The sequence below is a fragment of the Cydia splendana genome, chromosome Z, assembly GCF_910591565.1.
Source record: "Cydia splendana chromosome Z, ilCydSple1.2, whole genome shotgun sequence".
In the NCBI taxonomy this organism is placed as follows: domain Eukaryota; kingdom Metazoa; phylum Arthropoda; class Insecta; order Lepidoptera; family Tortricidae; genus Cydia; species Cydia splendana.
In genome coordinates, this window is record NC_085987.1 from 11,360,966 (window position 1) to 11,505,144 (window position 144,179).

Below are 144,179 nucleotides of genomic sequence, written 5' to 3' on the forward strand. Positions count from 1 at the left end.
TAAAGGAATGACGGCAAGTAATGAAGTTTATTTAAATAATTTCCGTCAGTATTGGAGGTATGTCAAAGTAATGACGCTAGAAATGACATTACTACTGACAGTGAATTGATTAGAATGATGGAATCAGAAATGACAGAAAGAATGACGGACGATAATGAAGTTATTAAACTTTTTTAATATTTTTGAAGTAATGACAAAATAATGACATTATACTGATAGTGAGTGGAACGCATAACGAGTCACTCTTGTAGGTATTCTTTTCTTTGCTAAGATTTGTTTCTTGAAACTTGGTAATTGGTTCCAGGCTAGAAACGAAACAAAAATAAACTTACCCATTTACTCTCGACTTTCAATTGTAAACGCTGAAACGAAGGAGAAACTAATTAAACCGATTTATCTATGTAATCAACCCTCGTTTCAGGAATTAGTGACGTAGCATTGAAACGAATCGAGTCTTGGTGAATTGATCAGATGAGATCGTTGGGCCCAATTCGACTTGAGAAGGTGACAAAGGGCGAGTTAACGGGGAGTAATATCGCTTTAGTAAATTGGCGGTGTATCGGGTGAACTGTTAATAGGCTATTCTATAATATATTTTTTAATATACGTATTTGAGTATGATGCTCGATGACCTCAGTAAGCTTTCGAGCGAGTTGGTCTGAGGATGAACGTGGACAAGACGAAGATCATGTCAAATTGTCAAATGCCCGTGTAGAACCAACTCCTGTTACAATCAGAGACTTTACACTTGAAGTTGTAGACGATTATATTATATATACCTAGGACAGACTGTCCAGTTAGGTAGGTCCAACTTCGAGAAAGAGGTTAATCGACGAATCCGACTCGGTTGGGCAGCGTTTGGGAAGCTACGGCACATCTTTTTGTCCAATATTCCGCAGTGTCTCAAGCAAGACGAAGTGATGACATATGGAACTGAAACGTGGCCGCTTACTGTGTGCCTCATAAGAAGGCTCAAAGTCACCCAAAGGGCAATGGAGAGGGCTATGCTTGGAGTCTCTCTGCGTGATCGCATCAGAAATGAGGCCATCCGCAGCAGAACCAAAGTAACCGATGTAGCCCTCCGAATCGCTAAACTTAAGTGGCAGTGGGCGGGGCACATTGCCCGTAGAACCGATGGCCGTTGGGGCGGAAAGATTTTGGAGTGGCGACCACGTACCGGAAGGCGCAACGTGGGTAGACCCCCCACAAGGTGGACTGACGACCTGGTAAAGGTCGCGGGAGTCCGCTGGATGCGGGTGGCGCAATACCGGTCATTGTGGCACTCTTTGGGGGAGGCCTATGTCCAGCAGTGGACGTCCTCTGGCTGATATGATGATGATGATGATGATGTATTAATAAATGTTTGTGTAACTTATGTAGCCTACTGGTATTTTAATTTTTCCTGAAATAAGTAAATGCAAAGAAAACAATGTTTAAAATTGAAACGATAAATCTTCACGCCAATAAGGCAGCCGCCATTGTTGTGACATCATTGACATCATAATAGCAGTGCATTATTAAGAAAAAAACGTCAAATGTACTAGTGCGATCTTTTCGCCGTTGTTACAAATGTAACATTGTAACCTTACGCTTGTAATCGGGACACAGGGAAACCTACTTTGAGAGCCAGGTAACCAATCTTATACCTTTAAACGAGCAATTCTTGTATATACTCGTACATACGTATACACATATATATTTATATATTTCGGGGATCTCGGAAACGGCTCTAACGATTTCGATGAGACTTGCTATATCCGGGGGTTTCGGAGGCGAAAAATCGATCCAGCTAGGTCTTATCTCTGGGAAAACGCACATTTTTATATATTTTTCGAGCAAATCTCGGTCTCCCAAGAACTGTTATGTAATACCAAAAACTTGCGATAAGATTTTTTTATTTTATTTTTTATTTACAAATAGGTATAACAGTTGTTTGTACTATAGTGACGTCACTCACAAGATAAAAATGACCTACCTACAGATCGTAAAACAAGAATTTAATTTTTGAAATAAAAATAAATATATATTTTTATAAAAAAAAATAGTATTTAATTCGTATTTTTATAGTAAAACCTACATGAATGACATACTCGTACTTTCATAATTTGTTTGTTTATTGGAGAAGTGGCAGCCTCATGCGCCCTTGCCAAAATACACTAATAAATTACAAGTAAAATATTTCATAATACAAAGTCTTAATGCATGATGTACGCTGTACGGTGATAGGCCTTCACGATGCACTGGAGGATAGCTGGAGCAGCAGTACAAAGCGTAATGGCGGCCGATACCACGAACCGCCGAATGATGTCCAAGAATTGGTTACTTATTCGTATTTCCAGAAGAATTCTTCATTAACTGCAACCGTCACACTTGCTATTCACTGCATAAATATGCTATCTAAATTATACATTAAACAGCAAAATGCAAAAAATAAAAACAAAATGTCTGGAGCACGATCCGCCATGTTCCAAGGATCATTCGAAAGTCTCCTTTCATAATTTAATTTTGATAGATGAAACTGTATTATGAGAGGTGACAGACGATATGGCGACATATCGAAATGCGTAATTTAACAGAACATCGCCACTTATTCCATTAAATTCAATTAAAATATTTTATTTCCATTAAATATATACATACATAAAGTACGTGTGCGATTGGGCTTCAAGCTTCAAGGAAACAATTCTAAACAAATGCTGTGATTTTTGTATATTTTGAATTAACCATTAATTAATATTAATTATACCAAATTGATATTCGTCAGCAGTTAACGTAACCGGATCTCAAATAAATGTACAATTACATCTTTTTATGCAATAAAATAATAGTATGGTGATTAAAGGTAATCAATAAATTGTCATAGGTAGTTAAATGCCCATTGTATCTTATTAATGTTATTATTATCGATGAATCCCCGATTGTGCAAACTTTTCTTCGTGCGAGTTTTTATATTGAATATTTATTCATTGACCATTTTTTTTATTATAGAGTTTAGGTAACTTTAACTACAATGAATAAATAAATACAGTTAAACGAATATGTTTGGTTAGTTTTTGTCTTTTTATACGACCCTAAACGTCATATGTATTTTGAACCGTACAATCGTTCTTTCTAGATAACATCATTTTTACAGTACAGCATCAATACGCTAGATGAGGCTACGGGTCAAAAATGCTACCATTATTTAAAAGCTTGTATTAATAGTTATAATCCAGTTACTTTGTCGAATTTTGTAACCTGGCTCTTTTGCGTCAAATCCGGTAGTTCTGATTTTTTGCAGACTTGTTTATGATGTTGGCCCAATGAATAATCCAAGTTTGTGACTTCGAGCGCCGAACGCAACTTTGTCAAAAATCGAATAAACCACATTTTTTTTAGATTTGGGCGATTATAACCCTAAAGTACTAGTTTTTGGTAGTAACTTCCTAGGGCGTTTTTAAAGTAGACTAAATTGTCTTATTGTAGCAAATTTAGTCTACTTTAAAAACGCCCTAGGAAGTTACTATCAAAAACTAGTACTTTAGGGTTATAATCGCCCAAATCTAAAAAAAAATGCGGTTTATTCGATTTTTGACAAAGTTGCGTTCGGCGCTCGAGGTCACAAACTTGGATTATTCATTGGGCCAACATCATAAACAAGCCTGCAAAAAATCAGAACTACCGGATTTGACGCAAACGCAAAATGTATAATTTTACTGTATCAAGACCATTGTAAGTCAGCAACTCCACTAACTGTCTGCCAATCGGTATCGAGGCCCACCGCAAGAATAAGTTCTTATGTATACCTACTAATGTATTAGTTAATTTATTTAAGGTGAAGAAATATTGGTAGTTAGGTATACAGCTGCGGAAAACAATCTTAAACTTTTTAGACTTTCCTTAGTAATTTTTAATCCAAGTTTCTAAAACAGCTATAATATTTTAATAAAATATTCAGGGTATTAGATGACGTCGAAATATAATCCAGTATGATTTTTCAATAAAATCGTTTGTCGATGCTTTCTTGGTCGACCATAATTATACGAGTAGGTATGTAATGTTTTAGAATTACAAAATATTGACAATGTGATGTATTCTATTTCAAAATTAAGGGTTTACGAAGGCGAAACATTGATCCCAACAAAAACATAAATGTGAAATGAGAGCCAAGTTCAATATTAAGAATATGTGTCGTTGTTGACTCGCCGTCAAAAGAATTGAGATCTATATGGGTGCCAAGTTCTGTGCTGTGTAGAAAATCCTGAAATTATAAAGGATTTGTCTTGGCTAGTTTTTAACAACAAACCAAATTTTTGAAAAAGTAACATATATAAATATATATTACCTATATGCCTATACGTAAAAACTAGCCAAGACAAATCCTTTATAATTTCAGGATTTTCTACACAGCACAGAACTTGGCACCCATATATATCTCAATTCTTTTGACGGCGAGTCAACAACGACACATATTCTTAATATTGAACTTGGCTCTCATTTTACATTTATGTTTTTGTTGGGATATCATTACTTTTTGTACAGTAATTACTATAGTATTCATCATGAAAGTAGTTAGCCTAAGCAGGAAAGGAGACCCTCGCTAACGCGCGATTAATTGTCAAAAAGTTTCATTTTCAGATTTTTTCTTTTGTATACGTCTAATAGTCTACCTTCAGGCCAAATATCAACTTTCTAAGTGATCTAGAAATGGGTTAGGTTTTAGGTCTATAAGTATTAATTATTATTTTTTCCATCGAAATATCAATAATTTCCAGTTTTCAGGTTTTTTCCTCTATATGCACCTAATAGTCTACCTTGATGCCAAATATCAAGTTACTAAGTGATCTAGAAATGGGTTAGGTTTTTGGTCCTTAAGTATTAATTTTTTTTTTTCCATCTAAATATCAATAATTTCCAGTTTTCAGATTTTTCCCTCTATATACACCTAATAGTCTACCTTGATGTCAAATATCAAGTTTCTAAGTGATCTAGAAGTGGGTTAGGTTTTTGGTCTATAAGTATTAATTTTTTTTTCCATCGAAATATTTATAATTTCCAGTTTTCAGATTTTTCCCTCTATATGCACCTAATAGTCTACCTTGATGCCAAATATCAAGTTTCTAAGTCATCTAGAAGTGGGTTAGGTTTTTGGTCTATAAGTATTAATAATTTTTTTTCCATTATATTATCTTTAATTTCCAGTTTTCAGATTTTTCCCTCTATATACACCTAATAGTCTATCTTGATGCCAAATATCAAGTTTCTAAGTCATCTAGAAGTGGGTCAGGTTTTTGGTCTATAAGTATTAATTATTTTTTTTCCATCGAAATATCTATAATTTCCAGTTTTCAGATTTTTCCCTCTATAGACACCTAATAGTCTACCTTGATGCCAAATTTCAAGTTTCTAGGTCATCTAGAAGTAGGTTAGGTTTATGATCTATATGTCAGTCAGTCACAAAAATGCCGGTTTTTAAACGTTAATTTATCAATAACTGTTTAAGCTACGTTTATGAAATTTTGTATTTTGGACAAGCTAAGGAGCCTGAATATATGTGCCAAATTTCATGTGTGTAGGTTAAGTAGGTTTCAAGTTGTGAAGGGGTCAAAAGTAGCTCGAAATGGTTCGTGTAATATTACACACGGTTGCTGCGTCGCCAGTTCCTTTTTCTTTAAACTTGGCTGGACACGCTACCGCGTGTCTAGATATAACGGTCTCATTATTAATAATAATAAAATTAGTTTTCCTGTGCTTTCAGGTAGAAAACAAATTTTGATTACATAAATTTATATGCCTTTTAATTGTGTTTGAAGTATATCTATTGTGTGTGAGGTCTCGAATCCTCATTGAGCCAGCGTGAGCAGTCTGGTACCTATAAACAAAAGCGGCGCGCAAAAAATATACCCCGTACAAAATAGAACTCCGTGAGTTTTCGATTTAGCACATGTTAAAATTAACAGTATAAAAAAATACTATACCTATCAGTTTCTTTATAGAGTCTATTCGGAAAGAGAAAAGTCGTGACATGTATTGGGTCCCATACATTCCACGACTCTTCTCTTTCCGCACAGACTCTACCTATATGTTTATGACATTGGCTGGACTTTTTAGTTATCACTATAACACTGTTAGTTCTACTATATTTACACTTACAATGCTTGTGAGTGATAATTCAATAAGGTAAAGCACTGTCTTAAGTTGGAAGTATCAAGACTCGAATTTGGGCTTTCCTGTGACTCTACGCTATCGTTGTCTTCTTCTTTTCCATGGTTTATTAAAGCTCTTAATTTTGTATCTTGCTCTAACTCGGTAAGGCTTGCGCGGAAAGAGATTGTGGGGAACGGACGACCTTTTGCCGTTACGTACGAGCAAGCAGTGCGGCCCGTGCGTTCAACAGAGTCGGTTCACTCTACCTCGTATTAGACTACATCGCGTCGATCATCTGACAAGCTGAAAAAAATTACGTAAATATTACAACATTCAACATCGATTATGAAACATCAGTAACAGTAATTGAACAGCTGAACTGTTTTTCCTAACTCCAGAACACTTCCCAACTGCCGAGTGCACGCTGCCCGTTGGCGTTTTGTTTAAATCTTATTATTTTACTTTGATTATTGGTGATTAATTTTTTTTTATTTGACCCCGCACCTGTGTTGTGAACTGGATTATTGTGTGTTTTTGTTCCGATATTTTTTTTTGGATTGTCACACGCGTTTATTGGTAAGTATCTACTCCTTTAGCTAGTAAGTAAGATGTAAATATTATCCTCATTATTCGATGTCTCTGGTGTATTACTGTTTCTTCAATTGCTACTTAGCTTAAAAATAATGACAATTTTAATGAAAGTATACATATATCTTACCTTTATTTAGGATTATTTTACATATCAACAACTGTTGTATTTTTTAACGTATCAAAGAGTTTAAGTTGTATATAGTTGATTAATGATTAAATAAAAAGCCTAATCAACGTATAGTTTGGTTGTTTGTAGTACTTAAAGTTATAAAAACAACCGTCGCTGCGAAGCACTTTCATCGACGGCGTGAAGTGGTGAGGATTTTTCCAGCCAATAGATGAACTACACCTACCTACCTTCATACTCTACATATAAGTAAATGAGTCCTTGTTTCTGATATACAGTTCAACATCAAACGAGTGTGACTGACGTCTTTTTAAGTTAGCAAGATTTATTGTCAATTAAAAACAAGGCTTCATGTGTATCCAAAAGGATTAAAACATTTTATTTCTACCTCTAGGTACGGTTAGACATTGCTAAAGCTAGCCAACATGGGCATGTTACACGGTAGACGGTATCTTGTTTTTAAGGATAAGATAGGTAGGTATATTTTATAAATCTCCTTTAAGAATAATAACAGTTATTGTTTGTTTTAATTACATGCCTGCCATGCGAAAAACTCACCAGCTTTGTTATATTTTTAATACTTTTAAAGAGTCTAAATTATTTTATATTATTTTAAGCTGATGATTTAGATTCCTTAAAAGATTTGCTCGCCAAGCGATTATTTATTTAACTGATTTGTTATGTTATCAATTGTATTGGTCAGATTATTGTGAAATAAAATTTTAGGTACGTACATAATAAGATAAAAGTAAAAAATATAGGTCAATTAATTGCCCATAAAATGGTAGTTGCAATACTTACCTAGTTTTTCATACAACGGCCATTGAGTCCATAGTGTAGGTATCGTTATTTACTTCTGTGTTCCATAAGAAGCATTGTCATTCGTAGGAATAGGTACCTATAGGTATATGTCCTGAACAATTTTGATTTAAATTCAAATTATATAGAGTAGCTTAACTTCCTCTAACCTATCGTGGTCTAAACTGATATTTTTATTCTAAAAAAGTTTCTATGAAAATAACTTTTATACTTAGTAGGTAGTAATTCTGTTTAATTTAGTCATTTTGTTAAAAATGATGTTTCATAACATAACTAAGAAAATACTTATGTAAGTGCCTACTCAATAAAATAATGATATAAAAAAACAACAACAGATATTTTTTTAACAAAAAGTAGGTAACAAAATATAATAGTTAATAGGGTTTGATGTAGCCATATATCACATGTAGGTATTACATAAATAGGTACTAAAACAAAACTTTCTATAGATCATAAGATCCACGCTATAAATGCCGTATGACTGGGTCGACCGTCCAGTGGCGCCCTCATTAGGGGAATTATGTTTTCTAATAAACCAATTATTTTCCATATAAATCAGTACTTTAATATTGTCGATCTGCTTATTCCCCGATTTTTGATCTATGTGATGTAGTTTTGTATTACTTACTTTTGACTTTATCACTTAAACGAAAAAGTGGCCACCATTATTTTGCCGTTTAGTTGATAATGATAAAGCAAAAAATAAAACATCAATAAAAGAATCAGTGGGGCAACAATATTAATACACTGATTTATACATACAGAAGTTTATTGGTTTATTAGAAAACTCAATTCCCCTAATGAGGGCGCCACTGGACGGACAGAGCCCTCTAAATAGGTACACAATCTACCTATAATGTTTTTTAGAATTGTTCAATTGTTCGGTTTGTGTTTTTTTTTTTGTAATTAATGGTGTATTCTCATTTTTATTCATCCAACTGTTACAAGAATAATCATAATAATACAATATGTTGTTTGTTGTGTGTGTATTAACAAATTGAATATTTCTGTATCACTTGTAATTGGTTTTCTACATCCGGCTGCTTTGTCGCACAATACCTGCCTACTTACATTACTCATTGAAGGTTTTTTCTCATGTCATAATACTGACTAGCGTAGGCATATCAATAGGTATTTAACTTACGAGCTGAGACAGTGTGTTAAAATAATGACAGACTCAACATAATTAAATAAATAAATATATTATAAAATACCAAAACAAAATTTAATTTATTTAAAGTTTCATTTACCACAGAATTTACAAATCCTTATATCAGATCTATCACAGCAATTTTAAATAGTTTGTATTTTTATTCGTTAATAGGTATTTGAATAATGTCTACATAACTTATTTATGGTGATTGAAGTTAAGTAAGGTGCTAAGCTATAGAACTTTTTTAGCTAACTATTAAAAAAGACAAAAAAGTTCAATTAATTCAACATAATAGACCACGAAACTTTTACTAGATTTATAAGTGCAGTTTCTGGACCAGCTTTAGGTGCCCTGTCGGTGATTAGAAGGTTATCCATTAATTACTAGGCACCCAGTATATCGTCGGGTGAGAATACGTTTGTGCTATACCTACGCCACTTAGGTACATTGGTTTGCAGGAGAGCGAAGATAAGCAAAAAAAAATTTTTTTATCGAAAAGTTTTAAACTTCGGAAATATTGAATAATTTAGGCACATATGTTTACTATGTATAGCACCATTCAAATGTTTTAAGTATAGTGGTTATAATTAAATAAAATCATTTTTATTAATGCCATGTCCGTTTTGATGACATGACACAAAAGTTTTGGATATGTCACACTTTTGTGAGAAATTTCTGTTATTAATAGAGTGTCATTATCACATAGTAAAATGCGGATATGGCACAACATTATTGAAAAATATTATTTTTCTAAAACCGATTAGTTTCAATATAGCATATTTTTTTGTTATTTTAGGAATAGTTAAAAAACTATTTTCTAAAAATGGATATGGCACAAACGTAGTCTCAGCCGACGATATTTATCAGAACACATTGTATTTTATACGGTAACAAACCTTTGTAACACACCTGTGTTACAATATATTTGGTCACTTTGGCCGACGCTATTTGATGCTGACTGTGCATGGGGGTCAAATCGGTAGCTCTTATAAAGTCCACTAACTATCCTAAGCCAACGCTTTTGTTTGCTCCCCAGGTACTTAACGTGACACCGTGTAAAATTTTATCTTAAATTAAATAAAATGTAAAAAAGAGATCGATCTTTAGTACCAAAATAAATTCTGTGATCGGAACCCTTGGGACGCGAGCTCGACTCAGCTGCTATTTAATGTTTAATATAGGTACCTACTGTAATATACCTACCGCATCAAAAGGGACTAGACAATATAAAAAACTTATAACTAAAACAGTTTCATCACTAGTTAGCATGAAATGAAAGGTGAAATGTTCTGCAGCCGGTACGGCAAATTAGGCTAACTGTTGGGTTTCCATTACGTAAAAGGCATTCACGAACCCGTGGGTATGGCTGTATGGATGGTGTCAACATTATAAGCCGCTCCCTCGGCTAGTTGTTGCCGAATTAACTGCGAAACTACCTTCGTCCCTGTCTCTATTACCTATTCATAGTTTAGGTACGCGTAACAATGCTTAAAATCATATTAGAAAATGGAATTTGTTGTGCGAGAATACGGTAAGCAATTGAATGAGTTTTCCCTGTTACGGCTGTTATTCGAGGGGAGCTGAATGTAACAAAGTTAACTTTATGCTAACAAATAACCAAATATTTTACTCGATATTATAATGCTTATGAAACTGACTGGCATAGTGATAGGTGATAAACACGCAACCATCGTAGGTCGGTTAATATGGTATGAGACAAGAAGGAGGCCTATCATAATGTAAGTAACTAGTGAGATCCAAAATGTCAATAGCGAGTTCGCATTTAACAACGGATGGACTAATCCTAATAAGAAGATTGGAGGGTCTGATGGCAGTCGCTTTCGTAAAAACTAATGCCTACGCTAATTCTAGGGATTAGATGCCCCCACAGACTCCCATGAGCCGTGGCAAAATGCCGGGACAACACAAGGAAGAAGCGTCCTTATATTTTATTTATATTTTAGTTAATGTCTACATGTTTAATAGTTATTCCAAATAGAGATAAATCTGTACATTGCGAATTCATAATGACTCGATTTAAACGATTTAGCCAGTATTAATAGTTAGTCGGAATAGAGATAAATCTTGTAGGTACATTGCGCATTCATAATAGTAAGGCATATATCTAGAGAGTGACTTAAATTTGCGTAGGTATGGGTTGTTAGTAGTTCAGTAATCGGTTAATGTGTTCTACACGCTGCATAAGCCGTGACCACTACCTACGATCATCACGGGCAAATGGGCGTGTTAAAGGCGAAATAGGTTAGGTTAGGTGTCCCGCAAGAAGGTAAAATGGGCTTAGAAATGTGTACTGAATTTCTTCTTGATACAATTCTATGGTATTTAGGTACTCGATGCAACATTAAAATAATTATAAGTAATTAATAAAATAAACTCATGTTATAAGTTTATAATTTACGAATAAGAATTGGAACCATAGTATTTGTTTTATTTTGTAAACATTCTGTGATCTTAGGTCTTTTGTTATATAGGTATTAAAGAATATAAAAAAAATATTTATAAAAAAAAATCGGTTCAGTCGCAGGTATCCCATGACAACTTTAATAACAAAAAACAGCCCTTGCCTAAATACACCTTTATCCAATAAACAATAAACAAAATCTAAGTAATTTATTGATAAATCTGCGCGTAAGAGTGGACATATGCTTGCACAGCATGCGTCATCGATGAGTCATGACCTTTCAGTGAGCATTCTCCGATTTTTTTTTAAATCACAGGTCAACGGTCAATAGGATAATATAAAAGAATTAAAGGACTTCAAAACTTCCTTGTTAAGAACTATGTTTATGTACTATTATATAGGTAGGTACCTATATAATTTAGACATTAACCTATTAAGTAAACTAGATCCCAACAAATACATACATGTGAAATAAGAGCCAAGTACAATATTAAGAATATGTGTCGTTGTTGACTCGCCAACAAAAGATTTGAGATCTATATGGGTGCCAAGTTCTGTGATGTGTAGAAAATCCTGAAATTATGAAGGATTTAATTGTCTTGGCTAGTTTTTAACAACAAACCAAATTTTTGAAAAAGTAACATAGATAAATATATATTACCTATATGCCTATACGTAAAAACTAGCCAAGACAAATCCTTTATAATTTCAGGATTTTCTAACCAGCACAGAACTTGGCACCCATATAGATCTCAATTCTTTTGTTGGCGAGTCAACAACGACACATATTCTTAATATTGAACTTGGCTCTTATTTCACCTTTATGTTTTTGTTGGGATATCATTACTTTTTGTACAGGAATTATTATTTATAGTATTCATCATGGAAGCAGTTTGCCTAAGCTGAAAAGGAGACCTTCGCTAACGCGCCGTTAATTGTCAAAAAGTTTAATCAAACATATTTGCTGTGACTTATTTAACAATGGTGATTTTTAATAAAAAGACTCGTCAAGATCGCTTACCTACTTTCTAATGCTAAAAAAAACGAACCATAATAGTCTACCTTCATGGCAAATATCAAGTTTCTAAGTGATCTAGAAGTGGGTTAGGTTTTTGGTCTATAAGTATTCATTATCTTTTTTCCATCGAAATATCAATAATTTCCAGTTTTCAGATTTTTTCCCTATATGTACACCTAATAGTCTACCTTGACGCCAAATATCAAGTTTCCAAGTGATTTAGAAGTGGGTTAGGTTTTTGGTCTATAAGTATTAATTATTTTTTTTCCATCGAAATATTTATAATTTCCAGTTTTCAGGTTTTTCCCTCTATATGCACCTAATAGTCTACCTTGATGCCAAATATCAAGTTTCTAAGTGATCTAGAAGTGGGTTAGGTTTTTGGTCTATAAGTATTATTTTTTTTTTTCCATCGAAATATTTATAATTTCCAGTTTTCAGGTTTTTCCCTCTATATGCACCTAATAGTCTACCTTGATGCCAAACATCAAGTTTCTAAGTGATCTAGAAGTGGGTTAGGTTTTTGGTCTATTATAAGTATTAATTTTTTTTTCCATCGAAATATCTATAATTTCAAGTTTTCAGATTTTTCTATCTATATCCACCTAATAGTCTACCTTGATGCCAAATTTCAAGTTTCTAGGTCATCTGGAAGTGGGTTAGGTTTATGATCTATATGTCAGTCAGTCACAAAAATGTCGGTTTTTAAACGTTAATTTATCAATAACTGTTTGGGCTACGCTTATGAAATTTTGTATTTTGGACAAACTAAGGGACTTGAATACATGTGCCAAATTTCATGTATGTAGCGTAGCGTGCGTAGGTTAAGTAGGTTTCAAGTTGTGAAGGGGTCAAAAGTAGCTCGAAATGGTTCGTGTAATATTACACACGGTTGCTGCGTCGCCAGTTCCTTTTTCTTTGAACTTGGCTGGACACGCTACCGCGTGTCTAGATATATTATGAACAATCTTATGCAGCCAAATTGTATATTAGAATTATTCGAGCCGTACCCGAAAATAAGTATCCATTTTCGACACGAAGTCTACACGAAGACGACAAACAAACATGGTTCTCAAAAAATATTTATCTTATTTTTACCTAGCCAAACGCAGCTATATTATCGCAATACATATTTGTTTAAATGTATGTATATAAAACAGTGAATACTTATGATGGCGAGGAAATCTTAGAGCCCAGACATTAAATTATATTATTATATTTACCTACCGAACCATGATCAAAGCAAAGTATTTATATTTTCGCATTTCGATATAGTATAATATAATATTTGTCCAATACCTAATATAAATATTTTTTTCGACGCAATATAAACCAGAAATATCTCGATGCCTGGTAAGGCGAGCAGCGATTCGGCTATACATACTTTCTATTCATATATGCCGGGACCCGTTGAAACCAATTAGACGGCAAATGGATATGCCGCAATGGAATATGTCGCTTCTTACCATCATATTTTCTGGTCACGTTTCAGGTTACTGTTCCGTTGTTGCGTGAGCCACTTTCAATGAATACAGTCCAAATGCGTAGATGTGCATTGAATGTAATTAATACGCAATTAAAACACACATTGCGTAGCCTGTAACAGCTTAACAGCTAGATTGCAAATGAATAACTATTATAAAGAATACTTGCATCTTCCTATAAATTTATTAAAGGATTGACAAAGGAGGCGACTGACGAGGCAGTAACTCGTAGGAGAAAGCGCAAATCTGCACCAGTGCCTCTAACAAACTCTAAATTTGCCAAAAGACAGTACTACCATCAATCTGCTAAGCTATATAACACCATAAACGGGCAACTCGATATCTACCCACAGCAACTATATGACTGTAAAAAAATCGGTACTGAATGGCTAAACATTTTAACATACAAAGAAATTGAATCTATCTTGCAATAAAATTAAAAAAATAAAATAAATAATAAAAACAACACGTAGACACATGAACACACACACACACACACACACACACACACACACACACACACACAAGCACGCATACGCACACACGCATATTAAATAGAAATTTGTCAAAATGCATGGTAAATTGTATTAAAATTTGATTTACTTAGTTTTTAATTTAAAGTATCTTACCTTATATTAAGTATAAGATTAAGACTTAGAGAATTATGGTAAATCTTTGTAACTAATAGAAGAGCGGAGCCTTCTGGCACAAGTATTTGTTTACTAAAAAGAAGGTTCTTGTTTTAGTTCTAGTTAAAATGTATTATTGTGTAACCAATAAATCATTTTTCATTTTTCATTTTTCATTTTTCATTTTTCATTTTCATTTTCACAAAAAAAACATGTAACATAACAAAAAAAATGTTTTCTTCTTAAGTAATGTAAAATAATCTTAAGGATATTCATTAATTGAGTGTCTTTGTGACTTGATATAGCATCATGTTCGCGGATTAATTAAAATCTACTTGCTAAAATTACTTATGTACCTACGTACGTTCTACTTCCTTATCTAAATTAATACCTATAATATAATTATCATATTACAAAATTATAATGACTGTGTCACAACTATAACTAGCTTCACCGAGGCTTGTCCCTTACTCCTACCAAGACTTTTGCCGTGATATTTAAACAAATAAAAAAAAGTTTATTTAATATTTCCCCCATTTCGAGGCCTTGCGCAATGATTTTGGCTCAAGTCCAAGATGTCTTGCCAAGGGTCAAAGACCGTACTTTTTGTCTGGCGTATTATGTTATCATTTTCTTGCAAGCGGGCAACAATACGCATAAGAATATAAAGTAATCACTTACGCTAAAGAATTATTACTCACCTCTCTGCAAAAATAACCATTGGAATTCCATGGTCTCCAAATATTTCGATATCACACCTGTAATTTAACGTGTATATCTATGCAATTTTTATAACTATTGTTTTTCCCATTAGGGTGAGGTAGCCATCAATGAACGAAAACATTGTACCTTAATATTTTTCCAGATCATTTATTGTTTAAGTACCTATCTAGGTCTAAATAATATAGCAAAAGCATTTTTTACTAAAAGATCATAAGAAACATTTCTAACGTTTTTAAAAGATGAATTTTTATTGAGCCAATATGAACCCGTACTAGCCTCTTAATTTAAATTGTTCGTAAAATAACTGAAAATATACATAGATATCATAAAATATTTATCATGGGCTTAGGGGAAGGTTGCTATCATTGGACCGGCGCTTTGAATGGACCATCTAAATATTTTAAAACCTACGCATGCTTAAACAGAGATAGACAACTAGACACGGTACAAAGTGTCCTTGAGCGATCCAAGCGGCCCCACCGCTTCCTCAGTCGCGCCGCGCTTCTCGGCGACGAGTGAAGTGAGCAAGTGTGTTTCGAGCGTTGGCGATGTAATGATTACGCGAAAGAGAAACGAAAGTGTGTCATTATAATATTTGCATTTGTTTGAGTGTATTGAAGTATGATGGTTAGAAATCGATTAATCATTAAATTTATAATAATAGTTTCTGGCCAGATATTTTCGTAATTTTTATTTTTTTGTTATTTGATACCTAGTTGCTATCAATGGACCGCATGTATGTCCTATCATCGGACCGGTCCAATCATGGCAACTTTTTTTTTCAGTTTTAAAAATGTCATCTAAAGAAGGCTGCCATACGTCATGTACTTATCTTCCATTTATATATTTATTTACTCTTAATAAAAAATAAAAAATATATTAATATAAATAAAAATGACAAATTCTATGTCTCCTTGATTGGACCATCAGCAAAAAAATCCTAATTCCATTGATGGTGACTCCGTGGTCCAATCAAGGTGACCCTGGTCCAAACAAGGCAACAGTGCGAAGAACCCTTTTCACGCTTTTTCTCCTAGATTATTAAACTGTATTAATTTGCCTGTAAGGTAAAGAATAAATATATTTCAATGGTTCAAAATTATCAAACTTGTTTGAATTTCTTACATGAATTGTGTAAATTATAAGGCAGCGAAATTAAGTGGTCCAATGATAGCAACCTTCCCCTATTATGTACTAAGGAGATTCCATAACAACTAACCATTAGTCTTGTATTTCGAAGGAAAATACCCTGCTATTTTATTTCGCTATTTTTCTGAACGTTAGAACGTCATTACGTGTCAAGCCGCAAAAAGAAAAGCAGAAAAATCAAAAGCAAAAGCATTTCCCCAGTACACTTCCTTTTTACAAAAGCAGTTGGCACCAAGCGATTAGTTAAAGATTTTTCTTTTGTTTTAAATAGTAGCAGCACTCGGAATACATCCATTACTTTAACAATATTTTGTTATTCTTTATTTAGTATAAATCGTATTTTATTAATTTGATGCTCAAAAAAAATCAATAAAATAATATTAATAAAAGTCATACATTGAAATTAGTTTTGAGGTTAGAACCTCTTCCAAAAGTGATAGACGTGATAGATAGAAAATCTGAGGTATTAAAGATCTTTGGCAGCAATTCAAAGACTAACGCAACGAATAAAGTAGTTATAATCCCGCAGCAGCGACAAATTAATCATTATGTATCAAAAAGAGACCGAAGTTTGCCAATGTGTTACTGAACTGAGAAAAAACTCAGCCATTGATGCGGGGGATCCGAATGTGAGAAAGTAGTAGGTACTATGTTTAACAGTTCTCTAATGCAAATATCAATGGTTAGTGAACAAATACTTTCTAACTTGTTCGTTCACTTTCACTGCTAGGCTCGAAGGCCAAAAATAATTTGCAATCATTTAAAAACGCTACCTTATTGTGAGCTCCGTATGTTTTGTGTCCAATTGCGCGCCGCCGCCGCGAGCCTAAAGTAGGAGTAACGCGTTACTTCAACGTAATAACGTAAGAATAGATTTTTGACAGTTATTAATTGACGTTCAAGTATGTATATGAAGCTAGAGTGCTAATACTTGCAGTTAAACGGTAGGACTTAGCTTCATATGTTTATTAGTCCGTGTATAACAAACAACGTAGCCTCAAGTGTGAAATATAATTAATTTTAAAGTGCCCTTGTTACTGAGGCATGTGTATTTAACGGGTTCGAAATAGCAAGTATATATGACTCTTTAATTGGCCACGGTCATGATCTTTCTGGTCAAAATTACAGGATTTAAGTGTTTTTTTTTTTTATATTTGTATTGCTTAGCTGCATAACGAATTGAATTTAAGATAAGTATTATTTCTGTCTTTCAAATGTATATCACGTAATATTTCCGTAAATAATTATGTATATAGCGGTATAATACTCTTCGCTCGTATACATATAATACTCCTTTTGGATATTTTATAAGAGTATCGCCAGTGGTATGTTAATACGTATACGTAATAACTCTGGGATTACAAATGTACAACTAGATGAAACGAATGGATAAGGAATTACTTAAATTTATACGTTACTTTTGTTTCGTTATCCATTCGCTTCGTTTAATTGTTCCTATCCTGCATTTATTAATTTCCGGGCAGTGGTAGTCTATTTTTTCAAACGATAGATGCAATTGCTGTTCTAATACAGTCGTCGGTATGGCCTGTTGAAGAGAACGGAAGGAATGTGACCTATTCGGAATGCCGCGGGAGACCGAGCCTTGTCGCGCCGCGCCGTGGCGCGCCAGCCCACCGCAACTCAGGTGGGATCCACGCACACTCGCGCCATCTATATTATAGATAGGTACTTAGCTAGAAACGTCCAACTAAACAAAACACAAAACACATCTTTGAAAATTATTTTTGGGTCATATATATTTGTGGTAGGTAGGTACCTACATTTTGGAACAGGTAAACACATACTTTTAGAAGCTTTTATTTAACTGATTCAGTTTATTGGTACGCTTGCAAGCAAGATTCGAAAGACTGACCAATGTCCGATTGGGTTGAGCATACTCGTTTGTACAGTCAGCAATAATAGTTGCTAAGCGGGCGAGGTGTCGAAAATTATCTTGACGCGACTTTATTGTTAAGAGAATAAGAGCGCGTCAAGGTAATTTAGAACACCTCGCCCGCTTAGCAACTATTATTGCTGACTGTACAGATATAACTTCGTTTACAATCCAATTGTAAAACCTCTAAACTGATTGAGGATGGGGATTGAAACTGCAGCTTTATCGACTTACTTGTTAGGTTCGTCTCGATTCTTTGACTGCACAAGGATAGATATATCTACTGGAATGAACTTGTATAGCAAATAAAATATAGGTAGGTATTATTACAGGCACTTACTCGTATTAATACCAAATGTAAATATCTCAACTAGTACAAAACAAGTAGCGACCGACCAAGGCCATTTTAATATTATTTCGATGTTATCTAAAATATACTCACTTTAATTAAATGTACAAATATACATACGTACGTTCAATAATAGAACATAGGCACTTAACATTCTAAAGGAAATATATAATAAACATAAAACGTAGTTGATAAAAGCTAAATAATTTTGAGAAATATTTTTACCTACCGTAAAGGGATTGTTTCAATTAATTTTACCACAAATATTACAGGTAAATAACTTATAAGGAAAATAAAAGCTTACAAAACAAAGCTTACAATATTCTTTTTGATATTCGAGCAAAAGAATCGTATAAAATAATAGATTCCGGACATATAAATAGGACAGACGCATACATAAAATTAAATACTGTATATAGAGGAGTAATAAATTGATAATAAGTTATTGTAAACATCTTTTCGTCATCCAAGTCAGTGCAGCCACCTTATACCTCTCGCGTAGAATGATAGTATGACAGTTCATTTTTAAATGGAGAAGGGGAGCTGGGGGCTTAATGTAACAGGGGTAAGTAGTAACGCTCAGTTTTGACGGGGAATTAAAAACATGTTAATTTTTTTTTGTTGCTGAATGACTTTATTATTACTCGAGGAATAACGTAAACACCGCCATTGCCCCGCCAGATATCGAAGTGAGTGAATGTGCATACGAGCTCTGTTTCGACCAGGTATCGTTTAAAAAATACAATTGAAAATAATTTAATTGTTCATTGTGTTTTCATTGCTACAATGTAAATTTAATTGGTTTTCATTTGCTTTTTTTTAAATACTTCAGATACTTCTATAGCTTATCGTTTTTGACATATTTAATTAAACAGACATAATGGGCCCATGGGGCAAGTAGTTACATAAAGCAGGGGCACGTTGTAACATATAAGTGTAACATATTTTTTTGCTCTCTAATAATTGTGCATATACAAATACAAATATTTGTATATATAATATTATTATGACTCGTTGTAGGTATAGTGCATTACAAATTACTAGCGGTATTTTGTGCATTTTTTTATTCTTCTTTACTCTAGCATTGCCCAAGCGCTGCTGCTTGCTGAAGCGCTGGTGACCTGACGGTAAGAGCGTGCGACTTTCAATCCGGAGGTCGCGGGTTCAAACCCCGGCTCGTATCAATGAGTTTTTCGGAACTTATGTATGAAATATCAGTTGATATTTACCAGTCGCTTTTCGGTGAAGGAAAACATCGTGAGGAAACCGGGCTAATCCCAATAAGGCCTAGTTTCCCCTCTGGGTTGGAAGGTCAGATGGCAGTAGCTTCCGTAAAAACTAGTGCTTGCGTCAAATCTTGGGATTAGTTGTCAAGCGGACCCCAGGCTCCCAAGAACCTTGTCAAAATGCCGGATTGACGCGAGGAAGAAGAAGACTCTAGAGAAGACTCTAGCATTGCCCAGAAAAATATGCTAAGTTATTGTATTGTATTTTTTTTATAGAATGTGATAATAAATATATGATAGATGGAGATTATTATTACACTTACATATTCCCCTACAAGAAAAAATCTGACAAAGGATTAAAAACTCAAGATGTATATAGGTCGCCAGTAAATGAAGTTCTGGAAAAAAGAGTCAGCATACGAAACGCAGCCAAAACATTCGACTTGTGCCATACATATCTCACTTTCCTGTTGATTATTATCCTGTTGTATCCTGTTGATTATTTATAGTCAAAGATTATAATCGTCATAAGATGGAATAACAATGAATAATACAAGACTGTGAACCAATAAAAACTTTTTTGTTTCTTATAGATGTTGCCATTCTTTTAGTTGTTACTACTGGCCCCGAGCCTGTTACAACTAGCCCCAAAGATGAGGTAAGTTGTAACAACTCCCATTTCTCCAAAAAGTGCCTGGTGTAAAAGATGTGTAAACATTTTAAATCATTTTTTTATCGGAATTAGTGCTTAGATAAATACTTTACAAACCCTCTTACTCAAAATCATAAAATTATACATATTTTAGACAATACAGGCCTTTTTCCAAAAACTGTTACAACAAACCCCCCGCTCCCCTAGTTGTCATGTTTGAAGACATTTTGTGGAATTTTATCTCAATAATTTACTTACAAATGTATAAGTAAAATTTAAGTAATAAAATAATAATCCTGTAAAAACTTATTTTTTTAAATTAAGCCGAACTAAAGGAAACTTACAGGAACTGTCGTAGGGACCATCATCCGTCGCGAGAGGTATTGTAAATAGTTGTGGTTTTGATATAAAACTATGCTCTAATAAGCAAAAGACGTTTGCGAGTACAAACTTTTCCAAAGTTACGCCGTTCGAGACCAGTAGGAGCTCTTTCTCGATATATGAGAAATCTTTTTAGTCCTTTGCGTTTACGTCGGCAGAGAAGAACCGAGACGTTATTGAAATTCTTATGCTGATTTCTGGAAACAAGAGTGTAGGTACCTATATAGAGTTTTAAATTGAAATACAGGCGCATGCTGAAAGAGGCTTAGAGTTGCATGCTCCGAGAAATGCTGAAAGGAAGGACAAGTTGTAAAATACGTGTAGGGACATTCTATATTTTATAATATTGAATCAGTCGCGTGAGTTTCTGCTCCTTTTAAAAGTAGGTAAGTATATTACGAGTCGAGTATGTATTATGAAATGAAATGAATATAAGTAATAATGTATTATAATGTGAACATAGGATTTACACAGTAAATAGAATGAATAAAGAGATGATAATTAAGATTTTCTATTTCAAGACTGGCTAAAGAGCCTGAACTGAATCATGAATAAAGAAAAGTCTCACAATAGCCGTAAATTAAATAAACCTCCAAGTAAGAGAAAAATATAAAAAGCAAGTGAGGCAAATTTTGCGCCGCGCCCGCCGGCTGTCGTGCTTGAGCTGCAATCACATTTTTAATATTATGGTAAAAGATAATATCTGTAGGAGATAAACGAGCGTAAAAACGTCGCAATGTGGTGTTTAAAAACACTTAAGACTAGTTATTTACAACGTTCATACTCGTATTTAATTAGGTACTTCTGTACCTAATAATAAAGATTCTTCTTTACTGATGTAGTAGGATCTACTTTGGTACTTAATAAAAAAAAATAAGGAAAAAATAGTTACAAAGTGATAACGTAACGTCTATCGTTATCGCAAGAGCATCAACTTACATCATTCTGGGTCTCGGTACTGACTAAAATAACCGACTTGGTTTAAAATTACATCTCAAAATATTTTTTATAGCGGAAAAGCTGCATTGCGAGACTTGCATCTTCTAAACTAAGTACCTATTAGCAGCTCACAAAATACACCTAACCTTTATTAATATGTCTTATAGTTTCCGAGTAAATAAATTGGCTGTGACATAGAGACGGACGGACGGATGAACGGACGAATGGACATGATGAAATTATGTATAAGGGTTCCGTCTTTGCAATTTTGGCAACGGAACTCTAAAAAAAGGGAGTGCAAGAAGATTTGTGGAAAATAATTAGAAAGAAGTCAGCTGGCTCGGTCCGGAACTTGCTCGTCATTGTCGGCCATTTCCTCTTGAGCGGCGTACAATGTCGCCCATGACGAATCGTGTTACAAAAGGCCTCTGTCCGGTCATCCAATCGGCTACGTTAACTCCGCCTTTACCTCAGAACCCCTAGTGTAAATTTCATTCGATAGCGAGACGAGCGTGCGCATTTGCGTTATGTCTATTTTTATATGGGATTTTGAACAGCGTGCCAAGCGGGAGGTTTTGGAAACTCAATATCTCATACGAAATGACATTTAACGAAAACGCGTACGTCACGTTACGCTATCGAATGAAATTTACACTAGGGGTACAACTCGTGTCATTTCTCGACCGATTTAGATTTTACCCATATAACCATTCCAGTCGCAGAATCACAAAGTGGTAACTAAATGTCAGATGTGTCGTAACAGAGTCCACACAATGTGTCTAGAATTGTTTCGAAACAAAGTGTCGTCGCCGTGTCTACACTTTTCCGTAACAAGGTGTCGACACATTTGTGTGCACTTTGCGTGCGGTTTGCGACTAAATCTGACAGCAAATTTGTGACAGCAAATGTCAATATAAAATACCTCTTGAAAACCAAGGTTTGTCAAACTACTATTAGTGTCTCGTGTGCTCGTAATTCTAGTAAGTCATCATGGGCAATGCAAATGATAATAATCGACCGAAACCATATAAACACCCAACACCCGTCAACCTTTTACAGAAAAGTTTTTAAAGAAATTCAATAAGCTACTTAGGTCAGGCAACGAATGCTCCAAAAGTTGTAGAGGGAAATGCTCGGAACACAATTTTTGACTCCGTAACTCGGTTTGACAAGTTAGGAGGTGAACATATCAAAAGTCCCCGGCCGTAGCCCTTGAGCGGGGGGGAGAGAGGGGGCTTTGAAGGTCCCATTTTCCCGTTTTTCGATTATATCTCGGAAACTATGCATCTCAGCGACATGGCCACTTATACAAAATGAAAGTTAATTTAATTTGTTACAAGTTTATTCCGTCAACTTTTTCGATATGTTGAATAGTTTTTGAGATATCCGCTCTTGAAAGTTTATTTAGGGCTCTCAATTTTATCTTGATATATCTATATCAGTGAAGGTGCTATTAGGCCGTGTTTGGTATCGTTTTCGTATAAATCTTGGGTGCTGAATCCATTTAAGATATCACATTGACACCATTCCACAACATAAAAATAAATCTTTTTAGGGTTCCGTACCTCAAAAGGAAAAAACGGAACCCTTATAGGATCACTCGTGCGTCTGTATGTATGTCCGTCTGAATACACAAAATAGTTCTTTACCTATAGATGACAGGAAAACCTATTAGAAATGTGCAGTCAAGCGCGAGTCGGACTTAATGTACGGAACCCTTAATACGCGAGTCCGACTCGCACTTGGCCGGTTTTTTTGAAACTCTTCTTGACGCTTAACCGCTGAACCGATTTCGTTGAAATTTGGTATAGAAATAGTTTGCGTCCCGGAACAGGACATAGGATAGATCTTATAACCAAAATCATCTTTTGAAGGTGTGAAAAGTGGCGTGGAAATTTGTACGGGAAATCAATAACCGCAGAACCGATTTATATGAAATTTGGGATGGTCTACATCTTTGATTTAGTTAAAAATGATGAAAAAACATGACTTCAAACCTAAACTTAAACAGTATTAACTTCAAGAAGTCAATTCTGAATTCCCCCCTACACCTCATTTCACACCTTTAAAGGGTGATTTTTGAGATAACTTTATTATATCCTGTCTCGGGACTCAAAATATATGTGTACCAAATTGAAATTAAAACTGTTCAGCAGTTTAAGCGTGAAGAGGAGTTTAAAAGAAAGTATTTTAATAAGTTTATATGTTTTTACTTCGGAATGGTGTCAATGTGATACCTTAACTAAATTTGGTACTGCGAATTTATACGAAAACGATACCAAAACATGGCCTCGTAGCTTTACTGTTGTAGAAGTCAAAATAAAATTGAGTGCCCTAAATTCTTATTACTTGGCCAAACTTGTGTAGAAGGAAAAGGTAAAATAAAAGTCTTCGGCAGGAATATAAGACACAAATATATTTTTTTTTTGCGTTACTATTTCATTCATCAAATATAAACATACCTTGATTATACTATTCTAGTGAGATCCTCATAGATAAACAAAAACATTTACTTAAAAAATTACAAGGTCGAAATGTCACGGAACTTTTTTTTTTTTCCTTTATTAAGGGGCTTTTTCGATTGAACGAATATGTCACCCCATAAAAAACAGACTTAATTAACAAAGTTAAAAGAAAGTAAATAGCTACATCTAGTTTAATTACATCACACATTTCTGTCCCTCAGACCGCACTTAACAATATTTAGTACCTTTTCAACAACCTCAGACATGGGGTTCGAAAGGTAGGTATTACATAACCCAATGGAACTGTCATTGTCATGAAATATCTGTCTTCTAAGTCGCTCATTTCGGACACACTCCATTAATAGTAGATTGTTAACCAAGGGTTGAAAGGCATCCATAACTGACGAGGTAGTTTGGCGCTCGAACGCAGTGAGAGCGCCAATAGTCCGAGACAGAAATGGTGCCTTTCACCCGAGTTAAACACTCTACTTTTCATATCGAATATAAATAACGCAACGCAATGTTACTGTAACGGTTTGTATCATTGTTATATTATATGTATAGTTAATAATCAATAGTAAATAGTTAATGCCCGCATTATTATTGTAAACGGTATTAGGTATATAACGTAAATGCAATTATCTTACTTTATGCAATGCATGTGGTGTTTACCTTTAAGTAATTGTTACGCTAAGCGATAATAGTTAAAACGATTGTAGTTATACTTTACAAAGTGTAAACAATTGTTGGTGAACCAATAAATATAAAATAAAATAAAAAAATAAAAAATATCGAATGCGAGGAAACCAAACAAGACAAGGCAATTTCGCAAAATCAGTTATTGAAGTACCTAATAGACCTACGGCCATGAATTTTTTCCTTGAGACTTACTTGCAATCGGAGACTTTACATGTGTGAAGATTAATATTAACCCCTAGCGAAAATCATTTAGATTGCAATATTTACGAAAACTAGTGTCCGACCGAAGGTTCGGTTTCGGTTTCGGTTTCGGCCAGTTTCGGCCAAAAAATCATGTTTCGGCTGGAGTTTCGGTTTCGGCCAAAAACCAGCCGACCCTTTCGGCCGGGCCGAAACTTACGAAATGGTACTTCGGACAAAGACCAAAAGTTGGGGAATAAGTAGGACAACAATATGAATACCTACATATCGACGCTTATCATGAATAGTGGCACAACTCAAAATGAAATGCTATTGCATTTAATATTTTATCTTTTACTGGTAAGATTTAAAATCGAACCGCGTTTCATTTTGTTTTATACCGTTATTCATGATAAGCGTCGATATATACTGATTCATGTATAGGTACAGAAATTAATTGGTTTATTATAAAATACAATTCCGGTCGACGTTCCACTGGACGGTCAACGCAGTCTTAAGAGGCTGTTAATACCTATAACGCGCACACTGTCTAATTGTATCGGAGTGAATGAGATAGCACTGTCGCATGTTACTGGGCCCTAGGCAAGAGAATAATAAGAAAACTCATCATCTTCCTCGCGTGATCCCGGAATTTTTGCCGAGTCGTGGCAACGGGAATGGGAGCCTGGGGTCCAATTGACAACTAATCCCAAGAATTGGCGTAGGCACTCGTTTTTACGAAAGCGACTGCCATCAGACTGATATTCTAACCCAGAGAGTAAACTAGGCCTTATCGGGACTAGTCCGGCTTCCTCACGAGTACTCACGACATTAGAACCGTTTAATGGTGATTTTAAGCAGGGCCGGATTAAGCATGTCGGGGCCCCCAGTATCAGGTCGGCCCGAGTCGAACGATGTCTTTTTCGCTCTTATTCACTCACTTATTCAGTCATTTTCCTACATACCTCTAATGGCAAATTTTAAGCGAGGCTAAAGGCTACGCTCAACTAGTGCTGCAAAGTTGATTTTCTCAATAGTTTATATTTTGCGAGGCTGAACAGCTGACAATTGATTAAAACGAAGAAAAAACTCTTAAAAGTGTCCCTAGTACAGTTTATCATACGAATGCTCGACCTTAGTTAGCCTCACTTTTTACCTCAATTTACTATTGGTTTGTGTTCCACATGTCATCTACATCAGCTTAGCATTTAGCCTCGCTGCGCCATGCTCGGCCTGCGGTCTCGCGTTTTAATACAATGGACATTGGTTGGAGTCTGTGCCCAACTACTTATCCTGAAGCCTGAAGCACGGCTTTAACTTCGCATGAAAGTTCGCCTGACTGGGGAACTTCGGACTATTAGGCCCAGTTGAAGATCGGTACCCGGCCTTGCGATATTTGTCAACAAAAAATTTCGCGCTCGCTGCGCTCGCGTTTATGGTTTTTTAGTTTTTTAGGTTTTTTAGTTGACCCTATATCTACATGTTAGTTTGACTGGTGAATGAATAGAGTTAGACCAAGAAAATTCTACAATGATTTTGATAGCAGCGCAACTAGTGCAAATGTTATTTATACGTCATAATTTAATAGAAGTTTTGACGTTAAAATAACACTTTCACTGCGTGTGTTATCAAAATCGTTGCAGAATTATCTTGGTCTAACTCTAGTAATTTTCTTAAAAAACTTAAGTAACATCAATTTCAAGGACATTGGGTGTTGACAGCCCCATAATATGTGTGTAAAAGCGGTTTTATGACATTTTTTCAACGATTTTAACAAATCTACAAAAGGTTCGGTTTCGGTTTCGGTTTCGGCCGAAACTAGAGCCCAAGCCGAACATTCGGTTTCGGTTTCGGTTTCGGCAAAAAAACATGTTTCGGTCGGACACTACGAAAACACACATTTATTAACAAACTGCAGTAATTTTAAAATTATTTGTTCAACATAGTATGAAAATCAGCGGGATTGCCTCTTACTTTTTAATTTTATACTTTTTCGTTCTAAAAGCCGCAACAGACTACCGGACCGCACCGCGACCTTGGTGCGCCGCACCACGTAATAACATAATAAAAGTATTTTAAATATTAAATAACAATTTAATTAATAATATAAGAATTTTTTATCTTGTATTTTATTTTATTTTCATGATTATTGTGCTAAATAACTTTAAAAACGAATTTAATATCGTACAAACGTTTAACTGTGGCTGTATAAGATTCTGCCTTTGCTCATATACGCAAGTGTAAGGTTTAAAAAAATATTTTTGGTGTATTCCTTTTGGTTCCCGCCTTATGAAATCGAGTAAATAGAATTAAACGAAAGAAATCAAGAATAATTTATTTTTAACAATTTACTTACATCATTTTTTATAAAAAAAGGATCAACGTGGGATTAGTAAAACTAAACAATTACCAATTGTTCCAAGCGAGGAAATAAAGACACTATTTTTCTATTTTGTTTCCACCCAGTTGTTCGTGGGACGGGGACGCAGAGGAGTACACCACTTTTCTGCGCTAGAGCATAAACGTATCACTTTCTGCGCACCTTTTAGAACAACAACGACCCACTTTCAGAGCATGAGATATGAAAAATATGATACACATCCTCGACGCGATTACATAAGGTGCATAATTCCGAATTCACTTTACGCATGAGGTAGGCGAACTTATTCAATGGAATGTGTCCAGAGCGCAATCTCAATAATAAAACTAGATCCTGCCTACACAACACACTATTATCAATCCAAGGAGAATTAAAGGGTTGTGGCTGTATTGTCTTATACCAAATACCTTTGTCCCTAGATCTCTCGTCGAAATATTCCTTCCACAATTCGCGACACTTTAATTTGACTAAATGTAAACAGTCATTATTGCCCCCATATAATGTTTCAAGTGAAATTCAATGCCATCGCTGCATGCCTGTTTTGCTAATGCATCAGCTGTCTCATTGCCACGTATACCTACATGCGATGGAATCCATTGCAATATTATAACTTTTGCCATAGATTTAGTAATATGTGAAAAATATAAACTTTTATGACAAAAAAAATCTGGACACAATTTAAGAATCACCCAATTGCGTCGAGGAATCATCTGTATTTTTGCTTGTTTCATTACCTCCTCGCTTCTTTTTTGTCCTTTGTATTCTGTAGCAATTTGTTAGATCTGAAAATAAAGATAACTTGCGTCGTCACGGATGTCGATTTATAGGTTTTAGGGAGTGCAGAATTCGAAAACGATGATCATTTTATAATCCAAGATGGCGGCTACGTATTTTGTCATAAAAGTGGAATCCAAAATAGTCATCATTTTCGAAATCTGCGCCCCCTAAAACCTATAAAACGACATCCATGACGACTTTTATGACATAGTGCATGGCCGCCATCTTGGAATCCAAAATAGTCATCATTTTCGAAATCTGCGCCCCCTAAAACCTATAAAACGATATCCATGACGACTTTTATGACATAGTGCATTGCCGCCATTTTTAAATTGAAAATGTTATCATTTTCGAAATCTGCGCCCCCCAAAACCTATAAAACGACACCCATGACGACTTTTATGACATAGTGCATGGCCGCCATTTTGGATTCCAAAATTGTCATCATTTTTGAAAGCGGGGCCCCCTAAAACCTATAAAACGACATACATGACGACTTTTATGACATAGTGCATGGCCGCCATCTTGGAATCCAAAATGGTCATCATTTTCGAAATCTGCGCCCCCTAAAACCTATAAAACGACACCCATGACGACTTTTATGACATAGTGCATGGCCGCCATTTTGGAATCCAAAATGGTTATCATTTTCTAAATCTGCGCCCCCCAAAACCTATAAAACGACACCCATGACGACTTTTATGACATAGTGCATGGCCGCCATTTTGGATTTCAAAATGGTCATCATTTTCTAAATCGGGGCCCCCTAAAACCTATAAAACGACATCCATGACGACTTTTATGACATAGTGCATGGCCGCCATCTTGGAATCCAAAATGGTTATCATTTTCGAAATCTGCGCCCCCTAAAACCTATAAAACGACACCCATGACGACTTTTATGGCATAGTGCATGGCCGCCATTTTGGATTCCAAAATGGTCATCATTTTCAAAATTGGGGCCCCCTAAAACGTATAAAACGACATCCATGACGACTTTTACGACACAGTGCATGGCCGCCATTTCGGATTCCAAAATGGTCATTATTTTCGAAATCGGCACTCCCTAAAACCTATATATCGACACCCATCTCGACTTTTATGACAAAGTGTTTTGCTACCATCTGCATGCAAGACATTTCTATTATTTTTACGTACAAAAATGGCCCCCTGTCAACTTTCAATCGAGATTTAATCGATAATTTATTCGATTAATATTCAGATTAATTCAATTTCAATCTATGTTAGGTCGACTAAACTAATCGCGATTAAAATTTGAGAATTAACTTTTTTTATTCCATTAATTAGTCGAATAAACAGTTAATCGATTAATGCCCATCTCTGACCACGGCATTTTTACACTTTGAGAATATCTGAAAACAAATCAACACAAGGAGCCATTTTGCAAATCCAGTAACATACCAGTAACTTTGTTATTACTTTTGACAGCGCGTGTCATGTGTCAACACAGAGTCGACACAAAGTCGAAACATTGCAACTACTTTGTGACTGCAATATTTCTCAGCCTTGAACCATATTTATACATCATAATTAACAAGTTTCGTAGTATGTAAAGCGTTATTTCTGTTATTTAAGTATAGTATACGCATCGAAGTACTAAAAATGCTTCAAATAATATAGTTATGAACACAGGCACTGAGAAGTAAACAATTTCATTTCCGGCTAAACTAAAACAATGTGGTGGCGCGTTGATTATATTACACTTAGTTTATCAAATCACTCGAGCAGTTTAATTCCCCATAATAATTTAAGTCCTATCCTATTGTAATATAAATGCAAACAATATATAATTACGTCTTGTAATCCGTTTTAGAGATGGCGTATTAATGTCACTTATTTTTATTTAAGTATTTTTCCATCTGACAGTTTCCATTTGACAGGAACAAAATGAACGAATGAACGAATGATTTTGGCATAAAGTAGTCGCAAACCCGAAACAATGTGTGCACACGGCGACCACACTTTATGTCACTTTGTGTCATGTGTCGACCCTTCCCCATTTCTGGTAACTGTGTCGACACGGCGACGACTCTGCGACTGGAATTGTGACCGAAACAGACGGTGTCGACACAAGATGTGTCAACACCGCGTCGTAACGGCGACTGGAAATGGTTGTATGGGTAGTTGATTGTAAGTATAGTATAGTGAAAATTTTTGAAATCCGAGCGATAGAAATTGGGAATCGAGTGGTATTGACCACTCGTTTTCAATTCTATTAGTAGAATTTAAATGCCTAGTATTAGAGATATTATTGAACGATATACACGAAATCGAGCGGTCGAAATTAAAAAATCGTCCCCCAGATTTGTCTGCACAAGTATTAGTGCGAGCGAGACGCCCGCGAGGATGACAGCTAATTGATATGATTCCAATATCATTCTAATATCGGTTTGATGACAGTGCACGTTCGAATTGGCCTGTAATGTTAGGTTTTTGTTCTAAGATGCACTATGGTTGTAAATAATTTATATGTAATTTCAAACTGTTTTGACAAGTCCTTTTTTGTCCTTTAAAAATGCTATAGTTAAACAAACGTTCACTTTCGAATTGCGTGAGCCTATTATGATTGTAGGTAGGATAAATAACCAGCGTTCCGCACGCATTAAAAGTAGATATTTCAGGAAATCTACATCTTTAATAAATCCCAGACTTATGTGAAATACCTACTAAATTGTAGCAATAAACTTTGCACTTTCGTTTTTTTATGATTTATCGGTCATAAGAAGGGATTATAGTTTTAACATCATTGTTTAGGTACTCGTGAAATGAATTGTATCTGTCTTGTCGATGTACCTAAGTTCAAACTTATGGTAGCTTCAGAAAAACATCTTGGATTTCACACACATTTTTTAAACTGTAATTTTATTAATATTCATTTGCGCATATCAACAACTCATAATTATTATTTATTCAGCGCTAACTCAAAATTTTCGCCTTCTACTACCAAGATACATTAAGGGGCCCACTGATTAACAGTCCGCCAGACGGTATCGGCCTGTCAGTTAGAACAAAATTTTGACAGTTCCGAACAACTGACAGGCCGCTACCGTCCGGCGGACTGTTAATCAGTGGGCCCCTTTATACTGTTCTAAAATAATATTTCATGCAATAGTGATAAAATACAGAGTTTTTCAGGCGAGTACCGTGTTTAGGCTACGAAGCTTGCTGAGTGGCCTAAATAGGTACGAGATTGAAAACCTTGATTATATCACTATTGTATACAATACTATTTCTACGAATCAAATATAATAATACTTTTTCTACCATAAAACTTAATAGTACAGTAATTAAATATATCAGGTAATTATCTCACTAGATAAAAAGACATCAATGCAACTGCTTATTCATTAAATAGCCGTTGGTGTATTTTCCCCTTGACCGCGGAGACACGTGACAGTTGACTAAAGCGTTTCGTAAGAAGTCATTTTAGTGGAGTCGGGAACCCATAATGAAAATTATGCGATTTCAGTTTGGTATACGAAATCTTAATTCAACCACTAAAGTCGACGAATAAAAAAAAGAAAAACATTTTTAAAAGGATGATATCACATGAACCCCGTGAACCCAGTTCAGCTCTGTATTGATTTAAATTTTTAAGACGCTATAATAATAATATGTGATGTACTCACAGGACAGACTTAGATGAGACTTGTCCAAGTAAATGTCCACATCGAATCATTAAACCTAATAATTCCATTCTAATAGGTATTCCATGCCCGGCGTGATTTGTGTGCAAAGGCGCGTATTGGTCCGCTTTGCACTGCCACGCCAATGCCTTCGCAGATTAAAATTCCAATCTATCGCGTTGTTTGATAGGCAGGCTGAGCTTCTCCAGAGAGGCCGAAATATCACGGTAGACCTGTTTGTGTAATTAAATATGTGTACAAAACGCGAGAGTTTAAAGTGTTATATTTTACCAGTTTTATGAGATTTAACTCGTCTCGACCTATTTCGGCCTCAGAGGTTGCATTTAAATAACCCGTGGCTTCATTGATTTCTCTCGTGCTACATGTACTTTTTAAATATTCATAACTTTGTCTGCTATGGAGTCGTCTTAGGTACTTGTATATGTAGTTCACTTGTATTTCTTCTTTGCCCTTGATTAGGTAGGTACAGGAGATCGACAATAAGTTTGAGTCGACACCCGACGAATCGTTGGAACCTTCAACCTCATTTAGAGTTCCTAACGGTAAAAGGTCTTGATGACTTATACTTTTCAGTGCCACTGATTGCTTATATCACACGTAGGGTTTGCAATCCGGATCCGAAATGTATGAAATTATCCGGATCTGGATCCGGATCCGCGGATATTCCCATACATTTCGGATCCGTCGTGCAAACCCTAATCACACGTTAATTTAACCGTACGAGTACACAAGTGTAACCAAGCGGATAAGTAAAACTTTTCACTTGTTCTGTTAAAGCCGTGACTCATGATACGATACACCACGTTCGTCATATTTTTACCATTTTAATTCTACTTAATACTTATAACGTATTATAATTAGGATCAAAATGTGTTTTGCGGTTGGCTCTAGACTCACCTAACTACGATAAATTTATGTGCTTACTTGTACCATTTACAAAGAACAGATTATATGAAAACATTATTGTTACCTATAAGGATCATTGCGTTCGTTCATAATCGTCTAGGTCTAATGGGTTTAAAAATTGGTTCCTAAGTATTCTACGTACTCTACATAACTATACCTACATATGCATAATTTATTAAATAATAACGTCCACTTATAGTGTTGTTTTCAGCAATACATTACGATAGTGTAAGATGGTGTTAATAATTAAATATCCGAAAATAGGTAGGTATATTGTACATCTAGAACCACCGAATTTACCAATGGGATGATGAAGACAATACAATCCACGCCACGTACGTAAATGAAGGATACAAAGAGTATAGATAGGGACGCGTAAAGTTTTCGTCGACCGTTCCCGACCCTCTCTTGGATATGTTTACGGAATGTGTATCCTGCCGAAACATTACACTTTGTTTTGGTCGCCGTTTATTGCGAGAGTTGGCGAAGTAGCTAGCCGCTTTATGTGAGTGAGCCGCGGTATTTCTATTGACGCGTATGCAAAACTTAGGTAGGTATAGCGTTACTATCTGCCTGTGGCAAGAACAGGGACGTGACAAAACCATACCTACGGAGCTGTGTGTTTCTTTTCGCACTATGATTTTCCCGATTTGATATCTACAGTTTCAGAACCACATATGCAGTGCGTAGTAGGTAATTGCGCGTGTTTTTTCATAAACTAAAGCTCCAACAGTTAAAACGTGACAAAAGAAATAACATTAGTAATAGATATTATAAATTTATAAGATATGTGAGTTATCATTATCAAATCAATAAATATTACGAGTTGTAACTTGTTGCAGTGCTCGGTGGTGGCACCTAAATTGGGCGAGTAATTAGACACTAAGTGCTGTCAGGCTTGTGGTTACGAGTACCAAAGACATATGTAACTTCGTATAAGATGAATAAAGTCTAAGGAAAAAACGTGCCTCGGAAATCAAGAAAAAGTCATTCTCGAATAGATGGCGCACACACCTTTAGCCTATGCTCGGCTAGATGGCGCGACGACACCGTTTCATATTTAACAATTTTTACACATAGATATCAGTGAATGAACATGGGTCAAAATGATATTAAATAATAAAATCATTTATCCATATTATACATTTTTTTGATAATTTTAAACGTTTTCATTTTGTGTTTTAGTCGTGTGTCGATAGATGGCAGTAAATTCACTGTGACTACAAAATTTACTATGACAGGACCCCTCTATACTATCTATTCTCTTTGCGAGTACTGATTGCACTGCAATACGAAGCATGATGCAATTTATAGGTAAATAATATATAATCTGCAAATTTAACAGGTGTTGTACTTGATACAGCGAATGATATCGACATATTTAAAAACTACTTTGTTAATCCAAATCAGCCGCTTTGCGAGTAAGTATGGTTTATTTTAAGCTAGCGACCGGCCCCGGCTTCACACGGGTTAACAAATTATACACTTAAACCTTCCTCAAGAATCGCTCTATTGATAGGTGTAAATCCGTCCAGTAGCTTTTGAGTTTATCGCGAACATACAAACAAACACACAAACAGACAGACGCGGCGGGGGATTTTGTTTTATAAGGTGTAGTGATTTGAATGGTTTGTTGTTATTGTTTTATTGTATGTAGAATAAAATTAAGCTTTCTTCTTTCTTATTATTAGTTGATGTTAAACACACTTTTGTTAGAAATGAATGAATTAAAAAGAATGATTTGACATTTATTGGCTAAACTTTTTTTCGGGACAAAACATCTCTTTTGACGCAGCGAAAAAAATATTTTTCCTGTAACTTGCAATAGAACCTATTCCAAAAGTACTGTTTATGACTCTATATAATCTAAAGTTATATTATTAATATCCATTGAAACGAGTTTCTGTGTGGCGGTATGCGAACGTGGTCTAGGCGTGCCGTGTCGAGGCCGCCGGCTAAAACGAAAGTCGCGACGGAGAGGTGAACTAGTTGACGCAGTGGTCAGTTGAAGACAAGTTACACTACATGCGCAGTACAATAACTCGATATTCATCTTAATTTCTGATCTATAGTTTATAGTTTTTGCGTTCTCATGCTGTTTTAAGTTAAAACCAGTGTGTGTAAGTTTCTTCTAAACAAAGACGAAAATTGATATTTAACTATCTTGTATATTTTTTTTGCTTTTTTGCACCCTAATAATGAAAAATAAACAGTACTTACTAAAAAATAAGCGTACAAAATTAAAAGATTTCCTAGCGATTTTCACTCCTAGGCGCACAGCATCATCGTTTGACGTTTTCGTGTCGCGCTGAGTGCAGTCATGGTACTGATTAAGTGATTATTATACTTTAACGATAATTGGACTATTCTTTGTTCGTAAACTAGTGACGTAGGTACTTACTCACGGAACCTAAACAAAATGACATCTGTCATTAGCTTAGGATTTGCGATCATATGCCTGACTCTATAAAATAGATAGATTGACTCATTTAACTAAAAGTGTCTGTATCGTAGGGGGGGTTTTAGCTACGTGAAGCCGAAGATTGTGGATCGCTTGTGCCATACTACGATTGAGTGAGCAAAGAAAATGAAGTATTTTTTCTAGATTCAAGTTAAATAAAAAGTATTACCTACCGGTAACAATACGGAAGCGTCTTCTTTTGTTATTTCAACATTTGAGCAGATATAACTGAGTGAGTTCACACTTCATTCTGAACTACATCTAAAATACAGCTAAGTGATGAAACCTGTAATGTAGCTATTGTATATAATAGAGTGAATATATGTGGTTCTCATACATTCATATTTAAACATCAAATAACTACTAAAGCATTAATTACTGCATGACTTTATTGAGACCCAGATAAAATAATAACAGAATTCCTAATTACTCCCATTTATTACATTAACATTTTTACAATTGAGTAAAAAAATATTATTTATTTATAATTACGTACCTATTTAAATAATACAGTTTGATTGGTTTGGTACCTAGTATATCTGGTACTGTTTATAAAATAAACTTACTTGACGTTTAAAACCACAGCTTACGGTATGTTTATTTTATAGCAAACTCATAAACTGAACTTACTATCGGTAGATTTTTTAAGTTGTCCGAATTGTAGGAAAAGCTCTTAAGTATCATAAAAGCACACCTAACAAGATACAATATTCCATTATTTTTCAATATCTAAGTCGATTTTATTTATTTATATACTTAAATGTACCAATGTACCTACCTAGTAATACGTTAGGTACCAAGATTCGGTCTCTATTCACCGGTTAACTGATTTAACTACAATTTAATAGGCAGTGAAAAATCGTCAACGAGTTCCATTTCAATTTTAGTTAACGATGACGAATTAACGAGTTTCCTGATACAACGTAGTTAGTGGTCGACTAAATTGAACTACTCGCTATTTTGATAACAAGGTACGAAAGGCAGGTTAGTTCACAGAACTCTGATGAAATTATGGAACTGAATAGCAAGCAATGTGAACCATTATGCACCTGCATACTGCGCCTACTCGTAATATACATAATGTATAATGATTAACTTAGTAAGTTCTTAATTATATACAATAGTCCAAACGAGTATAAAGTTGTCAAAAAATATTAATTATTTATGTCCCCAGCAAAATAGATTAATATAATATATAATCAATGTTTTACTAAGTATAATCCCTTAAATATTTATTGTAAAACATTTTTATTATTTACCTAACGCTATCATTACAACGAAATAACTTGCAGTTATAGGTACTATATTTTTCGCGGGTCTAACAACAATAATAGCACCACATCTCGTATGAAATAAATGATAGGCGATATTATTAACAAAATAAAATAAAAATATAAATCATTTATTTCGGACGATTAAAAATCCATAGTTTTTTAGTTAGGTACAAACTTACAACTAGACTTAAATTACTATATTAAAGTATTAGAACAAATTAAATTATTTCAGAAAAATATTTTAATTTGTTTTTATCAAGTAGAAACACTACTATATAAATTATAAACTGTTTTGTAACTGTTTAAATTACTATGTTAGTTAGTACCTAAACTAAGGTGTTGGGAGGTCCAGTGCCTAACTAATGCACTATCCCATCTCCCTGCCACTACGGCCAGGAGACGGTGGCGGTGGTTATAGTAATTTAATACCTAATTATATTAAACTAATCTATCATAAGAGTGAATTGCAAAAAAGTTGTACGTAATTAAGCGCAGTTAAGAAGCTGTGATTAGACTTAATTGATTCATTTGTGTTACGAAAATAAACTATGTAAATTGTATTGTGTTGTACTTAATTCGTACACATATAAGTCTATAGCATACGCTAACACACATGTATGCATCGAACTTAAATAGAAATGGCTTATCTGTAGTAACTAACACAATAGAATCAATTAACTTCAGACTAACTACAGGTGCTTAACTCACTCATAAGAACTTAAAGCGTTAAAAGTGAAAATAACTGGATTAAGGCAATGCACTGTCCAGGAAGGTCTATTTACCTTCCTTATTGCGGCACGTATCACAATTCACAAGTGGCTTTTACCGCAAACGGAGCCTAAACCAGCTTCCAAGGGTTAGGCTGCTTTTACAATCTAAGTGAAACGAACGGTAAAATCTAAGAATTATTGATAGTAGAAGGGATGTAAATTGTAATAAAAAATCGTTCCCCCCTAGTTTGCGTCTTAATATTGTTTTGTGGTCACTGAGCCATATATATGTGTACGAACGATAACTTTTGACAACAGAACTTAAACATACACACACACTTTAGGTCATTAACAATTGATAAATTATCAAGGTAAATATGAGGACTAAAAACTATTGATACCTACTAGTTATTCATAAATATAAAAAAAAGTCTTAACCAAATATGAAATATATTAAGATCTGTTCTTTGTGTTCCATGTTTTTTCATGTCAAGTAACATTTAACAAATGTAATAACCGGGGTATTTTCTACAAAATATCCTAGTTAAATTACAACGAAAATATTTGAGGCAGAATCGACTAATTTAAGTATTCTTGATTTTATATTAACAATCCTTTAAATTAACTGGATTTATAAATAAGAGAGACCAATGAATTAAATATTTCTTTGGCATTTTTGGGTATATTATTGGAAGTAACGCTAAGTCCCTATATCGGTACCTATTTTGTATCTTGTACAGGTTGTATACGTGTTGACTACAGAGAAGGTCATCAAGCGACATTTACTCTTCCTATATGTTAACGCGCGCGGGCATTTATTACCTAAAGTAAACCGGTTGCGATGGTGGCCATTTTGGTTTTGGCTAATAAGAGTAACGTGATCTACAGCGCGGTCGGTCGCTGCCGGACCTTCGACTGCATATTTATTGATGTTGGCCGGGTATTTACGTCTGAAAAACCCAAAATATAAATGCGATAAATTCTTAATACATACATACAAACCTCTTCCATTTTTGATATCGATTAAAATACATACTAACTAGTAGTTTGCCCCGAACTGAGAACTCGCGGTTCGTCAAAAACTCTATAGAGTAGATTCATAGACATCTATTTAACTTTCGACGCGATTGAATGAAAAATATGTAGAAAATAATATATCAATTACAGTTCAAAATCAGCTCTATCAGTTTTTGATTACAAATTGAGTAGTAACATATTGTATAATTAATTAAGGTCAATTAAATGTTGACCTGCGGGCTCAGCACGGTTCCATTTTTATCGACTATCACTATGCGCGTCCCTTTCGCACTTACATGGGTCAAACAGATCACTGTGTTATGTCTTTCCTGTAGACATACACAAGAGTTAAGGGCTATAAAGGTTAATTTTCTTATTTAACCCTTATCCACGTGAAAAGGTCCTCCTTTTATTTAGAGAACTATGATAAAATCATTGCTTACATGCCCACAAGCTGTTAACTATTGCCCACAGGAGAGAAAAATGTACTGTTCGCGCGAACACACTAGTTTTCTCTCCTGTGGGCAATAGTTAACAGCTTGTGGGCATGTAAGCAATGATTTTATCATAGTTCTCTAAATAAAAGGAGGACCTTTTCACGTGGATAAGGGTTAAATAAGAAAATTAACCTTTTTTGGCCTTAACTCTTGTGTATGTCTACAGGAAAGACATAACACAGCGATCTGTTTTACCCACATACTTGTTAGAACGTGACAGGCATGGTGACAAGGGATAAAAACGCGACCGTGCTGAGCCGCCTGACTAACTTTCACTTTTATTAAGACGAGAGAAAAGTATACAATTATCAAAAGTTATATACTAAAACATTATTTTCGGAATACAAAGAAAGTGCCCGTTGAGCAGTCGATATTAAAGAAAGTGTCCGTTTTACTCTTATGTACTTTAAATTTCAAGTTTTAAAAGGCCTGTGAAGACCGGTGAACCATGATTGAAATTAAAATTAAAATATGTAATTATAATCGTAAGTAGGTAGCTCCATGTCATAAAATAAGTAAATTTGTACTATAGCTAGAACAAGTTTCGGGAGCAGCTAGTATTTTATAAATGTTTATAATGTTCACACTTGAGCAATGCGGGAGACAAGGCCGCATCAATTTACGGGAGCCCTCGAGTTTGTAGGATTATTATTTATTTCTTATTACCGCCCCTGCGCCGTAAACCGTCCCTACCCACGGCTAATTTCCATAACCGGGATAGGGATAACTTAGCCAAATTTAAATAAGGAATTTTATGTATAAACTTAGTCCCATACTTGTGCCCAGGACAGGGCATTAATATGTTGATGAAAAGGTAAACAAGAATTTATGAGGTATGTGTTGCCCGGCAGCACCCTTCAACCCCTAAACCTGGTGGTGTAATGGGGATAATTAAACTCCCGCATATAACTGCTGTGTGGGATGCGCTACGAACGCCTGGCCAAGGAAGAAGGAACTTTGTTAAACTATTTACGTCCCTTCTCGTTAAGAAATCAAATCAAGGAGCGAGATATCATTTCGTTATTTCTGTTCTACATATATAGGTCAAAGCCAAAGAGCTAATAGTTATTTGTGCAACAAGAAAGCAAAGTCAGATATTTCTCCTAGTTCTAATTATGATTCACGAGGAAGCGAAATAAGAGGAAAGAAAACAAAAACACGAGATGATACCGATAAGGATAACTTTGAAATCGTGTTCTAGATACAACTTTTCACCTCGGCAGCGTGAACATAAATTAGAGGGAAAAATACTACCTACCTGAAAGTGAACGTCATCACCACTTTTAAGTCATATTTTCTTTATGGTACTAATTCTAACAATTAAGTTCGCATTAAAACACAATAAAACCGGACAAGTGCGAGTCGGACTCGCCCACCGAGGGTTCCGTACTTTTTAGTATTTGTTGTTATAGCGGCAACAGAAATACATCTGTGAAAATTTCAACTGCCTAGCTATCACGGTGCATGAGATACAGCCTGGTGACAGACGGACGGACGGACGGACGGACAGCGGAGTCTTAGTAATAGGATCCCGTTTTTACCCTTTGGGTACGGAACCCTAAAAACGAATGGGATTCTTGCGAAATGTAACCAATATTTGAATGACGAATTTCAATAGCCAGTATCAGTTTAATGAAAAAATAATAATAGCGTTTGTTAAAGCTATTTCAAATAACTGATTATTTAAGAACATATCTATATTATTGTATGTATAAGTATTTTTATATACCTATTTCGCATTGATTGGCAGTAAGTCGTGTAAATCGGGCTCAGGATAGTTTTCGACTTCTTTATGATATAGGAGGCAAATGAGTAGACGGATCGCCTGATGGTAAGGGATTACCGCCGCCCATGGACACCAACACCAGAGGGGTGATTTCTATAATGTGCAAAAGTGTGGTCATATTAATATTTTTAATATTTGTATGTATAGTGTTTGTTTGTATGTGTATAACTAGTTAATAAAAGTTTAATTAAATTTGGTAGCTTCTATACCTACTTATGTTTTATGTGTCCACGTTAACCGTTAAAAATACTTGTCTATCAAAGATTATCCAAGATAAACCATTCCAATTCAGCCCATTCGATAAAGTTCAATAAATCCCTATTTATACGTGTCAATAAAAACTCAGACCGTTTGGCAGGAATAACGTCTGCCAGACCCATGTCCTGCAACGCGACAGGGGATATTAAAAAACGGTCACCCATCCAAGTACTGACCCCGCCCGACGTTGCTTAACTTCGGTCAAAAATCACGTTTGTTGTATGGGAGCCCCACTTAAATCTTTATTTTATTCTGTTTTTAGTATTTGTTGTTATAGCGGCAACTATCACAGATCACGAGATACAGCCTGGTGACAGACGGACGGACAGCGGAGTCTTAGTAATAGGGTCCCGTTTTACCCTTTGGGTACGGAATCCTAAAAAGTATCCCGGAGAGAGTCAACCAACATTTTCGCTTAACTCAAATCCTCCACGGCTCAAAGAGCTATTCCAAAAACTGGATGAAAAATAAGTTCTCTTTGAACTAAAGGCAAAGTGAGCAAGGATGGCCCGCGGCGGGTGGCGCGAGCTCACGCTGCAGTCCCAGAAACCTATAAATAAATGTGAAATAGTGTTTTAATTCTTGACATTTCATTACTACATTCAATCTTCGTGAAGCATTGCCCTTGTTACATATTTTTTTCAATTAAGTATAATAAAAGTAAGTAGGTACATACCTACTTAACAGTATTACTTGGTCAATTAAATTACAAAAAAAATCATCAATTACGTATAGGTATATATTACATTAGCTCAATGAAATAAATATTAACGAAAAAATAATTGACTATACACAAAGACAAAGCACGTCGTGAGAAATTTGCAAAATGTCATGGGACAACATCTTCATATTATTTCACAGCTGGAAGGGTCGTATGAAAAACTAATGATGTTTTCCTTGCCCGCCAGGGAGGCGCCAGAGTCATTCACAGAGCTATACGAGGTTATGTGTTCGTTGATAATGATAAAATAGTGATACAGAGGTTTCCGAAAACACTCGAAGAAGGCCGCGTCGAGTGAAAGTGAATTGAGGAGGCCGAGGGGGGCGACAGGGGTTCCGGAGGGGCAGCGCGGGAGGGAGGCAAGGTTGCGAACCGGCTGCGCCGGCCTCAGGCGTGCCGAACTGTTGAGTAACAGCATCGAGCAATAAGCATTGCGCTGCCTAGCCTAATAGACAATTTGGTGATGTATGCTAATGTTGAATGTTACCATCCTCTTCAATTCAAGCCGAGTGCCATTTTAAAGGTGAAGGCAATGACAATTCCGATAAGTGACGTCATATGCTTACATCATTTATTCTATCCACTCGTACACATTAGGTTCCACACAAGCAAGACTCCACAGACCAAGGAGGTTTTAGCTTGTCGATGCCCTCTTATAGACTATGGTCCTTAACGTAATTTTATATGAAAACCGACATTTGTCAAGTAATTTGTTCTCAGATATCTGTGCTAATAGATTTTATATTTTTAACAAAAGAATTAACACTTACTTACATAATTGATTTCTGTCTTTACTTCTTTAATATCTTTCAGAATGTAGGTAAGGATTTGAAAACTTAAAAATATGTCATTCTTGGCATTCTACTCTACAATAAACATATTGTAAAAACGCAAGTTTACGCTAAAAGTAAAGCTTCTAAAAAGCAGTACCTAATACCTAACATAAAGTACCTTATATCACATAGATTTTTATTCTAACACATAGAATATTCATGATAGAGTCTGTGCGGAAAGAAAATAATCGTGGAATGTAAGGGAGCCCATACATTTCACGACAATTTTTCTAAGATTTTAGAGGTACCTACTTAATAACGACGTTGACATATGTATTTAGCGATACATGCGATAAACAATATCAGTGGCAGCACTTCAAATGCGTAGGACAGTAAATTGTATTTTTCGAAATTCTGTACTTTATTAACTCCTTGTGATATAAAAGGAACGCTATATGTTTTCTTTAGAGCTCTTGCTTTAATTAACTACTGGACTAAATTATGGAACAAAAAGGTGTTCTTAATCCATTATCTGATAAAGTTTACTCCACGACCACCAAATGGACACTGGCGTGGCGGGGTGGTTGCGCTGAGCGCTACCACGAAACATGCATTGTCCTACCGCTCATACCACAGAATAAATACAGTGGAATCCGTTTATTATGACTCCGCATATACTGACCAACCGCTTACTATGACGTAATTACTGTGCGAAGTTTGGTTTTCATATAAAATTCTTTGTGACAAATTCGGATAAGATGACTTCGCTTATAGTGACAAACCGCTTACTATGACCCATAAATCCTATTTTCATGAAATTATGTCCGGTTATACTGACACATTTCACACATTTGCTGGTTTTCGTGGTCGTCCCCACGACTTTCCCTGCGAGGACGTTTGGTGTGTGCGTGGCGTTTAAGTAATTTTAGTTTTGATTCTCGGTGACACGTTAATAATTGGTACAAGGTTAATAAAACTCATCTCTCACAACGGAATTAGAGATTAATTTGGAAAAATTATCAAATATAAGAAGTTAATCAACTATGCTTTATATGACATCCGCTTAGTATGACGTATTTGTCACTTCCCTTCGATGTCATTATAAGCGGATTCTACTGTAATAGTACTAGGATCATACATAGAATTGCTGATATGTACAAGATTCGATACCTTCGGAACAGTCTGTTACCTACATAAATGCCATTTAGACACTTGACTCATAGTTTCAACACAACTTGGGTGTAAGTCGAATGCCTGAATGGTAATGATGTGTTACAATAAACCTCGCGGTGACGTCATGCTAGTATAGTTTGGCTTACAAACTCGCTGGCAATAATGCAATATACACCATGACGTCACTTGGAATTGCCGAACTAGGATTTTAAATTAATGGGTAAAGTGATTTGGTAAAATTGTTTTGTAACAAGTTATCTGGGTGTTCGTCGACGAGTAACTTTCTTAAAACGCTAATTTTACAACTGCCTACTCATAGAATGTTTTGAGTTTATTTCTTTTTGAGTTTACAGAGGGCCGATTTTTAGGGTTCCGTACCCAAAGGGTAAAAACGGGACCCTATTACTAAGACTCCGCTGTCTGTCAGTCTGTCACCAGGCTGTATCTCATGAACCGTGATAGCTAGGCAGTTGAAATTTTCACAGATGATGTATTTCTGTTGCCTCTATAACAACAAATACTAAAAAGTACGGAACCCTCGGTGGGTGAGTCCGACTCGCACTTGTCCGGTTTTTTGAATTTAGATCACTCGATTTCGTCACTCGAAAATCGGTAGAAAACGGCGAAATGCTAATTTTTGAAATACGAGCGATCGAAATTTGGAATCTAGTGGTATTGACCACTCGATTTCAATTCTATTAGAAGAATTTAAGTGCCTAGTAGTGGAGATATTATTGAATGAAATACACGAAATCGAGCGGTCGAAATTAAAAAATCGGCCCCCTGATGTCGTTTTTAAACATTTGACAGAGCGGGGTTGTTTTTATGGGAAATTTGTTTTTCGCTCACGAACGCAGGGTCTACACGAGAGATTATACTCTTTAAATATATATCAAAGACATATGTAACTCCGTATAAGATGTATAGAGTCTAAGGAAAAAACGTGCCTCGGAAGTCAAGAAAAAGTCATTCTCGGGCAGATGGCTCATACACCTTTGGCCTATCCTCGGCTAGATGGCGGTGACGACACCGTTTCATATTTAACAATTTTAACACATAGGTATCAGTGAATGAACATGGGTCAAAATGATATAAAAATAATAAAATCATTTATCCATATATATTAATTTCTTGATAGTTTTATACGTTTTCATTTTGAGTTTTGGTCGTGTGTCGATGAGATGTCGATAGATGGCAGTAAATTTACTGTGACTACAAAATTTACTATGACAGGACCCCTCTATTATATATATATGTAAGTGAATAAATTTGCTTCGTCACTAGAGTCACGTATGTAGGTCTGCTAGTATGGTATGGAACAAGAGCCATAATTAGATCCTGACGATCCCTAATACATAACTTATGTATTAGGGATATACTAACGTATATCTGGCTTGCACCCTTATAAATTTATTATGCAAGCGAAATGCACTAGTATGTAATACGATATCACATAAATAAATTATACATTGTCTGTACATGATGTATGGTAACCTAACCCATTTAGGCAGGACGAGTATAGCTGTCAAAATTATGAAATTTAGCACCAACATTATCAAAATCGCTAAGAGTTAAATACCTATTTTAAATTCACAGCGAGTTGTAAACCTAGGTCCCACACGCCTACCACGAGCTTGACACTTACCTGACACTGACATATTCGCTAGCGTGTGCGTAACTTACGAGTACTATGTATACATTTCGCTCGTACTGGCATATTAGTGCGAGCGAGATGTACCTATACCTATAGAAAGTAAGTTACGCAGACGGTTAGCGAATATGTCAGTTGGACACTGCTATTAAAGGCAGTCGTGGTAAGTCTACTAGGTACTTTAAAATGCCGACGCCAATATGTTAATTTATGTTACCTCAACTATGTAAGTAGGTTATAAATATTTCTATATCTATGTAGGTACAGTCAGCAAAACTATATCCTCACCTACATGTACAGTCACGCTCCGAGATTAATCATCCATTTGGGGTTCTAGCTAAATTGGACATACCTTAGCGCAAGTTTTGAACAACCAATTTAGTTAGGACCCTAAATGCATAACAATCGCGGAGCGGGATGTTACACCTGTATTATTTCCATAGTTTCAATTCCAGATGTTTGTCAAGATTTTATATAAAGTTTAAGTGTAAGTTATTTTACTAATTAATATATTTAATATAAATAAATAATAAATATTATTAAATAAAATAATCACGATGCGTTCAAAATGTATAGCCTTGAGTGCAGTAGTAGCCGCCGTGCAAGTCAGGATCACGACGACTGAAATAAAACGTTAAATGCAGCATGCAGAAGTGGTTGTTGAATTATATAGGTCTGGAGGATGATGAGAATGGTTTTAAGAAATTAGGTGCCTCTAATTGTCGACGATACAATAAGAGTAGGTATATATATATACATGTGGAGCGCTCGCTGCTAATGGTGCTTTTGAGAAAGCCTCCGAATACTAGCCGAGCCCTATACGGCTGCGTTTAGCTATTGCATTAGGAATATGTTGAATATTTATACAAATAAAAATTGCGTTCGCAACAGCAGTTTTTATTATAACATAATACCTAATGTAATGAATAACCCAAACGTTATTGGGTAACGGAATCATTTTCTCTTTGCGCCAACTCGATCAGGCGTACTCGTAATGCTGGTACTTGGAACGATCAAAGATTTTTTACGCTCCACTTGTGTGTGTCCGCCTGTACTCACTCGGAGTTTGCCGATCTGATAAATTTGTTACGTCTATCTGTCGGGGCTCAATGCTTGTAAAAGCACGTATATTTGAACTTATGAACTTACGTGTATATTTGAGTATTTCATTCTCAGTAAGTAAACACGAGATTCATATTTCCTATATTACCTATATTCATACATAATAATAATAAGACTTTACAAATATTTTACAATAAATTTAGGAAATAATAGGGAATATTACGCGAAACTCTGCGTAGGAGGCGCCACTACCACTATCCGTCACAATCTGGGGGTCTACCGCGAAACAAGAAAATCGAAATTTCTTTATCTAACCTCTCTATCACTCTTGCTTTTTCGAGCGATAAAGAGGCAGATAACTAAATTTCGATTTTCGCGTTACCCGGTAGGCCCTTGTTAACCGCCTTGATGCATCAATGTCATATTTTATTGTCTGTGAAAACTTGTCAAAAACAGGTTAAATCACAGTGTGTATAAGTTACTCTATGGTTTACTAGAGGAGCTAGTGCTGCACTCTGGCGGCAGAACATTGCAGTAATACCCCCTATTTGAACGACTGTGAAATTCTTGCCTATCAAACATTTCCAATGTGGCATTGATCAAGTAACAAATTTATATCGATTTCATATCCGAAACTTATTGCAAAAGGCCTCGCATACTTATTCGTTTTTATGCCCTCGTATGATTTGATTTTATTTATGTCATAATAATAAATTACAATATAAACTATGCAATGTCAATCTACACGAATTTACATTATGATCATTAATATTTTATATAACTGGTTGAGAAAATAAAGCGACCAGACGAATGACAGCAAGCAAGTAAGAGGACCTAGCCGTCACAGTACATAGTTGGAGGCACTGACTCAATCCAAACCCTTGAAGCCCTTAATAGTGTAGTAAAATTGATTTATTAGATGATTGCATTATTGACAACGACAATCCGACCCTCAGTTTAATTTACACTCAAATTGAATTAGCTTTGTAGTAATCTGAATGTGAAAATTGGATAAGAATAAAAAATAAAAATATGTAGTGGCTTGTCCGTCCATCTGCCACAGCGGATTTTTACACCTCATAGAATTCATTAACACATTCGCTGCGTTACGGGAAGCATTTGGCCGTATTTGACTTTCCGCCGGTGCAGCAGCTATCTGCGCTTGTCTTACCCCCGGTGCGGCGGTGGTTTTTCTATGTTCCCGTGTGAGTAAGAGAAAGATGACTATACTTCCGATATTCTTACTTCAAGTATATTCTATTTCAAAAGAAAAAATGTACGGGAAGTATTTTTGCGTAACGCACTGAAAGGTATTTTTTTTTCTCTGGCGCGGCACGGGTACTATTTGTCCGTACTCCATCACCCCGTACCGCACCGAAAGGTGGGTACGCAGCGCTCAGATTGGTCATAGTGCTGCGCATTGTTCACGTTTCCGCGTCGGTACTACATTTTATTAATGCGACAATTCAAGACTATGACATTTATATTGAAAATTACCTACTCTAAAAGTCCGACCCCTGTTTATAATTTACTTTTATTCATATATATGGTACAAAAACATGCCCAAAAACAACTTAAAATTACAATTTTATACTAAATACAAAACTATTCTAAAATAAAACTAAACTAAACTGTTTATAATTATATGAGGATGAATAATATTTGTTTTGATTACGTACAGACACGATGACGATAATAAATATTTTGTCGATTATAAAAGTCGTTATTGATTTTTTTGTATCCCATCATACTATATACCCGTAAAATTCAGGGTTATGAAAAACGTCTATATCTTTTTTAATTTTATATAGATCCGCGGGCGACGGCAGCTGTATATACACAAAGATATAGTCTATTGATCAGAATTACTTTTATTTCAAATCGATTACATTCCAGGTCTGTAGGGACCTTTAAAGTCAGGACATGGTACGGGAAAATGTAAGTCGTGCCGCAAATCTGGCTTTCTCAATACGGGAAGTATATGACTCGTATAGCACTGGCAGTAAGTTTGGGTTTTGCGCTGCTGCACCGAATGTGTTAATCTTTGGTCAAGTACACTCAAGAGTAATTTAAAGTACATGTAAATTTTTCATACAAAGCGATATGATATCAATGTGATTCTTAGTGCGTCGCCCACGACCTTATAAGTATAAATAAACAATTTAACAAATTCTAGTCCTTACCTACGGCGAGCGCCCGTCCTAATGAATTTCAAGCCCCAACTTCCAAAGCTCCGTTTAGCTTGCATTTTAGCCACTTAATCCCACGTATAAATTTACTCTTATGCTCCGAACTGTCTAACTTTGGCTTTAAAAGTTTAGTTGTTCCGCAATCAAAGGGTTAATTGCCTAGTGTTAGTTTTGTCTTTAGGACATGGGGAGGAATGAAGGGTGTGTTAGCTGTAAGGCTGAAATAAGCTAATTGCGGATTAAGACACTTTTTAGGCACAGTTAACAAATAATAGTAGTAATTAGTCATTTGGAGGATGCCGTAGGATTGGTAAGCGGTTATTGCATCAAGTACTTGAACTTTTTGGGCCCCCAGAACCCGTTAAGTCACTATATGTTTAGTACCTAAATGATCCGGATACACGATATATTTGAAATATATGAATTTGGTAACAGTTAAAATCACTAGATCCAAAATTTTACTGACAATTTAGAAACTTTTGAAAGTTTTATTTTAAACGTCTTTTTCTATGAAATTATGACGTTTGAATAACATTGGCACAGTGTAGGCCATCAACATCGCCAACTTAGTTAGTTTGGCCTAACTCTATTCGTTGTCCTCTTTGTATGTTAATGTTTAATTTTAACTCTAACACATAGTTGACAGACCTCCAAACACATACATGGAAATGGTATACTCGTACATGTCCTTAAAGCTTGTTAGGAACATCGTATTAAAGTGTTTTTGTTCAACTAGCTAGCAAATTTATTTCGATTTCATATCCAAACCGAATTGCAACAGGCCTCGCATATTCGTTTAAATATGCCCTTGTGGTTGGATTAGTCAATTTAATTTAGAATTTATTATCGATAATTCCTTTATATTAGGTATTATTATATAATAACACGCCAGCTTGCAACCCCCCTTTAGTAATCGGCTGCCGTACTTTATTGGCGCCCGCAACTCCAGAGGTGTCGCATGCGCGTTGCCAATCTATTAAATCTATAATTTATTAATTCCTCATTTAAGTGAAGTTTTGTTATATCTTCTTGAGAAATAAAGATTCTTAAACCTGATAATAAAGTCATGGAGGTAAAAGACGGATAATCAAAATAATACGTTTCAAAAGATGAGGCATGCGGGTACCTATCATGTTTGGCCTGTTTGGGCAAAATATTTATCGCCAAATTTCACTTTCTTCGACTCTTGGAAGGAGTATGTTATGCCAAACGTAACGTATTGAGTAAATAATACTTGGTAAAGTAAAACATGACCAAGTCATTATTTGTGAAACAATAACATGCCAAGAAAGAGTTTTGCTATAGAAAGGTAAGCTGTTTTGGTAAATATTAATGATAATGGAAGTAAAAAAAAATAGTGTTCGATGTAATCACTCTGGGAAAAATTTATTGCACATAAATTAAAAATACCTAATTTTCATAATAGTATTAAATTAAAAGATAAATTATATAACTATCATTTTGGTGAGACATATTATCAGGTAATTCTCAGATACTTTTACATATACATATCTTGTGCCTACGTACTCAATGACATATTTACTGGCAATAAACCTCTGCTTTTGCTATGTAGGATAGGTGGATAATTCATATCATAGACAAAAAAATCATTACTGTTTGTGTATATACTCGTACATCTCTGTACACCGTAAACGTAGAAATGTAACCACCGCTCTATTAGATAATAATAGCCTTAAACTTGTTAACAACTTGAACCGCTGTGTATGATAACTCAATAATACAAAACTCCGGAATATGCTGAATACACCAATTAATTACTAGCATAAAAATAAAATTTCCGCCGGATTGCAATCATATTTTCTACCTAAAAGTGACTACAACGTGCCAACTCTTGCATTTATAATCTGTTATAATGCAGAAAAAAGCAATAACAGGAAATAACACCATTCTGGAGATAGCTCCCGCTAAAATGTTTTTTGCTGTGATTTTACATGAACTAGATACCTGCGAGTCAGCACCCGGCAGTTAATTATTTAAGTAGTTGACTTATATTATTTTCCTCGTGACAAAATAAAGTCCCACAGTAGAGTTATATTATACTTAGTAACTATAGTTATTGTGATAAAATAAAGCGCCATGTCACACACAGCGATATTACGTTCTAGTTTTTCCTATCGATAATTTCTCTAGTTATTATTTTCTATTAAGTTGTATGATAAAATCATTCTTTAGCACGCAAGCTTGTCCAAAGGAATAACAACTTTTATGTCGATATTCTTGTCAGAAAGAGAGCTTTGAACCTAACTAAAACAACTGCAAAAGTGCAAATGCAGCATTTTGTCTCAGGTAATTTAATATTACTCGACGTTTGTTTAACTCGTTGACGCATTTTTCAGAGTAGAAAATAATCTATTAGCAAAACGTGACCCAAATAGTGGGCAACACATAGTACAATACATCGACCGTGAGAGCGTTTCGTAACCGCCACAATGCTGGTAATTTAAATCTGCCTTAGACACGCGTGTACTTACGTAGTTTGCATGTTACGGACTGCTTTTGTTGTATAATGTGTATTTTAACAATTAGCGTCAGAGTTTTTTTGAATTCTATCTAAACGGATCGTAAAGTGTAAGTAATAATATTGTCAGTGAACGTATACATAGTGTGTACTATTGATACTATATGTATTCTAAGAGTACCTACTGTTTGTATTGTATCAACATTTAGATACTTACGTTGTTATTGACGATTATCAAGCGCTTTGAGAAAATAGTAACCTGAGGTAACTAGTGGCTCTATGAGCTGTAGACCTCGCGATAAGCTACATACCTAAGCTTAAAAAATATATGAATGAAAAATACTTCGTAGAGTCAGTGGACGCGTACTCACAATCGTCTTAAGTGCTATTGGCCCTATTGGCACTTACTCGTAAGTCCTTTATGCCAGTTTCTACCATTTTGAACATTATACAAAAAACTAAGCGAAAAAAAAATCTAACCACTGAAACTGCTCACAAAATTTCTCGAGAATCAGTTGAGAAATGCGACCTGCAGAGGAGAACATCCGGTCCGGACACACGAAAGCATTATTGCCCTAGCTGAAACGGAGACCTTCGCTAACACTCAGTCAATTAATTCAATGGCCGTTTTCAATGACAGTGCACGTGCGTATTTGTTTTGTGTATTAGCAGCCAGGCGGAAATTCAATCTTCCACATAAAGCTCGACGCTTGTCTATCAGATCCAGATCCGATTTATATGCTGCCTTTAGAAATTGTAAACAAACAACAAAAGGGGTTTTGAAATAACAGACAACAATATTATTTTTGGGGCTCCGTTCCCTAAAGGGTAATAACGGGACCCTATTACTAAGACTCCGCTGTTCGCCTGTCTGTCTGTTTTTGGCAAGTCCATCAATGACATACTTCTGGAGACCTGTCTAATGAGCCCAAACTCGAAGAATTCGCGTGTTTCCGTCGAGGATTTCCTTTGGAAACCTTACGACCGGAGCTGACCTATAGCTCCATGTTAAATAGTATATTGCATATATAGTATTAGATAAATCGTCGATATTACGGGAGTACCTAGACCTTTCAACACGATGTGATTCAAAAGTTAAAATTTATTACAAAATTCAAAGGTAGTGTGACACTAAATAATGGGATAGGTAATGTTTAGGATACTAGAGCTATATTTAAGTAAGTATTTTTAATATATATAAAGAGTGAACACGGATTGGTGGGAATTGAAATGACAAATGGTAGGATAGAATAGAAAAAAGAGGAGAGGCCTTTGCTCAGGAGTAGGACACTAAAAGAAGCTAATAAAAAGCGTTAACTTTTATTACGATTTTGCAACCTATTAGTGCTTCAAAAAACGCCAGAATTAAACTTTAATTCTCTTACATAGAAAACTGCAAAGGGTTTCGATTTCCATATTTAGTAACAAAGGCAAAAACTTTTTACTTAGCTTTCCAAAAATTCCTTTTCCGTACATGTCAGAATAATAAATTTCAAGGACCGACCACTAGAAAGAGTTACGCAGCGTGTTTTGTGCGCCGTGTTTATGATATACATACATTTTGCTGCGTAACGCCGCGTCAGTGTGATTGGTCTTTAGAACGTAGAGAAGCTGCGTTGGTTGGTATCTACTTACTCAAAGCCATTGCCTGAGGTACAAAATACTGTTTATTTTTTGACATCTCGTAATGTGGCATGTGTTATGACGTAGCTGACATATATATGGCGTGCTATATTGTAAATATATCATCGAATTAGGTATTTTGTTTAGGTATGTACAGTACATATGTAGCTAGGTCTTATACTGCAGGTATATTGATTTGTGTAAGATAATTAATATATTTAGGTAGTGGACTAAGACTAAAAAGCGCTGGTGGCTTAGCGGTAAAAGCGTACGACTTTCAATCCAGAGGTTGCGGGTTCGAACCCCGGCTCGTACCAATGAGTTTTTCGGAACTTATGTACGAAATATCATTTGATATTTACTAGTCGCTTTTCGGTGAAGGAAAACATCGTGAGGAAACCGGACTAATCCCAATATGGCCTAGTTTACCCTCTGGGTTGAAAGGTCAGATGGCAGTCGCTTTCGTAAAAACTAGTGCCTACGCCAATTCTCGGGATTAGTTGCCAAGCGGACCCCAAGCTCCCATGAGCCGTGGCAAAAATGCCGGGATAACGCGACGAAGATGAAGTAGTGGACTAAGAGGGTTCCTTATTATTATGATAAGGTACAGTTAGCATCAAATAGATAATGACGGCCAAAGTGGCAAAATATACCGCAACACACCTTTGTTATCATACTTATGTAGAATAAGTATTTGGCCATCCCTGCCTATTTGATACTGCGTGACTGTACTTACTGCGGCCCCCGCAATGATGACTGTTACTCGCTCTAGTCGCTCTCGGAAAAGTCAACTCCATGTACAAATCGATTGGCGCGTAACGCCCTTAGGAACGCGTATGCATGCCGGTGCCGTAGAAATTGTTCGGCGAGCCGTGTCGCACGCCGCGCCGATGCCGCTTTCACGACGCGAGCGCGCGCAGCATCCCAAAGCGGTGTGACGCAGCCGCACGTCACGACACATTTCACTAACCAACTAGCAATATGTAGCGCTCAAAGTAGCTTTACTGGTTTCCAATTTGAAGAAAACAATTAGGTTGCGTTGTTTTATCACAAAGTTCCTATGGTGACCAATAGCTTGTGATACTCCATACAAATTTATGCCCCAATTTAATTTTTTTACATGTTTTTCATTGTAGAAAGTGGGTACAATCAGCATCAAACAGAAAGTGATCGCCAAAGTGACTAAATATATCCGAGCACATGCTTATTTTTATACGGTAAAGAAGGTGTTACTAAATATTACGATATGTTTGGCCACATAGACCGCCTGTACTTCACATGTTAATCTACTTGAGTTGTAAATTATCTGTGTGCCAAATGGTGTCATAATCCATTCAACCATTTCTACGTGACGGGTTGACAACATTTATTATTAGAGATGCAACGGATAGTTGTTTGGCCGGATACCGGATACCGGATATTCGGCCTGAACATCGGCCGGATATCCGGTATCCGGCCACCGAATATTCAGCCGGCGAAATTATACCTACATTTCGGTTTTACAGGTGCGCATTGTGCAGGCTTTGATCTGTTTCGTAGTAAAAGTTCGCGTGGACTCATTTCTAGGTTCGAAAATGAGTGCGCGTGCAATAGTGGAATGTTTAAAATGTTTTAAAATAATAAACGAGTACGATTATGACCGTCACTGTTTCTTAAAACAAATTTGTTGACTCCAAAATCAAGCAAAACTACTATCCGGTATCCAGCCGAATAGTAGGTCACTATCCGGTATCCGGCCGGATAGTAAAATGAGGGCCGGATAGGCCGGATACCGGATAGTAACCGGATATCCGGTGCATCTCTATTTATTATATTTGCATGTAATCTTGACATTTGTAATAACTATATTTATTAGTATCTGTATTAAGTAAATGTCGAATCTCAGACCCACTTTTCAAGAGTACAATCACCAAGATAAGTAAGTGCAACTGTACGTTATTTATCCTTAGGTTCCATCAAACACACAATCTCCTAAACGACTTCAGCGCTTCAGAGACGGACCAACTGCTTTCAGAAATTATTTTGTGAGGTTCAGATGAAGATAACTGAATATTAATTTATCTTCTCCAAATGCTCTAACTTCCTCTACAAAGTGTCAGCTTTATAAATCATTTCCAATCGGGGGGCACGGCAGTGCCCCCGCCAAGTCGAGCGCGAAGCAAACACTGCCGTACCATCCTTTACTGGAACCATTTCGCCGCATTTTCAGGTCGCTATTTGAGAACCTCTGGATAAGACCAGAACGCAGAAATTTTCGTCATCCAGTAAGCTATAATCACATACTAAAAATCCAAAATTTCAAGTCTGTAGGTCATTTAGTTCCGAAGTTAAGCGAAAGCAAAGTTTCGCATTTATGACACACACTCACTCACTTATGATCATCATAATAGAACTAGTACTTCCCATAAACTCAGAGAGCTGAAATTTGGTACAGAGTTAGGGTTTAATGGCCACATAAAGGGAAAACTATAAAAACTAGGATAATCGAAGATCTGGAGTACCTGGTGACCCTGATTAGAAAACACAAGAGCCCAACCAAACTATTGGAGATCGACATACCGCCTTTACAAAAAATATTCAAATTGGTGGGCCGCTTCATTTGATGTCAAAAATCGAAGGTCTGAAGTATCTGATGAAGAACCCTCAGCTGGTCTCAGCTGTATTAAGGCTCCGTCAGACATAGGCGTTTTGCTTGGTGCAACATATGTACACACTGTTTTGGTCATCCGACACGCCTTTATGAGCCTTTGGGAAAGTAGTACCCAAGATGGAGCTGATGCTGTACCCTGGCTGTACCTAGTGGAACTCAGGCTTGGTGCAACATATGCACACACTGTTTTGGTCATCCGACACGCCTTGATGAGCCTTTGGGATAGTAGAACCCAAGATGGAGCTGATGCTGAACCCTGGCTGTACCTAGTGGAACTCAGGTTTGGTGCAACATACGTCCACGCTATTTTGGTCATCCGCCACATCTTGATGAGCACTTGGGAGAGCAGTACCCAAGATAGAGCTGATGCTGAACCCTGGCTGTACCTAGTGGAACTCAGGTTTGGTGCAACATAGGCCCACGCTATTTTGGTCATCCGTCACATCTTGATGAGCACTTGGGAGAGCAGTACCTGAAATAGAGCTGATGCTGAACGCTAGCTGTACCTAGTGGAACTCAGGTTTGGTGCAACATAGGCCAACGCTATTTTGGTCATCCGTCACATCTTGATGAGCACTTGGGAGAGCAGTACCCAAGATAGAGCTAATGCTGAACCCTGGCTGTACCTAGTGGAACTCAGGTTTGGTGCAACATACGTCCACGCTATTTTGGTCATCCGCCACATCTTGATGAGCACTTGGGAGAGCAGTACCCAAGATAGAGCTGATGCTGAACCCTGGCTGTACCTAGTGGAACTCAGGTTTGGTGCAACATAGGCCCACGCTATTTTGGTCATCCGTCACATCTTGATGAGCACTTGGGAGAGCAGTACCTGAAATAGAGCTGATGCTGAACGCTAGCTGTACCTAGTGGAACTCAGGTTTGGTGTAACATAGGCCAACGCTAGTTTGGTCATCCATCACATCTTGATGAGCACTTGGGAGAGCAGTACCTGAAATAGAGCTGATGCTGAACCCTGGCTGTACCTAGTGGAACTTAGGTTTGGTGCAACATAGCCCCACGCTATTTTGGTCATCCGTTACATCTTGATGACCACCTAGTGGAACTCTGCAACAGGCACACGACGACAAGTCGGTTAACCAAAACAAAGTGTGCCTATGTTGCACCAAACCTGAGTTCCACTAGGTACAGCCAGGGTTCAGCATCAGCTCTATCTTGGGTACTGCTCTCCCAAGTGCTCATCAAGATGTGACGGATGACCAAAATAGCGTGGGCTTATGTTGTACCAAACCTGAGTTCCACTAGGTACAGCCAGGGTTCAGCATCAGCTCTGTCTAAGGTACTGCTCTCCCAAGTGCTCATCAAGATGTGACGGATGACCAAAATAGCGTGGGCTTATGTTGCACCAAACCTGAGTTCCACTAGGTACAACCAGGGTTCAGCATCAGCTCAGATCTATGTATACTAAAACCTTTACCAGAATGTAACAAACACTTTTCTGAAAACCGCATCAAAATTGGTTCAGCCAAACGCGAGATAATCGCGAACAAACATACATACGGGTCAAACTGAGAACCTTTATTTTAAGGCGGTTAAAAATACATCAACTTTGACATTTTTGGCAGTAATACAGTCGGCAGCTATACTGCAGCAGGATTGCAGCATGCACTACTGCCGACTGAATTACTGAGGTAAATATCAAAAATTCGGTCAGCATCATCGTATTTGACATTTGCTGCAGTAATGCAGTCGGCAGTATTGTCGCAATATACTGCTGCAGGCTACAAAACGCTCGTGAAACTATTCAACGTCCATGATCATGCTTTCCAACGTCCAACGTTCAGTAATCGAGTGACCGCTCGCAACACGCGCTGTGTTGTGTGTGACTGCGCGGGCGTGATCAAAGCGGGTCGCGCGCGCAGCGCGCCGGCGGGCCGCTGCGTCCAAGCGCAGATCGTGAGCGCCACGCGCTCGCGTCACGCTCGCATCGTGCCCCGCTCACGCCGCGCTTTGAAAACGCTCATGTGTGACGGAGCCTTTAGAGATATGGTAATAAAAAAACTACTCCTAAAAAGAAAAAAAAAGTGTCAAATAAGAAAATCTAATAAAATAAATCAATATGCCCACGTTTCTACAAAAAGAAGTGAAATCCCACCAAAAACATTCTGTAAAAAACTAGCCAAGTCTCGATGGAGCTGCTTGTTTATCTCTAAAAAGTAATGAAATCTAGACAAAGTCGTGCCAAGTTTAAGGTTCCTTACTGCGATTTCTTTATTATTATAGTTAATGTTGTGTGACTTGGCCGTTGAAGGGTACACAAGGGTACAAAACCAGGTGCTCCATGACACCAAACATACAGTATAAAAAATTATTTCCAGTACAGACGGACTTCTAATCATTGATAGAAGTCCGTCTGTACGTCTATTTTATGTTAGATCGATGGTCGATTTGACGTTTCAAACAGAAGTGTTTGTTTCAGGCTCGCCTATACATAAGTATTATTGAAATACGCAGCTTTATCAAGCCTACAATTGACTGGTTATTGAATCAACGTTTTCCAAGTGGCAATTTTCCATCGTCAATGGGTAGCGGTTCTGGCGACAGATTGGTGCAATGGTGTCATGGAGCACCTGGTTTTGTACCCTTGTGTACCCTTCAACGGCCAAGTCACACAACATTAACTATAATAATAAAGAAATCGCAGTAAGGAACCTTAAACTTGGCACGACTTTGTCTAGATTTCATTACTTTTTAGAGATAAACAAGCAGCTCCATCGAGACTTGGCTAGTTTTTTACAGAATGTTTTTGGTGGGTTAAGTTTACTTAATTTGTTGCTCTTGTTCGTGAAATACGGATTAAATACTAGTAGTTCGCCCCGAACTGAGAACTCGCGGTTTGCCATAAAATATATAGAGCGATTGACTTTGTTGCACCTACTTACCTACTCGTATATATAGTTCGACATAAAATAGTAGAAAATAATTTTCAAGAAAAAAAAAACCGACTTCTATGGGGGCCGGTGAAAGATTATTGTACATAGATGGTGCTCAATGTAGAAAACGAGGTAAAACCACCCACTTTTCTAGTAGGTAGCATTTCGTTTCTATAAGGGTCGCAGTTTTAGCCTTACGAACCCACTTCTCTGATAGCAGTTCGGTTCTGTGAGGGTTGCAGTTCCAACCTAACCAAAACCACTTTTCTAGTAGCATTTCGTTTCTGTAAGGCTCGCAGTTCTAACCTAACCTAACCCACTTTTTTTCGGTTTTGTGAGAATCGCAGTTCAAACCTAACCTAACCCACTTAACGGCGCGTGCGGTGCGGTGTACGCGGGGGTTTGACCGGGAGGGGCTAGTAAGTTTGGCATCATTACACTTTATACCTACATTTTATGGTAGGTAATCATAGTGGTTTATTTAGCTTAGGTATCAGTGGTTTTCCGGGTCAAGGTCCGAGTCCGGGTCCGAGTCCGGGTCCAAGTCCGGGTCCGAGTCCGGGTCCAGTTCCGGGTCCAGGACCAGGTCCAGGTCGAGGTCCAGGTCTAGGTCTTGATCCAGGTCCAAGTCCAGGTCCAAATCCGGGTCCAGGTCCGGGTTCAGGTCCAGATAAGAGCCCGGATCCGGGTCAGGTCTGGCTCCAGGGCCAGCTCCGTCAAAATCGAAATTCGAAATCGCCAAACGTGTAGTCATTGAAAAGTTCTGTTCTGATCATCATCAGCAGTTCCACTTCATCAAATGCGACAGTTTTTAATGTAATTCTTGATTTTATGATGAAAATACACAAATCTCTATACGCATGCCTTTAAGATTTGAGGAGTTCCCTCGATTCCTCATGGATACCATCATCAGACCTCGAGCTTGACAAAAATGTGGCTTAAAAACTTAACTTGCTTAACAAACATAACGAAGAGGTCAAATCGCCAAACGTGAACTATGCTTCGTTGAAGAGTTCCGTTCTGATCATCATCAGCAGTTCCACTTCTTCAAATGTCACTTTTTTGTAATACACATAAATCACTATATGTATGCCTTTAAGATTTGAGGAGTTCCCTCGATTCCTCATGGATCCCATCATCAGAACTGGGTTTTGACAAAAACGGGACCAATATGTATGCATATACATAGGTACAATTAGAAAAAGAATTTTCAAAATCGGTCCAGTAATTACGGAGATATGGAATAACAAACATAAAAACAAAATCACAATCGAATCTCCTCGTCGGTTAATAAATGAGGGCGACACTTTCTACGTAGCTGTCACATTTTTGACGTAAAATACTTACACATGGCAACAATTTATAGTCTGTCAAGCCATTTCCGTCACTAGAAAAAAGTGGCTAAAAAATGTAGGTGCGAAGGGTTATCGTCCTATAGAATTTTTGAATATCGCGCCTTTTTCTACTGACAAACTAGTTTGACCGACTATAGTATGGAAATTTTAGAGTTCCATTTCATTTAATTTCTACTATTTTATGTCCCACTATAGGCGGCAATGGATCAAAAATCGCGTGGATATATTACAAGGTCTGTGGAGCCCTTAACTGATACTATATCTGTATCTGTGGTAAGCCGAAATATTTCCTGTCAAATGTCAAATAGAATACCTATATTATGTTTATTTTTATCTTGCTAATTATTTCAAAATGGTAAATTTATAAACGATATTATAAAAGTGCAAGCCGAGTACTTTCATTTTTGCAAAAAGATGACCAGAATAGCAAGACCCCTCACAAATAGCTTTTTAGCCTTCTAAGCTCTTCTAGCTCAATAACCCCTTGATCGAGCCTGCTCATAATTTAATGACTAAAATACAATGTCCTCAACTACACGTTTACCCAATTTCACTTAAATTAGAACAAATTTACTTAAGTTCTTGAGTATCAAACTATTCTCTGATAGTTCAGCTTAAAAACATCGAAATGCCGGGACGTGCCCGAGTCAGCCGCGTGTCCCAAGTCGAATGTAAGAACTTCGTTCGCTTCGCTCACTCGTTCGATTATTCCATATACTATGTAATGTTGTAAAGCAGCATTTGCCTCTGAACTAATAATATATCAACACAGTACCTGTCCTTGTACACCTACTTGTACAGATTCGGGAACGCGCCGATAACTTCGTTGGTGCAAGCGTCTATAGACTACGGCGTCAGCTTATTAGACGGTGCGTTTGTTTGCCACCATCCTGTTTGTAATTTAAAAAAATGTCCACTGTGTAAATGATAATTTACTGTCATTATGAACTAGTTTTCGATCTAAGTCGTCAAACAAGCCTGAATGCATACCTACCTTTACTGTGTTACGCGATACTAAACTAGTCAATAGGTATAATGAGCCTGTTCGACTCGACTACGCAATAAAAGAAAACTGGCTACACATGATTTGAACAAAGCATCGTAACAAAGTTATGAATTGTTTCAAAAAATACTGAGTAATATTGGGTTAGACACACGTTCCATCGTAATCCATTCAAAACTAAAACTAAGTTTTATTTTGGATGTTTCGGTAGATCCGTGAAAAGCGTTTACGGTAGGTATAAAATGCAACGAAATGCATTCAATGTAACAACAGAATACATCTAAATAAGTAGAAAACACACATGCCAGTTTATATCGTGTAGATTTCATTTATTTTCATTTTTGTAGCAGTATGGTAGCTTTTTCTGGTATTCAACCCCATTTATTTATTTAGTTAAGCCGGTGTTGCTCGAAGATTTAGTTACCTATACTAAAAACGAAGAATTTATTGTATCTGTGTGTAATATCTTAAGACAACATTCGCGCAAAGTAGCTAATTGACTATAGACTATACTACAACTAGAAGGTTGTATATATTACAAAGTTTAAACCTTCGCACTTCTACATTTTTATCATTGAGTAACTAACTGCCCATATTTGTGCAGTTTGTTGTTCTCCAAACAATATTTAATAATTACGAATTGCGCAGCATAACGGATACCAAATTAGGTACCGTAAAACGGGGTGCAAAGACACGATTTTCAACTTCAAGGGCGATTTTCGCCAATAATCCAAATGATAAAAGTAAAAATTTTGATATCATTTTTTGAGTCTTGGTTAGTTCTTCATTTTGCATTTATGTAATAAATTTTTACCTACCCAATTCAGAGAAAATCGAAGAAAACTGCCTGTTTTCTCCATATCCTTAAAACGGGGTCGATAGACACAAGAAAGGGGCGAATAGAAATATTAAGTTTTAGTTGTCATAGGCATCGAATTTGGTCATTATTATGTTGATACTCTATTGGCAAATGGTATATATATCTGTTAAACAGCTATTTGACACAAAATTATTTTTTCGTGTCTTTTAACCCCCAAGGCGTGTCTTTACACCCCTTTGTTGTATCTAATCACCCCCTATGGCGTAACTACTCACCCCATATGTGTGTCCACTGACCCCTTTATCACGTAAAATTGCCTGTTATTAGATTTTTGCAAAAAAAATGCTTCATTATAGAGAAAATTTGAGATATTATTTATTATTTAGGTACTACAGATACTATATTACCAGGTTAGCTAACTTTTACTTAGTTAATGTCAAAACATTTACCGCTAGAACAAAGTTCAGACAGGCTTAATTTCTTACCTCGGCGAGACCTTACTCTAGAGTCAAATAAATCTAACTTCAAGGCAGTTTGATTAAGTTCTTTTGGTATCAATGTAGAGAATATATAGTCTACTATACAGGGTGATTCAGATGACGTGAGCAGGACTAACACTGCGCATATCGTTAATTATAAGCAACTGTTTCGTATCAGTATTAGTGATGTTAACGTTAATTTTGTAGTCGTGTTGAAAAAAAAAGTTATTAATTTTTTACGACATGCATGGTCACCCTAAAATTAGATTACTAAGCTACCGATATTCTGTGTCAAATTAAATGTCATCACTGTCATCACGGTCTGATTACTTTTGAAAACTCGTATCTCACTCAAGTTTGACAGTTTATTTTCTTTGTAATCAAAATGCCATTACGGTTAAAGAGGTTTTATGTTTATTAATTAGGTACTGTAGGGTGACCATGATTGTTGAGAATTAAATTTGCTCTCACCAAAAAGTTAAAAAAATAGGAAAAAGTGTGGTTGTTTCTCCTAAATACGACGGTGATCGATCAATTATCAGTTACTGAGTGTGCAGTATTAGTCCTGCTCACGTCTCATGAATCATCCTGTATATTACGCATTCCAAAAAATCTAATTTTAGAGATGAACGTTTTTAAATATAACAACTTGAAAGAAAAAGTTCAAAATTTCTCTATTCACCCCGCGATTTCTGTTGACCCCGTTTTACGGTAGCAAACAAACAACAAACAAAATTTACTTTCTTCATGTAGGCCTAGCAACAAGCTCTTATGAATCGTAATTAATCTTAATCTAATTATCAGAGCAATTTATTGATGTTAATATTATTCCATAATAAAATTGGATTATTATACATATCAAATTTAACACTAAAAATTTCACAAAAGGATCGTCAAACATTAAAAAGATTGTATAAAAAAATACTAGTCTAGAATTTCTAGAATAAAATCTAAATGTCAAAAAAAGCATAAGTAACAAAAGAAGTAGATAGTATTACATCGGAATATCCATTTCCTCATCAATAATCAAATATACCTAATAAATAAATAATCATTTCGAATAACAATTAATCCCACGTTGTAATATCATTCATGTAGTCTTGTGTGGTATAATAAGCTTTAGAAATAAGTTTACGCTTTACATAATTCTTAAATTTATTAATAGATAATTCAGTAATATGGTTTGGAAGTTTATTATAAAATCCTACACAATTACCCATGAATGATTTTTTAATTTTATGGAGCCGAGTGAAGGGCACTGCGAGCTTATGTTTATTTCTAGTATTAATATTATGAGTTTCACAATTTTTCCTAAAATTTACAATATTTTTATGTACATACAGAATATTCTCATAAATGTATTGACAGTGCACTGTCATTATGTCAATTTCCTTAAATTTATCTCTAAATGAGTCTCTATGGTTCATTTTGTATATTGCTCGAATAGCCCTCTTCTGCAGAACAAAAATGGTATTTATCTCTGAAGCACCGCCCCACAGTAAAATACCATATGCCATAATGCTATGGAAGTAACTAAAATATACTAATCGAGCTGTTTTCACATCAGTTAACTGACGGATTTTGCTCACTGCAAAAGCTGCAGAGCTCAGTCTATTCGAAAGAGTAGCAATATGGGGACCCCACTGGAGTTTAGAATCTAAAGTCCAAGAAAAACTGTACTATCAACTAATTCCAATTCCTCATCCTTCACAATGACACTTGTTTGCACACGCCTTACGTTACTACTAGTGACAAACTTAATACATTTAGTCTTTTTCTCATTTAACAGTAAATTATTAACATTGAACCAATTTACTACTTTTGAAATAGCATTGTTTACATCATTGTAAGCTTGTTGCTGTCGTTTGACTTTGAAAATAAGTGAGGTGTCGTCTGTAAACAATACTATATCATGGTGGGTCTTAACAAGGAATGGCAAGTCATTTATGTAGATAAGGAACAGGAAAGGCCCCAATATTGACCCCTGTGGTACACCCATAGAGACCAATGACCCAGGTGATCGCTGTCCATTCACTGTAACAAGTAAATTCAGTGCCGATCCTCTAACTCCGTAATAATGAAGTTTCCTGATTAATATTTCATGACAAACACAGTCGAAGGCCTTAGATAAATCACAGAAGACACCTAAAGCATCTCGTGACTCCTCTCAGGCATCGAAAATATGCTTAATTAACACCAGCATTTGTTGTTGAGCGACCCCGTGTAAAACCAAACTGCTTATTATGCATCAAATTATTAACGTTAAAATGTCGTACTAATTGAGAAAGAACTAATTTTTCAAAAATCTTGCTAAATGTTGGTAGCACAGATATTGGTCTAAAGTTAGTGGAGTCAGAGCTGCTACCAGATTTAAATAAAGGAATTACTTTACTATGTTTCATTAGATCAGGAAACTCGCCGCAATCAACACTGTTGTTAAATATAACTACCAAGTCAGGCGCTACAATTTCTACTTCTATTTCTCTATTTCTACTAAGGATTTGGCAGCATGGACAGAGACTCCCCAGAGGTCATTAGTTTTTTTGACATTAATTGATTTAAACGCCTTTATTACATCTGAGGTACAAACATGTTCAAAATGAAGGTCTCCACAACACTCTGGAGCGTTATGTTTTAATAATGTAACAGCAGATGAGTAGGTACTTACATACAGGTTATTATATACAGTCAACAACAGCAGCAGATTTAAGGAAGCGAGGTGATCTAAATTACCTGTACACATCTTTTTTGGTAAAATATTAAGATCGTGTGCAGATCATTTGGAACACCTTGCCCGCATAAGTACTTTTTGCCGTTGACTTCTACAGATATTTTTAGATTTCATAAATCAGGTTCTTTGTTAGAAGTATTTGGAAGTAAGCGGGTTTAAAACTCTTTACTTATACAGGTTATAAGACCGATACTAAAGTGATTAAAATACTTACTTTCACTTAACTTAAAAACATATTAAGTAACTCTGAGTATACAAACAGTCCATAATTACAAAATACAATAAAGATTTAATTATTACTTGCGACTTTTTCTTGATTTCCGAGGCACGTTTTTTTCTTAGACTTTATTCATCTTTGTAGGTTAGGTAGCTTTATTTTTATTTCTTAGCCGTCAAATTAACCTTTGTAACCAAACCAAGCCTTAGTTTTTATTATTTTACATTTCTAGTCTACTAAAACATTTATAATTTACTAGATATTGATATAAATAAAATATTTAAGTATATAAAATTGATAAGATCATGGTTGTCCTTAAAAACTGCGACATTATGAAGTAATTAATGTAAATTGGCCAGTTTACGTTATTCGCATTATCTATTGAACTCCACTTTAATAATCACCGTGTTATCACATGGCCAAAGCCATGCCAAAGCAATAAAATGGCAATGTCATGAAAACATTTTGGTCCATGGTTTGTACCTTAGTACCAGTCAGCATCAATAGTAGTGTATGAAACAATGCACCTAAAGTATAGTGCGACATAAAATAGTAGAAATTAAATAAAATGTAACTAAAATATTTTCATACTAAATTGTTACCACGTTTAAGCATTTCACGTCAAAAATGTGACAGTTACGTAGAAAGAGGCGCCCTCATTTAATTTCTACTATTTTATGTCGCACTGTACATAGGCCACGGAGACTGCTTACGTGCTTAGAGTCGGACCAACAAAAGTCTGCAGCGTATTTGATAGCCCACAACCACATAGTGCAAGTGTCATTTATGCGTCATAAATTCATAATTTCATAGAAGTTTGACGTTTAAAATAACACGTGCACTGCGTGGGCTATCAAATCGGCTGCAGACTTTTCATGGACTGACTCCTACCATCAGGCGAGCCGTATGCTTAGATTGTAACCGACATAGTATAAAAATAAATATGTATAATTATCTAAGTAAAGTATACGATCCATTAAACCGTTAGGTCCACGTGATAAAATTAATGAATCGACTTTTCTCTTGTTACAGATGTGACAGTGACGCAATCATGGTGTAAATGAAACCAATGAATGAACCGACTTCGCCGCCGATTATGGCAAACTCTAAGTTGCCGTAACATTTCTAGAACTTTTATAAGTTGCAAGTACTCTGATGCCGTAGAACATTCAATGATACGGTAAAAAAAAAACAAAACATGGTGCGACGACGTTGGAGATTTTTTACCATCGCGGCTTTCCTGATTTTCTTAATAAAGGATGCATTATGTCAAGGTATGTATCAATAGTTTATTTAAATAAGCGCCACTTGCACCATCCCACTAACCCGGGGTTAAACCGTTAACCCAGTATCAAATTGTACTGGTAATCATGGTAACTCCAGGTTTAATGGAACTGGGACGGGGCGACTTGAATGGGACAAAATTATAAATGTCATCTTTTCATAGAAATTTGACATTAATGATGACATTTCCACACTTTGTCATTACAAATGCCATGTAGAGTTAGGTTGGTCTGACTCTAAACAAATTGACGACAAACGTCTTATCACCTATAGATAAATAAAAAAAAAAGAAAATAAAGTCATTGAGAAGTTACAACACTGTAGTCAGGGCTGACCCCCACAATAAATAAATAAAAAATGATTCTAATTAAACTGTGACAGATCCTTTAGAGCGCGAACTGTAGATATATCTATATCGTCGGTGCGAATAAAAAAATCGCCATGTATTTTTAAGCTACTTTTCAGGAGACAAAAATAACTTTATGTTCCTGTTTGTAATATATTTGTTGCACCTGTTTTTTTTCTAATAGATCAATGATTTTTACATGATACTCATGAAGCAAATAAACAGTTTTTTAAGTAATTATTTACAATATTAATTATTTTAACCAAAATGTAGCTACATAGCGACTTAAATTTGGTTCACTTAAAATCGTCATGTGTGAAGTTTACACATAGCGATTTGTTTCCAAAGTAACATAGTACGAGAGATGATACATTTCATGGTCTAATAAAACATGGTCTTCTATTCCCAGAGTGACACGGGCCTACGTCACAATAATATTGCCACTTTATTTCAACATAACATGTTACATGGGTACATTATAGCTATGGTTAATAAGTTAAAATATTTCTCTATAATTTTATAATTTTCATTTATAATGTATTTTATCTTAAATTTTACAATAACACGTCATTTTTAATTATTCGTTAGCAATATCTTCCGATTCACAAAAGAAATTTCAGACGTTCGGGTAATTCTGTTTACATTACTGGCAACACAGGATAGCGCTGTCACATTTGACAATTCGGATCTAGATAACTTCATGCCCTGACGGTCATCCTTGTCGAACGCGTGTTAATTGTTATTTCCTTCTCGCTCAGTGTCAGCAGTCGCAGTGTTTTCCAAACTTTTCACGTCGTAAGCTTGGTAATTAATGTGTAACTGTGAATTAGTTTTTTAAACGTTTGTCTTCTATAGATAAATAAAGTTTAATTTAATACATTAGATTTGTTTTATTTTACTATGTTTCTACATGAATAACTTAAAATTAATGTCGTTAAAATAATTTTCACCGTTGGTTAAAATTCTCCCACATTTTAAAGTTTGAGAACCTGTAAACAGCATGATGACGTAGGCCCGTGTCAGTTAGGTCATACGCGAATCTCGGAATAGAGTACCAGGCGGAGTATATTATTATACCATGATACATTTTAGGGTCTATGTCGGGTAATCCCTCGGTAATCCATTCAACAATAAATCGCCATGTGCAACATTATCGCCATCACCCTCGACGGAAACAAGGCATTTAATTTCGTTATGTGCTAAAAAATCACATAGCTATTTTTTTGTTACTGTTCTGCTTTTTTTTGTACAAATGTTGTTCTGTGTTCACATAGCGGAATTGTTATTTTCAAAACTAATAAAGATATAACAAAAATATTTATGTGGGTCGACGGGAAATTGAAAAAGGAATTCAAATATGCCAAAATCAAAAAGTCGTAAAAAAACACAGCGATTTTTTGTGAGAGTCAGGATCGCGGGTGTACCTAAATAAAAATAAACAAAAAGCATACCATATTTTAGTACCTAATTTGTACTATTTGGTACCTCCTTTAAAAAAATTAGTACCTCACGGTATTAAAAGTTATTACCAAAAAACATTACACCCGCCATTCTGACAGTCAGAATGGCGGGTGTATTTTATTACGCAATGATCCCGCGATTATTGATAAATTCTATAAAAGCCAAATTTTAGTACCTTTTTAGTACTTTCATATTCAATTATAAATTGAGCCATTTTATTTGTGGTTTCCGAGTTTTACTCATTTTACACTTTACATTGCTATTACAATTTTGCAGGCGCTGTAATTTTCCACCGTATCGATTTCGTTTTTAAGAAAAAACGCTACGCTACAACTATTGTTATTACGCCAGGATTTAGTACCTTTTACGTTTAATTTGTTACCTTTTCACGATTAATCTGTTAAGTTCAATTAACTATGAAAATTACGTCTTACAAATGGCCAGGCGCCATGTCATAGAATTCTTCATATGAAAAAATTCTGCTCTTCATTGTGCTTGTAATTGTGTACCTAATACCTACTTTTAAGTATATGGTGATTAATGAAATAAAACCCGCAAATTATGTCTGTTTGTCGGTATATGACTTCTCGTCCCGTTGATGTCCTTTTTAGGGTTCCGTACCAAAAAAGTACAAAAGGAACCCTCATGGTGCGACTCTGTCCGTCTGTCCGTCCGTATGTCACATCGCTAAATATATCGAGAACTACGGAAGCTATCGATTTAAAATTTGGAATGATTATTTGTTTATGAATTTTTAATAATTATGGAAAATGCCCAATATAAAGAGGGGGCAAAATTTACAAGTCTATAGTTACTAGGTCGAGTAGGATATCATTTGAAAGCGCTCGAATTGAACATTACAAAACATTTCTTTTTCACACTGAAAAATAAATTTATATTTGAAGGAAAAATGTGAAAAACAAAACTATTAAGGTCAATGTGGCCAAATCCGTCCAACAACATTTGCGACTATTCTAACAACAGTATACACTTGCTGACTCGATCGCTAAAGCAGAGAGCATATTTAATACCAGTGGTCAAAAACAGATCACAACAGTAGTCAGAAACAGCGCTCAGTCGCCAGTAAATGAAAAAAAATAACGCTATTAAAGTTCAGGTGCGCTCCGAACTTGATATCGAGCTAAGTGTGCTGCTCTGTTTTGTGAAGTTGGGATGAGACGATGTAAGTTAGGCCTTAATAATGGCTTATTTAGAATTTTAGACGATGCGAGAACTCGCATGCGAGTTTCATTACACTGCGGTTTTTGATCGGTCGGTTGAATTGGACGTAACCAACAGTCCGCAATGTAACTAAAATGCATGCGAGTTCGCGCGCAGTCTAAATCAGCCCTTAGTATGTTTATTATTGTTCGATATGCATGTTTATCGGTCTTTTCATCCATTTTACATTATAATCTCTTGGTGAGAAACCATGGGTGGTTAAAATTTGTGTTTACAAAACTATCGAGCGGACAAATCCGTCAATTACGAAACGGGAAAAATCGTCATGTGCCGGAATTTCCCTATTTCATATATTGCCAACCTTTTTTGATTTGACTCACTTAGGTAAGTATAACTCATATCATACTCATGCAGTGATGCGAGATTTTTACTGAATTGTCAAATTTCTCATATAAATTCGTGGTAGCTTTCGTACATCAATCTAAGATATCTGTGCTGTATTATTTAAAATTAAAAAGTAGATTTTTTAAAGGTTTAATTTAAAAATAGGACGGATTTGCCCCAAGAATATATTTGGGAATAAATCTAAATTTAACCTTAAATTGTGTTCACTAAGGTTTAGTTTCGATTAAGGGTATAGTGGTATTTATGTTCACTTGACGTAAGTACCTACATGTTTGTAATACGTCACGATACAAGAAAAATCGTTGGTTGACAGAAATGCCCCAAACCCTAGGGAAAATCCGTCAACTGACATGTCTTTAAAAAAAACATATTTAAATAACCAGCAGTACTAGGAGTTTAATATGAGTACCTTTATATAAATAAATAAAATATATAAATAATTAATATTGGGGACATCTTACACAGATCAACCTAGCCCCAAACTAAGCAAAGCTTGTACTATGGGTGCTAGGCGACGATATACATACTTATATAGATAAATACATACTTATATACATAGAAAACACCCATGACTCAGGAACAAATATTAGTGTTCATCACACAAATAAATGCCCTTACTGGGATTCGAACCCAGGACCATCGGCTTCGCAGGCAGGGTCACTACCCACTAGGCCAGACTGGTCGTCTATATCTCATAGGTTAAATAAATGCTTAATCTATTACAGTGATAAGGTTTATTAAAAAGTTAATATCATCATAGTTATGACCGGCCAAAGTGAACTTTAACTATGACGGAAATGCCCTCATTGACCTTAAATCCCCCCCCCCCCCCCCCCTAAGTATCCCCGAAAAACCAACATACATACAGTGAGTATTTTAGTTCCTAAACGTGTCTGAACACCAAAAATTTAGTCGAGAAGACTAGTAAGAGTGGTGGAGTGAGGCCACGGGGAGGCTCACTCGCCAGAAAAATTAGAACAAAATGGATCCATTCGACTAATTTACTGACTAATCTACTCGACTAAATTGTTGGTGTTCAGACACGTAATACTCGCAACTCGCCACTCGACTATGTAGTCCGAACTAGGCTAGACATTGATACTCAAGGCGGTTTGTGTACAAGTGGCTTAACCGCGAAACGCAAAAATCGAAACTTCGTTATCTGCCTCTCTATCGATCGAATATGCAAGAGTGATAGAGAGGCAGAAACCGAACTTTTGATTTTCGTGTTTCGCGGTAGGCCCTGTGTTGGTGCTAGTGACGCCCTCTACGCAGAGTTTTGCGTAATATTGTGGGGTCGCTTTCCGTGCCATATTCATACTCAGACACAGCGACCTTGTCAGAAGAAAAACTGTACCAAGACGATAGAAAAACATCATGTAATAGTTAAATGAAATAATTGCTTGTATTTCTAAAAGGTATGTATTTCAATCGTATGTCTTCTTAGCAAAATCAACGGGATCCCACAAAGAAGTATATTCATCACACTAATATACCGACAAACAGACATCATTTGCGGGTTTTATTTGATTAATCAGTAATCACGATATACTTACTTAAGAGTAGGTATAGGTACACGGTACGCGGAATTTTTTCATAGGAAGAATTCTTTGACATCGCGCCTGGCCATTTGTAAGAGGTAATTTTCATAGTTAATTGAACTTAACAGATTAAACGTGAAAAGGTAACAAATTAAACGTAAAAGGTACTAAATCCTGGCGTAATAACAATAGTTGTAGCGTAGCGTTTTTTCTTAAAAACGAAATCGATACGGTGAAAAATCGAAGCGCCTGTAAAATTGTAATAGCAATGTAAAGTGTAAAATGAGTAAAACTCGGAAACCACAAATAATGTGGCTCAATTTATAAATGAATATGAAAGTACTAAAAAGGTTCTAAAATTTGGCTTTTATAGAATTTATCAATAATCGCGGGATCATTGCGTAATAAAATACACCCGCCATTCTGACTGTCAGAATGGCGGGTGTAATGTTTTTTGGTGATAACTTTTAATACCGTGAGGTACTAATTTTTTTAAAGGAGGTACCAAATAGTACAAATTAGGTACTAAAATATGGTATGCTTTTTGTTTATTTTTATCTAGGTACACCCGCCATCCTGACTCTCACGATTTTTTTATTCGCACCGACGATATTTGTAAAATAATCCCACGATAGCAGAATCTGCTGATGTTTATGGAGCGTTGTTTAATCGCCGACTTTTAACGCCGACTAAAATACGGCATGTTTCCTTTTTTCTGTAGGTACAATCATATTACAAATACACAGGTAGGTTACCAAGCTAATTCACCTAAGTGCCTCTGGAAAAGTTACAGAGCGCTTGTGGTTCCGATATGATTGGAAAAGTATACAATATTATGCTGTTATTTGCTTTGCTGCTGCGCCGAGCGATCGTTCGTTCTACATTTTCATTATTAATACCTAGAATCTAAAGCGGGAGGCTAATGTTGTTAAGAGGTATAACTGCAGTGTTAAGCTGTATAAAAAGGTCGAGTTCGTAGGCGGACAACGGACACCTCTCATGAGCGCTAGCCGGCTGGCGCTACATATTTTATTCACATGTACTTCGAGTCTGTTCGGACAGCATTTCGCAGTTTCCAAGTGATAATGACTGTACTCAGGACCACTTTCCAGTGTAATATTAAACTGAATAATACTGTTCATCTCGAATACAAGCATTGTAAATAGCAGTTTATCTAGTTGTTTCGCAGTTGTACATAAATAGTTAAACTACAGTTGCACACATCTTTAGACCGGAACGAGTTATAGTCGAGGTTAATACACCAAGTTTGAATTCTAACCTTTTAAAATTATAGTTACCTATACTAGCCCCGATGCATTTCTTATCGTCTAGTCAGGGCATTTACTGAGGTTCCCCCATTTGTACAAAATAATGTTTTGGATAAAAAATTAATAATATTTAAGACTTACCTAAAGGAGCTAATATAGTTTAAAAAAATGAGAATACTATCTAATAAGTATAATAACAAAATTCAAATACTTACAAGAAATACCGATTATACTACGCGAAAAAAAAGCGGTTATAATTTTCTATGTTCAGGGTAGGAATAAAACAGATGTAGAAAGGGCTATTTCCCACTAGGGAAAGCAACACGGCTCTGCCAATAGTGATGCCGTGACCAAGTGAAATAGGGTTTGATTTACTATTTATTTACTGAAAAATCCACTTCTACATTTTTGTATAACTTTCGTAACTTTAAATAAGGATAAGGCAGCTATTTTTATCTAGCGTAGCTTCCCACTATAGTTTTTGACCAAAATATAGACGAAATCATTTCGGCAAACCGTTACATTAAAATCACGTTTGTCGATTTGGGTGACAGTTTATAATTAGGTGCCGCAATAGACTCGGGCCGTGATGACTCGGGGAGTCTTTGTCTCAAATGTTTGGAGTTGGTACGTGAGGTGCCTCGCTAATTGAAGATCTGGCAGGATCGCAACCTCGCCGTCCTCGCCTGCCACCTCCGCACTTGTGAACCCTTCTGATTTAATAGGCCAAAATTACGCTTTTCACAATCGTATTGCTAAATTACATTGCAAAAATATGTAAGTACCTAAAAAAACAGAATGAGAGGAAAAATGTATGAAGATTAGAATTGTTATCGTTCAGAGGCTAAGAGTACATAAATATGAAGATTAAAACTTATTATATTCACTTATAGTGACACCAACATATTGCTGAAAAGATCAGTCGTAAACCAACGATATTCGAAAAACTCTATTGTTTTGATAGGGATGCAATATGTTCTCGAATAGCAATACAGATCCAACAATGCTAATAACGAAGTATTGTTGCTCCCAGCTCGCTGAGGTGCATGCATAATCTATCATTTCTGCACAAACTTGTCAAGAAGCATCTAGACAGAACGTTTGAATAAACAGCGTTATAGAGGTTATCAACGAAAGAAGTGCAATGAAAATTCAACTGCATTTTAGTCTAATTCCTATGGAATTGGTTAAATACTGATTTAATATAGTCTATGTGGAAAGAGAAGAGTCGTGGATTGTATGAATACCAATACATTCCACGATTCTTCTCTTTCCGCACAGAGTAAGTATAATTGTGACGTTTAGCGTCGCATGTAGAGTTAGTTAGTTAGGAAAGAAGTAAAAAGTTTAATTTAGAAAACTTATTTAATATTAATTCAAATTAATACAAGAGCATAAGGCCGTGAGTCCTATAAAACTGAGCCGAAAACAGAGTAGCGTAAGATCGAAACAAGTCCTTAATAGAAGGCACTTTCCTGAGGCTCTACATCGCAGGCGTAGATGGCTCCGCTGTACACCGCAGGCGTCGCAGTTGGTCCAGAGTAGTCTAGGATGGCTCCCCGCTGAGGTTCAGGATCCCCAGCAAACGGAACGGAAACCTTCCGGAATGTAGAGCTTGCGTATAGCGCAACCCGGGGTAGTGCAGGCAATTTCAACCCCAGACTTGATCCCTAGTAATATTGGGCATATTAGAAGATGCTCTCAACAGTGACTGCGACATCCGGCCCACAGAGGAAGAAATATTAGGAAAGTTAACCTCTTAGCATTATTTTAGTGTTCACGGATGAAGCAGTCACAAAGGAAAATATTAGTTTTACAATATAACAGAAATTAAAGTAAAATTGTTCCTATTAGAAATTTAAATTAAATATTCACAACACTTACCCGATCCGGGGAAATGTTTACAGCATACTAACAATAAGGCACGATCCAAATAGTATCAGGTAGGCAGATATATTATTTAAGAGATATTTAATATCTTATTTGCAAAAATTGTCCAGATGTTCAGATTGTTCAGATGTGACAGATTTCCGAAAACTATTTTATTTTGTTTTTAAATGTTTACAACCGGCCAGCACAAAACGCTTAGCGCAAACGAGGTTTTATAGCAAACCGTTACATACCCCCCTTTTTAGATTGAGTCGGACCAAGAAAAGTCTGCAGCGGATTTGATAGCCCACGCAGTGCAAGTGTCATTTATACGTCATAATTTCATAGAAGTTTGACGTTTAAAATAACACGTGCACTGCGTGGGCTATCAAATCCGCTGCAGACTTTTCATGGACTGACTCTAGGATTTTTGCTAAGAAAATCCGCTGCTAAGTCTCTAATTTACTTAATAGAAACACAAGTTATCAATCAGGCTTCACTCACTAAATACCTCTGCATACATACGACACGCAGACAAACAAGCAGTTTTTTATTTTTTTTATGTTTGCATATCTCCGTCATTACTGGACCGATTTTGAAAATTCATACAGATTGGTCCCGTTTTTGTCAAAACCCAGTTCTGATGATGGGATCTATGAGGTATCGAGGGAACTCCTCAAATCTTAAAGGCATGCGTATAGAGATTTTTGTATTTACATCAGAAAATAAAGCATTTTCATTAAAAACTGTCGCATTTGATGAAGTGGAACTGCTGATGATGACCAGAACAGAACTCTTCAACGACGCATAGTTCACGTTTGGCGATTTTTCCTCTTCGTTATGTTTGTTAAGCAAGTTAAGTTTTTAAGCCACATTTTTGTCAAGCTCGAGTTCTGATGATGGAATCCATAAGGAATCGAGGGAACTCCTCAAATATCAAAGCCGTATAGATTTTTTTGTATTTTCATCATAAAATCATTATTAACATAACATTAAAAACTGTCGCATTTGATGAAGTGGAACTGCTGATGATGACCAGAACAGAACTCTTCAACGACGCATAGTACACGTTTGGTGATTTCGAATTTAGATTTTGACTTGGACTGCGACCCGGACTCGGACCCAGAACCGGACTCATACCTGGATCCGGTTCGGACCTGGACCCGGCACTGGACTCGGACCCGGATTCGGACCCCGACTCGGACCGGACTCGGGACCCGGACTCGGACCCGGACTAGGACCCGGACTCGGACCCGGAATCGGACCAGACTTGGAACCAAATTCGGACCCGGACTCGGATACGGACTCGAACCCGGACTCGGATCCGGACTCGGATCCGGACTCAGATCCGGACTCGGACCCGGACTCGGACCCGGACCTTGACCCGGAAAACCACTATGATACCTTAACTAAATAAACCACTATGATTACCTACCATAAAATGTAGGTATAAAGTATGATGATGCCAATCTTACTAGCCCCTCCCGCTCAAACCCCCGTACACCGCACCGTATGCGCCGTTAAGTGGGTTAGGTTAGGTTTGAACTGCGATCCTCACAGAACCGAACAAGGGTTATGTTAGGTTAGAACTGCGAGCCTTACAGAAACGAAATGCTACTTGAAAAGTGGGTTTGATTAGGTTCGAACTCTGATCCTCACAGAACCGAACTGCTATCAGAGGAGTGGATTGGGTTAGGCTAGAACTACGACCCTTACAGAAGCGAAATGCTAGTAGAAAAGTGGGTGGTTTTACCTTCTTTTAGTGCACCATCTACAAGAATCTTTCACCGGTCCCCATAGAAGTCGGTTTTTTTTCTTAAAAATTATACTTAAGCTAGTATAAAATACTCTCATATAACTATTAATAGATGTTAAATTCGTCTAACTCTAAACCTCAGTATCCAAGTTATTCACGCATACTATTATTTATCTTAAAACTTTGTAGAAGTCTTATATCCTAATATAATAGGCAAACAGCTCATTAACCAGTAGGGGTTGATAGCAAATTAATTTTTCGAACTTTGTAGAAGTTCATTAACCGTTAGGGGTAAATAAAAAATTAATTTGTACGTAATAAGTAATTAGAAAATTAAAAAGTATATGATAGCGGTTTAGTTAGTATGAGTTTCATGAGGGTTGCTTTACAGAATTAGACTATAGACGTAGAGATAGCAACAAGGGAAGAAATTAATTTTAACACTTTAAGGATAACATCATAGTTTGACACTTAGAAAGACTATCCTTGACACCATTTAGATCAATCGCAGGCTCTAAGTGCGATTCTAAAATATCCTCAGGTGGTCTGTTCAATTTTACAATCTGGCTTCGAAGATCTTGTACTAAGCCAGCTGAACCACCCCTTAGAATAGCCTCATATTCTAATTCGGCTTTTTGCAGAGATAGAAACTTAATAGGATAAGCCATGATCACACGAATTAGGTGAGTGTTGTGATTACACAGGTTCACACAAGTTACAGGAATACACAGGTTAGAAAAACAGTTTTAGTTTCATAGTACCTACGTGGTTTGCAAATTTGTTAGGATAGTAGAAGCTACTTTATAGTAAGAAAAAAAACAAAAACGTACAGGAAAAAAGAACCACGTACCAAGGAACTGCTCAAAACAACTAGGTAGATATGAATGTACAGAAACTAGAATGACTAATGAAAGTAATGAACCTACATGAACATCGGTGAAAACTAAAAAAAATGCTAAGGACCTGTTTCGGTAGTGCTCAGCTCAGTTAAACCTAGTATGGGCGCCAATGTGAGGTTTTGTAGTCCCGGTTTATCATTGTAAGCTTTAGACTATTGCACTTAGGGCGCCAATGTGACGTTTAGCGTCGCATGTAGAGTTAGTTAGTTAGGAAAGAAGTAAAAAGTTTAATTTAGAAAACTTATTTAATATTAATTAAAATTAAAACAAGAGCATAAGGCCGTGAGTCCTATAAAACTGAGCCGAAACAGATTAGCGTAAGATCGAAATAAGTCCTTGTTAGAAGGCACTTTCCTGAGGCTCTACATCGCAGGCGTCGCGTCGCAGTTGTAGATGGCTCCGCTGTACATACAACGCAGGCGTCGCAGTTGGTCCAGAGTAGTCTAGTAGTAGAGTTTGCACATAGCGCAACCCGGGGTAGAGCAGGCTAGAGGCTAATAAAATATACTTACTGTGATAATTTGTGGAAAAATGTAATTAAACCAATATGTTTATCGGAGTACACATATTCATGAAAATAGGAAAGATATTTCAATTTAAAAATTCGGTGCGATCACGGGGTTTTTTCTGTCCATGGAAATTGAATTTTGCTGGCAAGCTACATTGTTTAAAACTATCTTTTATTAATAATAAAATATAAAAATATCACTTGAAGCATTAATTACTGATCTCGTTCATATTTGAAATCTAAGTCATGTCATTAAAATAAAGACACTAAAATAGTGGCTCTGTGAGCTGTAGACCTCGCGAGCAGAGCTTTAAATTACATGGTGCTAAGAGCTTTAAATATAGTGAAAAAAAAACACAATACGAAATTAAAGTGTAAAAAAATAAAAAAGTTATATCCCAGCATACAAATACTGGGGATCGAACCCAGACTATCTGTGCAAACAAAAAAAGCGAACGTTTACAAACTGAGCCAAATAGTTCTAAGATAAGCTGACGAAATTTAGCTACTCATTCTCAAGTTAAAATTAGTTAAAATTAAATATCTCAATACCTCCGAAACCAGCGAAATAAATTTTCTGAATATTTTGCCATTTAATCTATAAACATATCTCAAAAAGAAAAAACTCTTATGATATCGATACGACTATTTGTTTAGGCGCGAGGTATCACGACTCCGCCATTTTAAAAAATTTCCAAAATCTGGATTGACATAAAAAAATATTTAATCATAGAATCTGGTCACAAAATTTCACGAGAATCGGTTGAGAATTGTGACCTGTAGAGGAGAACATCCGGACGGACATACGAAAGCAAAATGCCCGAGTCAAAACGTAGACCTTCGCTACGCTTCGGTCAATTAAATAATTAAGTTATGTATCTTTCTGTATATAATCAGAATAAAAAAAATTGTTATTTTTTTTAACTGTGCTTTAGTGATTACAACGCCAAGCCACGCCACGCTGGCAAGAATGGCTAAGAGCAGGAGAGAGATGGCAAAGGTGGTCGCCGACGTCCGTTAGGGCATGGCAAATAAAGAAGAAGAAGAAGTGATTAAAAACCAGCCTCTAACTGTAACAAACATCATCGTAGTTGATTTAAATTTAATATACTCGAATATCGTATGAACATTTGGGCAGCCTTTATATGGTTTAGTATAAAGTGGTTTATTACTAATCTTTATGAATAACGTGTAGACTTCACGGGTTATGTTGATTGGCTTTGATCACGGACAAAACATCGATCGCGAGTTATTTACGACAAAATAATTAACGGACTGTCGCGAAGGCAGCTTTCTCACGCAAAGGATTGCCATCCCTATGCCTGCGCGATGGGCATCTTGCCGAGGGGCCTAGGCTTTGAAGGTAGGATTTAGGGATTTTATTGAAGTGAAAACTTCTTTAGCGGCGCTGTGCACCTTTTATGATGGGGGAAAAATGTTAAACTCGCGACAGATCACGTGACCGTAAGATTCGTAAGACGTAAGACGGACACGTGACCTGATCGAAAAACTGTTACAATGTTATTGAGTTTTCACTTCTGCCGGCACTCCCGGAGTGCAACCCGTTGTTTTTTTTGTTAGGTTTAGTTTTAGTTATTTTATTTTATAAGGCACTTAAGTATTAAGTTTGTATCATTTACGTTAAATAAACACTGCAGTTTTCATTAACTGTGTATGTGCTATTTATTTTTTATTTTCTTTATAGGGGGAAAAAACAGATACAGGCCAATAATATTTACAGGCAAAATTACTAAATTTAGATCTAGCCTACATCCTAAGACAATTCCCACTAGGATGTACGACAATAGTTTTAGGATAGCAGTGTGATCGGGACTAAACAGACTTATACTATACTTACACTAAAAATTTACATAACGACACTTAACACGTTCCAAGTATAAATATGTGAACGCATACACACGCATAGTTTTATCATAAATATAAATTACAGCTATTCAGGTATTATATGAGATACAAAAGAAACAATCAAAGAAACAAAGGAAACAAGGCTACACAATATAATAGAAGCTTAAAATTAAAGTTATAGTAACGAGCTGACTTTGCGTTTAAATTTAACTCTAGTATTATTGAATATGTCATCTACCTAGTTTAAGAAATTTGCATTAAATTACTAATACAGACGTACGGTTTCTAGTAGGAATTTTCAATATACCCAAATGTACCCAAAATCCCTATTAATAAAAAATAATTTATTAAACAATCAATCGAAAAAGATCTGATGTTTTAGATCCAGATCAATTCATGTTGGTGCAAGAATGAATCTTAAATATAATAGAATCCATAAAAAATATAGGCATTAATTGGTATTAATGCCGAATCTGATGATTCGATCGGTTACCTTTCTATTTCACTATAGTTATATGTATTACTTATATATATATGTACCTAATAGTATAGATCTCGTAATCAACTTGATCCAATTTGTTTCGTGTGTTACTAGGCCAGATATACTTAGTTATATTTTGTAATTTGCCGAGTATTTTTGACTTAACCTAATTTAATTAAAGAAAGCCAATTGGAATCCGTCCTGCGAAATTAGTAACCTTTCGAAACACTTTAAAATATCTCTGAGTTGAATTGTGCGTGATTTATTCCAACCCGAGTTTGATTGACACCACTGCACTGATTATTAATTATCAATCAATCAATCAAAATATTTATTTGCATAAAGAAGGGTACAATACCACCCGTATTAGTTTTCATTGTCATTCCTTATTTTACCATAATCTCAGGCGAATATCATAAATTTCGTTCCGTTTTCCGTTTCCCTGGGGCGAACTAAGAAAATTGGTCTCAATTAAATCACATTTTGACATCTATCCCACCGGACATAACAGCTAAAACAGCTATTGGAAAACTGATTTAATTGTTTTCCTATTTTTGTTATTTACAAATTTCTAATCAAACTGATTTTCCAATAGCTGATACGGCTGTTAGGGCCGGCGCACATACCCACGATACGACGTCGTATCGTGGAACGATGCGGCGTTGTCTCACGTTGAGACGTCGTGTAACGTTGCGACGTTGTGTCGTAAAAATCTACGACGTCGTATCGTGGGCACTATACGACGACGTGTCGCGTTGCGACGTCGTGTCGTAGAAACCTACGACGTCGTATCGTGAGCACTATACGATGCCGTATAACGTTGCGGCGTCGTGTCGTAAAAACCTACGGCGCAAACAGTAAGTAAACATTCTGCGACTTCTTAGAGGTAATGGCAGCAAAACAAGAACATGTCTGTTGCAATCCTTATATCTTGATTAACTGCGATGATTTTTTACGTTTTCAACGTCATGGTAGTAACATGCCGTAAATGTTACCATGGTTACCAGTATAATTTGACACTGGGTTAACGGTTTAACCGCTTAACCTCGGGCTAGTGGGATGGTGCAAGTGGCCCTTAATGGTAGATCGTGCAGATAATTGAAAATAGATACTTACTTCTGTATGAGGAAGATTTAAAGCTTTGAAAACAAAAAAAAATACAGTTGTCTATTACACAATTATTGAATTACTTGTATTAAACGGTTTTATACAAATAATTCAATATTTGTGTAAAATTCTTACTCAATAATTTTCCACGATTCATATTTTATTGACAGATATGGCGATTCATATGTTATGAAAGACGTGACAGATAGACGGACGGACAGAGTCATAAGGGTTTTTGGTACGAAACCCTAAAAAGCATAATATGTATTAAGAATAGCGCTAAAATATATGCATGTAGCGACTGTTTACCGTCATTGGCATTATCTACTAGAGCCTTTGCGAGCTGTCTTGCGAGCCCAATGGTCACGCCATTACGAATAAAAAGTGCATGGACTTATAGTATGAATAAGCCATATGACATATGAGTATAATTGTTAATTTGTTGTGCTAACGGTACTTTCGAATCGTAGTCTGATTGTGGTCGACTAAAACTACGATACGATATCGTGTCGTGAATCAATCAATGCACATCGTAGATTTCCACGATACGGCGCCGCAACGTGACACGACGTCGTAAAATGTCCAGACACGACGTCGTATTGTGCCGCGACACGACGTCGTATCGCGCCACGATACGACGTCGTAACGTTACACGACGTCGCAACGTGAGACGATGTCGCGTCGTCTCACGATACGGCGTCGTATCGTGGGTATGTGTGCCGGCCCTAAACGCGTAGCGGGCCAAAAAATCTCGCGGATGAACAAGGTACGTCTAAACACAAAAGGTTGGTCTGTTCGTTAAATATAGGTACACCAGATTAAGTTCACTAAGTTCAGATATTTTTTATTGTATTTAATTAACATTCTTATCGGCTTAAAATTGTATTTACCTACTTATTTCCACAACAGCGTGATTAGTTATATCTAAAAACTAGGTATTTACATCAAGTTAGTTTTAGTCATGTAAAATCTGATGACGTCGGGTTTCTGTTTATCGTATTTCACAAAGGCTGTGTAACATGAAATTGTGTGTAAGTTAGTATAGAAAATATAAGTTGCGTGGGATATCAATGAACGATATAACGCAGGTCTTTTACTTCTGTAAGAAATGCCGACACTAAAGCTCACACGCGCAAACCCAAACAAGTGGCCGGCTTAGCATGCAAATGTATTGCCACTCGCCCTAAGCACCGCGCTCGAGCTAAACGTCAGGTCCTTAAAACGACACGTAGGTAGTGACATTTTTTAAATTTAATGACCGTTGTTTATCGCTAAATGGGGCTCAAAACACGGCCTGGCTCTGAACGTTATAAAGAGCTTTTAAGCCCCTTTCCATGAACATCACGTGCGTGAATGTCCCGTTTCACATGTGCCTTTCTAATTACCCGTGATTTAGGTGCATGGCTCCGCTTTTCGAAATCATCAGAAAACTCCGGTATACGTTAAAATTTATCGTCCCTACATACCTACAGAAAGAAAACAACGGGTTTAGGTCACGTCTCTGACGTCCGTCTTACGAATTTTCAATCGGTCGAATCTGTCGGTCACGTCACCTGTCGCGAGTTTAACATTTTTTCCCCATCACAAAAAGTGCACAGCGCTGCTAAAGAAGTTTTCACTTCAAAAAAACACTACGAAGTACTTACCAAAAAATACGAAGGAAAAAGTTCAATTTGCATCAGTTTTCCCGCGAGTGCTCCGATTGCGTACCTACCTATCTGTCCAATTGATATTTATCGGTGCCTTTTTCAAAGAAAACAACAAAAATAGTATTGAATTCACGACGGAGACGATCGTATTTGAAAGACAAAACAATCAATTACTCCTTTTTTGTTGCCAGTATTCACAATTCAAGATATCTGAGCGCCAAAACTCGACTTTGCACTTAAGGCATGTTGTTTTTATTGGAGGCGCTCTTGCTCGAATAAATGTTCCACTATAACCAGATTATACTGAACTGTTTACGGTCTAGCCTCTAGTGTATTTTTAAGATAACTTGCAAAAATATAAAATTGGGTGTGTAATGTGCTATTTTTTCATTTGAATATCAGTCATTTTTGTTTGTTTTCACTAATTAACCAACGCCTAATTGATTGACGAGATGCATAGCTTGCAGGCCCAGTGAAATTCCTAGAAAGGATGTTTAAATAATAGGAAAAAAATTTTGCGGACGAGATCCGGAAAATTGCGGGTCACTTCTGGATCTAGATTAGCTCAGGACCGGGACAAGTGGCGTACTAACTAGAAGAGAGGCCTATGCTCAGCAGTGGGCGATAAAGGGCTGATATGATGATGATGATACAGGGCGATAAAGGGCTGATATGGCGATAAAGCTTTCTCAAGCAGGCAAAATTTAATAATAATAATTTTAAAAATGTAATTAAATAATCTTTAAAGCTATCCATCTCCAGTAGGTACACGCAGGCACTAACGCTCAAAAATCGGTTAAGAATTTATAATAAGGGAGGGTAATAATAAGGGAATGCAACACGTAAACATCAACATAGACAAAAGGGACAAGGAAGAAGACGTACGTATATATGCATTAGGTACTGATGTCTTTTTATTCAGAAGGGGAGTTATTGAAGAAAAGTCAAAAACTGTTTAACTAATTGTTTGTACAATAATTTTCGTTGAAAGTTCTCAATACAAATCTTTATTGTCGGCTACAGAACCCTAAAAAAAGTCGACGTGATTCCCTATTTATAAATTGTATAGATAAATATTAAACCTTCTGTATTTTTTTTAGTTCTGTCTAATCTGCCTAGTCTTATTGTATTTAAACAAATTCACATCCCCCAAACGTACTGTGTATATAGCGCTTGCCGAGACGCGTAACGCGTAGCGTATCACTAGAATATACAGACAGGAGAGTGATAGCTAAAAGGCTTCCGTTTTATCCTTTGTGCAGCGAGGCGTATTATTTGATGTGCAAACGTAGTTGTTCAGGAATAACCACGCGCCGCATTATGCATTTAAACTAAATTTACCTTAGCATTTGGAATGGCTTAAAATACATGTTAGTCGGTTCTAAACATCGAGCTATAAGTAGATTTTGTTTTACCGCCTTAAAGGACGTACAATAAGGAGTTAGAAATAAATTACGTCACGCTCTCTGCCAAACCCACATTGCATATTGGCATTTATTATTATATGCAGAGAATTTATTACATAATTGGTACAGTCAGCACCAGAAGTTGGTAAGCGGGCGAGCTGTTCAAAATGACCTTGACGCGACATTATAATTCGCGAACGTCATTACGTTAGATTTTTTTTTAAAAGGATCTGTGAGACAATAATAGGTACCTCTATGAAAAAATGTTCTTCCTCTTTATGAAAAAATATGTTAGTCTATTTTGAAGCCACTAGTAAGAGTATCGATCCCGATGTGCCCTCACCAGACGTGATGAGGCTCACCTTCTAATTAGGTATATGATCCGTGAGCGAGTAATTTCCTCGCGATTATCTTTCTCGAATAATATGACCCGAATCTCAGGGAATATAGTAATATAGTACCTACCTACTTACACGAGGCTCGGGAATAAATGGGCACCTGTCTCGTTATACCATGTAATATGTATATGTATACTTTCTTAAGATATTTATTGACGGTAAGGCAAGTAAAAACCCGATTTCTCAATGCCTACGAGTATATTTAATGGGATCCACTCACACATACATACAATAAATATAGATGATATTTTGTTATAAGTACTTACTTTAGTAGTAGTACTTTACTTACTTCATAACATAATATGTATTACTTAGTGTGTGATTTAACATAACTATCGCCAGTTCATTTGCGTCGCATAAAGTGACGTAGAGACTAGTTAGCTAATTACATAAAGAATTATTTTATGGTTTTACGCAAGGGATTGTTGTGCTGCGCCGAGCGTTGTTTGTGCCCGTACAAGAAGTAGAGCTTACTGCGAGTTTTTAATAATCCCGCCGTTCTATAACTACAGCTTCTCTTGGGTAAATAAAATACTAGATAATCTTAAATAGAATAAAAACTACAAAAAAACGTATCCTATTCTTGTGATTTTCACTTGAGGTAAATAAAATACTAGATAATCTTAAATAGAATAAAAACTACAAAAAAAACGTCAACGTTCATTTAAAATTAATGTTATATATTTTTTTAACTTTATGTCATAAAATACAACGAGGTCCAAATGGAGGACTTAATGTCAGAGATGATCGAGCTATGTAGGTATATCGAGATAATTTGGATAAAAGCGACCGAACTTATGAAAAACACATGTTATACAATCGCCATCAGATATATTAGAGCGGCCAATGTGCTTTAAAATATCTGAACATGCACTTTAACATCTTGATAATGATAATAGACGGTGTGTTCAGATATTTGTAAACAGCTTGACCGATGCTATATTTGTGATGGCGACTGTACACGTAAACATATGCGTGTCATCTTTATGAATTTCATCTGACCGTGCTTTACTCTTTCTCAGCATTGCTACTGCAGTATTGCAGCGTGACATTATTGCCGACTGCATTGCTGCCGCAAATATCAAAATCGAGGTCGATGCCTAGATTTTTGACACAGCTCGATTATCTCTGGCATTCTGCCGCAGGTCTTCATCAGGAGTTCCATTTCACCAAATAGCACTGTTTATTCAAATGCTTGGTTTTTAGGTAAAAATATTACCTCTGTTACTATAAGTATGCTTATAAGGTTTGTGGAGCTCCCTCAATTCCCCGTGGAACCCATTATCAGATTTCGACCATGACAAACATGTTTAACTTACTTAACAAACTTAACGAACAACATAACATACGCGTCGTTCAGCCGGCGTATTATGGATGGCTTTATCCATCTTTATCCATGTGATAAAATAATTGTCACTTTTTAACACCGTGGGATAGAAAGTGACGGACACCGTTTTATGACGCTGTCACGTAGACAAGAACGACCATCATATCCGTACTGGTCTTCATCGGCGGTTCCAAATAGATGAAAATACAAAAAAAGTGTTTTTGTATTTTTATCTACAACTAGACGGGCCCGCAGCTCCGCTCGCGTAAATGAAATAAAGAGTTCGTCTTATGTTTAGTTAAATACCGACATTATTATGTATTCAACCCTGCCATGGTTTAAAACTGTGATAGGGATTTCTTATTTGTAGCCGTTATTTGGATAACTCAATTCGCAAATTTGTCAAATAATGATGTGATTTGATAAAAGGCAAGATTGTATTTTTTCATCTACACGTATTTATTTAAAACTTGTTTCAAGATAAAATTATTATTTATTCTTATAAACCTAGTTGCAAAAACGTTCATTAGATTAATTTTCGCCTTAAGACGAATATGGACGACCACCGCCCTTAAATCGCCTTTTCATACAAACATAGGTAGTCTAGTCCTCTCGGTCTTGCGATAGCTCTCGCCAGTCGCCATGGCCGAGGTTGAGCAGGTCTTGAACAACTACGTCGTTTCAGCGGGGACCTAGGACGTCCATTCGGGCGTCTCCCATTTTGTTGTCCCAAGTACCTGCGCTCTCTTCACGGCACGATCCGCTTCCATTCTCTCTAAGTGTCCGAGCCACCACTGAATTTAGCCGCTTTTGTCTCTCAATATTTCGCCACTATATCGGACCACATCCTTATTTCTATGGCAACAAAATTATATTACGATATTTGGCTGACTGCTGACTGTACATTTGCTTATTTTTATCAGGTCGCTCAATAATATCTGAACATGCACTTTAATCTACCTACATAACTTACTATCAACTTTGTATTTTTGGCCCATCTCAGCATTCTTAGCCCGTTCCCCGGACGAATGGCAATGTTTGCCGAAGCCGTGAAAGTCAATCTGAATAATATAACTCAAAAATAAATTTAAAACAACAAAATACAAATTGATAATAATAATATAGTAATTACTTTGATTGATAAGAATGATAAGTCATATATGACATAAATCACTCGTATGGGCTCTATAGACTAAGGTTGAGGTTGACAGCACTTTTTATTTTACTTTGTGTAAAAAAACTCAGAAATACCCGTATACCAACATGACAAACATAATTTAGTTTACTTTAACTTACGGATTATTTGGTCTAATCTGTAGCACCGCCAAACGAAAGCAACCGAGAGTTGCCGAGAAATGGCCGATGTCGTAAAATGAAGATTGTTATGAAAATTTCTTTTCATTATTTTAAATTAAATACGCATCGGAAGCGATAGTTTTTATGCTCTAGTTCTATTCCCATATGTAGATAATTGATTTGAACAGGTTTTTCTTATCATACGTGCGTCGTATTCGAGAAACGTGTCAAAATCTTTTTTAGAAATTTGTAAGGCGCCATCTCGCTTCTTCCCTCGTTTTTTATCCCGTTCTGGTTTTTCAGTTTTATATATATGATGATAGGTACTTTAAGATTTGAGGAGTTCCCTTGATTCCTAATGCATTAATGAACAAACAATAAAATTAATAAAGAAAACATGCATCCGATTGAGACTCAACCTCCTTCTTCTGGAATTTTGAACTTGATTAAAAATAATTAAGAGCGCTCTTACAAGAAAAGTCGAAATAATGCAAAATTGATGATACTAGTCGACGAAATTCAGGACTTTGCGCTCATTATTAGAAACAATGAGTACTTGTTCCAGTAAAAGCGTCTTCTTATCTTTATAAATATCGTTGTAAATATTAGAAAAAGGACTTATTAAATTAGTAATGATTTTTTTTCTGATGGTCGTTTCCGAAAAACCCCGTGAAGCACTGAATGGCGAGCTCTTATTTGGAAATGTTGAGAATTTTACTCTGCTAAACCTGGCTATTTTGTGTTACTAATACCCTGTACTTTAGGCATATCAAACTATATTTTTCCTACATACCTTTGAGAAAGAGAAAATCAAAGTAAAACGAACTCGATTTTCTCTCCGAAACAAGTGTCAATACCTACGAAAATCTACTTAATATCGAAGTCATTTTCATACTCAAGCAATCTGCAACGTTTGCTTATGCTGTTGGTATACATTAGTGTTTATGAAATTCTACTATAATTTTTTGGCAATTTTTTGAAAACTACTCTATATTACCGATGACGCGCGCTGCGCCAGCTCAGTGCCGCGGCAGAGCTTGTAGAGGCAGGACGTGTGTCGGTCGGCTCCGCACATTTTCAACGGCGACGACGAGGTTTTTTATCATTGTGTGCGGCGGGCGCCGTGTAAAACGCTATACTGTGTGCGTGTAAACCGCAACGAGAGACTTTGATCCTAGCACTGTTTTTATAGTATTATAATTTATAATGGTACAGTTTAATAAACTACCGGACAGGATTAAAAATATTTGAAACGACCTGACATTCTATATGTATTTATTTGACTCAAGATAGTACTCAGGGTCTGATGATGGAGCCGGAAGGTGGTCACCGGTACCAATCAACCATGCAACTAAACCACTTCGTGTTTAGGCTCGTTTTATTCATCTCAACAAGATCTTTGACACAAGATAGTACTCAGGGTCTGATGATGGAGCCGGAAGGTGGTCACCGGTACCAATCAACCATGCAACTAAACCACTTCGTGTTTGGGCTCGTTTGATTCGGCTCAACAAGATCTTTGACTTAAGATAGTACTCAGGGTCTGATGATGGAGCCGGAAGGTGGTCACCAGTACCAATCAACAATGCAACTAAACCACTTCGTGTTTAGGCTCGTTTTATTCGTCTCAACAAGATCTTTGACTTAAGATAGTACTCAGGGTCTGATGATGGAGCCGGAAGGTGGTCACCGGTACCAATCAACCATGCAACTAAACCACTTCGTGTTTGGGCTCGTTTGATTCGTCTCAACAAGATCTTTGGCACAAGATAATACTCTGGGTCTGATGATGGAGCCGGAAGGTGGTCACCGGTACCAATCAACCATGCAACTAAACCACTTCGTGTTTAGGCTCGTTTGATTCGTCTCAACAAGATCTTTGACACAAGATAGTACTCAGGGTCTGATGATGGAGCCGGCAGGTGGTCACCGGTACCAATCAACCATGCCACTAAACCACTTCGTGTTTAGGCTCGTTTTATTCGTTTCTATAAGATCTTTGACACAAGATAGTACTCAGGGTCTGATGTTGGAGCCGGAAGGTGGTCACCGGTACCAATCAACCATGCAAGTAAACCACTTCGTGTTTAGGCTCGTTTGATTCGTCTCAACAAGACCTTGGACACAAGATAGTACTCAGGATCTGATGATGGAGCTGGAAGGTGGCCACGGGTACCAGACTACCATGTAACTGAACCACTTCGTGTTTGGGCTCGTTTGATTTGTCGCAACAAGATCTTTGACACAAGGTAGTACTGAGGGTCTGATGATGGATCCGGAAGGTGGTGACCGGTACCAATCAACCATGCAACTAAACCACTTCGTGTTTGGCTTCGTTCGATTCGTCGCAACAAGATCTTTGACACAAGTTAGTACTCAGGGTCTGATGATGGAGCTGGACTGTGGCCACGGGTACCAGTCTACCATGTAACTGAACCACTTCGTGTTTGGGCTCGTTTGATTTGTCGCAACAAGATCTTTGACACAAGGTAGTACTGAGGGTATGATGATGGATCCGGAAGGTGGTCACCGGTACCAATCAACCATGCAACTACACCACTTCGTGTTTGGCTTCGTTCGATTCGACGCAACAAGATCTTTGACACAAGTTAGTACTCAGGGTCTGATGATGGAGCTGGACTGTGGCCACGGGTACCAGTCTACCATGTAACTGAACCACTTCGTGTTTGGGCTCGTTTGATTCGTCGCAATAAGATGTTTGACACAAGATACTACTCAGGGTCTGATGATGGAGCTGATGATGATAGACAGGTACCCGTCGCCACCTTCGCGCTCCATCATCAGACCCTGAGTACTACCTTGTGTCAAAGATCTTGTTGAGATGAATAAAACGTGCCTAAACACGAAGTGGTTTAGTTGCATGGTTGATTGGTACCGGTGACCACCTTCCGGCTCCAACATCAGACCCTGAGTACTATCTTGTGTCAAAGATCTTATAGAAACGAATAAAACGAGCCTAAACACGAAGTGGTTTAGTGGCATGGTTGATTGGTACCGGTGACCACCTGCCGGCTCCATCATCAAACCCTGAGTACTATCTTGTGTCAAAGATCTTGTTGAGACGAATCAAACGAGCCTAAACACGAAGTGGTTTAGTTGCATGGTTGATTGGTACCGGTGACCACCTTCCGGCTCCATCATCAGACCCTGAGTATTATCTTGTGCCAAAGATCTTGTTGAGACGAATCAAACGAGCCCAAACACGAAGTTGTTTAGTTACATGATAGACTGGTACCCGTGGCCACCTTCCAGCTCCATCATCAGACCCTGTGTATCTTCAGTGTCAAATATCTTGTTGAGACGAATCAAACGAGCCTAATCATGTTACTACATGGTTGATTGGTATCCGTGACCACCTTAATCATCATCAGATCCTCAGTACCAGTTCGTTTTTAAACCCTCGTTGATACAAACTTTACAACCTATAGGTACCAAATGCAATGACGAAACATGTAAATAAGCGAGTAGGTACCTATAATTTCTTTCGAGTAATATACCTTCATAAGTACGAGTATGGGGCTATTCATAAATTACGTCGTTTCAAATGGGAGGAGAGGGGGGGGGGGGGTCTGGACATCGGATGATGGTAACATGACGTAGGAGGAAACAGATTCATCCGAAGCTTGATTTTTGGATGATTTGAGGGGAGGGGGGGGTCAAAAATCGTCAAAAATAGATGACGTAATTTATGAACAGCCCCTATGTACATTTGCACTGCATTTAGTATTTTCGTACTTACCAAATAACAGTTTTAGAACTTTAAAAGTTAAGTACAGTTAGTGTTGTTATGGTTGATTTCAATATGCTTCGCGAAGGATCAAGAATGTTTAATCCATCATTGTAGTGCGAGTGTGGTAGAAGGGATCGGCATACTGAGCTCGCACGGCCTGCCGCAGCGCGTAAAATACCTAAACTCGCTCAACGCCGAAATGTAATAGCGCTCTTAAACCCTTCTTTGCAAGTCACCCTTGTAACATTCGAATTACAATTATACTGATACATATTTGAGAATGAATAATATTGTTATAAATGTATAAATCATAACAGTACTTAACTGTGATTTTATGTTGTTTCAGACGAAAATGATTTTTATTACTCACCGATAGAAAAGAACTTTGCTCAAGTTCAACCACCTCTGTTCCCGAGTCGACCGCCGACGTTCTACGAACACGGGGACTCTTTCCGAGTACCACAGCCGCAACAACCTCTCTACAATGACGGCTACGTCAGGTTCCCTAGCCCAAATTACAATCAGAACCCGTCACCTTTCCAATTACCGACGGGTAGGAGTCAATCTGGAGGCCAATATTATGTCAATCAACCCGATTACAACCCTCAGCAACGCCAAAAGTACAGGCCAGCGCTACCTCATAATTACCAAATTGTACACCCAGCGTCAACTAAACGACCTAATGTATCACAGATTCATTCCATAGCATATCAAAATGACCCATCGAAACCAGAAACATTTTTGGGTCAAATAACAATAAATAATCCTGACATTGATTATTTGCAAAATACACGTTTCAAAAATATACCTTTCGATGGAAATAGCCTGAAAAGTAATGGTCAAAGTGGACATATCGCTCATGATGAAGATATTGACAATGATAATCAAGATCTATTCGATCTTCATAGGGTTACCACTTACAATCCAAACAAGATAATCCCTAAGATAAAACAAAATGTGAAACCGAATGCTGCACGGTTTACTAACTACGAGCATTCAGAATTAGAAGAAGAGAACACTGACTTGGGTAATGTTCCGGGAAAACTATTTTCGAGGAACAATAACCTTAGGCAACCAAATTCGCAATCAAGTCCTTATCATGCTTCATCTACAGAATATAAAGGACTTTTAGACTTGGAGCCCTTACTTGAAGAAGATATAAGTGATATCGGTTCGTTTAGAGAACTAATGAAACATACACAAGGTTCGTTTGACGTTCAAGTAATTAAGTCTAACAATAGCAAATATTCAGAAGTTTCAGATGATAGCAAGCCAGATGCTTCTTCTATGAATGAAGGTAATGTACCAAAAGATGCTTCAGTTAAATTGTCATCAGAAGTAAGTAACCCACCTACAGCTCCAGTCCCATCAACCACAACAGTTGTTAAAGAAAATTATAATTCTCACGAGGAGAATAGTAGCGAGGAAGCACTGGCTGATTCAGAATATGAGGATGTTTATTATGACGAACCAGAAAGCACCGAAGTGCAACATACCACTAAACCGCCTCAACATATAAATCAGCATACGGAAACGACGACGTCTAATATTTATGATGAATACGATGCTACCGATGAACCAGAAAATACAACATATGAAGCTAATACAACTGTAACTGAATCATTTGATGTGTTAGTTATGAAACCAGATAACAACACTATGGTGGAAGATGATAATTTCAAGCAATTTGTCGATACACCTATTATTGACCAATCTGATGATTTATCGAAGAACGATACTAAAGTTAACAACAATATGACGAGCTCTGAAGAAGATCTTACATCTATAGAAACTCCTTCTATTCTTGGTCAAGAAGTAGTATCCGTCGTGACTACGAAAAGCGTAGTAAACGGTACAATATCTATACAAGACGTTACATATGCACCGAGTACCAAAAAGATAGGTGCAATCACAGAAACTGCATTTATGGCCGACAATAATAACAATGATACATCTTTGCCCGTCACAACTGAAAATTGGGTAGTAGTGGCTTCAGTACAGACTAGTCGGAGTGTTTCTGGGGCGCGATTTTTACCATTCCCAACTGTTGAGCAAGAAGAAAAAAAACAAGTACTCACCGATGATAATGATGAAAGCGTGGAAGAAGACGAGGAAAACATTACACAAGATCCGCGAGAGCAAGTAAGTGGATTAATTACCAGCTCGTCTACAGAAAATATAAATGATAAACTTGACAGTATTCAATCAGAATTATCAAGTGCTGTACTTTCGGGCTCGTTGGATAAAGCAAACAAGAATATTGAGTTGATAACGGAAGCCACGACAGAACCGACAACCACAACGTCTACAACAACTACAACTACAGCGTCATCTTTAAATATATTTACTTTAAAGAGTACACAAGCTCCAGTAACAACAGAGCGATCAGCGCCGGAACCTTTACCAGTTATGATCAAAAAGTTTACTCCGCGTGTTACTACTTCCACCACACCGAAACCTAGAAAAAAACCGTCATTGGTGACTGTGATGGACGATTTGACAGGACTGCTACCTCCCGGCTATAAGCCTAGATTGTCTTATAAAGACAAACGCACTAGCACCACCACGACTACCACGACACCTGCACCTACTTCTACGACGGAAGAACCATTCATAAACAACACGCAAGGTCGTTCATCAGGCATAAGTTCTAAGAACAAAGTTATACTTCTAGATATCAAATCTCTTCGGCCTAAGGAATATAAACCCAAAGAAAATAAACCTCAAGAAGAAGGGTCAAAACATGTGCCAAACGATGAATTAAGTATGTTATTGCCACCGGGATACAAATTCCCTGCAAGTGAAGAAAGCACTAGTAAAGAATCTAGCAAACTAGATATTTTGGACAAAGTGCAAAAGGTAGACATCTCTGCATTCTTACCTAAAGATTTTAAATTGAATCCATCAACAGGTGCCCCCAAAATTGAACAACCTGTAAAAGCTTCGCCTGTGGATATATCGGCGTTATTACCACCTGGATTTAAGTTAAACAAAACTGATAACGATAAGAGCGGCAATCCGTTGGATAGTATTAAGATTGCAGATGTTTCTAATTTGCTTCCACCTGGCTTCAAATTGAATAAAAGTGAAGAAACAGCGGCGCCCAGTTCAACTACGAAAGCTCCTGGGGGAATTAAACTAGTGTTCCCATCAAGGCCAGGAAGCAAACCCGTAAGGAAAACTACGCCCAGGCCCAGTGGCGAGAGTGGACCAAGTCCAGTTACTCCCAAGATCCAGAAAGGTTGGCCAACAAGGTAATTGAGATACAGCTTCTTTGTTCCAATATTTTTTTTTGCTCTTGCCACTCTCATTACTTAAGGTGCAGTGCGTTCAGCCAGCAGTTTTTAAAAGTCGTAGCGCTTTTTTAGGTCACAATACGGTTAGTTACACAAAACATATTTATAGCTTATGAATAACAATCTTCAGGCCTTTTTCTAGTAACTTCATCGATTCGAAACCTGATTAAACAAACTTCGATCGATAGAAAAAATATCACGAACGTCTGCCTGCGCGGTACAGGGGCGACGAGGTAGGACGACTAAGGGTAACATGCCATTTCTGACCGCAGCTGCACTACTAGTGCGAACGCGTCGGTGTTATTGTCAATTTCCATAGTAAAATGAATGGTAGTGCTGCTGTCGTTGGAAATGGACTGTCACCTTAAGGGCGGCGGGGAAGGTGCGGGTGCCGTACGCTTGCCGCCCGCACCTTCCCCGCCACCCTTAGTCGTCCTCCCCCGTCGCCCCGTACCGCGCAGGCGAGGACTCATTTAAGCGGTCGGTCTATACTATAACAATATTCCCGGGCACGCACGCACTGCCGTCCGCTTAGTGATCAGCAAGCTGCGTTCTGGGAAGGACCTGAACTTTACTGCACCTTGAAAGCTTTTCATACGTTCTGTGTGGTACAAGACCAATTTGACTCTTGCCACAGTGACATTATACTCGTAACATTGTTTTATTTTGCTTACTATGCATCTCTTAATTATAAAAAAAATATAAATATATTAAAATATATTATTAGGTCATTTGTTGTACTTGTTCACGGGTCTCCTTCATTTCGTAGAGCATCAACTGAGTTTACCGGCTGGCCCACTCCATCTACGACACCGTTTTCGATTGAAAAGTTGCTGGAGGCTCAGAGGAACGCGACCGCTACCAGTCCTTCTCCCGAGTTGAGCACCTCGCCGACCACTCGCCGCGTCGTCAGCACCACGACAACCACGCCTGCGCCGCCGCCCTCCACCACTCCTGGCGTATGCCGCCATGAATGTGATATTGCTGCTACTATCAAAATTGTGTCCGGTATGTTTAAGACATTTACCATAATTTCCTAAGAAGTGATTGTCATTTATGTCACGTGCATACCACGTTCAGACGTAGGGCTGTCTGTCTCTCAATTCCTTGGCAGTCCTCAATTGTGCGTTTCTCGAGGAACTTCCTGCCTCGCACAGCTCAACTGTGGAATTTCCGGACCGATACGACCTTCAAACCTTCAAGAAAAGAGTGTACTCCCATCTTAAAATCACCCCGGCAGCGCACTTAGAACCCCTCTGGTGTTGCGGGTGTCCATGGGCGGCGGTAATCGCTTACCATCAGGTGATCCGTCTGCTCGTTTGCCTCCTATATCATAAAAAAATGTTAAACACTAGTAGTTAGTGTTTATGATTCCTTTTGTAATTGGGTCTTCATCAATATAATTACCTTTATTTTTGTCAGTCCTAATTAAATGAAACAAATATCTATGAAATAATAAATGTATAGTAACGTGTAGTAACTTTTGTATTGATTTCTGTAATGAGGTGTGCAACAAAGAGTATTTCTATTATATTGTATTGTAGTAAGTAGATAGCTACCTAATAGTTTCCACATAGTAAATTTGACGGGGATGAATATATTTTTCCTCAGTCTCCCATTGACCACAAACGCTGTCATAAAGGGTTCGAAATATTGGGGTGCATTTTAATAACGCGATACCCGATAGAATCCGCTTAAATAGTTTCATTAACATGAATAACTTTCGCGGTAACCTAAAACAATGTTAAGCAAATAGCTAATAGAGTCAGACCAAGAATAGTATGCAGTGGATTTGATAGCCCACGCAGTGGAAGTGTTATTTTAAACGTCAAACTTCTATGAAATTATGACGTATAAATGACACTTGCACTGCGGGGGCTATCAAATCCGCTGCAGACTTTTTTTGGTCCGACTCTACTTGCAATAGTAATACATTTATGTGCGGAAAATTGGGAAAGTTCACTCACAATTTGTATTTTACAACAAATTGTGAGTAAATTAGATATATTTAATAATGTAATTTTGCTATTATTTCATTCCAGGCGTAACATGGGTACCAGAGTTATTAGACCATCATACCGAAGAATGGCAAAGATTAGCTGAAGAAGTAAAACAAGAGGTAAAAGTGATAGCAACTCACTTTTTATGCTCCATTTTAAAAGCAATATAATAGTAAAACAACCTTGACTGCGTTTATAATTCGAAAATTAACTTGTTATGATCCATTATTATACCCTTACTTTAATCATTATTCACGCTTCGTTGCATTAAGTACATTAAACCATTTTTTTAAACAGCTTTATTTATGTCCTAAACATAATAAAGTTTTTACTATGAAATTATGCAAGTCCTATTTTTTTTTATTCCTATTAACCAAGATGATTTTCTTGCAGCTTAATTCTGTCTACTCGAAGTCTAACCTTCTCAGCAAATGGTACAAAGGAATAAGGATTGACGGATTCAGTAAAGGTTCCGTTCTAGTGGACTATTTCATCGAGATGAATGATGTAGAAAAGAGAGTGGACACGTTAGAATTAAAGAAACTGTTTCACAAATCTTTACATGAGGCTAAGCCAGGTTCCGTCATGGAGCCCGTCCCTGAGGAACCGCAGGAGCTGGACCCAGACGTGATGCTGGGTGATCAACCTGATGAAGATAGAATGAAGAAAAGCAATGAAAAGATGACTAAAACTATCGACAAATCTGCTGGGAAATTAGAAATTGGTAAATTCGTGATGGACCCCGCGTACACGGAATTCATAGGTAATTCATAACAATCCTAATATGTGCTTTTAGTTATATTGATTATAAATTATTCATTCGCCGACTAATAATCGTCAAAAGTAACCACATAGTAATTAAACTTGCTTATTTATTTCAGTACTGCCGAAACGAGAAGAACCGACGCTTGTCATCCCAGAAGAGGAATCCTTTTTGCCGCAGTGGGGAATCGCAGTTATTGTTATAGCGATGGCGTCTTTACTATTTGTCATTATATTCGGCGTCACCGTTGTAAGTTTCATTTTCTTTGTTATCATAAAAAATACTTACATTTTGGCATCATAATTATATGCAAATAATGTAATTTTGTTATCATTCGACGATGCGTCTCGCTTGCGCCAATATTTACGGACAAGTACGAGCGAAATGGACGCGCGAATGATAACTAAATGACATCATTTGGATATCATTTGATGTCAAGATGTACGCTCGTATTGCCCTCTAGGTATCTAATGTTAAATATTTTATACTAGCAGTGTAAAGAAAGTTAGGTACCTACTCGAAATAATTAATAACCTGCTTGTGGTTCGCCGGCGGCCCGCGTACCGAACCTACTGGAAAAGGTCTGAAAATTCATATTAATTTTTGTGGGCCATCGGCAACCCCCTTGGCCTGTCGCTACACAGTTTCATTTGTTTTATTGGCAATCAATGTTAAGCAAGTAAAACTAATAAATAAATCCCTATTTATATTTTAGTTAGTGAACCGGCAGAAAAGCTCCAAAGCCAAGCAGCCTATACCGCTCAGTGAGGACATGCTTCGCGAGTTGGATAAGAGTCACATGGGAGGCTTCGACGAAATGCACCAAATGAAGGAACGTGATCTACCTTATTTGCCTTCAGGAAAGGTTGTTGCCTTAAACTAATTTTACTTCCGTAGAACATTTTACATGGTTACATATTTAATTACACAAACGGGTCTACCGTGATATAATTTCATTGTAATTTGAAAATTAAACAAATATGTGTACAAAACGCGAGAGTTTAAAATGTTATATTTTACATGGCTATAAATATGTGTGACTGAATATCTTTTGTTTGTAACCTTTATGATTACTACAAGTAGTAAAGATACTCTATAAAGGATCAGTTGCACCAAACTGTTTGTTATCGTTAAAGAGTTCGCTAAATTTTATTGTATGTAAAGTTTTATAGTAAACCGCCGCGGCGCGCCGGGTGATGTTGATCAGTCTGTCAAGTGTGGATGGTGCAACTGGCAAAAATTCTTAACACTAATATAACTATTCTTGTATACTTAGATCTACAAAACTCTATTAACGTAGGCATTATTTAAAATATGAGGGTAAGATTGATTAATGAGTACAATATGCTCTAACGCATTAGTTGGCATTTCTTGTCGCTAATTCCTTGATTATAAAGATGAAAAAGACCGTCCTTGTCAGCTGCAACTTATCAAGTATTTAATAACGGTTTACGCTACACATTATGAAGGGAATGATGAATGTGGTGGAAGAAAAAGGGGTTGGAAAAGGGTTTGCGAAGTGAGTCAGTAGTCTCGGGCTTTTTCATAACGCAATTACCTACTCGTCACGTTATACAATTTAGGGGATTATGGGGTTAACATTATTCTCAAAATATATCGAATAGGCTGTTTATGAGAATGATAAGCATGGTGGGGAGGGTGATTTAATAAAAAAGTGTATTGGTGTGGGCTAGGAAGAATAAATAGATAGGAATTAACAAAATACCTATGAGTTCAAGCTAGCATGGTCATTTATGTACACAATAAATATTATTGGAAACAGGGTACATGAATTTTACAGCTAATGTAGATGACGCTGTAGGTACGCTTGGGGCTGGTCTCTTTTTAGAACCATGCACATCTTATACAATCAATGAATACATGAAGTTTTACTAGGATAAATGTAGTTTAATAAGTATATTCTAGATCATGTAAAAAAGGTAATATTTACATAAAATAGGTTTACCGACCGACTATCGGTTTTTCATCGGTTCCCAATTAGTAGGTCCAGTTAGAAAATAATGGTAGCCCTTGAAAGTATAAGAAGTAAAATATATTTTAACTTCAACCATTATAGACGTGCCCATTATGCAATTTTTTTAATGACAGCGAATGTCGACGGCGTTCATCGAGCAGTTGGCGTTCCCGACGCCGGGCGACTCGTGGCGCTCCGAGTGGACGCCGCAGCTGCAGAAGTACATGCAGCACTACACGCCGGACTCTGGACGCGGCTCGCAAATCTATGGCGCTGGAGGCAACGCTTACGGGTAAGCTGCAAAGTGCAAACACTAAGAAAAATAAACGTACATCCATTTGTACTTTGTTCTCATGTAGTAGGAACTTTTATTTTCCGTCGCGTCGTGCGACTCTTGTAGACTGATTTTCATATTAGGTCCATAATAAGTCCATAATAAACTATGTATATTAGGTAAGAATGAAATATATTATTGTGATAGAGTGCTATACTTTTCTCAGCCTCCCATTTGCTAAAACTTAAAAGTAAATTGAGGGAAGTTACATTAGGGTTGCTCTACAGCACCCTTTTGATTTGTTCTCCGAATCTGCACATATAACTTGGCACATAACTTTTGGGCACTAAACCACCGGGTTTTTAAAATAGAGCAACTTCATGACAATAAATCGTTAGGTACGTTTTATTGCCATCTAAGAACCTCTATTTCAGTTATACATTTTTAAACACGACCTAATAATGCTTATTTTGTCTGTTTATATATACATACATACATTTACAAGAAGTTCTAAGTATCGGACTAGGGTTTATATGTGTGTACTTATTGGGCGATCAACTAACACGAGTTCACATTGTACCGCCGTAACACGGCGACCAAGAGTCTGAAACGTTGTTTTGTTGGCAGCTACGGCGGTGGATCGCAGATTTACGGGCAGACGGGCGGCTCCCAGGTGTACGGGTACACGGGCGAGTACCCGCGCTCGCACTACTCGCGCCGACGCTCCGACTACGACACCAACTTCTAGAATGTCTCCCTTGGTGCCACTCCTTAAATAAGAGCTCTCTTGACTCAATCTTGACAATACCCTTTCATGTATCGATCACGCTGATGTTATGTTATAACGAGGACAGTAATGTCCACTGTTTCGGGGAACTATCGGGACATAAACCCGACGACTCCCTTGTCAGTCAGTAAGTTTCATCCCGTCCTATCATAGACATCCTCTTTATTTATTGTAATTATCAGTTCCAGGCGGTAAATAATAATTATCCTAGCACCAAAATTGACCTCTTTTAAATATACCTACTAAATAACTATCTATTTAACAAGTTTTACAGTACGAATTTGGATATCCATAGTTACATATATTAATAAAATAGATAAGCTTTTTAGACCGGCCTATAAAGTATTAAAACAGTGCCACGAATATTAAATTGAAATCATTTTTTCGAGGCGTATTTAATCGATTAATAAAGAATTTAGCTGCCAAATTTTTCGTAACTGTATATTTACGACTGATTGTGAAATGTAAATAAGTAGCATTAAGTACTCACCAAGATAATGTAAGTAAAGAGAAGACGGTGTAACTAATAACGAAATTATTTCTGTAGATATCTCTATGCATACCTATATTTGCTCAGACACGTAGTAGAGCGCCTGTGGATAGAATGCAAGCGTGAAACGCATAATTGTGCCAAATATTCATGGGAAGTGCTTACGATGCACCTGTGAGTGCATGGTTAACGAACGCATCATGAGCGCTTGAGTTGTTTGAGTTCGTGTACTGGCTGCGCATGAGCTTCGATGAATTGTAGAAGAGATGGATGGGATGGATTGTGCTGTGTTGTTGAATCATTGAAGCTGGCGCGTATACTGTACGCGGGCGCTACGTCGGCTCCGGCCACGTACCTACTAGTTCGAGGAATCAACTTCTATTCACTACCTAGTAAAAAGTGTTTACCCCTTAATAACAGTCAATTTTAAAAATTGTTACTATCAAAGAGATCATTGTTCGTACTCATACCATTATTGTGTAAGTACCTATTTAACTAGGTATAAATAGACATCGGTTAATCATGTTTAACTTATCAATATTCGTAACAATATTTTAAAACTAAGGTTTCCTTCATATTATGTGTCTCAATGTTATAATGTCATCGTATAAATGTTTATTGTAAATCCATTTTATTATTATTATCTTTTAGAAAATTGGGTACGCACCTGCATTAAAATTGATGTATATAAACCATTTTTGTACATGTAGTATTTTAATTTAGTTTATTAGAATTAGATACAAATTTAACCTCTAAGACCCTGGAGTATATAGACTTAATAAATATGAAAACATATCTCCTTGTTTAATTGTTTATCTGTTCTTTATCTACTCGTAATATCTACTTACAAACCAAACTTTCTAGAGAGCGTGAGTTATTTGTAGGGGGCAGCACAGGGCGATTTTTAGGCCCCGTGGGTTCAGATTCATATATCTCACTCTCATTGAGCATAAGCGTGAGCGAGATGACTATGCGAGCCCAGGATTACGGAAATATTGTTTTTGAATTTTATAAATAAAACAAAAAAAAATAATCGATGAGTGCGATCATAAATATAATCCCACATTTTCAGAAGCAATTTTTATATTTTTCGCTTTTATACAAAATTTGTATAGTTAATTTTTTTATAGTTGGTTTAGACTTTATGTTCGTGATTATTTTCTATCGAGCGAAAGTTAAGAAATTAGGTTTCGAATCGATGAAATTACCCAAATTAATAAATACAAAGACCTAAAACTGCTAATATTTTTTGGATACCGTATTGTGATCCAAAACAGTGCTATGATTTTTCAAAAACTGCTGGTTGAACCCACTGCACCTTAAGGGCGTCAATTGTCAATGTCAAGTTGTTTATTCCAATTGGACTGCGTTATGGAATAACGAACTAAGTAGTTCGTTATTCCATAACGCAGTCCAATTTATCCCACAAGGTAACAAAAGCTCCTACGCGCTACTCGGGCTAGCCTCGTCCTACACACCATACTTACGGCTCGATTCGGAAAATGAATTAGATTTCTACTAGACTTCAACAAGTTACGATACGGATAATTTAAAGATATTTGTAAGATAGATATGTTAAATTTCACGTTTCCGCGATTCTGGAGGTCCTCTTGAACGATTTCGACAAGTTATGACTTAGATATCCAAGTCACATCTAGTCGATATCTAATGTAGATCTAGTTGATATCTAAATCGTCCCAAGATCTTGTGATTATCTCGAAATCCGAATAGGCCTGTTAGAGGGCCTACCGCGAACCACGTTCGACGTGTTACCTCTCTGTCGCACTTGTCAATTCGTACGAAAGTGCCACAGGGAGGCAAAACGTCGAACGTGGTTCACGGTAGGCCCTCTGTTTAAGCCAATGGAATTTAAACCAATTTTCTTGGAAAATAGAATTCGTTTTCCTTTGTTTCACGTTTTAAGTAAAAACCAAGAAATTTCAGTGTAAACCAGAAAAGTGGGTTAGGTTAGGTTATCTGCGACCCCTCACTGACCGTTAGTGCTATTAAAAAAAACACCTTCCCTGCACGTGAAGTGAGGATTAATTTAGTAACAACTTTCAATGAAAACTATAGCAAACATGATCGACTAAGCCAGGAAAAATAGGTAGGTACAATGCTCCGAAGGAACACCCTTTTGCTTGTACTTAATGTCCACCCAACTACAAAAGAGCATGGTAACTTTATGACAGAATTCTATTCATGTGTCCATATTAGCCATTATTAGCCCACGTTCATGGCAGCATATTGTGCCTGACCGGTAACCACGAAACGCTAAATACTCTGAGCATGGCCCGACATGATCTTGTTGTTTATTATCTATTATTGGCCAACCAAAAACTTCATCTGCATCTGCATCGACTTGAAGCAAATGATCTCCAGTAATCAGGCGAAAAATCGGACAGTGAGGTTAATTTATGGCACGTGAAAAGCTCCTGCCACAAACGCCTAGTTTCCAACAACCGCAAAGGGGACTATAACGGTGAGTGTGTACTGTGTAACTTAGAATCTACATTTAGAGATGGCGACATGTTTGTTTTGTGACAGCTGTGGGAGTGACAGAGTTATTAAGCATTCTTGTTTTTAGTCTTGTTTGGCATTTAGCGATTTACAATGACAAAAAAGTGACACACCGATAATGCGTCCATTGATTGGCGTCAAGGAAGCTAAATAATAAATCGCAGTTTTTTTATCCATATATATGTATCCATGCCAAATTGCAGCATTCTAGCACTAACGATCACGGAGCAAAGTCACGGACGGACAGACGGACGGATATGGCGAAACTAGTTTATTACGGAATCCTAAAAACCGACCAAATACAAGTTGAACGAAGTTAGATAGTTCGCACTCTGCGAGTAAGGGTTAGTTATGCGTTATGCTAATTTTTACTTTAGTAAATTCTTTATTATTTGTTGAAATAACGGTACCTAATAGAAAAATACACTCTGAGGATATTCAAACATTTACCTGTAATGTAACGATTCTTGCTTGAGATAAAGCTCGCTAGCAGACAGACGGACGGTCAGAAAGATAGACCGATTGGCCTACGGAGGGACAGCACAAGCTTAGAAATACGGTTCTGATTATCACCCTTCGGTAAGGTTCATAAAAAGGAGCGCGTCTAGCGCCTGCGTTAATAATAGGTACCTATGGCAATGTCAGTCTTATTTGATTTTTAGGTACCTAGTATATTTGCGTGTTTTTGAAACAAAAATATGAACTGATAAGATTAATAATTAGCTATACCTGCTATAAGTTATACCTGCTGTCTATATTTATTGAAAGAATATGAAGGTGTAGACTAAATTCTTATTTATTTAATATATTTTAAATGCGAAAATAACTGTATATCTGTTTACCTCTTCACGCTTAAACCGATTTAGATTAAATTTTAGGATGGAGATAATTATCTCTGAGGCCTGGAGAAGGACACAGGATATTTTTTATCAATTATCCTCATTCCACGCAGACGAAGTCGCGGACAGAAGTTAGTAAAAAAGAATTCCTCATCCGTATTCAATTGAAGTATTATTTAAGATTCCTATTCAACAGTCGACTGACTGGCAACCCAATCTCGTGATGTTTATTTTGAACGCTGTTTGAACTTAGCACTTTTGCCACTTATAAAGGCTTTTTTCCGTACCCTACTCACATTAATATAAATTCTCTCTTTTCGATTTTTGTAGCATCCCTCCCGGCCGACTTATTCCCGAGGTCATATTATATATGCCTACGACAGAAAAATATAAACGTATTGAATGCCAACAGGGAGCACCTTCAATTCGCAGTATCTACCTATACTTATAGATTATATATTAGCTAATTGGGGTTGATGTTTTGATTTTTCCCGCGCATTTATTCGTAACTAGACAGCCAAAAGCTCAGAATAATGACTAAAGCCAAAGTGTTATTCATAAACGCGCTACAAGACCAATACAAGACTCAAAAATTGGGTATTAATCTTGTGTCTTAATTTGTCATTTTGACTTATGTTTTATGTATTTGCAAGAAAGGGATAAAACATTAAATTAGCTAATTGAGGCTTGTATGTTATCTGAAGGGGGAAATATATAACTATACCACTATACCTACCAGAGGATTAGACAGACGGAAAAATGGTTCTTTATTGTGACAAAGTGCATTTTGTAAGTAACATTTTTCCATCATAATACGATCCAAATAGAAATATTGAAGAAAAAAATGTTTCCGCCCAATCTATCCACCAATCATTTTAGCGTTAATCACCTTCACACCATAATTTCTAAATAATACAATATTTTAATTGTAGTTTACAATAAATAAATAAAGTTTCCGTATAAAACACCTGAACTACTTAAGGGGCAGAAGTCAACAACGTCAGGTGTCATTATTGTCTTTGTTTACCGTATCGAGTACTTCATAGAAAATTCTGTGTCTAATATTTTCTAGTGGCTAATGTTATCGGACCTGCTAGCATGAGTAGCGTTCTCGCGCGCGACTCCATACATCTAGCGCGACTTCAAGTATGGACTCGCGCGCGAGAACGCAAACTTATGCTAGACCGCCTGGAATGATATAGAGTTGTTAGTTTTTACACGGTCAATCATCTATTTTTACGACGAGGTAAATTTTGCAACATCGAAGTAAGTCGCAGCTATTTTCACTAGGAAGCGCTTAATTCCCCCAAGGACTCTTACCTTTTTCCTATTTTTCCACTATCTGTGAGCCGGACTCGGGCAGGATCCCAGAGTAAACTTTGCAAGTCAACTGAAAGATAACGCAAAAACATACCATTATACAGTTACATCCCTAATTGGTAAATATACGTATCACAGACAAGCCTCTCTTCAGATTATTGTGTTTCCTGGGCACTAGGCACCGCACCCCTTTCCTCAGTCGATGTCATTACGATAAAGTATAGAGATAAGGAAAGGATTGTTGCCCTACCGGAGCGCGGGATAAATGCGGATGTTAATATAAAATATTGAGAGAACCGTTTCTGGGGCGGCAATGGAAAAATATTTTCGTGAGTTCCTATCCTATATACTAACACAAATAGTTACGCAGTCGGGTACTCACATACGTATGTTTTCTATATAAACTCGGTCTGTTTATTCGATGGGTTTGATATTTTTATACGAATCTTAAATTAGAGAATGTTGGCTGTTGGTTAATATACGATATTCAAAATGTAGAATATTTTATCTCGGGAATGATTTCCTAAAAGGGTGAAATTGCGAACAAAGGTATACGAGAATAATACATTTTACGGAGTGCTTTTTAACGAATTTTGCGTGGAATAAATCTCGGGAAAGAATAAGTATTATTATTTCACAAATTACATTATTTAGATTTTTTTTAATGTATTACTTACTTATAGGTCCTTATCTATATTAAACAAGTGTAAGATGAGTTGGGGTAAGACCCGGAAGAAACCGGTACAAGTAGAACACTATGGAATCGTCAGTGTTCGTCTTACCCCGACCAAAACAATGTTCTTTTTACCCTATCCCATCATAGGTCTAACATAAAATGGAGTGAAACAGTTTGATATGTATGTGTACCGGTAGCAGAAAACTATATCCAATGAAGTGCAATCTTTGCTAAAAACAATTACCTATAGATAAGTTCCCACAACTCGGTTATTATCGTTGTCCCTGACGAATGATTCGCTTTCGGCGTATAAGTAGGTAGATAGGAATAAACGATAGGCATCGAGGGCAATAAATATCGGCACGTTGGAAGCCCCGCACCGGGATCTGAGGCCAAAGGTCGGTCAAATGTTGATGACGATCAACACATTAGCATTGCAAATGCCCCACGCCCAACTCTGCGAGAATTGATAAGTCATGACCTAAGCTCCCCTGAATTATGTCAGCCCTAATGCCAATGCCACTATGTGACAAATTGTAACAAACAACTGCGGAACGAATTGCCTATTCCAAATGAATTATTCCGTCCTTCACGTCAGATCACTGTAAGTAGTCGAGCTGTTTTTACCACGAAAACTTCATCAAGAGCCATTATTACTTTGTAAAGTGCAGTAAAAGTAAGTAAAGCGCTCTTAGTCGTAGTAAGAGCTTTTATTACTTTAAAAAGACATTTCGGCGGCTATTAGGTATTTGTAAATTTGGGCTACTTAACACCTAAGCTCCGGTTCCTGCCTTATGAGTCGAAACCACAATTTTCTTGATATGTGTCTTTAAGTTTAACAAGTGTTTAACTTCTCAGTTATTTGCTTACCTACTAATAAAATTTCACTTGAATATTTATTGTAGGTATTTATTGTGTTCCTGGGGAGCCACCTCTTAAGAATGGGTGAAAATCGTACTATAAAGAGGGCATATTTGGGTCGACCGACTGGACGCCGTCCTGTATGTCATCCTAAGTATCGGTGGGCGGATAGAGTGGAGGCATATCTCCGGAAGCTCGGCGTCAGTGAAAACTGGCGTGAATCTCCGTAGGACCATGGCGTGCTCTTGTGTTGAAGCCAAAACTCATTTTGGGTCATCGCGCCAAACTAGTCAGTAGAGTAGTATTTATTGTAATTAATTTAATTGCAGGAAAGAAAAAGTGAACCAAACCTCCTAACGAATGGTTTGCTGCTTGTTTATTATTTTATAAAAAAAATCAATAAATGAGTTCAGTAAAGGTAAGTACTTTAATCTACATAGGTACTATATTTTAAAACAACTTGTACTAAGTATTTTAGTCTCAAACATAACGTAACGTTTGATTTTACTCACCATAAATTCATACCCCGGGCTTATATATGAAAATCGATTTTTAATAAGTTAACTCCAAAAACAAATAGATAACAATTTGATGGCTCTTTTTCATAACTTTTAAGGATGACTCACGCTAGAGCGGGCCGTGCCCGGCCGAGGCGTCCGACATGTCATTTTCTATGACGGCTGCTCGGTGATCACGTGGTGCTTTCCATAGAAAACGGGGCTCCGGAAGCTGCGGCCCGGCCCCGGCCCGGTCTAGCGTGAGTCATACTTTACTGTTATCTTATGATTTGCTCGGAAAATGTATAAAAATACAAAAATTCGCATTTTCGCAGAGATAAGACCTAACTAGATCGATTTATCGCCCCCGAAAACCCCAATATAGCAAATTTCATCGAAATCGTTAGAGCCGTTTCCGAGATCCCCGAAATATACATATGAATAAATAAACAAGAATTGTTCGTTTAAAGGTATTAGATTAGACAGATATGTAGTAAAGACCTAACTAACCCTTATAACTTCTACATACGGCTAGCGGGGTAGTGGCCGCATACGTACCACATAGAATCGCCAGTTAGCAGTTCCTAACGGGCAGTGGGGATTTATCGAACACAGGAGCTTATAATCCATATTCAAAAATTTAAAAACCGGCCAAGTGCGAGTCAGACTCGCGCACGAAGGGTTCCGTACCATTACGCAAAAAACGGCAGAAAAATCACGTTTGTTGTATGGGAGCCCCACTTAAATATGTCGAACCCTGACACCAGAAAGACGTATTGCAGCGTTATAGTTCATTATTTTAGACGCCTGTATAAAATCGATTAGCAATGTTGAGCTACGTATTATTTGGTTGTAACAAAATAAATAAAGTTGTGTAGAGAGTAACGCCGTCTATTGGCGCATTGTTGAAATAAAGTTGCGTAGAGAGTAACGCCATTGGCGTGTTGTTGAACTAAAATGACAGGTAGAAGGCTTTGGAACGTCAAGAGGTTTCTTTCTCTTGGGTGAGCGTAAGCACGAGTTGGCATTTTTGTTATGTTGGTAGACTGGTCGAGCAGGTTTGCCAACTTGACTTGTAGGCGGGAGCAGTGTGGCTCCGCCGCTGGTAGTTCTTCTTGATCGGACCGAGCTAGAGATCGGACGTACTCGTTAGCCAACCTCGTGCCTAACTCGCTACGTTCCTGAAGGTTTATACCTGAAGGATTATTCTGATAGCTTATAAAATCCCGCGTTCTTTAACCATTTAGCTAAGTGTTTTATTTCAAGTGTTATTTTGATTTCTTATGTTTCATTAGAAGCTTACTTTTGTGAAATAAAGAAATGATGTGTTATGTGTTGTTTTAACTTGTTTTGAAAAGATTTGTCCCTCTGAGTTTGTTGCCGGTCCCATATAGGGCTAAATCTTCTCATGTTAGAGGCGTAGGGTTGGAGCCGGCCTAGTTTGACTTGAATAAAGATTTAAACGGTTTCCTTTTACTTTGATATCGCTCCCTTGAGTTAAACATAGCAATTAGTTCTTTTAAACATTTAGTACTGAAGTATAGTAGGCACTAGTATGGTTAACGAGTCCCAAGGTTTATTTCATGCACTGGTAGCATGGTAGCATACTGGTTTAGCTGTGAAGTAATACATTATCGTACTACCCCACGCGCCCACCGCCTTTTAGGACCATCGGGATTCGACATCAGCAAGTGGGATCGATGCAGAGTTTCATGTATTGCTTACACAGCCACCTGGGAGCGTGGTGTATTTCTGGTGACCTACATTCCATAATCTGGACACGTGGTAATGGTAAGCTCACGTGTCTAACCTTGATTGAAAGGTGAGTGTAATTCATTGTTATTTGGTGAGAATTATTGTGAAATTGTGAATTATGATTGAGGCAGTCTAGCATAACGGTTGTGACGTGACGTCATCTCTGGGATCGTTAAGTTTCTTTGTAATTAATTTTTGTAATCCATTTAAATCGAAGCGATCTTGAGTTACTTTGATTTGAAATCCATACTGTTAATTAAAACCGAGTATTAGCTATTACAACGTGATATTATTTCATCGCTTACTTGTGAATTTACCCTCGATAATTGATTTTTCATGAAAATACAATTCATTTTTATAATCCATTTAAATCTAAGTGATCTTGAATTATTTTGAAGTGAAATCCATGTTGTTAATTACAACCAAATATCGGCTATCACGACGTGATATTATTTCATCGCTCACTTGTGCATCTACCCTCAAAAAATATTTTTTTTCATGAAAATACAATGCACCGTTAGAAATTGATCCTGCTGATTTGCCAATGCTATGCGTTTAGTAATTAGTAAAATTGCTACAAATTATTGCCCGTAATGCCGTGATAGATCACAAATCGTGCATACTATGAAAGCATGAGCTACGCATATGAAAATTAATGTTACAGTGTGCTGCAACCTGAGCAGGGACAACTTACAGACGCCATCACACCTGTAACACAGAAGCAGCTGTGCAGTATCGTCTGTTCTGGAGATTTGGAAATAAAAGGACAGGTTTCGTTCCAATTGTTTATTAGTGAATTTTATTTTCAGTGTAATGGCGAAGCATAACAACAGTCTAACGTAACTAATTAGCTGACACTTTTCGTATTGGCCCATTTTACCGTGTTACTATTTTTGGAACACATGTTTGTTTGTTCATAGAATGAAATAAAACGCACTCATTGAAGTTTAAATTTTATTCTGAGATTTTTGAAGTCCCGTATACATTGGAAACATGTTTTTTTTGTCTGCTACATTGCATTTAATAAACCTTTGAGTTTATCCTGCTTACATGATAAACCTGATGCCGTGCTAATGATGATTTCAGTAACAGCCAGCTATGTTAAACTACATCGTGCATCTCGCCATCTGCCGCAGCAACGGCAAGTGCAAGGCGGAAAGCATCAGCCTTCGTGCTTGGGTTGGACTTCACCACCACCTTTGACTGGGACGCGTGCATCGTGCTTTATTAATCTGGTGAGCAGTTCCCATTTTGTTGGGATTATTTTGAGAGGATTTACTTCTGCATAGAAGTTTTGAGCGAGTTTCTGTTGTTAAAGCTAAAGTAGAAAGCTGAGTTTCTGTTGTTAAAGCTAAAGTAGAAAGCTATCTTTAGTGATTTTGATCAGTGATGTTCAGTTTCAGTTGATCAGTTGACGCTGATAGTACCAATGGTTCTGAGTAACATGATTTAAAGAACCGTTTTTTATTTTCTTTTTGGAATTCACTCTTAACATTGTTTTTGCTTTCGATGGACTGAAAGCTTGTACTTTCGAAGGACTGAAAGTACGCCCGATGGACTGGGCAATACTGTCATGCTTTCGATGGACTGAAGGCAAGCCCGATGGACTGGGCACTACTGTTTTGCTTTCGATGGACTGAAGGCAAGCCCGATGGACTGGGCACTACTGTTTTGCTTTCGATGGACTGAAGGCACGCCCGATGGACTGGGCACTAATGTTTTGCTTTAGATGGACTGGTGTTGTTTTGTTTATGTACTGTGTTCATATGAGTAAAATTGGCATTATCAAATCAGAGTGTTATTTGTTTTAAGATGTCTTACAAAAATTTAGATCACATATGACCAAAGATTTTTTTTTTAATGCCAGATAATCTCCCCGTAAATTGATATTGATGACAATAGTAGTGATACTGTCGAGCAATGAATTAGAGCTGTTGTGATTTGTGTTTTTGATGTTTGAGATTGTTCTGTTTTCACATAAATTTGAGAGTATCCGCCAGATGGAGGCGATGATTAATGGAGTGTATCCGCTAGATAGCGGCGATGATTACTGATTATTTTTATTAAGTCGTTGCTCGATGGACTATTTTTGACTAGAGAATTGAGGATTGTTAAAGTAATTTTGAACAATATTTTTTTCTGGTTGGATTGATAACAAAGTTTGATTTTAATAGTAATTTGAGAGAGACCCAAATTGTGGGTCAGGAATGACCGAGCGATAAGATACTGTGCTGAGTATTTTGTTACAGAATCAAATGCATACACCCACACACGAGGACGTGTGTAGCGCAGGACGGCCGTGTCGAACCCTGACACCAGAAAGACGTATTGCAGCGTTATAGTTCATTATTTTAGACGCCTGTATAAAATCGATTAGCAATGTTGAGCTACGTATTATTTGGTTGTAACAAAATAAATAAAGTTGTGTAGAGAGTAACGCCGTCTATTGGCGCATTGTTGAAATAAAGTTGCGTAGAGAGTAACGCCACCTATTGGCGTGTTGTTGAACTAAAATGACAGGTAGAAGGCTTTGGAACGTCAAGAGGTTTCTTTCTCTTGGGTGAGCGTAAGCACGAGTTGGCATTTTTGTTATGTTGGTAGCAGGTTTGCCAACTTTACTTGTAGGCGGGAGCAGTGTGGCTCCGCCGCTGGTAGTTCTTCTTGATCGGACCGAGCTAGAGATCGGACGTACTCGTTAGCCAACCTCGTGCCTAACTCGCTACGTTCCTGAAGGTTTATACCTGAAGGATTATTCTGATAGCTTATAAAATCCCGCGTTCTTTAACCATTTAGCTAAGTGTTTTATTTCAAGTGTTATTTTGATTTCTTATGTTTCATTAGAAGCTTACTTTTGTGAAATAAAGAAATGATGTGTTATGTGTTGTTTTAACTTGTTTTGAAAAGATTTGTCCCTCTGAGTTTGTTGCCGGTCCCATATAGGGCTAAATCTTCTCATGTTAGAGGCGTAGGGTTGGAGCCGGCCTAGTTTGACTTGAATAAAGATTTAAACGGTTTCTTTTTACTTTGATATCGCTCCCTTGAGTTAAACATAGCAATTAGTTCTTTTAAACATTTAGTACTGAAGTATAGTAGGCACTAGTATGGTTAACGAGTCCTAAGGTTTATTTCATGCACTGGTAGCATGGTAGCATACTGGTTTAGCTGTGAAGTAATACATTATCGTACTACCCCACGCGCCCACCGCCTTTTAGGACCATCGGGATTCGACAAATATATATTTTATTTTGTTTTTAGTATTTGTTGTTATAGCGGCAACAGAAATACATCTGTCAGAATTTCAACTGTCTAGCTATCACGGTTCATGAGTTACAGCCTGGTGACAGACAGACGGACGGACAGACGGACAGCGGAGTCTTAGTAATAGGGTCCCGTTTTTACCCTTTGGGTACGGAACCCTAAAAAGCCTCAGGCCTGTTTAAGGGTTAAATATATCACAATCCTGAAAAATATTTTTACTCGGTCATATTTACTAGTTACAACAAAATAGCACTCTAAATCGAGTAAACTCGCTACACTCCTTACGTTGATGAGGATTTAAGGTAATAATGGGGTGGGATTTGTTGCAATAAAGTCGCTTTGTACAACACCGCGATGGCGGCGCAATGTGAAATTAATCTTTATTCTGCCACACATTCCGCATTACAATTAATCCTGCAATAGTCCCGCTCTTGTACTTTCGTAAAATTAAAATGTGGTCTGAAAATGACGTAGGTACCATATATGTTACGTTAGCATAGGAAAACACAATCCAGCACTGTTTGACCTGTTCCAGATTTCTCAATGTCATTAGGTAGTCAGGTCCCTCCTTTTCTTGAATATTATTAACGACGGTAGTTGGCCAGCGATTTATGGATCGATAAATCACTTTACATATGGCGCTTATACGTGTTAAAAATATTTTAAATAAACGGGTTTCGTTGATTGCTTTTCTGCCTATTTCATACGCCCTTAAAACATATCTGATGACAGTCGATTATCGTCCAAGGCTATCATTTTCTCATCACTTCGCACATGCGGCGGCCAAAGATTAATCACAGTTTTTCCGTAACCTCTTGGCTCGGAGCTTTTATTCGGATCTAATTTCAGGCTTGTTTGTTCGCTGAATGCGACTCTAACGAGACTTTCATTAACGCTGGGTGTAGACTTCATCCATCACATACTAAATGAATGCTAAAATTGCTCGCGTGTTTAACTTTGGGTGTCTATTCACCTTCCTTTATTTCCAATAAGTTTAGTTTTTTTGTTACGTTTTTAATCGGTCTGTAATAAGTATAGTCACGCGCTGAAATATATATACAGGGTGAAATTATGTTATGTTTGACTATACGGTTAGGGACAAAAAAAAAGCTGTTCCATAGAAAACATTGACATGTGATTCACCAAAATGTATGAGACGGCAGATTTTTTTCTCGATTCCGAGGTTGGCTACATAGTAAAAGTTGTTCAGTATGACCTACATATCGCTGGTTCAATATTACAAAGTTCTATGTTACATTTTCAATATATGTAGTTGAAATTCGACTTAATGTGACTATGACAAATGTTCAAATTTCAGTTTGATTAAGTGAAACATAGAACCGTGTAATATTGGGCTAGCGATATCTCAAACCCCCTCAGCGTATGGTCAAACATAACAATGTTATCATGTATGGCCCTCCTAATGTGTATGTAATGTAACCCCTGTATTGGACGTGGCACCATTATAAAAACGGAGACTACAGAGCCTGTTAAATACAAGTAGGTACCTATAGTGCTACAAGAAATTTCAGAATTTAAATAAAATTGAACGAAAAACGATTCATACCTGCAACACCGGTAGGTACCTAGTCTTCTCATACAAATAAAATTTTGTGACTTTTTTGTAATCTTGATTTTTATTTTAAAATACTTAATTCTGTGGTCAAAGAGATTTCTTTGGAAGAGAATAAATAGTATTATTTTAAGTACTTACATTTGCCTGATAAATATTCGTTTTTAAACACTAGCAATATTTTACCATAAATAAAGATCAAAAAGCTGGTTAAATTTGCACGGGACTTCTGAGTTCTGTGAGCAACAGAAGTAGTACCTAGCTAACCGCGTGCGTGTTCGGAATGATCACGCTCTTTTCCTCTAAACAATAACGCTTTGGTAAGTTATTTTTGGACTACACGTTGTCCTCTTTGCTAGCTGACAAACTAAACAGTGTCAGTAATTAAAATAAAAGCTATATTTATTAAGTGAACGAAATTGATAACTGATAAAAACACTTAATAATAGTACATTATTGTCGAGGCTCGGAAGTAGCTACTTGCAGGCTGAGGATTCGTTTTAAACGGACGACCTTGGGAGTCCGTTTAATTGAATCCGAAGCCAGCAAGTAGCCTTCCAGCCGAGTCATATACCTATAGTGCTTTTCTCAAAAATGGTGCAAGAAATATAAATATAATAGGAATATTTTACAAAAGCAACGTTCTTACGTATATATTTTCACAGAAAAAAGTAGAAACAATTGAAAAAATTAGCTTTGCCGCCTTTTTATTTTTTTAATAAAAAAATAGAAGTGTATTTTTCTTCCGAAAATACGTCAACCTATTTGAGACAGCTAAATAGTCGCGGTACTAATCATCTGTTTGGCTGTTTAATGGGCCTGTGCCTTCATTTGATATGGCCATTTCAACTTTTAAAAAGTTTGGAACTCGACAAATAATGGAATTTGTATGCAACATTGCAGTCCCAAAATCGAGACTGCAATGTTTTTAACTTTTTAATTTTTGACTGACCATAAACTACGCGCTTCGCGACCTATTTTTTAAACGGCAAATTCGACTTTGCCGTCCATTTTTGAGAAATAGTTATTTATTTTACAAGGGGGCAAAGTTGTTGTTTAACCCCTCGTGCTATTATTGAAATCCGAGCAAGCGAAAGATTCCAATATGGAACCACAAGCGTTGCGATGGTTTCAAGGCACGAGGGTTAAACATTTTTTTTCTCCGATTAAAACATAAAATTGTACACCACACCAACGTGAGGCAAATACTAACTGTAAAACATTACCTACAAATCAAATTCAAATGAACGTTATTAATTATTTATCTTCCAAAATCATTACTTATACCTACTTACTACAACAAGAACAAACAAATCAAAAAAAAAACTTTGGACCGCAGCAGCTCGAACAAGGTTGCTTTTATGATTAAAAACCGAGAGCAATATTAGATTTTGCTACGCGCGTGAGACAAAAATATCAAATTGCAGAGTGTAGGGATAGGTAGGGTTTGGGTGTATACTAGGTGTTTATGCTACATAAGAAAGGGTAATTGATAGTAGAAAAGATCTAAAGTAGAAGAAAAAGTCGTGTCCCATAGTTTGACAGACTAAATAGATGACGCTTTATTGCCTCGATGGCGTTTTGTGGTCCCTGGATTTTTAAACATCAACTGTTGACAGCCTAAATAATTTAGCTGTACCTACTGAGCTGTACAGTCAACTGTAAAAATATGGGTGTACAAATCATCTCAAAAACATGTCCCATTAACTCTTATGTCAGTGAATTAAGAACTATGGGACATATTTTTGAGTAAGTTGTCTACGGCCATATTTTTACAGTTGACTGTACAGAGCCAAGACTTTACACACCCTATATATATATATATATATATATATATATAAAACCGGCCAAGTGCGAGTCGGACTCGTAAACGAAGGGTTCCGTACCATTATCTATAAAAACGGTCACCCATCCAAGTACTGACCCCGCCCGACGTTGCTTAACTTCGGGCAAAAATCACGTTTGTTGTATGGGAGCCCCACTTAAATCTTTATTTTATTCTGTTTTTAGTATTTGTTGTTATAGCGGCAACAGAAATACATCATCTGTCAAAATTTCAACTGTCTAGTTATCACGGTTCGTGAGATACAGCCTGGTGACAGACAGACGGACGGACGGACGGACGGACGGACGGACGGACGGACGGACGGACGGACGGACGGACGGACAGCGGAGTCTTAGTAATAGGGTCCCGTTTTACCCTTTGGGTACGGAACCCTAAAAAACGCATGGGTTCAGAAGTTAGAGCCGCTTGAAAGCTTATCGAAAAACTTACTTAAACAAACACATTTAATTGACAGAAATGTACGCCTTTGTAAAGATATATATTATGTGGGGCCTTTTGTTCAGCTATAACATTTATTTTATGAGCTCCATAATGATTTGAATACATTGAATCACGACCACGTTCGGTTTAGACAAGGCATTGCCAGTCCCCAGAGAGCGTTTCTCGTATCCCTTTGATGGAAAATGTATGTTGCGGCCGGCCCCCAGTTACTGTACAATTAATTTGTGCTAAATTTCGCACCGCTGAATAATTCATCGACCGCACCACCGGCTCGGCTGCGCACAAAAACGGATAACAATGGGGGCGTATTGAGCTCCGCGACACTAATAACTCTTAAACTTACTTTTATTTTGGCTGCTTAGGAATTAAGATGTAAAAACTCCCAACTGTAGTCCTTTCAGTCCTGCAAATGGGAAGAAGTAATACCAATAAAAGGGTGTCACATTTTTTTTTGTACAGAAATTATTTAATTTATCATCTGCACTATACACAGTTATGACATTTAATATTGATATTATATTAGTCTAGGTGCATCTCGCTCGCGTTTATTTATATACTTAATAGATATCCGAAATGATTTTGTCACTTATTTAAAAGCAGGTTTTAATAAAAAGGCACACCTACCTACCTACCTACTTTTTAAGCCCACAACACTTCAGGTTTTAGTTTTCGGTTCTCGGATATAGTTTTAGAATGAGGGAAACCGAAGGCAATATAGGTAACTAATAGTGCCTGTGTATGGTCACCTTCGAGTGCTCCGCTTTCGATACCGCTTCAGCGGACCGAATTCGTGTAATCAAAATGTACCTAGTAAGGTGTATTCGGGTATTACCGAATGTCGGATAATTCCGAAATTCAGATGAAAATCACCCTTAATTCCATCATAATAAAAGTCTCTTTTCGGAATTATCCGACAGTTTTCGACATTCGGAATTACCCGAGTAAACCTTACCTACTTCAACGTAAATAACCGCTGTATGTTGAAGTCACATATAAAAATATTTGGATTATTAACTTTTTTATTACCTGTGGGTTCATTATAAATGTAGGTAGATAATTAAAAACAAATCTTCTCGATAAACTCTTAAATCATGTTCAAACTTTAACGATGTATGATAATGAAAGCCATATTAAAATGTACCCAAATCGTTAATATTGTAAATTTTCCTGAACGTTTTGACCCTCTTTTATTTTATTATTATTACTAGCTGTGCCCGCGGCTCCGCCCGCGTGGAATTCGGTCTGTGTCAGTAAGCGGCTAATTTCTAATCCTAATTTCTCTCCCTCTCCCCTGGAGGCGGAACTTGAAGTAAAGTTGACAGATGGATATGCTAGAGGACTGGTGTCCGGATAAAATATTTTACAATTAGGTCATCATCATCATTCAGCCTATATACGTCCCACTGCTGGACACAGGCCTCCTCTCACTCGCAAGAGGGCTTGGGCTATAGTCCCCACGCTGGCCCAATGCGGATTGGGGACTTCACATACACCTTTGAATTTCTTCGCGGATGTATGCAGGTTTCTTCACGACGTTTTCCTTCACCGAAAAGCAAGTGGTAAATATCAAATGATATTTCGTACATAAGTTCCGAAAAACTCATTGGTACGAGCCAGGATTTGAACCCGCGACCTCCGGATTGAAAGTCGGACGTCATATCCACTCGGCCACCACTGCTTCAATTAGGTACCACTAAATAAAACTACACTCCAAAATCAATAGCTTTTTTCGCCCTTATTCAAATTTTACACGTGATTCAAAGGACAGAGTAGTAGGTGTATATCGGACGACACAGTAAGGTATACGCGCGCGAGCGAAAGCGAAGCGGCCTGCCTGGCTAGAGCGCCACTCACTGTGGCCTTCTTCAGACTCCTGAGGAAGACCACGTGCCCCTTGTAACCCCAATGCGTTGCGAGACTTTCGCGAATGATTCGATTTTTTTTCGGGAAGGCATGGTAATGCGTATAAAATGCGAGTCCCAAATCGTATGACTCCGCAAATGACCAGTGCCGGATTAAGATATTTTGATGCCTTAAGCACCTAGACCATGGGGGCGATTTTTGAAATTCGATCGCTCGATTTCGTCACTCGAAAATCGGTGGAAAACTCGTAGAAAACGGCGAAATGCTAATTTTTGAAATACAAGCGAAGAAATTTGGAATCGAGTGGTATTGACCACTCGTTTTCAATTCTATTAGTAGAATTTAAATGCCTAGTAGTGGATATATTATTGAACCAAATACACGAAATCGAGCGGTCGAATTTCAAAAATCGGCCCCCAGGGTGCCCCATAAGGTTATCAAGATTACATTGAATTTTTTTGGTACAAATTGAGTGACGTTCATTGCCGCATTACAGCTGAGAATGGAAATCAGTCACATCATTTTATCACGAAAATTGATAGTGCCGCAGCAGTAACGTTGCAACAGAGTACCTAATGTTGCTGCAGTCGCCACCCGAATGTCACCTTTATCATATCTTAGAAAGTTATTGAAAACGCGAGCGAAGCGAGCGCGAAATTTTTTCGATATAAAAAAACGCAATTTGATAGACAGTTGTACATTTTTACTTTTAGTCCCAACTAGGCGCGAATCGAGGATTTCATACAGAGAAGGGATGGGACAGTTTTCTATCAGCCTAGCTTCGCATAGGGCTCGATATTTAAGGGTTTAAGCGAGGTTGTTTTCATACAGAAAAAGATGCAAGAAAGCAGAGCTTAGAATTGACCAAGTGAATTGAATTGGCGAAGTGTGAGCAAGGCAGAAGGCCCAGCTGCGAAAGAGGAAAGCTTGGATTTGGATCCACGCCCAAGTGTAATTCAGGCAGAAGATCAACTTTGCCGTAAAGCAGAAGGCCTCGTATAAGACCTAACGCCGAACTGCTAAAGAGTGGCTTGAAACCGAATCTATGCATGTAATCACGACTCTTCTACTGCTCGCTCTTTGGCTTCACTCGAAAGCGCTACTTGATAGGATGCTTTTAGTTTTCGGCTTTCACGGGGCCCCTTATAACACTTTGACAGTTAGGTCTCAGGATCGCGGCTAAGGAGTAACTCAGCTTGGCCGACAAATCTGCAAGAGACCGTGCAAGAGAGCAAAATTCGCTATAAAATCGGTAACCTAATGTCGAAAAAATCGGCTGGCCGCAAGCCCGAAAGCAAGATTTTTTCCATGACTTTAAGGGCCTCCGCGTAAAGTCAAATCGAAAGCCTACGTTGGAGATGTTCTTACGTACCCTCATGCACTCTCTTACTTGATCCCTACTACCCTTCGTTATTAGATGGGTACTATGTACACGTATAAAAGTTTCATGTATGTACCTACTCCACGACGACTGCAATGCTGATGCAGCCTGCGTGTTTTTTGCCTGCGGTTTTGGTGCCCCCTAGACGTGGTGCCCTAAGCAAGTGCTTATTTTGCTTAAAAGGGTTAATCCGGCACTGCAAATGACAGAGGTCAATGTTTTTTTTTAAGTACCCACCTTCGTGGTGCTGCTGCGTCGTGCTTAATACGTATGAATATGGATTTGATATAGATGCGATATAATTACGATTAGGAATTCATGACGGAGAAAATTAATAATTTTAAATAATTATGCATTTATACGCGTGTTGATATGTGTATTTTACCACTACGTAACTATCTAAACTCATTTTTAGTTTTCTTGATTACTTAATGTTTACTCGTGCCCCAAAAGATGGCACTGTGCAATGAGGGGCAAATAATTTACTGTCGTTTAGTTTTGTTGTAGGTATTATTAAATCAACGTAATTATTCAATTAAGTTTGTTGATATCCGTAACCCCTCGTCTAAACTTTGAGTTAATTTGGCAAAATCCTTCCTCGGTGGCTTATTCATGTCACAACGTATTAAATTCAGCGCCATCTGTTAGTTTACCAGGGTACTCTATAGTGGTAGCACATATTTGAAACAAGTTTGCCCCTCCTTCCTAAGTAGCGCCATAAGATTCAGGGACAAACTTAAGTCAATCGAGTGTTGTTTCTACCCCCCGCCCCCCCCCCCCCGCCCTTTTAGGGGTTGAATTTTTATAGCATATAACCTGGCCGGGGATTTTCTCGACAGATTAGTAAAGTTTTCATCAAAATCCGTTCAGACGTTATCACGTGATGCGCGGTCAAATATTTAAACAGACAAACAGATAAACAGATAAACAGACAAACAGACAAAAATTCAAAAAACTGTTGTAACGTGTTCTGTTATCGATTCTAAGTATTCCCAGCCAACTTTTTTCGTATATCTTCCATGTACAGACTTTTGACCCTCTTCAGCTTTATTATATGTGTACTTAGATAGATTATGAGCCCATATTGTCAATTATTGTCGAAAGGCAATGCAAAGGCCTCCCTCTTATTTCTCCTCGTATCCCTATCCCCTGAAGTCTCCCACCAGTCTCTGTCAAAGGCGTCAAGCTCGTTCCGTCATCTCCGTCGCTTTTCCTTTTTTTAACCGACTTCAATTTCATAGAAGGAGGAGGTTCTGTATTCGGTTGTGGCTATTTTTTTTTTATGTACGTTCACCGTATACTCCGACATCCGTAGTCAGATTTGAGTAAATCTTTTTTTGTTTGAAAGGAGCTACCTCCAAGTTGGTCCCATATTAATTTGGTTCTGTTCTGATGATGGGATCCATGAGGAATTGAGGGAACTCCTCAATTTTTAAAGGCACATACATGGTGATTTGGGTGTTTTCAGCAACTCGAGCGTTTTCTCTCGAAAACCACCAATTTGATGAAGTAGACCTGATGATGACGATTGTTTTGATGATAGTGATGATGAAATGTAGTATGTTCAGCGATTACTTCGGCACCTGTGATCCAATTTGAGTTCTTTTTTTGTTTGGATGAAGTTACCTCCAAGATGTTTCCGTAATTTGGTTCTGGTCTGATGATGGAATCCATGAGGAATTGAGGGAACCTCTATTTTTAAAGGCACGTGTAAAGTGATTCCGGTGTTTTCTAAAGTAACTCGAGCATTTGCTTCCGAAACCACCAATTTGATGAAGTGCAACTGTAGCCTTACCATGAGTTTGACACTACCCCCGATCAGTAGCCTTACCACGAGTTTGACATATTCGCTAACGTCTTCGTAACTTACTTTTTATGCATCTCGCTTGCACTAATATGCCAGTACCTACGAGCGAGATGCATAGAAAGTAAGTTACACACACGCTAGCGAATTATATCAATGTCAAACTCGTGGTAAGGCTACTGATCGGGGGTTACGGTTAGGAGTTAAGGGGTCGGGGAATGGCGGTTGAAGGGTTGCTGGTTCTGGGTCGAGGGGTTCAATGATCAGGGGTTGATGCGCTGTGAGAATGAGTGATCGGGGAGTTGAGGGATTGGGTCAGTGGCGGGGCGGAGGATGGGTTTAGTGTAGTGACAGCAATATAATTTCCCAGACGGACTCGAGAAAAATCCTGATTATTTATTAATGCAATAGGTATACGAATGTAGTGCTAAACATGTCATGATCTTGTCGCGCTCTTAACAATGCGTTAAAACTAAAAATGGAAAATAAAAACTTTTTACAAAAAAATAAAACCGACTTCAAAAAGGATGAAATAAAATATCATTGTTTTTTAAGTCTATGCGTTACCAACTGATATGTTTAAAGTCGGTGCCAAGCCAAGTAGTAACAATACCAGTCAAAAATAATCAGCTTTATGACTATAAATCCCATTAGAACTGTAGGTACTAATATTATAAATGGGTAAGTAATTCTGTCTGCGTCTTTGTCGCCTTTTCATGGCTAAACAGCTGAACCGCTTTAGGTGAAATTTGGAAAGAAGGTAAATTCCTTGAATTGTTCTATATTTTGAAATGTCCTCTGGATAAGGGCGGGAAATAACTCAGTCCCAACCCACACTTTCGTGCTATGGACTGAGAATTAGTAAGAAATGCTCTTTAAAAAATACGATGGCAAAAAAACGCATTGGATTTACATTAATGTGCCGACAAACATGGTACGGACTGCGCCAAGAAGGTTTGATCGTGTGAAGGTGTGAAATAAAGGTGAGTTCTTAGGTATCTACAGAAAGTACGTTCATTGTCGTCGTGTAAGGCAATCCAACGTATCTACATCCTTATCGAATCGCACCAAAATCATGGTATGCTTCAAAAAATGGCTTGGCACCGACTTCAAACATATCAGTTGGTAACGCATAGACTTAAAAAACAATTATATTTTATTTCATCCTTTTTGAAGTCGGTTTTCTTTTTTTGTAAAAAGTTTTTATTAACGGTTCCCTATTTTATTCTCGTCGTGGAATAAGGCGACATGTGTGTGTGTATACCAACTTTAAGCCCTGATGAAATTAAATCGTATTCCTAAGTAATTAGTTGAGCAAACCTTCAGAAATTAGAATCCCGATCACGCGCGAGAACGAGTATTATCATTCCATTATGGGGTCCCCGCGATGGTGTGGATGGCTTAGCGGTAATTACCAGCACGCACGTGATCCTACCGAATTCCTCATATTTACTTTGCTTACATGATACGAGTTTAATTACTTTAGTCGAGCTGAAACAACGCTCAAGTATCTTTTAAATAATACCATCTGTTCAAGTGCTTAATTTGTGGAAAGCGTTATCATCTTTTAATTATGTAGCTTATACAGGCTTTAGTATAAAATACGTATTTACGTACGTATGTGTTTAGTTTAGTATGATTAAATATTTAATAATTGGTTTTTATTTACAGATCACAACTAGCTAACATTGTCTATATACTTAACCGCCCCTAGTTTAATCTAAATAGAAAACGGGGCCATATTTAAAAAAAAATCAGGATACATCAATCGTCCTAATTTACCCCTGTGTTTGCAAAAGATGTTTTATTTTATTATTATGCCTATATTTATTTACTCATACAACCATATATGGAATAGCGATCGCGAATCGTTGGTACACAGCTGTAACAGTTTCCTGTGCAAAATTTAAGTGCTGTTGAATACTGCATCACTTGAGCCGTATGTATTCACTTTTGTGAAAAGGGGTGTTATACATAGTGATCTGAATTTAGCAATACGTGAAGGATTTCGTTATAGGTATCATTAAAATTTATATTTGCTTGTATATGCTGATCGTTAGTGTTTTGTTCTCTGCAAGCAACTATTCATATAAGTTTCACATGGATTCACAAGCATACATTTTTGTTTAAATACTATATGAACACACTAATCTAAAAATGTAATGGCATTTTTCCAAATCAAGTCACGACGACATTTTATCTATACCGGGTGTGGCCTGTAACATGCGCAAAAAATTAAACTGTATTGCGAATTTTGTTATGTTTAAGGCGTGACAAGCAACGTCAATCACAATGATATGGCGTGGCGATGGCGTCCATTGAAAATAATATTTATTTTGTATGAAAAATAGGGAGTGTAAATACTTCATCATTTTTAAAAGTTATAGAACAATAGTGTCACCGTTTGAGGAGTACAATCTATGTTTTAATTATTTGCTCGTGTTACAGGCCACACCGTGTATATGTGATATTTATTATTTATCTTTCGATGTAAATCAACCGTTTCGTAAACATCCACTAAGGTTCACAATTCGTGGTCGATATCTCTCTCTCTCTCTTCCACATAATGATGGGGTCAGCTTTCTGTGTCTTTCGCTTCCACTTCGCCCTATCCTCGACGTCGTTTCTTCGTGATTGAATCAAAATTAAAAATATATATTTATCTAAACTAAACCTCCCTTTTCCTTTTTTTGTGTAAAACGCTACCTGTTCTTGATTAACAGCAGTAAAATCTAAATTTGCTTGAAATTATTAAACAATTACTAGATACTCTTAGTTAGATTATCTATACCGGGTGTGGCCTGTAATACGAGCAAAAAATTAAACTGTAGGCTGAACTCCTCATACTGACCAACATTTGTTCAGCAACTTTTAAAAATAACTTGTGGTTTGTATTTTAATACTTTAAAGTTTATTCTAAGACTCAATGTATTGCGATTTTTTTTATGTTTAAGGCGTGACAAGCAACGTCAATCACAATGATATGGCGTGGCGATGGCGTCCATTGAAGATAATATTTATTTTGTTTGAAAAATAGGGAGTCTAAATACTTCATAATTTTTAAAAGTTGTTGAACAAAAGTGTCACCGTTTGAGGAGTACAATCTATGTTTTAATTATTTGCTCGTGTTACAGGCCACACCCGGTATAGTACTTCACAAGCACTAAACTGAGCTAACACGTTAGTCGTTGATATCTACAAATAAAAATGTGTTTCGCCGAGATTAAATGTGGCTACGTGCCATTAATCACAGAAAGGATTTCAGAGATATTGTGCTGAGTGGCGGGTGTAGGAAGGCTAGGTACGAGTATATGACTGTGTATGACTCGACATGAGAAATGTTATTATAGCGTTAACTGAAATCCACTTTGTGAATAATCGTTATATTTTGGCTAAAGAGCTTGTAGTCAGGGCTGGAATGAAATATTTAATAAAATGTTGATAGTACAGTAATACAAATTAGTTTGAAAGACAAGTCTTAATTTTTACGAACGTTCTTGAATCTTCCACACGATAGGTACTAAATGTAGGCATGTTCATCAAGATCATGCCGCATGATCCTGATGAACAGCAACCACAACCATAATACGTAATCATCGCCAAAATGTAATCATGATGCATTACATGCCACAACACAATTAATAAAGTGCTTTAGTAGAGCAAATGTGACGTTCGAAAGTTAAAAGTACTGTATGGTGATCGGCGCTTAAGTTACATAACACCGCATTAAATAGGTAGTATTGGAGCGCCGTTAATACTTAATAGTGTAAAGCGCCAACCTCTATTAAATACCTTTACTCGTGGAACTTCACAAATATGAGCCAGTAATCCTCTCAAGAGCCTAAAGGGAGTTTTGACATTGGAAATGTCTTTTCGTTCGCTCCAGTATACGGTCCGATTTCACGAAAAAGTGCGATTCCCGTATATCTCGGAAAGTTGTGAAGATATGATATTAAAAAATAGGCTCAAAAGACGCATAATCACAAGAGCTGTAAGGTACAAAAATAATTATTCGAGAAAGTCAAAAACAAAAAAAGTTATGGTCGAAATAGTGAAAATAAAATTCAATTTTTTCCGAATTTTTGATTTTGGTGCTCGATAATTTGGAAACGAAGAATGATATCAAAAATTTGAGAAAAACGGCTCTGGACAATTTAGTCAGCTACAATTTGAGCCTAAAACAAAGACGATCGGGTTAAGGGTTTGCCCTGTAGCCTAACCTTAAAATAGTCAAAAAGTCAGAACGACATTTTTCACAGGACATTTATGACTTCATGTTTCGCAGAGTTCGTTATCGGTGTTTGTTGTGAATTATCGGGATTATGACGGCAGAATAACACGGGAGGGAGTGGGAGTGGGAGTGGGAGTGGGAGTGGGAGTGGGAGTGGGAGTGGGAGAGGGAGAGGGAGAGGGAGAGGGAGAGGGAGAGGGAGAGGGAGAGGGAGAGGGAGAGGGAGAGGGAGAGGGAGAGGGAGAGGGAGAGGGAGAGGGAGAGGGAGAGGGAGAGGGAGAGGGAGAGGGAGAGGGAGAGGGAGAGGGAGAGGGAGAGGGAGAGGGAGAGGGAGAGGGAGAGGGAGAGGGAGAGGGAGAGGGAGAGGGAGAGGGAGAGGGAGAGGGAGAGGGAGAGGGAGAGGGAGAGGGAGAGGGAGAGGGAGAGGGAGAGGGAGAGGGAGAGGGAGAGGGAGAGGGAGAGGGAGAGGGAGAGGGAGAGGGAGAGGGAGAGGGAGAGGGAGAGGGAGAGGGAGAGGGAGAGGGAGAGGGAGAGGGAGAGGGAGAGGGAGAGGGAGAGGGAGAGGGAGAGGGAGAGGGAGAGGGAGAGGGAGAGGGAGAGGGAGAGGGAGAGGGAGAGGGAGAGGGAGAGGGAGAGGGAGAGGGAGAGGGAGAGGGAGAGGGAGAGGGAGAGGGAGAGGGAGAGGGAGAGGGAGAGGGAGAGGGAGAGGGAGAGGGAGAGGGAGAGGGAGAGGGAGAGGGAGAGGGAGAGGGAGAGGGAGAGGGAGAGGGAGAGGGAGAAGTTATATGGAAATGGCGCTTTATTAACAACTGACAATAAGTACTCTTTTGGTTGAGAATTGCACAAATTATGACGTGGCACATCATCGTTATATCGTTCCTTATTATTATAGCGATTTACTAGCAAATAAATAAGTACTGCCAGCATCAAAAGTACCTACCATTCTCTGATAGCTTAACAACAAAAAGAGATATTGCCCTACCTAAAGTACAATTAAACAATTGCAGATACTTTTGAACGCGAAATGTCGAGCTTTCGGCGCGTTGTATCATACGATACTAGGTGTATAATAAAGCCACCATACCCACCATAGAGGGACAAAATAAAAACTTATACAGAGAAACATAAAAAAGAAAAAGTGCCACGAAATGGTCTCACCTCAGCATGTTGCTGGCGGCTGCTAGCAGATAGCTGATGCTGAACCCTGGCAGTACCTAGTGGAGCTCGGGTTTAATACAACATAAACACACGCTGTTTTGGTCATCGGACTCGTCTCGATGAGCACTTAGGAGAGTAGTACCCAAGATAGAGCTGATGCTGAACCCTGGCTGTACCTAAAGGAACTCAGGTTTGTTGCAACATAGGCACACGCTGTTTTGGTCATCGGACTCGTCTCGATGAGCACTTAGGAGAGTAGTACCCAAGATAGAGCTGATGCTGAACCCTGGCTGTACCTAAAGGAACTCAGGTTTGTTGCAACATAGGCACACGCTGTTTTGGTCATCCGACTCGTCTTGATGAGCACTTAGGAGAGTAGTACCCAAGATAGAGCTGATGCTGAACCCTGGTTGTACCTAGCGGAACTCAGGTTTGGTGCACCATAGGCACACGCTGTTTTGGACACCCGATTCGTCATGATGAGCACATGGTAGAGCATTACCCAAGATAGCTGATGCTGAACCCTGGTAGTACCTATTGGAACTCAGGTTTGGTGCAACATAGACAAACGCTGTTATGGTCATCTCTCGTCGCGTCAAACTGCTGTCAAGAAAATTTCATATCTTGCAGCAAATGGGCCGCTGCCGATCATCACTTCTCGAGTTGACTACGGATTTGCCGTGTAAAAATTTTCTTGTACTTTGAACATTAATATATCCTGCTTATTAATCGAAAAATGAAATATGTACCTATACTTATGCGCCACGGCGACAATTATTCAAACTTACGCGTGTGGAAATTTTGCAATTTGTTTGTTCACATGCGTTATGTCCAGGATACTTGTGTTAGTCTAAGAATAAAATAATTATCATTCAACGTTGTAGTTTTATTTTGTAACTTTTTCCTTATCCAGACTTTCTCGTCGCTCAGCTACAATATTTTTTCGAATTCCGTAATTCCGTAGATTCATTTCCAATGTGCTCGATAGTCGTGTGAGGCACGAAATCTGTGAATTTTTTCTATCAGGCTAACATACAGTTCCATAAATGCATTTCGAAATTGAAGTAGGCAATCACGAAAATTGTTGACTAGTCGAATAGATAGGCAAGCTAGACGACTTAATAAATGAATAAATATTATAGGGCATTCTGACACAGATTGACTAAGTCCCACAGTAAGCACTAGAAGGCTTGTATTGTGGGTACTCTGACATCGATATATAATGACGACTAGGTAGGTACTATTATTATTATGTTATAGACGACTTGATGACTATTATTTACTTTAAATATTACCAGAGAAAAATAATGGTATTAGAGATTTTTACACACAACACTTCTGAACATACAAACACAGAAACGCATTTTTCAATGGTAATAGGTTGCGTATTTATTTATATACATATATGTTAGAGCCCGTTCGCACATGTCGGATGTAAGGCCAGGATTTTAATCGGTTGTCCCAGTGGCAAAGAAAATCGGTGAATAGTGTTATAGAATATATAATGTTCTGCCACTGGGACATCCGATTTCCGGGCCCGGCATCCGACAAGTAGGAAAAGGTCCTTACCGTAAAAAATTCTAAGCGAAAATGCGTTTTACCTAGTTAAAACACCTTTTATGTGTTGTATATATCGTCGTCGCTCTTTAGGGGAGGGCTATGTCCAGCAGTGGACTACTATATAATAGCCTGATGATGATGATGATGATGATGATGATATATCGTCTAGTCAAAACAAGTTTTCACTAAATTTCTGAACAATCTGTCAAAACTAGTTTTCGGCAAAATCTTTGACTGAAAAATCCAAGCACTAGTTTTCACCGAAGCTTTAAGGAAAACTAATTTTAATTAGTGAAACGCGTTTTCACTGAGGCGATACGGAAACTAACTATAATTAGGGAAAACGCGTTTTAACTAAAACCGGTACTTTACTGTAACATATTATTATATATAAATGTGTATTTATATCCTAACACTCCTGACTGACTCAACTCATTACCGTTTAATTTTGCACATCAGGTTACATATATGTATATATAGGTAATGTAAATGTGTACAAGAAAAAAGAGCGTTTTTGAGAAATTCAACCCTTAAAGAGGTAAATGAGAGATGAAAGTTTGTATTGTGCAAAAACTATTATTTAATCCGGGAACTTAAAGCTTCGTGAACTGGTGTTTTATTAAAATTAAAGAACATTAGATTTTTTTTGAAAATTCGGGTCTGAAAACAGCGTTTTAGGGGTTGTAGTTTTTTAGTGTGGGACTTGAATCCTTGTAAAAAAGGCATGTTATTATTATGCATGAAAAATAATAACAGCATTTTTGAAAATTCCTCCCCTAAAGGGACTAAAAACGAGTTGAAAGTACGTATCGGGTACAAATACTTTGAAACTTCTTAGAAATATGTACTTATATAATATTAGAATACAAAAAAAAATATTTTATCGGTTCAGACCGTCATCCCCAAATGGGGTTAAAAATGGATTGAAAGTTTGTATGTCGTACAAATTGTTTGATATTTCTTAGATTAATAATATTAGATAGCAAGAAAAGTAATTTCAGCGTTTTTGACATAATATCCCCTAACAGGATGAAAAAAGAGTTGAAAATTTGTATCGGGATCACTTTTGAAGTGAGGAATTTGAAACCTCGTAGATAAACACATTATTAGAAAACAAGCGTTTATGATAATGAATTCCCCAATCGGTTGAAAAAGGGGGTTAAATGTTTTAAATGTTATTTGTATCGGGTACGAATACTTTTATTAATGGGAGACTTAAAACTTCTTAGAAAATCATAATGTTAGAAAACAAGGAAAGAGATTTCAGCATTTTTGAAAATCCAAACGAGATACTTTAAACTTCATAAAAAGGCATTATATTGGAATACTAGAAAAAGCGTTCTGCGATTTGAGAAATTCTTTTTCTAAAGGGGTTGATACGACAACATTGTATTTTTGCGGCGCGGGGCTTAAAACTTCGTAGGTAAATCCACGCTGTACGAAGTCGCTTGCAACAGCTAGTTTATTTTAACATTATGGAAGTAATATTTTTTACCGTGGTTTTCCTAATTTTAAATGTGTTTCTTTTTATACTAAAGATCAGTTAAGATAAGTAACTAGTACTTATATTTTTTTACCGCTGCTTAAAACTTATCTTAGGCTGCCTTAGTTAGTTATACTGGGCATTTTCCGCAAATCGATAACCATTGTGCCTATTTAGGCTGCCTTATTATAAACTAGTAATTAATACTTTTTTTGAAAAACATCTAAAAGCTTCCTTTTGGTTCATTTTTATTCGTTCATAGCTAGAATTAAAAATACACACCCGACACTTCTGTTCGCCAAAGCCTCAATCACAGTACTAAATGGAGTTTTCTTCTTGTCGCCGATCAATCAATTGATTGATTTCGGAGAACATCTGGGGCAACGTGTCTTTAAGAAAATCCCCTCAAATAGCCCTTTGTTTGTCTCAATCTAATCAGTCATTTATTTGCAATAAATCATACCTACCTAGTAATAGATAACTTTTATAATTAACTATCTTAATAGTTTACTGCTTTACTACATAAATATATTAAAACAGGAATCATAATAATGACTGGCACCTTTAGGTCTTAGAGTAGAAAATGAACACTAGATTTACACGCCTTAGATCTGTTACATTGTAACCGTATCAGAAATGACTTCACTGAGGGACATTATCCAACTTAAAAGATATTTACTTGCTTGTATAAATAAATGGAGACACGTAACTGTCAGCATAAAAATCTGCTAGCTAAGATTTACAAAGCCACCACGAAATTTATTTTTCCTCTTTATCTTCCTTGGGAGCTATGCTATGGAAAGAAATTCTAAACGGTCATTAATCTGATGTCAACACACATGTTGCCATACCAAACGAGGACTGGTGTTACGTAAGTACATATTTGATTTTTACTCCGTACTAGGACTCTTTCAATAGCTAACTCCAAAACCAATTATGTAATAGTGCATTTTGCAAGTTATTTTTTGCTGTAGGAAAGTGTTGTTTTTTCATTCAGAAATCTTGATTTTTAGTCTAGAACATGTTGTCGCACGCTCGCAGCAAAATTGAATTTTCTCACTGTTTAAACATCAAAACAGGTAATCGAAGTGCTGGGATGAAAATATATACTTAAGTACCTACTTTTTTTTTAAATCGCAGCTAAATAGTTTTCTACTTTATACAAGGTAGGTACCTACCTATATCAGTGAGAAATAAGTTCTTGATAACGCTTCTAATGTGTCGATGAAATTTACAATATATCGGGGATGATCTTCGGTCGCTGGTTCGGTCACCTACTCAGAATGGGAGAGGATCGGGCTGTCAAGAGGGCGTTCTTGGGACGACCGACTGGTAGCCGTCCGGTGGGTCGGCCCAGGTATCGCTGAGAAGACAGTGTGGCGGCGGATCTGCTTCTGCTTCGCTTCAGTAACTGGCATTAAGTTGCGCAGGATCGGGTCAGGTGGCACACTCTCGTTTCGGAGGCCAAGATTCTGTTTGGATCGCTGAGCCAAAATAGTTAGTTAATAGTTAGTTATCGGGGATGATCTAGATTTCACTTTTCGGAAAACTTTTAGCCGCGACTGGAGAGGCCGTAAAATTGGACTTTCATATAATTATGAAACTTTTTACAATAAAGCCAGCCAAGCCAACGAAACGGCAAAAATTAAATTTAAATTATCGGAAAAGGGAGAATACGCTGGCATCGCCAAAGTATTTAAGTCTATTACCATATCAGATTAGATTACCAAGCATTTCATCGGTATTAAAAAGTATTGTGTCCAATGTGCAAAGCAAAGCAAGTAAAATACGACGAATGTAGATTTATTCAAAGTCATAAGTGATTTTAGGTAACATTTGGTAATAATTATTCAAATATTTTTTACATAGGTACTTAAACGCTTATTAAATAGTACATACGCTTATTAAATACCTAGTAATACTTTCTAAATCAAATCAGAGCATAAGCAGATTTACGAACAAACAAGGGTTTCTAAAAGCAGGGAACGCTTGAATATTACTCTGGACTGGACAGTCCAACCTATTCTGCGCATAATTAAAGACCCAGTCCAGGCATGTTGTTCCGAGGGCCACGTGGTAAGCTGATTAATAGCGTAGAAATAACAATATTATATTTACTAGGGAGTGCTCCTGGTACCGGTTTTCTATACAAACACAGTACCGGAACAGGGAATTCCCGGTTCTCGCCATACAAACTCAGTACCGGGAGCATTCCCTAATATTTACGCTGCTGCCGTATCATTTAGAGTTTCGAGATACAATTGCTCTTGAAACATACAATTTGTCACTTGCACGTAAGGGCGTATATTATACGTACATATAGGTACCCACGTAGTGTACGTGGGTAGGTCGGCAGGCATCAGCTTTTTCTGCGCTGACGCGATCATAGCGATACGATAGTGCATTGGATATTTTGACCGTGATAAAACTGGCATACCGGAAATTTGCTATGAAATTCTCTGAACTTCATCCAACTTTCCGATGTCATGTACACGTATAAATAACACCTACGCCTTTAAAACGCGGCTCTGTGATCCGAGATTTTGAGTTTGGTACCTATTTTACCAAGCCAAGGTATTTGAGAATCAGTTAACCAATTATCAGTTATCTGTGGCTGTCTTTTCTACATCCATGCAGACTCTACAGAAGGAAATATATTTAAGACAACTAGAGTGAATAAATACAAACTTTCTAAAGCAATAACAGAAAAGGATCTCAAAAGCAATAACAGAAAATTATCCAAATATGACTGAATATGTTAGTATTAGAAATATAACCTTCATACCTTCATACCATACTTACACAAAGTTTATTATTAACTGTTTAAAAGAAACGTCAGTGAGATTAAATACTTATTACACTAAAAAATATTAAAAGGTAAGCATGTAATTTATTTAATTTTAAATAAAAATATTGACATAAATATGAGGTATAAGCATGGATGTGGTATAAGTTTAGTGTAAAAATAATAAACTTGGTGAACAAAGTTTGGTGGCAAAGACCTTATAAAAGTGCATGATTACTAAGTAACAAAGTTAAATAATTTATTAAAGTCTGTTTGAAAAAGAAGAGTCGTGGAATGTATTGGCTCCCAACCATTCTACAACTCTTCTCTATCCGCACAGATTCAAACACTTTTTGCAACTTCTATTGAACTCTATTTAACATAGACTGCTAATTAAAATGATATCCTGGGTTGGTAAAATGTTGGTACCTGGTATCTACGAGCCACGAGCGCCACCAGAAAGTTACAAGCCAAGAAGGGAGAAAATGGTTTATCCTGATAAATCTATTTCACCAGTGGAGTAGTATAATTATGACAAAAAAACATACATGTTTTAATGCTGACTGTACTTTTCTCCTGTTAATCATCTACTAACTCATCATCATTAAGACAGTTCAACAGACCAACGCAACTGAATGAAGCGTTCCTTTGGCCTACTTCACTCTCTATCAAAAGAATGCCAAATTTCAGCTCAGTCGTGAACTGTTAAGTCGGTTGAATTTAACTTGCAAGCTTAGATCTAGCATGACTTGATTACGAACACACTGCGTTCCGTGGCCAAGCCAGGGGGCCGATTTTTGAATTTCGATCGCACGATTTCGTCACTCGACAATCGTTGGAAAACGGAGAAATGCTAATTTTTGAAATACGAGCGATCGAAATTTGGAATCTATTGGTATTGACCACTAGATTTCAATTCTATTAGTAGAATTTAAATGCCTAGTAGTGGAGATATTATTTAACGAAATACACGAAATCGAGTGGTCGAAATTCAAAAATCGGCCCCTTGGCCACGGAACGCACGCAGCGTGCGTTCCGTGTATTTTCTCTCGACTACTTGAAATTAAATAGATTTAAAAGTAGGTACCTACCTAATAAAACTTAATTAAAGCCCCTCTTGCATGTGTGAGTGAATTGTTCGAAAAGACATTCCATTTTTGAAATTTGCAATATTACGAGTACCTACCTAATATGGTCTGTAAACTGCTTATCTTTCAAGTTTGATTATTCCTGTCCACTTATGATTATATTGTTATGATATGATCATATTAATGTAAACCATTTTATTTCGACGTAACCAATTGGGCATGGAGGAGACAGTAAAAGTTATGATGTGAGTATGTATGTAGTTGACGATGTCGAGTCTTCGTATATTTAACATCGTTCATAAAAATCATGAATGTACAAACCAATTAAGAATCAAATCAAGAAGTATATCTTAAAACATCGAATTATAATTCAGCTAGGCAAACTGATATGGCACTATTTCCTGAACTTAGTAGAGGAGGATCACTGCATATACAATCGAAAAGAGTTAAGTATGTGTAATTTTTAAAAATATTTCCAAGAGGTTTGCGATGAAGACTCAAATAGGATGACGAAATAGCGAGTAATTGAGGTGTGGGTACATGATGTAGAGTAAATTATTAATATAATTTATCAGAAAGAAGTGCTTTGATAAAGTTTTTTACCTATACTTACAATAATGAAATTTTGAAATCATAAAAGCTTGTGTAAGTACTTCATATAAAATAAAATATACCCAGTCAGCGCGTTTGTGACATAAGAAGCCATAATTATTATCTGTATATAAGTATGTATTCAACAAATTATATTTCCACAATAGTGCAATTATTGATTGAGACGTGAGCAGGACTAATCCTGCACACTCACTGATAATTGATCGATCACTGTCGTATTTAGGTGAAACAACCACACTTTCTTATTTTTTAACTTTTTGGTGAGGGCAAATTTAATTCTATACAATTATAGTGACCCTACAAGACCTAATTAATAAGCATAAAACCTCTTTAACAGTAATGACATGTGCATTTTGATTACGAAGAAAATAAAATGTCAAACTTGAGTGAGATACGAGTTTTCAAAAGTAACCAGACCGTGATGACATTCAATTCGACACAGAATATCGGTAGTTTAGTATTCTAATTTTAGGGTGACCATGCATGTCGTAAATCAATATTCAATATATACAGGGTGTTTGGTCCATCGTTTGCCAAATTAAAATGGCGGATAAGTGGGGTAGTTTTCTATCTTTTCACGCCCTTTAAAAAAATTTTGGGCCCACGAGTATTTTTTTTTTTTTGCTTTTTTTGTCGTTTTTTAAGAATCTTCAGGGCCGACTCGTTTAAACTTAAATTAAAAAAAAAGTAAGTGGTACAGAGATGCAACGTTTATTGCGTCGTGATGTCTAACGGTTAGACATCACGACGTTAAATCAGCGGTCGGCAACCTTTTAGCAGCCAAGAGCCAATAATAGTTAACGGAGGTGACGCGGGCCGTACTTTGTTAATATTTATGACTTTATGAGACATTGTCGTTTGTCACTATTACATACAAAATAGCCAAGGCGCCTCTCGGGCCGCAAGTGACAGTTTCGCGAGCCGCATGTGGCCCGCGGGCCGCAGGTTGCCGACCGCTGCGTTAAATGATCAAAACTCAACAAAACAGAGATTAATAAAAGCACTAACAAAAGACGGATTCAATTTTCTGCCTTCTGTTTTTTTATGGCTTTTTAAGTTCCGACATCGGTCACATTTCCCGTGTTTCGCGCCTAAGGCTTTTTTTTAAACGGTCTCCCACTAATAAGGCGCGTTCACATTTAATTACAATTTGATAGACAAAACCAAACACAAATTAACTATGGACGCTACGCGACGTCGGAACCTAACAGCTTTTGTGCTATGCGAGAGAGAGATAGCACCTTCAACTAAATTTACGAAAGATAAGTTTTAAACCTTCACAACCAGCACACTTCATCGCTGAAAAAAACCCACGTGTGGATAGGCAAAGGGGATTTCAAAGGAGATTACAGCGTCAATGTTTAGGCATCGATAATTTTTGCCTGTTGCGTTCGTTACAAAACATCAGAAAAAAATGAAGTTCATGAAAGGTTTTTTTTCAAGAAAGAGGACAGAAGACAGAATTGTGTAAAGTAATTTCAAGAACGTGGTCTCTTTTTGTTTTTTTTTAATTGAAAATCTAAATTGACCTTGGTGTAAATTTTTACATGTTGTAAAACATTTGAGGGTTAATAAAAAAAACTAGAGGTTAAATGTCAGTAATTTTGACTTTGATAAAACCGTATATCGTTAGACATCACGACGCAATAAACGTTGCACCTCTCTACCACTTACTTTTTTTTTAATTTAAGATTAAACGAGTCGGCCCTGATTATTTTTAAAAAACGATAAAGAAAGCAAAAAAAATACAGGCGGCCCCAAAAAAATTTTAAAGGGCGTGAAAAGATAGAAGACTACCCCACTTATCCGCCATTTTAATTTGGCAAACGATGGACCAAACAACCTGTATAATAAAAGAAAGTGTAAAATGTGCGTGCCGCTAAAACTCAGAAATGAGTCCCGATACGATCAGGGAAGCTATATGGGGTGGTAGCCCTCTATCTCCCGTCCATGAAGAAGTTTTCCGTTTTTACCTGAAGGGTGTGCTTTTGAAGATATAAGGGCTGAAAGTTTCGCCCTCTAAGACCCAGAAGCAGTTGTTTTTGTTTTTGAATTTTTAACCTTAATAAAGGAAAATTCAGAATAGATCGTGAAATATATACCTACAAAAATTTGTACCAGGTGAGGTGTCTCGGGTTTCGGAGGCTAGATATTTCTAGAACAGACCAAAACATTCGACAGTATTCGAGAGTATTCCACAGCATATCAGAACATTCTGGAATGATGTCGAATATTCGGAAATAGCCTAGAATCCAGGATACCAGATCATTGTGGAACGTTCCAGAACACACTCAAATATTGTGGAATGTTCTAGAACATTGTGGACTATTTGAAGCCTTTTTTGTCTTTCCATGAAGAAGATTCCCGTTTTTACCTAAAGGGCGTGCTTTTGAAGATAATTTCACCCTCTAGACATTTCTAGAACAGTCCAGAGCACTCGAGAGTATTCAAGATCATTGTACAACATTTCAGAACTTTCTGGAATGATGTCGAATGTTTGAGAACATCACAGATTTTTGTGGAATATTTCAGAACACTCTTGAATGTTGTGGAATATTCTGGAACATTGTGGCCCATTCGAAGCCCTTTTTTTGTATGGGTGGAGCTACAAAACATTCTGGAATGTTGTCGAATATTCGACAACATTCTAGATCATTGTGAATCATTCCGGAACACTTTCAAATGTGGAATATTTTGGACCATTAATTATAGGGTTGGAGCTACCTATTGGTAGGGGTATATATTTAAAGGAAGACAGTTGTGAGGTTCTAATGTTCGAGAACATTTCGGAATATTCTGGAATGTTATCAAATATTCGTAAATAGCCTAGAATCCAGGATCCCAGATCATTGTGGAGTGTTCCAGAACACACTCAAATGTTGTGGAATATTCTAGAACATTGTGGACTATTCGAAGCCTTCATACTCTCAGGAGATTTTCGACAAACACTTCCAGTTATCCCTATTCCCTATGCTTTTCTCACGGTCAACTATACGTAGGTTGCTCTCGAGTTGAAAATAAAAAAATGTACATACGTATTGTGGTTAGAAAAAAAATTACCTAAATATATTTTAAAGTTTATCCTTTTATTACAACCACCACACAATTCTCATGTCAGCTCCGTGAGTGAAGCCGGATACCTCCGCTAGTAAATTAATAACCTTTTTTTCAACACGACTAGAAAATTAACGTTAACCTCACAAATACTGATACGAAACAGTTGCTTATAATTTACGAAATGCGCAGTGTTAGTCCTGCTCACGTCTCCTGAATCACCCTGTATAAATTTAAGCTGAGAGCGTTACTTTTATTGGTATAAGTAATTTTATTGAAGCTTTGACATAAAGACGCTTGTCAGTTTAAACTCCCTTAAGTGGATATCTACGTAATATTTATGTAGACGCCAACGTATTTGAATATTTCAGCCTCGCGCAAGTAATTTTGATTGTAGAGGAGATCGATGTCTAACAAAATATCCTTTGTCATGTTCTGAGCGACTCTGTTGAGCTAAATAAATGTTCAATTACGCAAGCATGGGAAAATAAGGTGAAGGGCACATAACACAACACGAATCTCGAATAAAATTTGCTCTCGGGAAGAAAACAAATTTATTTTTCTCTTTATCCTTTGAACATTTTCGGCGTAAAGCTGAGATAAGTCATCAAATTTACGAATGCCATGTTGTTTACCAATTGTTTCTGAAACGAGTCACGTCTCCAGCATACTACAGATAGGCGGAATAATTGGGCCAATTTAAATAATGCCCGTGCTGTCTTTTGTAACGAATCTAATCGATTAGTATAATAAGACAAAATGAAGTTAGAGGCCTTGTATTATTATTATTATTAACTAGATAACTGTGAAATAGTATAGTTTTTGATTTAAAAATTATATTTATACCAAAGCCAGAGCCAAAGAGAGCCAAAAGAAGCAGTTTACTCTCCGATTAACGCGTTTCAGAAATTATGGCTGCAAAACCTATGTAGATGCAGATTTTACATACAATGTAATTATACGACATATATTTTGCTGTACACGTATTTCCTACACTTCGAAGAGCGCAAAATGCTTTCAACAGCAACATCATCATCAAACAATGGTCCGATTGTTCGCCCCGAGATAGATATACTTACTTATGAAATTGAACGAGCAAAAAATGTGTGAGCGGAGCGTCGAAATTCTAAAGCAATCCATTATGTGAAGTAAAAGCGAATCCCACCGAACGATGTGCAATAAATTCCGCCACGTTGACAGATCTCGCGGCCCAGCCGCTCGGACGCGTTGTTTTAACACTTTAAAAGGAAATTTAAAATATAGCCTGATTTATACGTCCAGGTCAGTCGACTGTCTCGTGCTTGCACGCCGACAATATTATTTGACACTTGAATATACCAAAAAAGCTTGGTCTTTCGTTACCTATTTACTTATATGATAATATAGCCCGTTTCATTAAAGGTTTATTTTCACTAAGAGTAATTAATTGTGGATTACGCGTTTTATATCTAGGTACTTGCCTTGCATAAGTTGTGCTAGGTACTAGGTATGCGCATTCGTATGTCCATCAGTCCGCCTGTCTGCCTATCTGCCCGCATGTCACAGCCATCTTAAATTCTTACTCAGCCAGCAAATTACTTCTCCTTGCCTTGACAATAATTTAATACTCATCTTAAAATAAAATCTTTGCAGATCAGCAATACCCGAATCCATATTTTCTATACCCAATCCTTTCTATGGACAAGAGAACGCTGCATTATCTATATATATATATATATATATATAAATGCAAGTGTCCTGACTGACTGACTGACTGACTGATTCATCAACGCAGAGCCGAAACTACAAAAGATAGAAAGTTGAAATTTGCACACAAGATTACACTTATAAAGTGTACAAGAGATAAGAAGCGATTTTGAGAAATTCAATCCCTAAAGGGGTTAAAAAGGGGATGAAAGTTTGTATGGGGTTCACGTTTTATTTTAAGCTAGGAATTTGACACTTCGTAAGAAGATATATTATTAAAATACAAGAAAAGTGATTTCAGCGTTTTTTTTAATTCATCCCTTAAGGTAGTGAAAAGGGGGTTGAAAGTTTGTATGGATATCAAAATAAATTTCGAACGCGGGACTGCAATCTTTGTATTTGGGGATATTATTAAAAGACAGGAAAAACAATTTCAACGTTTTGTAAAATTCATCCCCTAACAGGGTTAAAAAGGGGTTGAAAGTTTGAATCCATTACAAATGCTTTGAAACTTCTTAGAAACGCATAATAGCTGATTACAAAAAAAGTGATTGCAACTTTTTTGGAAATTCAACCCCTAAGGGGGTTAAAATGGGGATGAAAGTTCGTCTTGGGTTGCAAATTTTATTTTAAGCTAGGAACTTGAAACTTTGCAAAAGGGTATTAAATTAAAATACAAGAAAACTAATTTCAGCGTTTTTGAAAATTCATCCCCAAAGGTGGTGAAAAAGGGGTTGAAAGTTTGTATGGATATTAAAGTTTTTTTCGAACGCGGGACTTGAAGCTTTGTATTTGGGGATATTATTAAAAGACAGGAAAAGTTATTTCAGCGTTTTGTAAAATTCATCACCTAACAGGGTTAAAAAGGGGTTGAAAGTTCGCATCCATTACAAATGCTTTGAAACTTCTTAGAAAGACGTAATAGCTGATTACAGAAAAAAGTAATTGCAACGTTTTTGGAAATTCAACCCCTAAGGGGGTTAAAACGGGGATGAAAATTCGTCTTGGGGTGCAAATTTTAATTTAATCTAACAACTTGAAACTTTGCAAAAGGTATTAAATTAAATTACAAGAAAACTAATTTCAGCGTTTTTGAAAATTCATCCCCTAACGTGGTGAAAAAGGAGTTGAAAGTTTGTATGAATATCAAACATTTTTTTCAAGCTTTCAATCTACCTATAGGAACTGCAAACTTGGTAAAAGGGCATTAACATTATATTAAAAGTTTGGTGTAAGTACCCTTATTTTATCGCCAAATTTTTTGCAGAATTTTGTTATACAGAAAATTATTCATAGAATAATCGAATCGCACATTTTTGTTACAATTAATTCTGTTTCTTCGATTATTCATTTCAAAGAAACATATTTTGTAACTTGATTGAAATTCAGAATATTTATTCAAAGATTTATAAATAAAATAAAAGACTGACTGTAGAATTATTATACATTGAATATTATTTGTGCGACACTACAGTTCACAGAATATTAATTTCAACAATTATTATTTTACAAAATTACCTTTCACATACTCGTAGTATTCATTGAAATTGCTAAAAAAGGAGTTTAGGTTACTTTAGAGCTCCTACTTCTAAGAAAACGAACCCTTGCTGGAAAAGTGGGTTAGGTTAGGTTAGGTTAGAACTGCGACCCCAAAGAAAACGAACGGTTGCCAGAAAAGTGGGTTAGGTTAGGTTAGAACTGCGACCCCCAAGAAAACGAACTGTTGCCAGAAAAGTGGGTTAGGTTAGGTTAGAACTGCGACCCCCATAAAAACGAACTTTATCCATAAAAGTGGGTTAGGTTAGGTTAGAACTGCGACCCCTAAGAAAAAGAAATGTTGCCAGAAAAGTGGGTTAGGTTAGGTTAGAACTACGACCCCCAAGAAAACGAACTGTTGCCAGAAAAGTGGGTTAGGTTAGAACGGTAACCTCTAAAAACGAATTCCTTCCAGAGAAGCAGATTGCGTTAAATTAACGACTAAATAAATAAAATTCGACTAAATGACTATTCTGTATATTAAATTTTGGTGAACCGTATTTATAAGAAGTGACTTTTCTACAGATCGATGATTCTGTGAAATGAAATTACATGAACAAATTGTTTTTGAAACAAAACTAATGTTTTAAATTTTTGGTGAAACATAACTAATCCGAACTAAAATTATTTGAAGTAAATATTCTATGTAAATATTATTTTGCGATTTGAAATTACTTGAAAAATTTTCTGTGAAACGTAAATCTGCAGAAAAATTGACGGCAAAATAAAGGTAAACCTAAAAGTTTGTATTATGTATAATGTTTGCATCGATGAAAATTATAGGTACTCAAGATGTAAAATGTTCAAGAGACCACGCGGACGAAGTCGCAGGCAACAGCTAGTATTATATATTCTACCTACTGATAAGTCTCTGTGTAGTGGCGAGTGGACAATACATAGCTGAAAGCTTTCTATTATTCCTAAAGTTAGGGTATTAAATGGGACACCAGGCCTTTTTGGGATTACTCCGGCTTCCACCAGTTCTCCGTTACGAATTACCATCCAATAAATTTCAAATGATAGCTAGTACCTACATAAGTTACAAGAAAATCATCGGAACTAGCCTGGGCTCGAGCATAATACGACCTCAGATTGAGAAGCTGAGCGCCTTAGTGCCACCGCACACTAGCATTTGAGCGTCGGCGTCTAGTCAGCGCTATGGAAAATGGACTTGACGCCGACGCTCGGGAGACGCTAGTGTGGTGTGGCCCTTACTGGTATATTTTATGTTTATACTTACCTACATATGGGCAGAAATTTTTAAATTATTTATTTTAAAATTTGTAATAATTCGAATCGTTACTTGTAATATTCACATTGCAAGATTAAATTTATCTACAGAAATAATGTGTTAATTTTTGAAACAAAGATAGAAAAAAAAAAGAAAAACATTTAACCTTAAAATTAAGTATTAAAAATTAAAAGTTGCGCTAAATGATCCTCACTCCTTTGAAAATAAGTAAGTCCCAGTTTTTGCTTTATGTAAGCAAAAATTAGCGTCATTATTTTTATCATGGTATATTTTTTCACATTTTCATGATACCTAAACTATCTACTTACCTATGCTTCTGTATTATGTATCCATTAAGAAATATTAACTGTTATAGAATGTGTCAAGAACCCTATTATCTTTAATATAATATAGGTTAAGTAGTTGGCCTTATTGAGGCTTTGTTGAGTAAACTAAGTAACATTATTGAAAAAACTTCAGGTTGAAGCACTATACTAGCAGCAAGTGCCCTTTCAGTCAAGATTCTATTGTGGAGACGCTCCGCTTTCGTCTAATGGCATAAAAGTCATCATGCGTTTCTCGGCTAACATCCCAGAGGCGTTGCAGTAGGGAGGCAGTGCCAACAGCATTCTAAAGGCTTTATTATATTGGGCGCAGGGGGGCAGGCGGGCATTACACGCTTTTTAAGCGCAGTTGAACCAGACTGTATAGTAGTGAATGAAAGTATTACCTATTTAACATTATAATATGAATCTGGACAATTTACGCGTGCTAAGATATTTTTGTAATAGTTTTGTTATAGCAATGTATACCTAAATTAGTTTTAAAAAATATATCAGTCTCCCTTAATTAATCGCTCTCTTGTAGATAAGTATCTTTCATAGATTGTTGACGGTAGGTAAATTGGCTTTGATTGTTCCATAAACGTGTGCCGATGGAGCCGCTGTCTACTCAATCATACTTGTTACTTGGTAAACACTTAGCAAACGAGAGGTAGCTGAGCAACTCGCATGATTGCGGAAGTTCCGAACCGCTAGACAAACCGTACAATACCGGGAGCCATATTCGAACTTTAATAACCTTATCTTGATTTTATATTAATTTGAGATTACTAGCGGCGCATCTTACTCGTAACAATGTATAAGTGCGGGGTCACAGGTATTTTATACTTACTAGAGGACTCCAACCTTTACAACTTTATCTCTATTGTTAACAAATAAACATTTTTTCATTTTCATTTTCAAAAGTGCGGGTGAGGTGTGACGCGCATGTAACACCCCTGGAATTGCATGCCTCCATAGGCTACGGTGACTGCTTATCATCAGGCGGACCGTATGCTTGTCTACCACTGACGTGGTATAAAACGAAGAGATGAGGTGTTAAAGTACTACTGCCGCTACGGGCCCGGATAGCGTTGGCCGCATACAAGCAGTCACGTACTTAACGTACGTAGGTACCTACACGTGTCTGCCGCAGCTGTGCTGTGTTGTGTACATCCTAGAACGATAATAGATAACATTTTGTATTGGCCGGGTAAAAAAAAATACAGCTTTCCATCTAGGGAGTGCCCCTGGGACTGAATTTGTATATTTAGAACCTGGAATTCCCGGTTCAGGGACTGATTTTGTTTCATTATATTTCCTGTCTGTAGGTGTTTCACAGAAAATACCTACTCGGAAAATACAAAATGAAGTAGAACTTTTTAGCATGAGTCATCCTTAACGAATCTCAACTTATCCCTAACTGATTAGTACTTTCGGATATTTCTTAAAATCTAGCTATTATGATTTAATGTAATGCGCAACCGTATCTTTAGTTACGATTCCCACCGAACGGGTTATTCACATTTCACATTTGTACAGCCACAAGCCGGTCGGCTCCTCGCGGATGCGACCGGTTCCGGACGAACGCCATCGCTTCTGCCATACATGAAGTACCGTAAAATGGGCTGAGTAGGGATTACGAAGACAGTTGGGCTATGAATGGGGTGAGGAGGGATTGTACGGTGAGATGGTATTTTTAGACCAGAGTTATCACATTGTTAGGTAAATACTTATTTCTCTTAAGAAGTCAAGCTATTGTAATATTGTGTCAATTGTAGCAATTGTCCCATCTCACTCAATTCCTATCCCTCCTAACCCCGACTACGGGGTGAGCTGGGATTTGCTACTATTTTGTGTTTATCGTTGAATCTATGAAATGAAACGACATATTATCATTGAAAAACTAAAGTTCATACTACCGGAACACTCTTCAAGTATGTAAATCAACGTACCACATATAAAAATTTACTTTTATTGAGGTTTGGACTTCGGATTTATCCCAACTCGCCCCATTTTTCGGTATAGGCACATTGAAAATGCGCGCCGGGGCGGCTCTACTCCAGCCGGGCGGTGGGAATCGAACGTTAGAGGCCAATTCTCCGTTTCTTATTCTATAACTTTATATGTTTTTGTGTTTATTGTATAGACATATACCTAATAACTTTAAAATATAAAATTACTAGTAGTTCGCCCCGAACTGAAAACTCGCGGTTAACCAAAAATTATATACAGCCATTGAGTTTGTTCATTGAACGTTGCACTTACTTATTAGTTATTATATTTACTCTGAGCCTACTTAGGTACTCGTATAGTGCGACATAAAATAGTAGAAAATAAATGAGGGCGCCACTTTCTACGTAACTGTCACATTTTTGACGTAAAATGCTTACACATGGCAACAATTTAGTATGGACATTTTTGAGTTCCATTTTATTTAAATTCTACTATTTTACGTCGCACAATAGGCGGCAATGAATCAAAAATCACGTGGATTTATTGCAAGGTCTGTGGAGCCCTTAATTGATAGATCTAAGCAAAGAGTAGTATGTATAGATGGTCAAGCAAATCTTGTCAGTAGAAAAAGGCGCGAAATTCAAATTTTCTATGAGACGATATCCCTTCGCGCCTACATTTTTCAAATTTGCCGCCGTTTTCTACTGACAAGATCTGCTTGACCAACAATATATTAATATATAGGACAAAAAGAGCCCTCTCGTGGAACTTTTTTTTGCATCCATTTTGAAGCGCCATCTGTAATTCTTAACCAGAAATATCAACGTCAATATCAGGGTGGGGGGGAGGGGCATAAATACCGTCTAAGTATGTTGCGAAC

The 144,179-nt window shown here is 37.0% G+C and overlaps 1 protein-coding gene across 1 annotated transcript; it reads left to right on the top strand.

Annotated features, from left to right (window-relative positions):
* Positions 1–6,327: 6,327 nt before the first annotated feature.
* Positions 6,328–99,439, top strand: LOC134804504 (mucin-2). Its single transcript, XM_063777567.1, has 10 exons — positions 6,328–6,702; positions 65,613–65,854; positions 90,727–93,634; positions 94,446–94,684; positions 95,719–95,795; positions 96,070–96,439; positions 96,558–96,688; positions 97,155–97,304; positions 98,549–98,706; positions 99,316–99,439. The coding sequence occupies exons 2-10, from the start codon at positions 65,779–65,781 to the stop codon at positions 99,434–99,436; spliced, it is 4,230 nt and encodes a 1,409-aa protein (XP_063633637.1). The 5' UTR covers positions 6,328–6,702; positions 65,613–65,778; the 3' UTR covers positions 99,437–99,439.
* Positions 99,440–144,179: the final 44,740 nt, after the last annotated feature.

Excerpts from the sequence above, each read along its gene's own strand:
- LOC134804504 (XM_063777567.1), top strand. The coding sequence starts at position 65,779 with ATGGTGCGACGACGTTGGAGATTTTTTACCATCGCGGCTTTCCTGATT. Across the intron at positions 96,689-97,154 it reads TTATATTCGGCGTCACCGTT|TTAGTGAACCGGCAGAAAAG; the intron begins GTAAGTTTCATT and ends TTTATATTTTAG. Across the intron at positions 98,707-99,315 it reads GCTGGAGGCAACGCTTACGG|CTACGGCGGTGGATCGCAGA; the intron begins GTAAGCTGCAAA and ends TTTTGTTGGCAG.